Below are 144,179 nucleotides of genomic sequence, written 5' to 3'. Positions count from 1 at the left end.
GGTGTGTATCACTGTTCTGCATTAGTGTAAATAAAGTGTCTGTCTGAGAGTGAGTTCATATAATTAAATATTAGATAATTAAGTTTAAAATGTGGACATTCTTCCTGAACTCTCAGAATGTGCCACTTAGTATGCCTTAAGTTAAAAATGAATAAAGAAAGAAAGAAATCATACATTTAACAAACAGCAAAGTAGAGAGAATAACGGAGAGATTCAACTCTAGATTCAAGAATTTTATTATCATGTGCAAGCTCCTTGAATAATGAAATTTATAGTTTGCGCACTCTCTTGGATGCTGCAGTAGAAAATAAAGGAGAAATAATAACAAATGAAAAAATAAAGACCAGCGTTTAAAAATTGTGCACAATATTGTGCGGTTATACCTTAAGTGTACGCTGGTCATATTTTGACATTGAGATTTTAATGCAGTTTAAGCTCATGTGTAAATTAGCAGTTCATGTACATCCTGGAGAGTGCACACTGCAGCAGTTTATACATAGCTGATAATCAGCTTTATGCTCCAAGCACCCTCTCTGTTCCTGTAGTAGTTTATCGTCACAGAGAGTCAAGACTAGAATCTTGTCCTACTACCAATGCAATTAAACTAACGCACGCATGCACACACAGTAGGAACAGGTGGTGTTGTGGTTGGAGGCCTGTAGGTGGCCTACAGGGAAGCTTGTGGCTGTAATCTGTGGGTGCTCATTAACATTGTCTCAGCATGGATTTCAAAAATCCCAGATTAGTAGAGGCCCAAGTTACCTCACACACTGAGAACTGAATAACACTCCACACATTCTTAACAGCTAGCCTGACCTGGGCTTAGCTAATAAGGAGGGTAAACACTGAGTTTTTTCCACTTACCAAAACGAACAAGGAATCAGATTTAGCTCATTTGCACAGTAGTAATTAAAACCAAATCACGCTTCCATTAAAAAGGGTAAAGAAATGTGAGATATCAGACTTGAATTATATGTGCAAGCAGAGAAGCACTGTCAAATTGTATAGGTGACCTTATAAAAGATTAGACGACAAAGAGAGGCAGTAAAGCACTGTTTTTGGGCCAAATGGCTCCAGATCTTATGATTGGTGAGGCAATTGATGGGGAGAAAAGAGGGGAGGCATTAGAGATAGAGGGTAAAAGGCCATCTAGCAGCCATGCACTAGCCGTCAACTGGGTTATGGAGCATGCCGAATGGGCTTCTCGATGCAGTATAACGGCTCATGGAGCTGAAAATGGTCTTTCCGCTCCGCTCAGTCCTGGGGCTGAGTTCCAAGCTGCTCTGCAGTGATGGAACTGAAGCCATTAGCAATCGATTAGGGAACCAGCAGGCGGGCCGCGCTGCTGCTCGGCATCCTGGGAGGCTGGCCGTGCTCAAAGGGGGGTGGGGGGGGGGGGTTGTTGAGGTGAGGGTGGTGTGAGAGGCTGAGGTGAAAAGGTTTCCAAGATTTGTTTGATTATGTAGAAATACGGGTGACCACTTGAACTCAGAGACTAGAACCCTTGTCAAGGAGATTAAAGGTGAGAAGGCAAGCGGCAGCAAGAGATTCCTGTAGGGCAGTGACAGCTTAAACAGAAAGTATGCTTCCCTTTTTAGGCGTACGCTAGGAACAGTGTACAGTACGAGTGTCGCAAATTTTGTCATCAGCAGAGTGCGCGAGTATTGTACACTCGCCACCCGATTTTTCTAACCGGTCGCACATGTGCATTTAATTCTTTTGCACTATTTAGTTGTTCCACAAGGTTGCAACAGTGACCCAGGGCTGTTGATTCTCAAGGTAGTTGAAGAAAAACTGAAAAAACGGAAGAGATGGAAACGAGTGCAGGTTAGAAAGTACCCACATTTGTATAATTCTAGCCTTAAAGTGTATAAGGATTTGTATATGTGTGCTAATCGTGGCGAGAGATTGCCCAAGCATTGTTCTTCGTTGTCGTCCTTCACACAAAAAGACCTGCTTTACTGCTCTCTACTGACTCTTGTAGGCCAAGAGGGGTAGTGCAAGTTGTCGTGCGCATGCGTCACCGGCTGTGTATGCGTACATGTCAAATGGAGTATACTTTGAAAGGCTATGCGTACAACTGTGCTCATAATCTAGCGTACGTGTAAAAAAAAATGAAGAATATCAGAGGCTTCACTTGGTCCCACTGACCCAGGAAAGTCTCTTATTTAATTCTATAGCAATAAAAATATTTTAACCAAATTAATACACAGCTCAACAGATGTTGAAGGGCAAGGGCAAGGGCAATTTAGGCTATTGAAATGTTTTTAGGATGTAGGAGGAAACCTGAGAACCCAGAGAAAGCCCACAAAGGCATGGAAAGAACATGTGAAACATGAACATGAGAGCTGTAATGTTGCAGGAGTGTATGTGTGTCTACAGTTGTGTGTACTCAAATAAGAGATGGATGTAATGCGACAGGGACTTTTGTTTCATATTTACAAATAAGCATCTTTTCACCATGTTTAATTTAGAGAAGTCGTTTTCATTATTGTAGCACTTTTGTATAATACTTTATAAAGGGTTATTTTCATTTATTGAGATTAGTCTGCAAAGGTATTAGCCATCGATAAGTAATCATTTGAAGGTGTAACGCAACCTGCGTGAGCGTTATGTTTTAATGCTAACGTGGAATAAAAATTCCAGAATGTTCCACACTGTACGCTGGAGCCACGTGTGAACTGAATGCCAAACAACCTTTGACCTTTAGGAAACTGATTCTGAATTCAAATCGCATGACTGGCTGTCAATCCATCAAGCCCACCAGCATGAGCGAAAGGTTAGGAAATGAAGGAGGGTAAAAAGTATCCCCAAGAGTTTCCATGAATATTTTTCCATATAGGCTAGACATCTATTATTATTGAAACCAAAGCAATGGACCAAAGACCGACATCTCCATTTGCAGACTTACAACTGAGTCTATGAAATTCATTATTTATCCGACTGCCTTCTCCACCTCTAATACACCCCTACACACACATATCGAGCAGGCTGTAGTAGTAGACCTACAGTCAGCCTGCCGATCTTTATCTGTGCTGGTCTCATAACTGACATTTTCAATTACACTGCAAACAACTAATCGATATTCATGGATTTCAGGCCCGGCACACAAAGCAAACAGAGAGCAGTGTGTGTGTGTGTGTGTGTGTGTGTGTGTGTGTGTGTTAGTTAGCTGGCGTGGGGGCAGCTGCTGGCAGCAGTGGAGAAATAGGGCTAGATATGTCAAGGTCGGCCTTCTGTTAATGAGGGACGGCCGGCTGCATAATTGAATGGGCCGAGCACTATCGACTACTCAAGCGGAAGCGTTTAAAGCGGTTCCGGGGCAATCGTTAAGCAAAATCCTCCGCTTTATGTTCCGTGGCAGTAATTTATGCAGGGGCACTCGGGCACACGCTGCACGGTTCGCAGCGCGATGAGTGGATTAGCCGAGCGAACTTTCCAGACGCCAGCCATGCGTGCAAGTCATTTCTACAGATGAAGAGCCTCTGCACTCCTTTATGGGTGCAATTTAGAACTAAAATCACGCACGCGCACACTTTTTTTTTTTTTGGTCTGCGCATTTTAAAATACAAGGCCGTTCAATATTCAAGGGCGCATGCGCGCACACGTTCTCTCATACACGCAAGCGGAAGAGAGACAGGAGACTGAAATGTGCAGTATCTACTGTGCTGATCCGCGAGCAAGCAGGGCCCTTGGGGAAGGTTAACTCTGTTAGGCCTGGCTGTAATGACAGTTGGTTATTATGCAGAAGACACTTTGATGATGCCGTGTGTGATGTGGCAGAAGGTAAGCAGAGAGGAAGGGCAGGCCTGTGCGTTTTCTCTGCCTGCATAATTTCTCTGAGGCGGTCCCAGGAGGATACTTATCTGATGATCAAGCTAAAACAGGAGCCTTTCCGTGCAAACTGCATGCACCTGTTTCAGTCTGTGATTTCCTGTTTGACATGCCTCAGCTGAGCTCCATCCACACATAACAAAAGCACATAACCTGTAGCCATGCAGAAAACTTTATATGATCACTATTTAGAAAAGGTAAGCTCTGATTTAAATAATAGTTTAAAAAAAGTACACTGCTGGATATCATGTTCCTTCCTTATAGGATTATGTCCTGCAGCTCTTAATGTAATTACGACAAGCGAAGCTAAGCTAACCACAAGGGATTCAAAACGGATCAACAAGTCTGAATTTGGAAGGCCTTGAAGATGGTGTACATCTCAAAAATAGGCTGTGTAGCAACTTCAGTAGTGCCTAATTCCTCCTCTGTAGGTTAATTAATGACTAATTAGATGTTAGTTTGCAATTGATTGAAGTCATTCCTTTGGTCTGCTAAAACAAGCAACAAGTGCTATATGTTTAGGATGATCCTTGTTAATATATGGAGCAAATCTGGCTGTTCTTAGAAAGGATTTACCTATTTATATAATAAGGTCTTGTTATACATAGACATCACTATACTACATGGTGACGCTGCATTTAATGCATGCTGAGCTTCCCCTCACTACAAGACATCCACAGTCCTCCATCCCCACAAGACAGGATTGATTTTTGAAGAGGGGAGTAAAGGGCGGGGGCCTCCCTCCCACTATGTAATTACTGCTCCCTACTGAGGCTCAACCAATTCTGAGAATCAGATTAGATGACCTAAATCACTCTCGTTCCTCTCCACCTCATCCAACATTTCCTTATCTCACTGAGAGCTAAACATCATACAAACACCACCACTCTTACACAGCCCCACCCCCCAAAACACCACCAAGCCAACAAGAGCAGTTTATTTTTATCAGTGCACACAGGAGAGACTTGGGGAGCGCTGGAAGGACAGTCACAGTCATCATGTGCTGAACATTGGGCCAGCCGTGTGCTTGGACAGAAAATCCATAGAGGGAAGAAAACTTACGTGTGTATTCTGACCCTCCCCAGTTCACCCCTGCTGCAATTATGGCCATACCTCATGCACCAGACTGCTTATTAATATATTTCGTTCAGGCCAGTAAAACAGTCGAGAGCCTTACAAAGCAGCCTAAATCCCAGAGGCTTTCACGAACGGTGGAGGAAGGGGGAGGGGTGGTGATGGTGGTTAGGAAATAGCAGCTCCTCAGTGAATATAGAGACAGGCCAAAGTAAAGAGGGAGAACAAATGAGGTCTGTGATCCCAAAAGCCACCACCACCTCCTTCCTCCCCACTTCCCCTCCACCCATTCCCCCTCTCCCCCCCTCCATCCCCAATCAGCCCGAGCCGGTGCTCTCAGCCCGACAGCCAGCCCTTTGTTGCCATCTGAATGGAGGTTAAATATCCCTTGAAATCAGAGCTCTTTGGCTTTCTGGACGCATAGTCAGAGTCCCTGAAACCTTTCACATGCAAATGTAAGTGCTTTTTATTCCCTTTGTAGCCATAGTTGGGCAGTGGTGTCATACTGAAGGGTGATGAATAAAGCTGGTGAATTTGAAGCTTTTCTAGGCTTTTCTTTTTTTTTTTCTGCTCCCACTCTCTCTCCCTCTCTCTTTTTTAGCACCATTTCTTCCAGCCAGGTCGCAGCCCAGCCCCCCTCCTGCAGAGGCTTAAATAAGCACAGATGGTCTCTCCTGACCCGCTATTCATCATTGTGTCAAAAGCTCTGTCAGAGTAGTGCTCCCTCAACAGTGGCGCTGAAGGATTTTGTTTGTTTCCATTGATGAGGCCTGTTAATTTCACAGCCGTCTCATTAGGGCTTAGACCGCCAATTAATTTCTTTTGTTCTTGTCAAATGGCTAATTCTAAACATGAACCGAACTAACAAAAAGGGCCACTTGGAGCCAGGCGACGCTGCTGCTGCTGGTAAGGAGGCAATGAAGCATGAAGCAGGTAAAAGGGAGGTGGAGATAAAGAGAAAAATACTAAAATACAGCAGAACAGAAGCAGAGCAAAAAAAAAAAAAAAAGTAATGCAGAGAAAATAATCACAAAATCCCCTGTTGATACAGAGCCACTCACAACACTAGGCCTGGTGGCAACTCATCTCATTAGATTTTTTTCTCCAAGTGGTCCTCAGGAGGAAACGTTTCAATCATCTTCCTACTCCTCGGCTTCAGTGCTAATAATGAAAATAAAGAGTTTTAAAATGATGCAGGTATTAATCAAAAATCAAATGGGAACATTAAAACAATGGAAAGGACTGAAAACCAAAGACAGCAATTGTTCCTTCTGAAGTGCATTCATGAAAGAAGAAAAAAAAAGAAGAAAGGAAAAAAGGAAAGCCATTTTGTGCCTCCACTCTATTACAGCAGTGCAAGCTGTCATTACGACCAGGATTGTATAGCCGTCTCATAATATCCAGAGATTGGTAGTTTGTTAGACAGGACTATACAATTTGCTGCAGCCTTGAAGGATCCTTGAGCCCCTCTTGACAACTTACCGGAGGGGAATTGTCTGAGCATTGGCTTTTGTCTGCTGGAGACACAGGGGCAATTATCCAGCCTCCCGTAACATTTCCCCGGCTTTAATCTCCCGACTCAGAGCGGAAAAACAGAACGGCTAAGGTTTCAGAGTGCCTCTGGGTTCTATTAGCAGACAGCCACATTTTCGCCCACCCCCCTCCATTTCTCTCTCCCTTTTTCTGTTGTTTGGGGGAAGGTGAGTGAACAGAGCGCGCAGGCTCTCTAGGCCTCCAGCTGAAAACATGATTATGTCATAATATATTTTCGAAAAGATATCTGTTTAAAAAGATCCGCCTTTTCAGTCTAGCATGGCTCTGCTTTTGTGTGGCTGGCAGGGAAAGGCAAAGACAGATGCACTGATGAAGCAGCCATGACACAGAGAGCACTTTTAGCCTCGCCGCACAAATACATAACTGCAACAGAGCACACCTTTTCCACCTAAGAATACACTTCACCCAAAATTGTCAAACTGGCCATAATCATAAGGCGAAAAGTAATCATGTAAATAAAGACAAGTCTTAAATGTAGTACTGTGGTTTCTATAATAACCAGACTCTCTGCCAGGATGGATCATCCCATGGGCAAGCATTTAACTGATGACTAACCTTTTGTAATGTTTGATTTAAAAAAAAAAAATTGTACACTGTGTGGAATGCATCGTGCCATACCATCACTCGTGTTTGTTTTGATCATATAGAGAACATGTACAACGCTGGGGCCTTTCAGTCACAGTCACTGGTTTAAAATTAAAGTGCACGAAGACCACTAACTGTATAGAAAAGGACACAGACTTGCACAACATAACATTTGATATAGCAAGCAAGATGGGACTGTATCAGCATCTCACTGGGAGTCCTTTTGCCATTTTAGAGGGCCAGCAAGGCTTGGGCAGTGGTGGCTCAACAATTAAGGCGCTTGATGATCAAAAGGTCAGGGGTTCAAGCCCCAGCACCGCCAAGCTGCCACTGTTGGGCCCTTGAGCAACTGTATCAAGGTTGACCCTTGCTTCTTCTATAGAACAAGGGTTGTTAAAGATTTTAAGGCTGGGACCCCCTTAACTGTTTTAAAAAAAATCCACAGACCTCCACACTACAAATTTAACTCATAAACAACATAAGTATGAGTAATCAATAATAATAATAATAAACTATAGAAGATGATCAAATTGTTATCTATGCCAATGAAAGGCAACATCTCAATAAGCAGAGACAAGTCTCAAGCTTCAGCATTAAGTAAGCTTAAGTACACTCCCTGGCACATGAAGACAAGTACACCAGGAGGCCTAGCTGAGTGTCTGATCAACCATTCAAATCCTACAACGCAACATGTCCACTTATATAATCTTAAGATATGATTAGCATTAGTGGAGAGATCTTGTCACGTTAATAAATGTTGCACTGTTCATAAAAAGGTATGTTCGAGTGTGCCTAAAAATAAATGACCTTTGATCTCATCAAGAGGCCACCAATTTAATAGTAAGAATATAGGTCTGATTTTCTCAACCCCCAGAACACACACACTCGCAGACACTGAAGTAAACAAAGACGAAACGAAGACTTGGAGTTTAGAAAGCTTGTCATACACAGCACTGAATTTAGTTAAGTACAATAACCATGAGCTCCCTCCCTTAAGTTTTGCATATCTGCTTAAAATATACATATTCGCCTGAGTGCATTTGCCCTTAAGTGTGTGTATCTGTGTGTGTGTGTGAGTGTGTGCGCGCTCCACACGTGTGTTTGCATGGCTACCCTGGGGAAGGCAAATCAGGCTAAGCCATAAAACTTGCATGGCTAATCATTCATACCCCTGCCAGGTACACAATGTGAATGATCCAAACGATCAGATTAAGATACTGTGCTACAAACCAGGAACAATGAAAAAGGAATATTTCTATATATATGAAATATATGAAAGTCAAATATGAAAGTCATCAATTAAATATCACATCATCGTGAGCCTCATCCAAAGCCGCATTCAGACCCCTGGTCTGAATCCAGTGTCCCAGACAGAAAGAGACCTCACCCTGCACTGGATTTGCCTATGTGTTGGAGATGCACGAATGATGTGGCCAGAATTTCCCTGTTAAAGCAGTGGGAAGTTGCTACTTTCACTGTGACCTTCAAATGTATTATTTCTATCCACGAAAACCACCCTGCACACTCCATGTTCAGATAACAATCGACAAAGAAAACACACAGCACATGAACATAAATTTGAAAGAAATATTTGGTTAAGCCTGACCTAGTAAGGTCAACGTACATCACCCCAGCAAAATGGTGACCTACTTCGTGAAAAATGCCCAGTTGTGTTCTCTTTTGGCAAGGTTTGTATGATTTGTTAATATGTAGTCAGATAAAAGTAGAGGATTAAGGATGCTGATGACAACCTCAAGCAAAGCCAAACATTCAGAAAAAAGGTTGATTAGCATGAGGAATAAAACATGGTAATTATTTCAAATTAGCCACTGTTGAGCTTGAAAGTGATCCTGCTTAGTATCCCATTAGAGGCAATTATTACCTAAACGGAACTCATTATATGGCTGATCCTGTCCACCTAAAGCAGTTCCACATGCAGCATCTGGGAACTAGCTTCAACCCAGCCTTAGAAAATAAACTTGAACCTACCGACATTTGTTTGCGTGACAACTTAATATAAGCCATGTTTATGGTTTTTCTTGAATCACACAATAGCCTTAATGTGTGCTCAAAGAGAGAAGCATAATATCCACTACCCATATTAAAAAATAATAATAATAAAATAAATTAATCACATATACTCACACCAAACATCTTTTATTGCAAATTCCCTGATTATTGTCAGTAGATTAGAAAACAGAACAAAGCAATTCTTTGCTGTTTCAAAATTTAGCAGTATGCTGCACTCCAAAAACACACACCATAACGCTGAAACACGCACACTAGACATTCCACAAATTGAATTAATAGACATAAGGGATGGGACTGATGAGCAAAGGCTATTAAAAGAAATCCTGAACATTTGGAAGTAATATTTGTCTTGGTAATTATTTCTGCTTTTTTCCTATCCCAAGCTGTGCCTATAATCCTAGTGTTTGTGTGAAATTATCATGTTAACTTAATGCATACCATAAAATGGCCCTTGTGCTTATCTTGCTCAAAACATCAAAGTGAGCGAGTGCTAGTACCTTCTCAGAGCAAACCTATCACACAAATCTCATTACAGGAGATATCTAATTACTGCCTGGAATTTGATGCTTGTTTGGAAGGAATACAAAGACAAGCCTTGATGAATCAGCCTTAAAAATACCGCTCTTCCCATGCCGTTGTGTGACTCTGATCAAGGCAAATTAGACACGTCGATGGGATGGGATGGAAATGCCGGTCATGTGACCCCAGGAACGGGATAGCATTGGAGTACAGGTCCAACACAAACAGCGAGGAATGCAGCGTGCTCAATACAGTATCAGTGTAAGAACCTTCGGAATGCAGACATGCTGGCTACAAGCCAGTGATCACCGAATGCTTTGTTGTAGATTATAATAGGTGATTACAGAGTCTAGTTAGGTATGGTCATTAAAACGAGGCATCAGGAGAGCCAAAGAACAGCAAGAAGTTCCCAGACTGACAACGCTGTACTTTTGGACATCAGCATTCTGAGCACAAAAGGGGGTAATCCAATTCAATCCACACTAATCCAAATGAACAGTGTGTTGTTGTAGACAGAGTGAGAGGGAGCAAGAGAGAGAGCGAGAAGGAGAGATTATCAGCTGTCAGTGGCCTGCTCCTGTAGTAGGTAAGTGTTATCAGGGTCAGCACTGCTCAGGGATTGGAGAGCCCTACAGTGCCAAGTAAACAGAACCCTGTCCTCATGCTCGTGAGGGGAAAAAAATAGGGAAGGAGAACCAGAGAGTAAGGGGAGAGAGACAAAATAGCTGTTGAGTAGCAGGAAGGGGGGTGGAGTGGGGAGGCAGAGAGAGGGAACGAGGTAGAAGGGCCCCGTCTCCATGACAACCTTCATTTCTCCTCCCCTTCCTGTGGTCTGCAGAAAAACTCTGGTGGTCTTTGTGTAACGCGATTCCACTAGAATGCACTGTGCAGATTAGAGCTCAGGCTGGGCCGCAGTAAAGACGTTATTACCCAGATCAAACGCAGTAATCACACATCACCGAGGGGGCTTTTGCATCCTCTGCAGATAAAACCCCAGCCTGGCAATGCTCAGGTGATTAAGGGATTATTACTCTGTCATTCAGTGCTCTGCCAGCCTCTCAGCAGCCCCAACATCCTCATCCACTGGCTCAAAAGAAGAAAGGAGACTAGTCATGTAAAAAGCCTGCATTGTCATGCCATGTTCTCCATTGAATCTATGCAGGTCATGCCTTCACTTACACACATACCACAGTATGTGTTGTAAGCAATAAGGGATTAAAAAATATATATATATTATAACAAAAGCAGTTGCAGTGATCTTATGCGCTCACAAGAGTGCTTAATTACCAAGCATGGGTTAGTAACCTTTAAAGTTTCTTAGTATTGTTCAAAAAATAAATACATAATGGTTTACCTCCATAAACATCAAATCAGATTTTCAAAAGAAATGATGGAGCTTTTGAGGACCATAGAACAAGACACTAGAAGTAAAAAATATTGCATTGGAGCCAGAAAGATTGATGGAGGGCAGAACACTAGGTGGCCTATGGCCTTCTCCAGAGCCCACCGTCAAGTACTCAGAAGGGAGCAAGAGCCTTTCATGGCCCCTACATGGCCCCTCAGTTGATTGATTGAGTAAGAAAGCTGAACTAGAAAAGGGAAGCCACCATACGAAATGCACTCAGGAAATGCACACTTCATTGGCTTGGGAATGGAGGGGGTTACTGGGAAAGACAGGGAAAGAAAGGGTGAAAAAGAGAGTCATAGAGCCGAAAGCATCCGCCTCAGCTTTTATTAGGCAACAACAACAACATTACTGAAGAGGCAGCCAGAAGAGGGACTCGATGCGAAAGCCCCTGTGTCTGCTCAGTAACAGAAAGGGAGAAATGGGCTGGAGAGGGCAATTGTTTCTGCCAGCACCCTAAAAGTACTCCAATGGCAATAGACCCATTCAGGGAGGCTGAAAAGCCAAGTTCGTGTCATGCCTCCTTTAAGTGGGTAAGTTCAGTTCTCCATTGATCACACTAGAACACTGTCAGGCTCAAAGTATTCGAGTAACATAAAGCAAAGCAATAAATAGGATCTAGTAAATAATAATTATTTTTTTTTTTTACAAAAACAGTTTATTGAAATATCAACAACTGTACATATCTTCAGTGACAACACAGTTTGCTACATACTTTGGTGTGTGTGTGTGTTTTAAGACATGACTGTATCCACTGACTCTTTGTAAGGCAGGAAGTCGGCCAATTGTCTGATTAAAGTTTGTATGTCTAACTTGGACATTATGTTTCGTTTGGTGCTACAGACAAATAAACTAACTCTGTGCTTTTTGCATATGGGACACTATGCACACAAATTCCAAGGAGGCTCCAAAGAAAGGGAAACGGGGGAAATATTAACCAATATTAATCCAAATCATGTTCATCCATTACAAGACAAAATGCTGAGTCCTGTCAATGCACCAATGTAATGAAGTCACAGATCAGGTGAAGGGTCCTCCTCTCAGTCAGTACACACATGCCTTTTATACAGCTACCTTGTTTGGCCCCTCCACTCTTGAGGCAACTCTGTCTCATAGGAGGCCACACTTCTAGGAGGTTAGAAGAGTCACTTTTTAGAGCGTCCATCCTCCTGCGCTGCCCTTTCTGCTAGACATCAGCCTCTGGTGCTCACAGAAGTTTATAAGGCAGGGGGCTCTCCACCACTCAGAGGGGACAAATTCACAGGGTATTTATAAAAAAATAAAATAATAATAATAATAATAATAATAATAATAATAATAATAATCCACACACATCCCCGAAATATGATCTAGCTCAATTTTTTTTTCAGAGTAAGGGAGGGGGGTAAATTAGATTTCCATAAAAGGTCAGCCTAGAAAATTAACTTCTCAGGAACAAAAAGAGATAGAATATCCTTAGAAAAAAAATAATGTCCTAATCTAATTTCCAAACCCCAGCGGAAAAAAACAAAGCATCAAGGAGAGGGTGAGAGAGAGAAAGAACCATTGTGAGTGTAACTGAACACCAAAATATAAATCTATAAAAGGCCTTTTAATACTCCATTATGTACACTTTTCACAAAACCTCCACATGAATAAAGTTTCAGAACGAAGCACCGCTTCATGCTGCAACATTCTTACCTTATTTAAAAAAAAAATAAAAATAAAATAAAGACATAAAATCCAACAAGAAAAGAAAAGAAAAAGAAAAAAAAAAAGATTCTCTTCTCTAGTGCCAAATGCCCTTCGTTAGGTGTAGTGGGCAAGGAATGAGCAAGTAAGAAGCATTAGTGACTGGGTGAAAGGCTGCCCAGTCTCCACCAGACCAGTTCAAGTGCTGGTTTAAATCAGTCCATATCTGACTATTCCAGGCTGCTGCTAGTCACACAGTCCACGAAAAAGGGGATGACGAGGGATGAGAGTCAGGTAGACAGAGTGTTTATCTGGCGAGGAGAAAAGGAGCATGGTTTCCCTCAACACACCATTCCCCGTTTCTCCTTTTCAACATGGGCTGAACTTCTCCACTCAGTTACCGCTTCCTAGTAGATCACCTCATACACCGTGGCCTTCTTGTCACCAGAGCCGGTGACAATGTACTTGTCATCTGCTGAGATGTCACAGCTCAGGACTGAAGATGATTCCTTTGACTAGAAGAGGAGAGAGAAATAAATAAGAGGAAGTTAATAAGAGGGATAAAAAGAGCAATCCTACTGAGAAGTAACTGTCAAAACATTTATGTTCTACTATGTACAGACACCGCCTCTTCCCTGACCCAATTGATCACTCAAAGCACAAAAAAAAGGGAGCTGTATACATAAGCACTTCTTCCCACACCGTCACACCGCATTAGCTCTTACGCTAACTTCAGCCTTGAGCACTTTAAAGGTTTAGTGTTATTTACTGGATGGTGGCTGCGTGTGCATGCCCACATCCTGCCTAAGTGGTCAGGGCCCTGGCGCTAATGACACACTCTGGTCCATTTCCGCTGATGTAGGCATTGCCCATCAGCTAGCGGTCACTCTGCCCTCTAGGGCGAGCTTCCTGCAGACAGACTTTATTGATCTCTGTACCTGGAATATGCTGGCGCCGTAGGGAGTCCTCCACGCGTTCAACAGATTGTCCTTCCCAGTGCTCACGAACCATTTACCTTGTCAAGGGAAATCAAATGTAATTAGAGCTTTGCTTGTGCTGCCAAGGCAAGATAGAGCTAAATAGAGATATGTGCAAAGAGACTGAACACAGGCTTAAAGGGAGAGGACAGCCAAGGTTGTGCTCAATTGGAAGATGCAGTTCATGTGTAAACACCAAATAGCTTCAAACAGAAAACAGTGGAAAGTGAGAAGCATGCAATTAAAGTGATCTCTGAGATACAATATGCAATCACAAGTCATAAAGCAGTAATTTTTTCTCTCCTATTTAGCAATCAGTGTGCTCTTAGTTCACATAAGCAAGGTAAACCCAATATGGCTTGGTGTCTTACCACAGTAGGCGAATTTGAGGGACAGCACACAGCTCTCATGCAGGTGGAGCTGATACTTGTCCGGCTTGGTGTGGTGGAGCACCTCCACATTGCTGCTCTCCATGCCCACAGCCAGCCACTCACCCGTTGGGCAGTAGCCCAGTGAGAAGATCTGTACATGAAACAGAAAGCAAGACGGTTTCAATACACCGACAAGTTTTTCGACTGGTGCTGATAGGAAAGGAACAGGTGAGAAACTGACCTGAGAGGTGAAATCATGTTGCTGCAGTTGCCGCCCTTCTCTCAGGTCCCACGAGCGCACGGTGTTGTCCAGGCCACCCGTCCACAGTTTAGTGCCATCGTGAGAGATGTCGATGCAGCTGGCACCATCTGTGTGGCCCTGGAACTGCCTACAATACCCACAAGGCAGTAGGTGGTCAGAGGCACAGCCAATTACACTTCTCAAATACAAGTCACGCTTATCAGCTCCTCACAGACGTACCTGACAAGCGTCTGATTATGGAGGTCCCAGACGGCAATGTTGCCATCACTACAACAGGAGAAGCAGACCTTAGCATCAGGGCTGATGGCCAGAGCGTAGCAGGCCGGGGCTGATGAGGTCAGCTCAGCCTTGATGCGTGGCGTCTGTGAAGCCAAATCCCAGATGGTCAGGGTACTTGCTTCGCCACCCACAATCAGCGTACGACCGTCAGGCAACAGCTTGCAGGAACGGATGTAGTTGTCCCGGTTCTGCTCCAAAGAAAAACAGAGCAGTGAGCCAAAATGAAAGAAAGCTACCTCTGTTGTTTGACAATGCACAATCCATCAAGATGTGGCAATATGGACCACTGTTCCACACAAAATTCACACACCATCACATGATTCTGTAACTTTTTTAGAGAAGTATAGGAATGCCATAAAGTTGTTTTTTTTTTTAAAAAAATGCACTTGACTATTAACTGAGGAAAAGCAATTTGTCAAAGAATATTTATATATATATATATATATATATATTTATTTATTTATTTACACACACACACACACACACACACACACACACACACACACACACACATTCACACACACACACATACATATATCACAGTACTTGATAGATTAAAAATACACAATGGTGCTATTTGGCTTTGCTAATAAAAAAGCTAGAATAAACTGTGGTTTCAAATTTTTCATTTACAAAAATTAACATTAATCCATGCAATACCCCTTAAAAGTCCAATAAGCAAGGCATTTAAGTAATATGTGTGCTACTGCAATTACACTGATAACAGTAAATACTGGGTTTAGCTCTCACCAGACAGTCGAGCTGGGACACAGGACTCTTGCTACCAGGCTGGCTGATGTCCCAGATCTTCACACAGCCCTTGCCTCCAGTGTAGACATGACGTGTAGGGTTGCTGATGGTGACCGCACATACCACCTCGCCGTGGCTTAGGGTGTTGATTTGGCGGGCGTGGCGGGGGATCCCAGGGCCCATCAGAGCATCAGGAGGGAATGGCACAGGCTGCATCTGTCCATCAGCACTCACATGGAATGAATAGGCTCTGACGAAGAGAGAATAAACCAAAAAGTCTTAAGCATTCCGTGGTCCACAGCATGGAATGTCTACTGACTGAAGTGGGCTAATTAAATCAACGACCAAATGGTCTGAAATTAGTTATTAAGAGCTGCAAAAAGTAGCAGAGCCACTACATAAACAGTACTGTGAAAGAAAGGCTCAGAATGAGGCCACTTTTGGTGAGATACTTACGGCTTTCCTCCAGAGATTGATGTGAGGCTAGCAGGGAGGCCTGGGGCTCTCATATGAGGATGATCAAAACCAGCCTTAAAAAATGCAAATGAACAAATCAATTAGATCCTCACACATAGTAGCACAGAGCAATCATTAACCAATACAAGATAACATTAAAAAAAAAGAAAAAAAAAACTCTGGATAAATGTACTAAAATAGCACAACTTGCATTACATTCTTTCTCACTTTATCAAAACACGAAAGGCTTGATATTCTCATGCTCACTACCATCAGCATGCATTCTCAGTCCAGAGCAAGAGAAAGGGAAAACAAATGTCTATTAAAAATATAGGGGTCAGCCTTAGAAAGGACACACATGCACACAAACACTCACAATGGACGGACGGCCATATGCAGCAGCAGCAGCCGCACTCATCTGGGGAGAGATGTGTAGGCCGGCGTAGACCCCAGGGCTTGTGAGCGAGCCATTCATCTCATGGTGGCCCATCATGGCAAAAGGAGCTGGGTAAGAGCCAGCAATGGAAAGGGGAGTTCGCAGCGCAGGAGCAGCTACAGAGATGGACGCACAGAGCCAATCAGAAATCAGCATTAGTTACAGGCAGAAAGAGGAAAAAGATGCAGGTGTATGGAGTGCCATCTCAATCAACACCGCCTGCACTGAACCACACGAAGTAACACAAAGATTCTCAGAGACCACTACTCATAGCTCGCTGTTCAAAAAGAATCCTGAAGAAAATGCTCAAGCTAAAAATTCATATTAAGGTCATATAATATAAAGTGATTCATCTTCTTGTGATGTATAGCAAAGTGTGAATGTGAACACTTTGTTTTTTGTTTTTCGGAGTATTGGTTCAGAGTGGGTGTATAGGCTAAACTTACGCAGAGCCTCCATGGGCGGTTTGCCCAGAATGGGCCGCAACCCTGGCGTGGTGCTGGTGCCGGGGGTCGGGGCATCATTCCGTGGAGTGGGAGTGTTAGACTTGAGACCAGGTGTGGATGATTTATCATTCTGTATTCAAGAAAGACGGGAGTGAGAGAGTGAAAAAAACCAAACAGAGATTAGAAATCTTCTGAAAGAAGTGAGGCAACATACAAGCAGAGATTTGAGTGCCCATTGAATGTAATCCTGTCCTATTCTGACAAACAACCAATTCCTATGAAGCTATAAACCCCACTTTTTATCCTAAAAGCCATTAATGGTACAATGGAGATGAGGCTCATTATCATCCTTCCCCCTGCTTTCATCCTTTAATCTTTCTGACAAGGCAGAAGGGCCTAGATTGGTTAAGCACATTGAGTTATTAGTACAAAAGACATGACAGATCTTGCTACAGAAATGCTATATGTCTGACATTTCCTAAGTAATACTAATGCATTTAAAGCTAATGCCAGGAAGCATTCCTTCCTAAGCCGTATATAAAAGCAAGAGACACGACAAGAAGATCAGTGCGTTGTGCTATATCTTTCAGTTAAAATTTACTTGTTGGTACCCTAAAAGACGAAAAAAAGTGTTTAATATTATAAGTAGCTGGTATAATTGTGTGCAAACGTGCCCTTACATGGCCATGCTCCTTGGTTTTAGAAGAAGGTGTGCTGCCAGATGAGGCCACTGAGGCAGGACTATTAGGTGTATCCTTTTTTGGGGGGCGTGGCTTGTCAATGCCATTTTCTGGTGGGGAGTGTGCTGGGCTGCCTCGGGGTGTAGCAGGGTCCTACGCAAACAAAAACCCAAACAAAAGAGCCAAAACAATACCTCAGGTAAGAATCTCAGCTTGATCGTACACATGGCAAACAGTTTTAGCAGAACTACTCTGTGCTCCTTCAAATGTTAATATTCTACAAATTCAAACTCACAACTGATTATATATACACAATAAAATCTCACCTCATTAGAAACGTCAACCACAAGATCATCACTTTTGTCTCCATCACTATCCTGTATTTAAAAAAAAAAAAATAAATAAATAAAAAAAAAAAAATAAAAATAAAAAAAAAAAAAATAATAATGCACCTCAATCTCCCATTACAAAGAAACATTGTTCTTGAAACAAAGTTTTTTTAGAATGAGTTCACACTGCATTTTTCAGACTCACATATCTGCTCATGTTGTCCTTCTCTTCCATTTTGCGCTTCTTGGAGTCCAGGCTGTAGTCAGAGGAACCGCGATGCTTCTCACTGGCAGTACGCAGGCTGTCAGATGGGGAAATTGAGTTGTTCTATAGAAGGAAGGGGAAAGGAAGGGGGAAAAAAAGAAGAAAAAAAAAGACTTCATCACTCTCAGGGATAGAAGATAAAGCTAATTTTATTTGGTATTTATCACTGGGTAATATGCTTTGAGACCATAGTATTAATTTAAGCCAGATTTCAACACAATTGCAGACAGCAATGACAGGTACTTTGCAGCTGTGGATTCTGAAAGAAATCCAAGATGGAAAAGAGGAAGGGGAAAATACAAAAGAGGGGGTGGGGGAAACTAGTAGTACATATCACTCCAAAACCACACACTTTTAAAAAGCCAGGATAGGCCTATGCATTCCCATTGGCCGCCTACAAAACCCAAAACAGGCTTAACACAATGCACTGAAACTAGCCAAGCCGTATCTAACAACCTACGCTAGACTAAACACCCAAGAATTTGCTGGCTACACAACAGAGCAGCCACAGTTAAGCAGACCAAAGAGAGGAGCTTGTTTTCACAGCCCCCCTCCCCCCTTCTTAAAAGAGACCAACAAACAGCTTCAAGAAAGACATGACCAGTAATAGTGCTGAACAACGGCTCTTTATCTGAGAGCAGCCAGGCCTGGACTGGATGCGAGTGCGTGTGTGTGTGAGACCATGTAAAGGCCATTGATTGGTGTAGCCTGCTGAGCTCTGACTCCAAGCTTGTGTAGTTGGCGGACTACAAACAAATGGCCAAAGGCAGGCAGGTCACATGCAGGCAGCTGCACTCCAGCAGTGAGGCTCTGTCCACTGGGTCTCACACTTCCTCATTTTATTTACAGGTCGATTCACACACAGAAAATAAAAGAGAGATCATACACATACAATCACAAAACAAGACTATTTGGACTCGATAATATGAAAAAAAAGTACTTCCTTTGGCCAAAGGGGGAAAAAAAATTTCCTTCTAAAAGACCAGGACTAATACTGTTGTACATACTCCGATGTACGCATCAAGCTAAGGAAGGTGTCGTCAGTGAAGCAAATGGGCCTTTCTTAAGTGTTCTCTAGGCATTTTCTAAACATAATCCAACCTGAGAGCTTCTCTTAGGTTTCCCCTCATCCCAGAGAGAATGCACAGCACAAGAGGGCAAGAATGCCTCCAAGTTCATGGCAAGTGTAAAAAGAAACTGAGCTGAGAAGTGAGATGAAGTAGCAGACTGGGCAGAGAGCCCACAGTCCTGTGTGTGTCTGTGTGTGTGTGTGTGTGAGATGCCTGACCTTTTAAAGAGATGCTTGGCGTGTCTCATTAAATAGAGTCACAACTATGCTATCAGATGACCCAAGACACAGGCACAACACGCACGCACACACACAAGCCAGGGGTCGTAAATGCTAGAGGAGCTCCTCTTCCTTTAGACATGACTGCACCCATTGAGCTCTGGCTGGGACTGTTAGAAACCCAATCTCACTGCCACAATCGGCCATCAGAGAGATTTGAACCCTCCCATCAAATAAACGCCTTTTATGAGGAGATGAGAGGCAGGAAAACAATGCTACCGCTTATGTTCATGCATATTTATCAGCTAGGGAAGAAGGGGAAAAAAAAAAGCAAAAGGGGCAGTATAGGGACAGGATATCCCAGAAAAGGAGGGAGAGACTGAGGGGATCAAATAAATCTGCTAAGAAGGGAGGAGTGTTAAAGTCGTCTTTAATTGTGATGCAATTACGCAGTAGTGCTAATCTGTACACTGTGATACGAGTCATTTCCCATCTGCATAGAGATGAGAGAGCTTATTTCATAGAAAACCTTGTTTCCCCATTAGTCACTTTAATGAAAGCAGATTACTGTACGCAGTGCAACTTGTGAGGGTTTCAGGCAAAAGAAGTCTTGCTTGACATTTACATTAATGGAAAATTTCTTAGGCGTGAAACAGGTTAAAAAGCTCTTTCATGCAGGAAGGAAGAGAGACAAAGAGAGACAGAATGAGAGCAAGTAGGAGTGAGCAACTGAACAGAGGATATGTGAGAGGAAAAAAAGAGAAATGTAAAAGCCAACACATAAGCCAATGGGAAACTGGGCACTCACCGTGCTCTCTGCAGTCAGTGGATCCAGTTGGAGGAGAGAAATAGACGAGAAGATTGGCCAGCCACAGAGAAGATATAAACAACAAAAGTCAGTGAGTCTCTCCAAATAAGAGAGGGTTTCATCACCTAGAAAATATTTCATCCTACATTTTAAGTGCCAAGACATGTGTGCTTTTTTTCCCTCTGACCCAGAAAGCATGCTCTAATTATGAGTAATATGTTGCCTATAAACGGTGTTCAACTTCTGTAAGTGCATGTACAAAGACAAATCTGCCCTAGATTTTAATTTAACGGTTATTACAGCATCACAGGTAAAATAATCAGGATAATTCCATACGATCAGAATAAAAACGGAATTCAACTAGTTTCTGAAGCACTAGTTCTCTAGTCTTCCTTCAGCGGTAGTGTTTAGACCTTCTCACCTCTGTGCTCCAGGTCATGGTGGTTCTTCTCGTCCTTCACTGGCAGGTGAGGCTGGCTGCCCAGTGCACCTAGTGCCAGCAGGCCTGAGCCGGTACCTGTAACTGGGGGGATGCCCGGGGGCTGGAGGCCCGAGGGGTGTGGAGGCAGAGCCACAGGGCCATGGGCAGCATGAGAGAGGTGCTGTGCCTGGAGCTGCTGCTGCTGCGGAAAGACACACTGCGAGTGGGCCAGAGGGAAAACACACCAACAAAAAGTCAAATGCACAAAGTCTGAGCCAGTACGAGCCCAGTCCAAAAGCTCACGCTAGAGGAGACACATTAAAACCCTCATGGATTAATCATACATTTTACAGACATAACAGTCCACACATTTCTATATTTGTCACAAGGCACAGCTATGTGGGAAAAGGAAGAAAAGAAAAGAAAAAGACTTCAAAACTGTAGACTGAGACTTAAGAGACAGAAAAGAAAAGTTAATCATGGCTGGGCAAGAAAACCTGGAAAACAAAGGAAACTGGAAGTCAGTGATGCAAGACAGGTTTTGACATGTCTGCCTAAATGAGTGTCCATGTTGGAAAACAGCCCGAAACTAAATGGTCAAGTCAACCTGAATGAAGTTGTAAACACAAGCACTCTTCAAGATACAGTTCCAAGATAAACAGGCATTCAAAGTCTGTCAGCTCAGGGGCTTTACCACCTGCTCCTTAACCTCATCAAAATGCTACACACACACACACACGGGTTTGGTTAATTCACAAACTGAGTCACTCATGACAACTTTTAAAGCAAGTCTAATAGCAGTAGGAGTTGAAAGTGTGTGCGTGCGCGTATGTGCGCATGTGTGTGTGTCTGGTTACAGTGGACAACAACCAGACTCATGCTGGCAAGAGTTCAAACCTTCAATATTCCCATTAATATTTGAAGGGCTCGGGGCAAGCTAACAGGAGTTAAAAGCCTCTCAGCATGGGAAGTGTGCCGTTTAAAGCAAGCTTAAATAATACTTAGTACAGGCACCAGTAAAAAGAAAAACACACACACACACTTCACAATTTATTACTATGCTCTGGAGGGCTGAATAATTTAGCTGCTGTTATGGCATGTACCACTCCCTCCCCTCTATACAGACCACAACTCAATCAGGTGCCATTTATGGCCATTCTCACTGAAATCTTGAGTGTGCACATTTTCTTCTGAAGTGAAAAGGTTAGATATTATTGGCCATGTATGGCAATCATGGAAGTACAACCTTTTGGAATTATTAGAAGGTCATTAATGCCATGCCAAGAGTAAATATCAATACTAAAGGCTGATTTAGAAGCCTGGAATGCTCCGAAAGCTTGCCCTTTCCAGAGGACAAATCATTATTAAGATGTCCATCACGAGCTCTTATTCAGGGGTGACTATAATTGCTAACAGCTTTGCCGATTATTTGCACAGCTGGCTGTATATTGCTGTGAAGGCCTTGGAGAATGGCAAGGAAGAGAATGGTATATAGAGAAGTGCCACCCGGGATTTGAGCCGCAACCTTTCCCCCTCCCTCCCCAATTCAGTTATGCGCCAGGTCTCACGTGAACCCGTGAATAGGCGGACATAAGAAACTAAAAGGATGGGAGCGGCAGTCATTTGTTTATTATACGGCTGCATGGTTTTAAGGTGCATGCGTGCAAGAAAGTACGTATGAATATAGAAGAGAAAACGCGCACGTGTGTGTGTGTGTGTGTGTGTGTGGTGTGTAAGCTAGAGGAGATGATTGACCACGAGGGAAATTAAAAAGGCAGTTGATTCACGGGGGAGGCTCTTCCCTGCTCATTCTGGCTAATGAGCCACTGATGTGTAATATGCATGGACAATCATTGAGAACCCTCATTAGAGCCCCAGCTATGAAGACAAGAAAAAGAAATAAAATGCCTCCTCTAATTTAATATTCATAGATAAAGACCTCTTCTGCTGGCATTAATCTCCTCCCCAACTGTGAAGTACTGCTGCCAAACACTGGCTGGCCACCAGATGGAAAAAAAATATATATTATATATATATATATATATATATAATAACAACATGGCTGGGCAGTAGAAAACCCTACTGGCTAAATTAGACACCCACGTACTCTTATCCTCAGGTGGGATAAACTAAACAATTTAGCACTGTAACCATGCAACTTGCAACCTTGGACTATCTACAACAGATCCCTCTCTCTTACGCACAAACACACACTCTTAATTGGACCTTTACCACAAGTGGAGGCCATCTTAACGGTTCTCCTGTGAGAGGTCTGGGAAGACATGTTAAAAGTAGTTGCTGTGGTGGCAGTAACAGAGCTGAAAGCGTGTGCATGTCTATCAGTACTGCTCCGAACCACATTTACATCTACTCAAGCCCCGTACACGGTCACAGCATGCTTCAGCTTATTCTACGCACAGCAATAACTAAATACAACCACTCATAACCACAGGCGGGAAATAGGGTGTGAAAACGCTTTCTAAATATACAGCACCAAATGCACTCGTGCGCTAAGTGACGAGGACAGAAATGCTGAGCTGCCAGGAGAAGCCATCTTGAGATTTTTGATGAACGTGCTGCAAGGGAGGGGAAAAAAAAAAAAAAAAAAAAAAAAAAAAGCAAGGCTGTCCTAGATGCATCCTATTACTTGCACTGTGGTCCATCAATAAGACATGTTAGCAGCTGTTGTGCTGCCAGTGCATGTGTGTGAAGGAGCACGCCACTCTCATCTCACCTTGGCCTTCAAGTATTCATGAGGACACTGGCAACCATGCGCACACATGCACAAATAATAACTGCTGTGTAAATTACAAATGCTTGCCTCCTGCAAAATTTTGATATTTTATATATATATATATATATATTATATATATATATATATATATATATATATATATATGCACCTTTTCCATCACACAAGCAGCCCAAGACAAGCTAGCGCTTTATTGCCCAAGGATATAAAGAAAGCACAAAAGAGAAAATATGTGGAATGAATACGAAAGCCAGAGCCATCAAATGTCAGAAACGTAAATGTCGACTCCATTTTTAATCCATTCTCAGAGGGAGAAAAGGTGACCCACTTATAAAAAAAAAAAAAAAACCCCAACAAACAAAAATAACCAAATCTTAGTCGCGACTCAAAAAAGTCAGACCTCCCCAGTAGAATTCCAACGAATACTTTCAGATTCTCCCGTTATAACAGAGTCGTTAAGCAATAAAGCAGGTCTGGTGCAGCGCGGCATTAAACCTATCAAATGGGCCCTTCCCAGTAGATAGCCTGGCATTTAAGAGTGGCCACATGCCTGCCTCATTCTGCCCTAGATTCCAGGAAGTCATTATCTAAGAATGGGGAGGGGGATAGTTGTGTGTCAGTGTTTAGTTCCTAATTGAATTTCGATATCAAGCTATACAGCTGTCCCTTCTGGTCCTCCACCTCGCTGCTGCATTGGAATAACGCTATTAAATAGAAACCAGTCAATGTGAGTTCAACTGCTGTAATCACAGTACAGCCAGGCCAGCTTCTGGGGCCATGGGGCTGGACCTGTTCACTCAAACACTGATCCAAATCCTCCTATTGGAGGTGTTCAATTAGCAGCAGATGGGAAAGAAAACAGAGATAAACTACAGTAGACATGCATGAATGGACTTGTAAAGTTAAAGGGGTATATTACAGGTACCAAGGTGATGACCGCTGAGTATGTGCGCGTGTCTGATCAGTATCAGTATTGAAATCAGTATCTATTGTCTGTCAGAGCTGTCCAGGTCAGCACTAAAGGGATGAACCTTGCCGGTAAAATTTGATCCAATTAAAGCATTTAGTTTTGAGATGAAGCTTCCAATAAGCTTTTCATTAACATTCAGGAACAAGGCACACAGACTAGCCCAATCAGCCCACACACACACACGGTAAGTCCAGCCAACACACACTCCAAATCACTACAAGTAACAAGTAGGAAAAACACAAGGACATTTGGGCACACCTCAATCACAACTATACAACTGTATTAAATACGATCATGTTAATACAAGAATTTAATTCAAATACATTTCAAAATAGAATTCAGGGGCAAAACTGTGTATAATCAAATTCAGGAATTAAAATTATTCTGTTAAAATTATTTATAATTAGGATTAATTACATAGTCAATTTGAGGATGACATTGCAGCTGTGCCCCATTATTACAGTCAAATAAAAGAATTAAAGAGGTATACACACGGTGAGAGGCAGATTGGGAAGTCCACGTACCCCGATGATGGCATTCAGCTCAGTCATTGTCACTTGCTTGGCACGTTCAACAGCCTGTGCAACCTGCTGTTGGTGCTGCAACACACACACACACACACACACACACAGTCAAATGTACCCAAGAAGCTCCACGCAAAGCACGTCAAAACATTTTCATAATGCATGCTATATTCAAATGCTCTTCAATGCAAAACAGGTGGACATGTGCCTTGTATAATAAGGCACTGTATAATTATACGCAAAGTTAAAAAAGCAGATAAAGCCGCAGTTAAGAATGAATGCAAACTAGTGGTGCAATATGGCTAGAATCATAGATCTTTGTTTAAAATCTCCATATTAGTTTTGGTAAACTTATGTGTTCATGGTATCCTGTGTTTAAATTTGATCCACCATCCGTAATTATTTTATATATAAATACAGATGCTTTTTTATGCATAAACACTGGCAGATTCAACTTGACTGCTTTCAAATCGCTGCATAACTAAACACATTAAGGCATCAAGAACATGAATGTGTGTTGAGCACTAATACATCTGATATGACAAGTCATTATAAACAGCATAAAAACTCACCTCTTGTGACAGAAAGGGCATGATCTGAACTAGAATTGCGTTAAGCCTTTTAGCAATCTCAGTCTGAAAGAGAGAGAAACAAAAACTGTGATGAGGCAATGGACCAGCACTGGAAAGTACAACACTGTCATATAAAAAAAAAAAAAAAAAAAAAAAAAAAAAAAAAAGTTCAACCCCTTTTAGTGTTTACAGCGATTAAGTCAATTACCATGGCAATCAGCAGCGCTTGACTCGGCACACTCCAAACAGCGTGATATTGACATGTGAAATATTTAAAGCATTAGGAGGGCCTAGGGGAGAGGGAGCACAGCTGCGATGAGTGTACACTCCAAACCGCACGGAAGCCAAAGCCATGTTAAGAGCACCATTACACTTCACCCGCTGTCGGGTTGGTAATACAGTCTGCTGCTGATGAGGACTTCCCTGCTACTCACTATGCTATATCAGATGCATGTACTGCAACCCGGAAGTCATTCACAGACGAGTGCTTGAGATGCGGCTGTATTCGAGAGTGCAGTAAGAAATGCTTCAAGTTAAGCCCAGTCTCGGCTTCGCTACATACTGAAAAGCCACTTGTTGATGTTGGGAATTAAGACGAGGCTTTTGGCTGAGGATGGAAACGTCTGCAGCAGTCGGTAATGAGAGACGCTGGATTAGAGCCAATTCTGTCAGTATTCTGGGCCCAATCCACCCCCACTGCCCTCCTTCTTCATTTTCCCCAGCACGACCACAACCACCATCCTCAGCCATACACACCCGACCTCCATTCTCTCTCCACCAGCCTGGCCATGGTTGCCATGGCAACTGCGGCTGAGCGCCCCCGTCTCCTATTGCGCCCCAATCATTATGCAAATGCTACCTCGGCTTGACCGTAACAGCCTGTAAAATCATATTACAGGCACGCGGGCAGGTCATTAAATTGAATTTTCGGCCTGTCGATCAGATGAGCACGGTGCACGGAAGGTAGATAAAGAGAGAGGAAATGGTGACAGTGGGGGGAGGCTGCGGGAAGGGATAACAGAAGCAAGAAGGCTTGCCTTATCTCTCCATATATCCTCCTAAAGCATCAATTCCAGCCCAGCACTCAAATTCTGTAAAGAGAAATCCAGCTATTTTCTGCATAACCTATATCTGCACTGTCTCACAACTCGCATAACAGGTCTTGCTCATACTGTGACGGCGGGGGGGGGGGGTCATGTAATGAAGGAGGGAAAAGAGACCGTGCTTGGCTACAGATGTATCATCTACAGAATTTATGAGCCTCAGTTCAACCCAGGCCAGAGTCGTGCACAAACATCACATCGCTCTTCAGCCAAATTTTTCATTTTTCCCCTCATTCAATTGTAAACATGCAGTGCTGTGCTGACCAGGAAATTATTTATAACATATTGCTGAAAAATGCCAAGTGACCATGGTGGCCAAACACAATATATGAGATGATGGATAAAAGTTTCCCTGCCCTCTCCCCCAGTATGATGTGGCGATATTCATTTCAAGCCAAGCAGTGTACAGTCTAGAACAAGCAAGCAGGCAGCTGGAAACGGAGGACATATTGACAGTACTCTTAGGCGGATAGTATTCCACATCAAAGTCATTGCAGAGCATGGACATGAAAGTGAATAAGAGGACATAGCCAACATTTGTTGCTTTCAAACTCAACATGTTTTGACAGACTGTTATGCATTCAATAAAAAATAAAATCAGAATGATCATTTTGTCTGCTTTATGTTTATGTTACAGCCTTTATAATAAAGTAATAGGGTAATAAAGTAAGTAATAGAGTCTGATCATTTACTAGAAAAAAAGAAAAATATATTTACATGAACAAAAACAAAAATTGAGAAGCCAGCAGAATGTGTAATCCTTACTTGCCAAGATAAACCTGTCAGGGGCAAAAATATTTGACAGGATTTGGAGAGGTCTAAACACCGTCATGTACATTCCTTAAGAGCTTACCACAATGCTGACAGCTGTCTGAGTGGGGTCAAGGGTTGACTTATCTGTCAGTCAAACTAAACCTTCGCACTCTGTATGGCAAAAAAATAAATAAATCCCTCGCCACGTTGGGTGCCAAAACGATGTATAATATCCAAACGCTAACACGTGCTTGTAACTCTAACACACTAAAATGTTGCCTGCACACAGAAAAGGCAGTAGGAAAGTGTGTTCGCTCTGGCTGGAGATAAAAATAGGATGTTGTCACTTTAAGCAGATGAAAGCCCAGCTCTTGAACAGCGAGCTTCATGCTCTGCTACACAATTACAGGTACTCGGACCTGTCTAGCACCCCTTCAAGAGCACTCTAGGGCCAGCCTGTCAATGGCGTGCTGAAAGCTATTTGTCTGTTGCTATCAGTGGCGGGCGGAACAGAGTGAGACACTGATGAGCATTGAATATAGAGGGAAAACAACTGGTGCTCGCAGCCATTCTGCTCCCCATCACAAATAATACTTGACCCCGCTAGGCTGATAGGGCTCCAGTTTTCAATAGAGAGTAGGATGGTCCTCTGACACAGTAATGAAGAACTACCGCTGGCTTCATGCAACACAGAGCTAGTCATCTCACACACACACACACACACACACACACACACACAACAGTGCTGATAGTGTGAAACTGAGCAAAGAATTGTCATTTGTGTTTAAAAGTCTTGAGATGTGTAATCTAGAAGAATAAAACTGAGAACACATGTCTTCTAAAACAAACCATGAAGTATAGCTCGGATTCGGTGCATCGGGTACACACGGTCACCCTGTGTACCTGACCCCAGACTTCTTAGTGAGAACATGAGGGGTGGAGTTTGCTCTGGGCTCCCACCCCTCACTTACAGCCACCTTGTGTTTTTCTTTTAACAGGGACTGTGTGTGCTCACCTCATACAGCGAGTCTGTTTGCTCTGGTTCGCGCTAAGAAGAGCCATCCAGCAGTTAGCAAACACTTACTAGAGTCCCCCCTGTATAAATCATTGATCAGAGTCCCAGTGTCAAACCAGGGCAGATCAGCTCAATCCAAGGCTCTACATGCAAGAAGCAACCACCTGGCCACAGAGGGAGGGGGGATTTCCACTACGCCAGTCACACCAGATGAGAAACCTGGATCAACTCATAATAATAAACCATCATGGCAGCTCACTGACAGGGCAAAGCAGCCATCAGAGTGGTGTTTCCGCTTGCCGTTACAGCTGTCTGCAGATATCAGACGGCGAGCAAATGCCTTGCTAAAAATTCAGCATTCCATCTTGTCTATTTAAAACACAAAACACTGGAGGGGCGGAGGGCAGGGGGTTGAGGGGACTGTCTCGGATGCAGAGAGACGGATTTTCCTGTTGATGGAAATAAATCCTTGAGTCTGGAGGATATGGTGGTGTGGCTCGAGTAATCCGAGCCGCCTATGGTGGTTAACCACTCCTCGTCTGCTCCTGCTCGTTGTGCTCCTGGGCTGGGGTTAATGTGGAGGAGTGGGAGGAGGTGTGCGCGTTTGCTCGCCAACACCCACCTCTCTCGCCTCGGACTGGATGAATTATTCAAGTGCCTACATGGGCTCTGTGGCGGCGGCTGATAAAAGTCAAAGCACTAAAATGGATCAGTCGATTAACCTGTTTACACAGGACTGGCCCTCCCACTCACTCGCCTCACTGCCTCCACAACCCCCCCCCCTTCCACCCTCTCTCTCCCCCCCCTTTCTGGTTGAGAGATAAGTGGCTGACAGGAGCCATCAGAAGAGTGTGAGACCTGACGAACGGCCCAGCACACCGACACACACATGGAGGACACTGATGGATCGCCTGCTCTGCTGCTCCTCCCTGATGCTATTAACCTTCAGGATGTGGAGGGGAGGGAGGGTGAGGGCGAGCAGACTAAACTAGCGCTATTCCTCTGTGATGAACCAACTCCATGAACACATTCCTGCTGTTGCATTATTATCTAGAATATGGAACCATGCAATAAATCAAAACGACGCACACGCATGCACATGCAAACACACATTTCCTGAGATTATCCTTTGGAAAATGCCACGAGAACAAAGCAAACAAAAGGAAAGATTCCAAAAGAGTATGAGTCAGGTATAGCGTGAAATTTGTGCATGCTAAAAGGAATTGACTAAAAAAGCTGATTTTACGACAAGGGGATATATATATATATTTTTTTGCAACGTTCTATTTTATACAGTTTTCTTAAATCTGCTGACAAAATGGGATCTGGACAGCCTCCTCTCTCTTTAGCCATTAAGATACAGGAGCCCTTTGTGCCAAGTGCTTAGCTTTAATCTCAATGAATCTGACCATGCAGAGAGATGCAGTTAACTCTGCATAGGTAGGAAAAAGTGAAGAGACATTGAAGAAAAGATACACTGATCTCACACACCACAAACCGTCTATCTAGGATATACGTGATCCAGAGACGGCGTGTGTAAAGACGGAGGGGAGATATCAAAGGCTCACATACCTGTTTGTGCATTTCAATGTTCAGCCCATAGGACATCTCATAGTACTGAGGAGAAAAAAACACAACAGAAAAAATATATATATTTTTCTTTTCCACTCAGCATATGCGAACATCAAATGTTCTCACAGTGCATCAGAAGGGTGAGGGTGTCTGGGTTTTTTTTTCTGTGAAAGATGAAGGGGTAAGAGAAAGAGGGAGCGTTTGATGAACACTTCAAAACCTTTCACATTGGCATTTCAAATCTGGCCCTTTCACTTCTGTAAGACAAGTTGGAACAAGACCTATCCAAATGAATCCAATTAACTGAAATCCAGCATAATTGATAATGATTTCACTACAGGAGTATCTTTGACATGGGATCATTCCTTTGTAAAGTATTTTCCGCTTGCAGCCTCTTCTATCAGCACAGTCAGCATGGAGGATTCTTCCTGGTGTTTACCTAACCTTTCCTCGCCATATCAGTCAGACAAGCTTCTTAATGTGAACGGAATGTTTAACTAGCGTCCCCAGGTATTGGTTAAAGTCATCCTTCACGTGTTTACCCAAGATAAGAGAATACACTTCCACGGTTTAACCTTGTCGAATCACGTCAAGCCTTTTGTTTGTTCCTCTGCTAATCAGAAAACCTGGGGCGGGGCAAATTTTCTGATCTCCAAACACTTACAGTTGAATCTGGTGCTTTTAAGACGGTGTAAATGATTAAGCTCGCACTTAAGATTAACAGAGATTTTCAGTCGAGCTCCTTGTTTGCGTGTTAAATCTCATTATCAGCAGACTGTACGTTTTCCGCCGCAATCGAGTATTTTCCCACAGACGCCCCTGGCCCTCCTCCATCACCCCTCACCTAATTTACAGCCATGCATTTGTCAGAGAGCAGCGTCTCCTTGGAGAATAATCAGATCCCCGAACAGAGGGAGGCAGATAGAGGGGGAGAGAGGGTCCAATGGGGGGGGGGGAGTCAGGGAGGGTGGAATATAAAAAGGAGGAGAGAGCCAGAGGAAGAAAAAAAGGGGGACAATGCTATGGTCATTGACCCCTGTGGCTAAGGAGCAGCGTATAAAGAAGCCTAGGGCTCAAAACAGTCACTCAGGGCCCTTTAATAAAGCTAAAGGCACTGGGAGAGGTTTCTCAGTCACATACATACACCACAACAATGCAGGTATATACCAAGCACACCACCCGCATACTCTCCATAAATAAGAGCATAATTGCAGTTAAAGTTTTTATATATCACCTTACCATGACATAATGGCGCTGCATCTCCGTCTTCTCATTGGCCAATTTGTCATACTCCACCTTAAGACTGAAATAACACAGGCTTTTAGACACTACAACTGCACTGCTATTTTATCCTCTTCGACTTGCAATTACATTCATGTCTCTCTTCAGGAGCGTTGGTAACAAATTTTCACTGTTTTGTTAAATAACCAATGCATGCATTATTGATGGAATATAGACCTATGGTCTCTTTTCATGCACGCTGCACTAACAGCGCACATAATAATAATTATATATTAAATTAAATATTATTATTATGAGACCGTCTCAGAGCCTTTAGAATATTACCTGTGATACTGAGCTTGCAGGAACTGAAATTCGTCCTTGATTCGGTCACACGATTCTGCCACAGTGAATTTAAAGCCTGGCTGACCAGGCTGGTGGGGCGCCTGAAAGACAGCCATCACATCAATCAAACTCAATTACATCCCGCGAGAACCAAAATTTGTTTTCCAGCAAACACAGAGCGAGGCTCGAAAGTGTTCCGCACCCGCCAGGAGCACCTCTAACATTTCAGACCCCCCTCCCGTGTGACATCTTTCCTACAGTGACATCTAGGTGATGGAAGCAATTTTAAAGGCTCACATAAAACACCAGCGGATGAAAGGGGAGGGGGGGGGGGGGTCATGTCACTTAGATGCACAAAAACAAAACAAACAAACAAATAATTAAAAAAAAACCTCACATACTGTTAGTTCTGCAATCCTTTTGCTGGGCTTTAACCAGGTGTTCTGTTTAAAAAAAAAAAAACTCGAACTAGTAAACAAATACTTCTCAGGAGATTGTTGTTGTTCTAAAGGAATTCTTAATTCGCTTCAAACTTGACTGCATTTTTAAAATCCAGGTTTAAGTCTGGGGTTGTTTTTTTTTAAAGCCAACTTTATTTGATTTCCACTGAATCTGCTGCTTCCTTTCGAGCACACTTAAGCTTCAGCAAACAGAGTGAAGGAGCGGTGTACATCAGAATAGCTAAATCGATGCAGATGGAGCAAATTACGGCTCATATCAGTTCAAGATGTGCGACTTACCGGATGCCGGCCCTGCGGATACATCTTGAAATGTATCCTTTATTTCTCGGAGGCTCGCCGGTTTTCTGGATGGAGATGACCCAGTGTAATTCAGCACATCGGCCAGAGCTGCTGGGGGTAAACACACCCCGACCAACACACTCCCCTGCTCTCAGATCCGCTCGAACCCCTGCACCTTATCGGGCAGACAATGAAAACACAAGCGTGGAAAACACAGCGTTAGCTTCTTTCTCTCGCGCTCTCTCTCACACGCGCACACACACACACTGACTCGTATACAGTCACATTTCAGAGCTAAAGTCGGGTTTAGAGAAGTCTGAGCGGCACGCGCACGCAGTTAAAGTGAGAATGTAGTTTTTATTCCTCATCAGACTAACACGGGCTACTTGTAGTGCAACAATGCGGTTTTACACCGTCGCTCGACTATTTCGACAAGCTCTTAAGTATTCACAGGAAGCCGACTGACTAAATAAACTGAAGCGGACATGTGAAGCTGACCTTATCGACACAAAAACAAAGCTATTAAGCAATTACTGACAAGGCGCGCGGACTGTTCTCTTCTCTTCTTTCTTTGTTTGGCCATTAACTATCCACACCTCTCACCTTTCCGAAATACACGTTAGAAAACAGGTTCCTCTAAGTTGCTAAGTAATAATAATGTAAACACAGATGTAGCGGTGAGCTAGTTAAGTTCGTTGTTTTGTTTTTTTGGCGATCCCGAGTCATGACTTGTGGAAGAACAATATATTGTGGCTATGCTAACCTGCTAGCCACCTACCTGCCTTCGCGTCTCCGAGCGTCCAAACAGCACCGAAAGCCACTTTAAAAACGCGGAACCGCTGTCCTGGGAACTCAGAGTGAGACTCTAACGCAGTTCCGTCGACCAAACGTCGAAAATGTTCATGTTTCAGTACCAACGACTGAGATAAACCTGAAACCTCCCGTCGTTCTCTCTCTCTCTCTACAAGGCGACTAGAGACGACTGCTTCTCCTGCTGCAGGTCCCGAGCCCAGGCGCTCAAAGATTCACTCACTTCACCGCACAAAACTCCGCCGCTCAGTCGACCGGTCGCGTAATCCAAAACAAAACAAAAAAAATCGCTCCAAAATGTACTTCCGAGATTCTGAAGAGCTTTAGGAAGGGTTGGATGTGTAACGCTGTAGTCCGCTCTCACGTTTCCTCTCCATCCAGCGCCGTTGCCCTGTGCCACACACAGACAGACAGACTACTGACACGAGGGCTGCACTGCCGCGAAAGCGCCTCTCGTGAACCAATCAGACACCCGGACATGGAGTCAAGGCGGTCCGTCCAATCGCAGCGTGCTGTCCCCACGTGGGAACCTCGGGTCGTTGGGTGACGTCATCCTCGCCATTTTAGATCAGAACAGGTAGCTTGCAATCACTAAACATTTCGAGGTTAGCTGGTGTTACTGTTTTATTTATTTATTTATTTATTTTTATTTTATCTGGTCTTGAATACATATATTTATGAAATTGACTATCCTTAAGGAAGTATTTTTTTCTGCTACTATCCACTTACACACTTGTCAGTTTATTATAAGATTGTATTGGGATACTATAAGGGTGTATTATGCTGTTATTCTTCAATTAAAATATTTTGTTAACGAGAAACACAAAATGATTTGGGGGGAAAAAGTAGCAACAACAGCCTTTAAAACCTTAAGGCACATGAAAAACAAAACATTACCTTTACTTGTAAAGCTATTGTACTCCTTAATATTAAATATAAAACACACTGCGCAGCTTGATGTTGCCCTGGGTTAGATAGTGACTATAAATTATAGAAATCCTCTCAATACACCCTGAGGCTCAATCTGAGTGCCTCATTGGCTGATTTTTGGAATCGTGCAGTCCTTCGTATAACGTACTTTTGTTCCCAGAGCCTTTAAAGTGCATATCACGGTGAGAATATGAGCCATTATGTCGATAGACGGATAGCTGAAGTTGGAAATAAGATTGTTTGGGTCTGATCCCCGTGAACGTCGGCCATGTCTGAGCTGTGCAGTAACAGCCTATCCTGGGTTGGCTGCTTCGCCGTCACCCACGTGGGCTCGGTCTGCGGCTTTACACCTTCTCAGCCAATCATGGCAAGGCTCGCTGGTGCTCTTGATTCCGATTGGACGGCGCAGGTTACGCCTGTCATTCAAGAAGGTTTGTTGTCAATCAATACCACGCGGGGTCAAGCGCTGACAAATGCCTGTGCTTCTCGGTCTTCTGCTCGTGAATAGTGCCTGGAATGGCTGCTTAATTAGCTTCGAATGGCTTTTCTTTCCAGTTCAAACAATCTGTTACTACCACGTGGTAATGAGAGCCTTACATAAAACAAAGGAACAAAGCACCATGCAAACACTTAACAGTATTTTTAAAGGAGGGATTTCTCTGAATAATATTAATATTATTGTTTTTTTTAGCCATTAATCAATAATATCACTTATTTCTCACGTTTCTGTAAATTGCTATTATATCTAAAACTATATACTATACAATGTAATATATGTATGTGTTTGTGTAATATATGTAATATGTTCACCATTACACAGTAACTACTACTTTGAGCTAAAGCAGGGGATTCTTCTTATTCTTGATGATGATAATAATAATGATAATAATAATAATAATACAAATGTAACGGCCCATTTTTACTGTCTTTCTAGCATGCACACATGATATGCAACACTAGTATGCAGAGTAGGGTGGTCTTGTACATTTGGAGAATATGCAATGCACCATGAAGACGCTTAACGCTTATCCCAGTTGTGGGAGTTCTTATGGCTCGTTGATGTGATGGCTGTAGAACTGAAGGTTTCCATGGTGTTGGTAGCAAACCGACGGTGTCAGACACTCATTCACACAACAGGTTTTTGCACCCGGCTTGGGACCGAAACTCTTGATTCTGTCCATTCTTGTTATTTAAAAAAAACGAGGAGGTGTTTTTCTGGGCCATTCCTTTGGCTGAGAAAGAAGCTGTGTGTGTGTGTATGTGTGTGTGTGTGTGTGTGTGTGTGTGTGTGTGTGTGTGTGTGTGTGTGCTCACTAGAACTGGCAGCCTAATCTCTCCCAGGCAACCCCCCCCCCCTCGAGTCGGCTGAATAGAAAGTGCTTGGATTTAGAGCAACAAAAGGCTGGCCCTAACCTCAGAGTTGGGGAGAGGGCAAGGGCCCATCCGCCCATGCAGACCTCACTCACTGTTTATTTATACGGAAACCCCAGCCGCTGTGAACCTCCCACCCCCAGGATTTACACATGCCGCTATTTGCAGAGGTGCTTTTAATTCTTCTCAGAACAAGGGATCGCCCTCTCCACTTTCAACCCAAGTCACTGCCCCATTCCCACACACCCACCTGGTTCCCTTCACACACACACACACACACACACACACACACACACACGCACACACCACAAATGACTAAAAACAAGCAGTGTTCAAACGTACCAGTAACAATGAGCAGGGGGAGTCCAGTTTTTCAGGTATTAACATGTGCTCTGATGTTGTTAGCACTCGTGTAATCTTGTGTGGGAAAGCTCTCACAATAAATGGCTTTTTCCCCCTCTCTCTGTAAAGTCTTAGCCACTGCCAAAAGCTATGAGGTTAGCTGATAAGGAGGCCATGTATCTTTTGAGCTCCATTTACTGTTTGCACATTGAAAAATAAGACACAGATAAATGATTAAACAGAGCTGTATTCATCACCAGCTGATTGGTGCCATATGCAGATTGCTCTCTATGTGGTCATTAATGTGACACAGACAAAAAATAAAATAAAATACTCAGACACCCAGAAATGTTCTCTTATCACATAAATGAGTAATGCTCCTCGCTCCTGAGCGTACTCAGTCTGAGGTTCCTGCTCATGGAGCAGAAAATGGGGGTCTTATTTCCATGATGAGTGGGTTGCAGCCGTGTCACTGTCTCCTCGATACTCTCATGCTTTTCAATCCAATCCTATAGCCACACATACACGCACACGTACACACACACACACACACACACACACACACACACACACACATTCCAGCCTCTACAATGGGCCCAGTGTGTGACAGAGGGGGTATGAATGGCCGACAGTGTATCAGGATGACTCGACAGGCTGTAATCAATGCAAACAGGATGAAAGGCCTTATCAAAAGGGACAAATGCAGACATGAACAGTGTCACCAAACAAAAAGGAACGGAGCCATTGGCAGAGGCCCCAGGCCGCCTCAATACAACCGGCCAGAGGGAAACACAACCAATTACTACTCTGAAATTCGAATTCTCAGATATCCACAGCCACTCGTTGATATCTTAAAACCTCAAGTACACACATCAGCACAGCGCTCTGAAAGCTAACAGGCTGGTGACATGTGCTGTGTCCAAAACTCTGCCCTATTCATAGTGCATTATTTTCAGGGCTGCCATTGCATAGTGACGTATGAAAACATAGTGCTGCATTCGACTCAGAGGTGTTGAGTCTACAATGTGGAATGAAAACGTGAAGATCTCCATGAAAGTGTGTGTTTCGTTTTATTAGTAATCACGAGGTTATGATGTATTTACTTTCAAAACAGTGAACTCTGTGGTCAGTGCTATAGATTGTGTGTCTATGTTGATTGGCCTAAAGTAACTATAAAACTTGTTTAATGTAGTGAACTGATATTTGGGTGGCCATGTTGACATGACATCATATGCTGAACTCACTCTTGAGGGAAAAGTGTTTTCTTAGTTGTTGTTTTTTTCTCATGCAAAGGTCGAGTTACAAGCTTTAATCAAACGCAGCAATAGCTTGTGCACTCTTTTAATCCCACAAACAACGCACCCTAATGGCCAAGAAATATGAAATGTGAAATGTGTTGTTTTGTTCGGTGTGATCTGCATGCACCTTCAGTACAATGAATTAATACGGCAATGTCCCTTCGTCATAGTTCTTAATATATACAATAGGAATAGAAAAATAAGAATTAAAGTAGTAAAAACATAAAAATAATGCTAAAATGTACACTATGGACACCTCATAGTGTACATATTACCATTATTATTATTTTTTTTATAATCAGGAGCAGATATACTTATCAGGAGCAGATAAGTATTTTTGTAAATTAATTTCTTTAGAAATTAATTTCTATAGCCAAACACGTTCAGTTTTTTTTTTACCAAGTTATCTTGGTAACGTTATTGTGTATTGTGTGTAGATAACAAACAGTGTGCATGACTGTGGGATGTAATCATTACTGTTACAGAATAATGACTAATGATGAGTAACTTCATTCACCAAGTCTGTTAACTATAATAGTGTTAATGATTTTTCACTGTGTGGAATAATGAATGGGTTACCATGTCAAACAGTGATGGACTCCATCTATACATTTAATATAAATTCATATGCAAATAATATGCGCAGTATTCAAACAAAAATAATACCCAAGATCAGATTATTACTACATCATTTAGCACTATGTTGGGTGAACCTTATGTACCACAGATCATTTTGCTTGTTCTGTTGGGATAAAGAGGTGACTGATTGAACAGTAAAATCTCTCAGCTACAATGACTTCCTCACCGTGTTGTCAGGAAAAAAAAAATCAATAGCTCTGATAATGGTCACACATTATGCCCCGCACACACTTCCTCCATCCACTGTTCCCCGACTAATATTTCACTGCCGGTCAGATGGCCATTTTTTTCTCATTTGCAGAATCTGTTAAGATTATATTCATGTCCTTGATGCAGGGGTTAACGCTATTCAGCGCCTGACAATATAGAAAGATCTACAGTGAGAGCTTGGTGAACAGAGCGCTTTTAATGACTATTGTGTGCTGCGCCTGACTCATCTGTCAAGAGCTTGTACGCTCCCATTTACAACGCCTCTCCTCCTCCATGATGGTAACGCCATCATTGATTCTGCTCAGGCGGCCAGGCTGTATGATATGAAGCCCTTGAAGAGTGACCTCCTGTCAGCCATTCATAGCAATTGAAAGACCCAGTGCTGCTACCGCTGATTAGTAGTCCATTCATTTATTTGATACACAATCGCCTAGGCTAATATGTTGAGCAGAGAAAATGACAGCATTTGAGATGGATGCTTTTTTGCTCTTCAACAGAAGGGATTTTTCTTTTTTAACATCATCGAAGCAGACTTGTGCTAGGTGCTTTCTGCTAGTTTTGCTCCTTTCATAGAGTGGAGGTGAGAAAAGGTGTATGTCCACACTGTCACACTTTCTGAGTGCTGGCATGTTCACTCAAGCTAAGCAGGAGCTGTTTTCACGCTGCTGTTAGGTAATTGCCAGAGCCACTTTTCCTCGGCATTTAGCCTACATCAATTTTCGCAATGAGCTGCTAAAGTTCCCAGAGCCGTCCTTTTGAACTCCCTGAGCATAAAACCACGGTCTGTCTCTCCTCGCCTTTCCTCTCCCTCTCATTAAAGGAGGGAAAGATTACTCACTGGAAGGCAGAGCCTAATAGGGCATTGTGCTGTCATTATTCCTCACTGATCAACAGGCGGCTCTCGCACTTGTCTGACACTCCTCTCCTCTCCTTTTGCAAACATACACACACACACACACACACACATATACACACTTATACACATATATCTAAATAGTCTGTCCCCACAAGGATACTTCCTATTTGGTCTTTAAGGTCATAAAGCTTAAGGAGCTCCAGGTTGAATTGAACAAAGGATAGACAACACAATGGACCATAATCAAGAGCATGAGTTGCCACACCTTAAAAAAGCTTTTGAAGGGATTGGGGGTTTTGTGAAACACCATTGTTACACACACGGTAGTGGGAAAAAAATGCTCAAAGCACTAAATTTTACATTTTTGTTTGTCACTTGCTGCAGGCCAAATAACGATCCACACATAATCTTTTGTCAGATTAAACAGAGTTTTTGTCTTGTCTAGCACACCTTATATCCAGCTAATATCATTATGATACATTTTGAATTCTAACATGAACATCATCAGACGTATTCCACCCCTCAGATTTAATGATTTATAAATGCTTAACATGTTCTCATAGATTAAACAGATTCTAGTTAGTTCCTCTCCCCCATTCCTCACTCATTTATTTATTTTTTTTTTACACAAATTGGGACTCGCTGTCATATGTTTCCAGTGCCTTAAGCTCCAACAGCAGCAGTTGGAGAAAATCACTGGAGTGTGATTGATTTAAGCATCATGACTGACAGTGCTGCAGATTAATCTAAGCAAAATAAATTGTCTGACAGATTTCTTCTTCGTACTGTGTCTTCTTACCAGCTGCTGAGAGAGAGGGTTAGAGAGTGAGGGCACATTACAGGAAACACTGATGTGTTGAATGCAATGATTTGCAAATCTAATAAACCCATATGTTGTTCATAACAGAACATAGAAAACATATCAAATGTTTAAACTGAGTAAATGTACTATTTTAAAGAAAAAAAATAAGGTCATTTTGAATTTCATGGCTGCAACATGTCTCAAAAAAGTTGGGACGGGGCAACGGAAGGCTGGAAAAGTAAGTGTTACTAAAAAGAAACAGCTGGAGGAACATTTTATAACTAATTAGGTTAATTGGCCACAGGTCAGTAATATGACTGGGTATAGAAAGAGTACCTTAGAGAGGCAGAGTCTCTCAGAAGTAAAGACGGGATGGAATCTGGATGGAAGCATATGTTGCTCTAAAACCTGTATATACCGTTCAGCACTGATGGCCTTTCCAGATGTGCAAGCTGCCCATTCCATAGGCACTAATGCACCCCATACCATCAGAGATGCAGGCTTTTGGACTGAGCGCTGATAAAAAGCCAGATGGTCCCTCTCCTCTTTAGTCCTCTTTAGTTTAGAGGACCTGGCGTCCATGGTTTCTAAAAAAAAAATATTAAAATTTCGATTCGATTCAAAGTTTTCCACTTTGCTTCAGTCCATTTTAAATGAGCTTTTGCCCAGAGAAGACGACGCCGTCTCTGGATCATGTTCACATATGACTTCTTCTTTGCATGATAGAGCTTTAATCAGCATTTGTGGATGGCATGACGAACTGTGTTTACAGACAATGAGTTCTGGAGGTGTTTCTGAGTCCATGCAATGATTTCCATTACAGAATCATGCCTGTTTTTAATGCAGTGCCATCTGAGGGCCCAAAGATCACATGCATGCAATATTGATTTTCACCCTTGCCTCTTGCACACAGAGATTTCTCCAGATTCTCTGAATCTTTTGACGATATTATGTACTGTAGATGATGAGATATTCATGGCTTCACAATTTTACGTTGAGGAACATTATTATGAAATAATGCATCCACAAATTTGTTCCACAAATTGTAGATGCAGTTTTTCACAGATTGGTGAACCTCTGCCCATCTTTACTTCTGAAAGACTCTGCCTCTCTAAGATCCTCTTTTTATACCCAATCATGTTACTGACCTGTTGCCAATTAACCTCTAGCTGTTTCTTTTTAGTAACACTTACTTTTCCAGCCTTTTGTTGCCCCTGTTCCACCTTTTTGTAGACGTGTTGCTGCCATCAAATTCAAAATGACCTTTTTTGCCTTAAAATGGTACATGTACTCCGTTTAAACATTTGATATGTTTTCTATGTTCTATAGTGAATAATATATGTGTTTATGAAATTTGCAAATCATTACAATCTGTTTTTATTTACAATTTCCACAGCATTCCAACTTTATTTGCAATTGTTGGTGTAGAAGATTTCATGACTGCATGGAGATCTGTTACCATGGGAACTGAAAGCCCAGTGGATTGTCGGTCAATCACAGGGAGAGTTGCCTGTGTAGACGTCTGTCTGCAGCTGAGAATGCCGACCTCGGGGCAAAGCTGCAGGTGGGCCACTGGGGTCATCATGTCATCTCTGGGCCAGATACTCCAGCCGAGCCCTTCAGCGCAAAACATGTAAGCACAAAAGAGTAGGATTTCTCTTCACACATGCCAGCCACAGAGACAACCATGCTAATGTTTTCAGGAGACAAATAGTGATAATGTTGGCAACTGACTGTAGTCAATGAGTGCTTCAGCATTTACATTCAGCCTGTAAAATACCCCACACTGACCTCCAGGGCAAAAGATGAGGTGTCAGCACAGTTTGCAGCCTCACACCTTCTCCTCGCAACATAATAAACACCTCCTTCAACTGAACATGTTTATTGTTTTCATGACTCCTCTCTTGTTATCTGAAACGTTTTTTTTTTCTCCATGAAAAGCTACTTATCAAAGCCAGGCAGGCCTGCACATTTTCCTTTTTTTGTTTATTACCCTCGCTGCTGGTACTCACTAAACACCATATCAGCAGGCAATACCTTCATCACTCACTCTGCACAATGCCAGAACTAATCAATACTGTAATTTCTTCAACAGGGTGAACAACTGCCTGAGAATATGAATGTGTTTTCATGTGAGTCTGTTTCAGAAAAGGCAGTATTAGGTGCTTCTTAACTTAGATCTGCTGAGAGTGATTAAATATGACCACTCTTGTGCTTTTAAATATATATTCATAATCTAATTTGACTCATTGTAAATACCAGAGGAGCAAACACCACAACATGAATCCTCTGTAAAATCAGGGCATAGTTGGCACGGAAACGCAAGTGTATAAAAAGTGTGATCAATGCGTTTAAAGGATGCCGATAAATACTGAAGATTGCTCAAATGTACATGTACCACATGGCCAAATGCAGCCCAAGTTGTTTGTCTTGCCAGTGAAATATAAACATTCCATCTTATATGCAATATTACATTCATTTTAATGGAACATACATAGCAAATAGCAAATCAGCTTTGGATGCACAAGGATGTCTTCATGGAGCAACAGTTGCAAAATAGAGGATGCACTTTGGTGATAATATGTGTTTTATCGAACTACAAATAGGCATGAGTTAGATAGTGCGATTTTAAAAAAAAGTTTACTGTTGTTGTTTGTTGTTTTTTTCAATGCTAGCATTAACTTTAGGACAGTGGGCAAATATAGCTAGCTATTTAGCTAACCAATAACCAACTATAGAAACTTCCATTATATAAACCTTTGTTTCTAGGTAGGACTTGATTTAATACCCCTGAAATGATTTAGGGTTGTTTTAATGGTAGTTATGTAATTTGACATAATCTGCTCCACTGTTTCCATACTTCTACATGACTATGATTATCTTGTTATACATTTAAAAAGTATTGTGAACAGAAACGCACACCAATATGAAGGAAGTGGCGTAGGATGATCTTCTAGCCCTATTTATTTTGCACGGAAATTCCTTGTGTATATCATGTCCATCCAGATCTCCAACCAAGGTTCTACCTACTGGACACATTTTGAACTACAATAGCAGTCACAAAATGCGATCCATTGGCTACCCAATATTGTTCCAATAAAGGTGTGAATGAGTGTGAGAATAATTATGTGCAGGGTGCCTGGTGATGGACTGGTGTCCCATACAGGGTATGTCCCCACCTTACACCCAGTGTTCACAGGATAGGCTCTGGATCCACAATGACGCTGACCAGGATAAACCTTTCCTGAAGATGAATGAATGAAATATTTAGAATCATTCTGTTAAACTCAAAGAAATTGAAAGTAAGATGAATAGATCCATGGCTCCAATGCTGGCAACCACTATATGCTGAAAGCCATACAGCCATAAATATGGTGTTGAGAAATAAAAGTTTAAATGGTTGAGATTTTTGTCATTGATGTGGAAATAACTGTGGCTCTTCATCGCAAACGAGTGCTTTGTGGGGAATTAGGAGGGGGATTAAGTCATCACTTGTCTAGCTAGCAGTGCTGTGTGATTATAAAGATATATCACACAGAGCACCTTTACAGATGACAACTCCAGATTTATAGCATATATTTTAGGAACCAGAGGAACTCAGCTAATAAAGTGACTGCACCAATAAGCACAAAAGAGCAGATCAGACAGCCTGTTTGACAAAGGACTAGTAAATCATAATCACAGACAGTATCTTATTGGTTTGTTGTCTTATTGGAAATACTGACCTTTTAATATATATTTTAAATTTAATTTAATTTCTACCAAAAAGTCTCAGAGAAGCGCTGGAATTATGAGTTAGAGGGGTAAACATTCAGGTATTATGGCCATGGCATTTGAACAGACATATTTCACCTCTCTCTCTCTCTCTCTCTCTCTCTCTATATATATATATATATATATATGTGTGTGTGTATATATATATATATATATATGTATATATGTATATATAATCGGTGTTGTAGACAAAAATATAATTGTGCCAACATATAAATTTCTTTCTTTAACAAAAAAAACATTTTCATTTGCAAAAAAATTTTTTTTTTAATGGATGACTTGAAGAGAAATAATCCAGAAAGCAGCCGATAAGTGTCCAGCATAGTTGGGAACTCCTTTAATACTGTTTAAAAAGCATCTCAGGGAAATTCCTCAAGAAATTGGTTGAGAAAATGCCAAGAATACATTTCTGGAAATTCTAGGCAAAAAGGGTGTCTACTCTGAAGATGTTAAAATACTAAATTATTTTTATGTATTTTGGATTTTATCACAACATAATTCCCATAGTTTCATTTGTGTTATTCCAGAGTTTTGATGACGGAGATGTGGAGAGAAAAAAAAGAATGAGTGTGTCTAAACTTTTGACTGGTAGTATATATATATATATATATATATATATATATATATATATATATATATATATATATATATATATATATATATATATCTCATGATCTCCATGAGCAAATCCCTTACTCTGGAGTAACAGAGAGAGAGGATTGTGGTGCTTGGACACACTGAGGACACCAGTATGTGCTCCTTTCACAGAACAAAGCCGGCCGCAATTACTTCACGAAGGGCCCCTATTCATTTTCTTCCAGGATACTGTAATTTCATGACTTCCACACCATAGAGGGTCTCTTTTCTTATTTCCTGCCACAAAAGCAATAAACCGCTTCTCCTCCAGGCAAAATTGCCTGTGCACAAGCACTACTAGAGCTCCTGACTGACACATGCTCCCCTAAAAAAATTACTCTTCCATCCGCCGAGCCCACCGCCTCCAAGGGGGACTCCATTCCGCTATTAAGTCAAAAATGAGAGAGCGAGAGAACACGATAGGGAGGGAATGTAATAGAGTGATAAAGTGAAAGAAAGAGAGGGAGAGGGAGTAGGGGAAAATGAGAGGGGTAGTTGAGTAAAAGAATAATAGAGAAAGGTGAGTGTGTGAGAGGAAGAGAGAACGAGTTCTTAAGCATGGAGCAGTGGTGTTAAGAGAGGGCCTCAGGCTGTAGCTTTGGCCTCCTTTGAACAGAGATCACACTGTGAGATCCACGGCACGGCACAGTACACACACTGGTATCAAGCACCATTAAGGCTGGTGACACTTTTTGTGCAGGTCTGCTGAAAAGGATAAAGAGAAAGCTATTGAACCAAAGCATAGCTCTTCATACTAAATCTATCCCCTACAGACACAGTTATTATGCATACGATGCCAATGACTCATTTCACACATAATAAATGATATTATATTTCATATAGTGACATTTCCTTGCCCCATTAGATATCTGGAAGGGAGCCATGTTTGTTATTTTGAGATTTTTAATATCATCAACCACAAATAATCCAGCGAGAGAGAAAGAGAGACCAAGCAAATTAATATGATGCCACAGTGTGAAGCTAAGCCTCTTATTTTCACTTCAAATGAGGATCCAAATTGACTTACTTTTAATATCTAATTATTAGCATGTGCCCTCTAAAAGTCTCCCCAAAAGCGCCTGCAGCATTCCACTTATTATCATACAACTCAACTGACGACGCGAGCTTAAAACAAATTGTATATTTAGTGTGTGATAATGGGATTAAACTCCTTCGAATTCACAGGGTGCGTCTCTCCTGCAAACAGCCCCCAACATTCACAACTTCATTACGGCGGCTCTCCCACTTCTTTCTGCTTCCAGGCTCTCTGTTTACACTCAATTTCACTCCTCCGCCTCCCCCTCTCAATCGCTCCTCTCAGCTATTCAACAGCTTGTGCTCAAATCCTGATCCAGGAATCTTAGACAATCATAAATAATAAAAGATTACACCAATCTAGGCGCACACTGGTAGTTTGCCAGAAGCAATGAGCACACAGCGAAATAATTGTTAGCCATCTGTGCGCCAGATTGGTAAGAGAAGAGGGTAAACAAAGAGCTCAGTGTACCTGCTACAGTGATCGTGCTTGTGCCAGCCAAGCACTGAAGGCTTTGATGACGTGGGCGGGTGTGATTGGCTACAACCTCTCTGAAAGGATTTCTTTTCACTCAGCCATGAAACGATAGAGTGTCAAACCAAGTGTGTTTTATGAACTTTCACTTTATAACCATGCTGCCATCCGAAACGGAGAGGCTGAGCTGTAACGCCGGCCAGTGAGACCTGTAGAGGTATCGGTTGTGGGGGTAATTAGAATGGCAAATGAGAGCATTTACATGTGACACATTTCACATTCCAGAGAAGGAAATGATGTCATGAGAGCTTCTGCTCTCTGTAGTCACATGAATTTGTAAGGCCAGCTTTTACTGGGCAGCCGCTGTCACGCACAGCCACATATCCCTCCAGGCCTAGCACTCGGTTTTGCTTTAACTAGCCCCACAGCAACACGCCTGTAAAACTCAGCACGCTGAGCAGTCCAACTGCGGTATTCTTCTCTCAGAATCATTCAAACATAATATTCTGTCACTAGAGAGAAATAGATGCTGGCAGCAATAAAAACTGTATAGATGTGTGTGGGAGGACTGGTGGGTGCAATGAATAAACTAACTAGATAAACTAGAACAGGTTGCTGCCACTGATGCTCTCTCTCTCTGTCTCTCTCTCTCTCGCTCTTTCTCGGACATAGATCCTAATGTATTTTCAACTCCACTGAGCAGTTCTGATTGGAGAAACTGAGGAGGGTGTGAGGTAAAGGTCGAGCTATCTCACCTAGCCCTTCTGCACTATCTGAAGTGTGAAGAGGCAGATTATACCATATTATCTGACATGTTGTGGAGCATTGCCGGCTGTTATCCACTTGCACCGATATTAACCCACACCATGTTGACATTTATTGTCAAGATAACTCGCTGACATCCGTGTGTAAATTTCAACGACGAACCCAGCCTCTCTCAGTATCCAGTGGCGATCTGACCGCACTGCAGCCCCTAAAAGCACAAATATTGACTTTCCCTCAGAGTAAAAAATAGTCAGTGTACAAACATCCCCCCCCCCCGAGCTGTTGCTTACATAGTTCCGTATCTTAATCTCAGTGGGCACAGAAAAATGACCTGCCTGTTCAGTCCATTGGGAGGCAAAGCAAGAGAGAGAGAGAGAGAGAGAGAGAGAGAGAGAGAGCAATGAGCAGAGAAGGAGAGGCAGCACTAATGAGCTGTGTTTATGTGCAGCACTCTCCTCTTGATGGCGGTTAATGATGCTGAGTACAGTTAGCGGAGGGATAGGGCCATGCTATCAGTAATTAAAATCCCCTCATTAGCAGAGCTTAGAGAGGCGTGAGGAGATGCAGGAGAGTCTAGAACCAGCAAACACAGGCAGGTGCAGCAGCTGTGCCATTTTCCAAGTGTGTGTGTGTGTGTGTGTGCAAGGGTGAGAGGGAGTCTGGGCATTTGGGCCAGCGTTTCCATTCACCAAGAAAGTCCTGAGCTTGCACTTTTTTCCACCCTAAACTAACTCCAACCTTTGATAATGTATCATAACATCCGCAGCATTACAGCGGTGCTGGCAAATCTGCCGGCTTTGAGTGTGGGGCTCGTTTATCATCAGAGAGCGATGTGTCTGCGTTCCATTAAGATATGGAGGAAGTTTATCTCCATCGGAGGAATTCGACTGTATATGGGACTAATATTCCACTTAATCCTGCAGATTTAAAAGAGAAGTTCAAAGGTTCAGCGTGTATGAAGCACTCGAAGGCTACGATATGCCAGATAATAAATCACAGCCTTGGAGCAGGATCTCCTCGGCAGTAAAGCATGTCATGTGCTGAGCTACTGGGCATGAGCTCCGTTGCCTTCGCCCACTTTGATGCTTGTGCTCAAATCCTCTGTGTATATTGCAGAGGATGGAACACGCAACAATATTTAAACATGTGTGTTTATGTCAGGCCACAGATAGGTGCCTTCTGACATTTGCATTTCTGAAGCAGTGGAAAAGCTTCACTAGATGATGGTGGGTGTACTGGGAGGCGTGTGAAATAGCTCACGCCTGCTTGACTGTGAGCGTTCTAATCAGCTGGAAGACAGTTGCTTGTTAGAGGCAATTAGCTACTCTTGCTCATGAGCATAGCAATAGAGAGCACAAGGGAATGAAAGAGAGTCTGCGATTGAGGGAAACTAGGCAGCTTAGCCACCTCACCCGCGGCCCTGGCTCTGTCCTAGCATCGGCTCCTCACTGCCGAAACCGCTCCAGCTACAGGCAGTGTAGTCTGCTAGTTCTGCTGTGCCCAGAGCCAGCCATTAACAACGGGAGGCCTGTCAGGGAATAAAAAGAGGCACTTTTCATGTCTGAGGGCTGTAATTGTGGCTCTCATGTGATGTTTTTCTCCCTCCCTAGCTACTGACCTCAAGATAGTGCAGACTCTAGTGTGGAGCTGGCGGACTTACACTTTGGGCGGCTGCGGTGTGGTTTGCGTGCGACGTCTACGGCTGGGCAATTGATTCAACTTGAACACATGCACCATCTTAACAGCTCCTCAGGCTTGTACACAGCCAGGACCTTTTCAAAAAGGCTGCACAATTCCAGTAATTCCCTGCTTAATTCCCTCACCCTTAATCATGCCTAATTCGTCTTGGTTTTTAAAATGGCACCAATCTGTTCAAACAGGGCTGAGAAAAAAACTATGCTAATACTGACAGGAGGGAACATAAGGTGCCAATTACTCAGTTCTCAAAATGTCGAATGCTGCTAGCACTTTTTCCAAAACATGTGGCAGATGTTCCTCGTAGCCCTTTATGGTACAGTCCAGAGTGGAAATGGGAAGAGATGAAGGATGAAGTGTAGCTGTCTGTGCTGTCTGTCTCTCAGTGAAATAGCTTTCCTGTGAAGGAGGATTTGCTGCATGATGATCTCACTCTCTCTCTCTCTCTCTGTCTTTTCTTTGGATCTCTCTTTCTGTCTGACATTGTTATGCATTTACATTCAGCCAAAACAGAAGGCCTGCAGGACAGATGAGGAGTGTGGTGTATGGGGAAGGTGGGGATGGTGGTGGTAGCTCAAATCCTACTTTTTTCCCTACTTTGATAGCTGCAGATAAGCCTGAGCCTTAGGGCCTCTTATCACTGCCTCAGATCCAGGGTAAATGTACAGTTTAGTCTGAGTGATTATACCAACAGAACATGACAGCAACAAAGGGCAGATCCCAAGGGCCTGAGCGGGAAGAGAGAGAGATGGCTTGGGCTTGGGTGACACATAGATCCTGTCCCCCAGCGCCTGGAGGACTCCTGATGAGGGAGTGAAGCATAGTGCAACTAAGAGAAAAGCAAGCGCACTTCCATTCTCTCTTCCCCCGGCCACCGGAATTAAGCACGGAGCATTGACTCCAATAAAGTGCAGTGCATCGTGCCACTACTGTGTTTCAGAGCACATCACATCCTGCGTGGTGACATGGAGTACAGTTGTCCGAAAGCACAGCATCTATTGGAGCACCATCCATTTGATGCACATCCATGGACTGAACCACTATTGTAGTGTTACCAGGTGCTGGTTAGATAATTAGGTGATGTGTGTGTGTGTGTGTGTGTGTGTGTGTGTGTGTGTGTGTGTGTATTTATAGGTGGGCCCCTGTGGTATGTAGCATTGGTAGAAACAGGTCAGCAGCGGGGGGAACCACATCCCATCATTCTGTGGGCATACAGTGATGCTGGGTGTGAGCATACACACACGCACACCCACACATAGACACACTCACACAGACTTTGGCTGTGGTGTGTGCTGGTCTCCAGCCTGTCTTGGCACTGCTGTGGCTTGGCTGAGCCTCCTATCCCACCCAGCTTGGGAAGAGCTGAGGTCGAGGCTGCTGGCCAACATTGGAACCATGTGACCACAGGCGAATGTATGTGTGTGTGTGTGTGTGTGTGTGTCGTATTACAGATTGTTTACCATGTTCAAATTTAAAGTCTTCTTGAAAACATATCCCATTATGCTTCTAGGTATCTCCAATGTCTTTTTAGTCTCTACGAAAGCAATTCTGAACTTACAGTTCAACACAGATGTTTGCATCAAAACAGAATTCAGTGTTCATTTATTAACATTTTTCTATTGTATCCTGTTACAACATCATCTAAATATTACAGCTGTTGAGTCTGTCAGTAGTTATGTTATTTTTTTAGCATTCTAATCTTATAAGTTGCAGATCCTGTTGACATGCTGTAGTTCATTTATTTGAAGGTGTCTCATTACAGTTAACAGTGTATAAGATTTAATAAAGTAAATAGGTATTAAGATAACGAATGCTCAAGCATTCTCCAAGTGTCAAGCAGGGTTTTTTTCTGAGCAGTAAAGTTAATGGGAGTGAATGGGATCAGGAAAATCGAGAAAAGAGAAAATATTGATCTTTCACTGGGTTGAAGGAGATAAAAAAGATATAAAAGTGTTCAGTGATACTGTAGCATTAACAGTGGGGGAAAAACTCATAGCAAAGAATAAACAACAACAACAACAGAAAAACCTGTGATTCACAAAAATCCAAAACAAACAGCAGGAGACATGAAAATGTAAAATAAATCACAAGAAATATCGATTTAATTGTTTTCCTTTTAATGCTAATAATCTCACCATTTTCTTACTTGACAATTTAAAACAAACTTTTTAAAAATGTTTCATCGTTTCAGAGTATGCAAACATTCACACTAACATTTCTTTACCCCTAACCACACATTAACTAGAGCAGCTAAAATCCCCTTGAGTACAATTTACTGTGATGGTGCCACTGCAGCGATGCCATGGAACAAACAACTTGTCAGGTCACATCATCTGAGTCAGAGTGTTTTAGGAGCGCACAATCAGCCATGCTGCGGGGTGGCCACCTTGTCTTCGGGTGATGATGTCACAGAGTCCCGTGCTGTCCCCCAGGCAGTGATATATGAGTTAATCTGGACCTGTCTCCTTGTCCTCCAGGTCTGTCTGTCCCTGGGGACTTGCTAATGGGACAGCAGGCTGCAGCAACACAGCAACCCTGTCCACTCCATCAGCCTGCTATCCATCTACTGTACTAACACGGGCTAAAATAAGCCTCAGCCCTGCAAGAAGCCTCGCTTACCGTGGGTACACATAAAAGCATATCCGCATGCACACCCGCTATCCCCACTCTCACACACATCCTTATTTAGACAAACACGATGTACTGTATACACAACTAATAAATTATGATCCTAATGCAGTACATACTGTATGAGTCATCTGATTTAGTCAGCACTGTGCTACAGAGAGTTAAATAGCAATAGATAAATACAAGAAGATTTTGAATTCATCATATGGAATATGCATTAAGCTGTTCTCTCTATTTATTAGCACCATAATGATCCTCACTAATCTTAAAGCATGTGGGTTCGAGACACATTGTTAGCACTTCCTAATGGGAGAGGGAGCTTGGAGAATACTTATTGACCCATTTTCCCTTGGATGTGCTCAGGAAAGCAATTTGTCCTAGCGAAGTCAAACTGATAGGTGGCGGGATGAATGGATTAAGGCAGGCGGGAGTAGGTGCACCGCGCCACAAGGCACTAAATCACCAGATTATTAGTTTCGTGGGTGAAGCCCCCGAGAAAATAATTGCTAATGTTCCCAGAGTAACCAAGGGAAATGAAGGTAATGGAGCAATTTATAAACTCTGATTGGTATACATGGAAAACTTCCAGCCCATCTCCTTTGTTATTTTACTGCTCTCGATAAAAGGTGCCCTGGGGCGGCTAGGAGACCATGGCCAGCCGTTAAAATCAATACCAGCGCTGTGTCACTGTTGTTATTTTCCCTCTCTGTTATTTTTAGTGGCAGGGACAATGAGGCAGCCTTGCTGCTGTAAATCGATGACATATAAAAAGGATAAAAAAAAAAAAGGCAGAACAAACATAAAGCGGTCATAATTCATCCTTTGGCCTCATTCATTCTGCTGATGTAAAAATAAATAAATAAATAAATAAATAAATGTATTCATTCGGGGTCACAAGAAACTCTCAGATTTTTTTCTTAAATTCATATTACCAGGTTGTACTAACCTTTACTAATGCAACACTAATGAAATATGTGATATAGAAAAATTTATACAGTATATAAGTATATACGAATCCAGGAAATAACTGCAGTGTACTTCAGTGAAGGTAGTGGATAAACTTATATACGTATATAGGAACACCTGTACACTTGGTCATTCATGAAATTATCCAAGCAGCCAATCATGTGGCAGCTGAGTAATGATTAAGAGCTTTATTGAGAATAACTTTGACCATGGCATGTTTGTTGTTGAAATATGCGCTGGTTTGTATATTTTAGAAACTGTTCCTGGGATTCTCATGCATAACCATCTCTAGAATTTACACAGAATGGTGCAAAAAAAACACACACACACACACATCCAGGAAGTAGCAGTTAGGCTGGCAGAAACATCAGAAAAACCAGACTGGGTCGAATCTACAGTAAGTCTACAGTAACTGTAGAGTGGAAGTCTGCAATAACTGCAGTTTGGTGTCAACAGCATGAATGACCTTATGTCAACAGTTCGGGTTGCTGCTGGTGGTGTAATGGTGTGATGAATGATTTCTTGGCACACAATGGGCCCCTTAATACCAATCGATTGTTTGAATTGTTTGAATGCCATAACTTATCTGAGTATCTTTGCTGACCATGTGCATCCCTTTATAACCACAACCACTCATCTTATAATGGCTACTCCTAGCATGATATTGTTAGAAAGCACAAGTCGTCACAAACTGGTTCTATGAACATGACAATGAGTTCAATGGCTTTCAGAGTCCTCCCAGTCACCAGCTCTGAATCCAACAGAGCACCTCTGAGATGTTGTAGAACGGCAGAATGAATGTGAAACTGATAAGTCTGCTGCAATTAACATGAGACGTGATCATGTCAACAATGACCAGAAACTCAAAGGAATGTTTCCAACATCTTGTGGAATCTATGTTGAGGCTGTGAGGCTGGTCTGAGTATTATGGCAAATGGTCTGCACTTGTATAGTGCTTTTTTTTTAACCTTGGCGGTCCTACAAAGCGCTTTTACACTGGTTCTCATTCACCCATTCGCACACCCTCTCACACACCAATGGTAGCAGAGCTGCCATGCAAGGCACTAGCTTACCATCAGGAACAACTTGGGGTTCAGTGTCTTGCCCAAGGACACTTCGGCATGTGGAGTCACGTGGGCCAGGGAATCGAACCGCATGTGATTAGTGCACAACCCGCTCTACCACCTGAGCCACAGCCGCCCATGTATATACACGCATATCAGTGACAGAGTAATAGGATGTGTCTGGACAGTTATTATTTAATTTATTTTGTAACAGCACATCCACAAGTGCTTTATATCCCATACCAATTTTTTTTTATTAAAGAGCGACTATATTTTGTATTCGTTTTTAGTTTTGTTTCACGTGGAATGTCCGAGAAACATTCTGCCGTTATTCTCTTTTATGCTCTTTTGAAGATGAAAATGCAGCCAAGTAATTGCAGTTCCTTGGTAACAACAACCCTCTGTCCTGAAGACTTTCCCAACTGAAACTTAAAGGAACAGCTTTAACTCTTTACAAAATGCTAACACTGGAGATTTTTTCCAAAAATGCTAAATAAACATCATACAGATATCGTTATCATATCAACAATTATAAACGATTTTAAAAATCCATCCAATTTATGTGGAACACCCACAATACAAATCCCAGTGAATGTTGTTATTATAGAAACAATAATGAATTCAATCTAGTGCATTGATATAAGCCTGCGATTTGCCTTGCAACCGGAACTACTATCAGAGCTGTGCAGTTATTAAAAAATATATTTAAAAAAATGAACACCTTCTGACCAATCAGAACTGACAATTCAACAGTACTGTTGTATAAATATATAATGGAACAGTTTCTGTTAAACCACTACAGATGTGGAAAAAGGTAGTTACATTTTCCATCAACATCCTGACTTGTACATGTACACAGTGTCACTATTGAATACCGCTGTTACATAAACTACATGGGCATGTGTTTTTCCCCACCATCATTTTCAATGAAATCATTGATTTCCAGCTCTGTGAAGTTGAAATGGCATTGCGTCTGTGCGAAGCGGAAATGTTCTGCAGCTGTAGGCTCCTCTCATGTGGTTCATGAAAGAACAGACTTATCTGGATAGAGGCTTCACTGCACCCAGACCACATTCTACCCAATTTATACTTCCGTGACATTGTGGGTGGTCTAAGCTGTGCTTCAGCTGCCTTTTTTTTTTTCAACACCAGAAAAGCAAGTAAATAGAGGAAGGCTTGGTTCTATAGAAATGCTCTGATCTGTAATTGATGTGCAAGTACTGGAGTTGAACTATGCTGGGAAGATGAATGAAGATGCCTCTTGTAGTATTAGGCCTGTGTTGCATTTAGTACAAGGCACACAAGCCATTTAAGGCGGGAAGAAAAACATTTAATAATAGAAATGTCACCTCCACTTAATTCTATCATTACAATCATGTAAATGTAGAGAAAGGGTGTGATTGTTGCTTATAATTGTTAAATGTTTCACTACATCCTTTTTAGGAAAGAACAGAGCTTCAGAGGTATTTGACTTGAGCACTGAAGCTTGAGTAAGCGCTGACCTTGTTTTCTAATGCAAGCAACAACCCACATCTCTACCCGAAAGTCTTTCTATACCACTTCCTTTCGGGGTGGTGTGGTTAAGCTACTGTGCTCTCACTTACATTTTTTTATTGTGCTCTAACATCTAAGACACACTCTCTTTGTGTGCCTGGTGTCACAGGCCTGTCAGCTGGTGTGTGTGTGTGTGTGTGTGTGTGTGTGTGTGTGTGTGTGTGTCATACACACCTCACAGCAAAGCCACAGACTCTCCTCAGACATGTGTGACTAGTTATCACATTAGGGCCTACTGTCTTTTTGAGCACACAAAATGTATTTGTGTGCTTGTGTGTGTGTTTGTTGTGGGCTGTACTATAGTTGTGCATGTGAGATGAAATAAATGAATGCGAGCTTGTGTGTTTTAATGGTATGATTTCTTTATCAAGGCATGTGTGTGCATGTATTTGTGTGTATATTTGTGCGTGTCCTCCGTGTCACAACACACCCACAAACAGAGATGTTAAAAGGTGATCCCACTGGCTCAGCACCTCCAACTTCCTGTTATCAAACAACCAGACACTCTGCTCAGCGCATTAAGCATGAAATAAACCATGTGAGTGGACGCTCCAAGCACACAAGCAGAGAGAGAGAGAGAGAGAGAGAGAGAGAGAGAGAGAGAGAGAGAGAGAGAGAGAGAGAGAGGATAGTAACGAGTGTGTTGAAGAAAGAGATCGTTCTTGATACTCAGTGATGAGGAGAAATGGAAGGCTGTGGAGCATGGTAAACTTCATCCCAGAACACTGGGAGGTCAACATGGAGATTTTTGCTGTTTCCATGTCAACAGAAAGCCCTGACAGTTAAAGTAAGTGTCATTTAATGTTGCGGGGGGACGTCACTTCACCCCGTGAAGTCACCACACACACACACTTAGCCCACATCTGAACACTACATACCCCAAGATGAATCTGATTCATTTTCCCTCTTCCTCTCTCTCTCTCTCTCTCTCTCTCTCTCCTCCCTCTTTCTGTCCCCAATCAGGCTGCCAGCAGCTGGAAGGCCTCCAGCAGACACCCCAAGCAAAATGTTATTCCAGCTTGTTAGTGTTTGAAGTCTGCAGAGGCTGCCGGCATGCGGTTTCTGGTCTGTGGGCTTTTTGCTTTCCCTCAAAGATATGCAGTCTTACTTTCCCCGTCAGGATATATCACTGCCATTCAAGCCACAACTGTCACTCTGAGATAACGTTGCCAAGACGCAAGACAAGGAAGAAGGGGGTCCTTTAAAATAGTCATGTTGCTGTGACTCATATGAATGTGTATGTGTGTGTGCATGTTAGTAGATGAAGGAGGAGAGAGAGAGAGAGAGAGAGAGAGAGAGAGAAAGAGAGAGAGAGAGAGAAGATTGTATGTGATTACATGCTACCCAAAGTTTTTTTTCCATATCCTCCTTGGAGGCACAATGCTGGGTTGCAGGCATGCTCTGAAGTCACAACTTCCCCCACATTTCGCCCTCAAGAAAAGGAACTTGCTCTTTTAACCTCATTATGCCCTACTCAACTCGTGACTTCCACACAAGCCGCAACACAGCTTGCTACAAGCAAAGGCTTCTTTGACTCACAGTTTCCTATCCGGCTCATATAAAAACAACTGCTGAATGTGCTGAATGTAGCTGCAGCACACATGATATCCTATTTGAAGCTTTTGTGCATGCACAAAAAGCACTATCATCTCTATGAAGCAAACAGGTTCATCCTGACTGACCACAGGTACAAACAGCACACATTCATAATTCTTATACAAAACACCACTGAGAATTCGTTCTGTGTTACCCACGCATTATTAATAGATTTTTATATTGGAATTTGCTGGCTATAAGCAGCCTACAGCAATACTGTCAGTTTAATAGGTTGACGCAATGTTCCAACCTAATCTCTATCTGGTGCATCTGTAGCATATGGCCGATTACCATTTTTAAAAAAAATCGTCAACAGAAAAAGGAAAGGAAAACCTGTTTATGTAAACTCACTTATGATATGTAATTCACATTTAATAAATCATTTAGTCAAAGTTCTTTGTAAAGCATCATCTCTGTAAAGTTTGTCCGTTAAAAGAGCACGAATTTCACAAAAGCATGAATATGCATTAGTTAATGACTAACCATGCATAGATACATTTAGCTGTAAAAGTTATCTAAATCACAACAGCTTTGGAAAGCTTTCTCTCATATCTGTCTCATCCTAAAGCCTTTATTAACCTTACACTTCCATAAATAATAAATGAATTTTTTAAATGAATTTTAAGTGAACAGGTTTTCTGTTCTTTTCTCAGTATAGGAAGACATACTGAAGAAGAATAAAGAAGAATTATCCTAATTCTTGTCCATGGTAATTGCTCATATGCTACCGATGCCAAAGGCGTTGGGGAAAACGTTTGAAATGCATTCTTTTAATACATAATGCATTTCAAGTACTTTGTGTACTAGACTGCGGTTAATACAGTACACAATATCCTCTCATGCTTCAAAACAATCTTGAAACCATTCCCAAGATGGACTGTGAAAAAAAGAAGAAGTTTTTAATATCTTGTTAAATAATGACATAAAAAACATGGTTAAAATTGTAATAATGCAGTAGTCGATAGTAGTACAGTGGCGTAGCAGGCAGAATGGAGGCATGGGGCAATCCAGAAAAAGGTCAGCTCTGCAAATAAACAAAATGGATGGCATGACGGAGGAGCTGAAGACAACCATCAATAACACAGTCCGCAGAATCGCAGTGGCAAAATGAAAACCATTAAATCTACTAAAAAACCCACTGAGGCTCCTCTCCTCTCCACTCGCCGCTTCATCACATGATCGATAAACTGGGGGGAGAAACGAGGACGGTGAAGTAAAAACCAAGAGTGACGATTAAAATGAGGCTGGAGGGATGGCAGTGCAGATGTAAATAAATCAATCGGTCTCCTGAAGAAAAGATGAGGGCTGTGTGTGTATTGCAGATTTCAGAGAAATCTGGTTCACTCCAACAAAGGTGTATAATATGCAGATTCCATGCATCTCCTAACTAAACTTTAATAAACAGACTTTGAGCTGAAGTAATGCCTTCATGGACCTCCCCTTTCCCTTTATATGTTCAGGACCTCTGACCTTTGCCCTGGGGTGAGAGGCCAACCCTGCCCCTCTCCATAGCATTTCCCCAGGGGGTGGACAGCAGAGGACGAGCTATTGATCAGACAGACTATTATCAGAAGCTGGGCTGTTTGTCAGGCTGATGGCTGGTGCACTGGGACACTCCCCCTGTCTCTAATGGAGCATGGCTTTACTACAGCTCCCCCACACCTGTCCCTGTCACCCAGTCAAATCGATCCCCACGTCACTGTTCTTACCCCCTCTTCTGAGATAAGGAGGAGGACGTCTCCTCCTGTCAGGGGGTAAAATATGTCCCCTGCGTGAAGTCACTTGCTTGATGAGTCGCTCCCCTCTGCTTCTCTGAGGAATTCTGTCTAGGCCCCAGGCACCAACACCAGCTCATCTGGATCCTGCAGCAAGTGGAGCGTAGGAGACACAAATCTCCATTTACAGTCAGAGACATGTCCATACAAGGGCTGTTAGCATCACAGGAAGAGTTCAGCACGTCTCGTGAATTACATATTGTTGATCCTTTTGGTGCTCCAAACACATTATTTAAAAGGAAGAGACCTATGGAACAGCGCTTCAAATCATTCATAGTTTAGTTAGCCCTTCAACCATTCAATACTCCAGCTAGATGTAATAGCCTTAATTGAAAAATTGCTGAAATTAAGGCACTAGCATGACCGAAATCGCCGTCATATGTTATTTGCCTAGTGACAAATTAAAGTCCTCTATTCGCTGTCTTGGCTATGAGTTAAATGCTTCCCAGCCTTGCCAAAGCATGCATGTTTAGAACTTGTGAGTTAATCTCATTAGTTACACATTATTTTGGTAATGAGCCTTGTGATTCTGATTTATGTTCATGGATGAGGTTGTGTGATATGAACTGAGCCTGCTCACCATATTATAACAGGCATAACAGCCATAATGATGGTGGCAATGAAACGGCCCACTCGGTGCCAGACGGGGGAGGACAGCACGGCTCAGTGCTTTGATTTGGAGGTCATGAGAGGCAGTTGCCGATGTTTGCTGGATGAAAGCACGGCGGTGAGGATTTAATGATATCCAGCTACCATGGCTATTGATAGCCAAGAGTCAATGGGCTGCGTTGTCAGTGTGTCTCCTAGATACATGGCAAAGCTTAGCAGGGTCTTTGCAAGATGAAAACATGAGAGATCAATAGGACACAGGGGAGAATCAATAATCTGCACAGTGCCATGTGGCTTTCCTGGGGAGGTGTAGGTCTGTGTGTCTTTCCTTCATTTGTCTGCTGTTTTTTTTTTATTATTGGTTTTTTTTTGTATTGTGTTCATGGTGTTGTCAGTGTAGCATTAACTGAGCTCATAAAATATGCATCTGTGCTCTGTCACAGGCATCATATGTTAATGCACTGTTGTTAATGAATATGGATGCTCTCCTCATAACTGGAGCCTCTGTTTCATTACATCCTCTTTACACCACAGTGGGCCTCTGAAGGCTGCCAAGGCGGCAATGTAAATCAACTCTTTGGTTGAGTAAAGTGCACCAGCGTTTATGCTCCAAACATTCTGTATTGTGCACATAAACAACTCTCCCCACAGTGCTTTAAAGCTAGCTGTGCATAATGAGGACTCAAGTTGCACATTTTCAACGATTACCATTAAAATAATATGATCGTGTTACTGTAACTTATGGAGGTAATTTCATTTAGAAGAGGTTGTGCACCTGTTTAGTTGTCTTTTTAAACACCTACCCACAAAGCAATGGTGTTACGTTATCAGTGTTGTTCTAAAATCTCTTATACCTTCTGCAAATAGGAGAGATTAATTATTGTTACTGCAGGAGAGAAGAAGAGCGTATCAGTGTGCTATCATCTAGAACAAATGTATGTTCGTCTTACCTCTTCTAACCTTATATTCCTATGCAGAATGCATATTTCAGTAACAAGATGAGTCTTATACAGCAACCCACTAAACAAAAACTACAACAAACGAATTCACAATTGAAAGGTTCCAACATGCTGCTTGTTAATGTCACAATGCATGTAACATAACAAATACAACCAGGGTTTGCCCAATGGCTAAACCGTGACACCAGTGATGAAGTAGCATTCAATTCAGTCAGTCAGTTTGGTCTGCCTTCAAGCCCTGGAGCTGCTTGCCCAAGAGAAACATTAAAGATTCAACAGAAATTAAATGCACAAATACCAATGTGCACCAGGCAGCCATTTCTCAGATGACCCCTGAGGCCCCTCCACAGTTATTAAAAAAGTTAACATTATACATTCACATCACAGACGAGCTGGATTGCTGTCTCTCTTATTAGGGCAGTTAGGGCTGATTGGTGAACTCGCCGCTGTCTGACAAACCCTTTCTTTTGTCGCGGTGCTGAAATATTCATAGACTTTTTCATTATTTCAGTATTTGAATGCAAGGACACCACTGCCTTGTTAGGAAGGAATCAGATGCAAAATGAGAAAGGTTTCTCTTCGCTGGAAGTGCCTTATGAGTCGACGGGGCTGCCTGCGAGCGCTGGAGACAAGTGCAGCGGAATGAGAGAGGAGCAATTATATGACTCAGTGGTGGAGGCAAGCAGACCTACAGACAAGCGCCATTCCACTATGTCAGGGTGGCAGCAGGGACCAGGGTCTGCCTCCGCTTTGTCTGGTTCAGGGCTTTGCTTTCCATCTGCATTTCTTTGCCAAAGTGCTAATGACTAATAACAGCTAATTAAGGTAAGTTAGTTTTCAAAGTGCATCTGAAAATCTGACAGTTAAATTGCTGGAGCTTGGGCTGTTTTTTTTTTCACCAAAAAGCTGCTACTAATTTTGCACAAATAGTTATACGTTATGATTGATGTTTAGTATTGTTTTGTAGTAGAATGAGATAGCTGGTATTAGATACTGAGTATTGTTTTGGGTTATCTGCTATTACAGGAACACCTTATTATCAATCATCAATTATCAATTATCTATCAAACAGGCCAGTCTGCCCATATACACTCGCACACACTCACAGACCCACAGTCCACTGTCTGTTCTGTACCATAAGCAAGGACAGCAAAGCTGGCCAGATGCCTATACCCCAATCAAAGCAACCATTTTATGCTAACACATCCTGTGTGCATTAGTACAACACCCCGCTGAGCTCATTATGTGGGCCAGAACCTACCCAAATCACTAAAGCCTGCTACTGTCCACAAAGTCTCTAATCTGTCTGTTCTATCATAGTCAGAGGCTGGCTCTTAAAGCCCAGCTAGCGGTACTGTCCATCACCTAGAGATGACTAGCAGCTCAGGGATGTATAGTTCCTGTAGTGTAAACATGTAATACAGGGGCTATCTGTATCCAAACCCGAGCTTCTACCTGGAAGTAAGTCTGGCATGAAAGCTGCTTAGTTATGCTGTCCAGACCCACACATGGCTGACCGCCACACACGTTTCTTTACTGGTTAATATTTTATGCTGTGTGGATTTAAACACCTTAAACTAACAGGGAAGAAAGGGCAAAGAGGATGACTACGAATTATTATTGCGGTGGAGAGGCAAGTTCAAAGGGAGTTCTACTTTGTCACAGCAGAGTGTGTTTGCAAGTAACATTAAAAGAAAAGGACATGTCCCACAAGCCCTTAAAAGCAGAGTTGGGGGGAATGGGTATGTGTATTCACTCAAATACAACTGTTCCAAATCAAAACTGACAAGCTGAGAAATCGCTCAGATCTTACATGGCTGGACCCTCGCCAATGGCAGAGCATGTTTGAGCGCTAACAAAAACAGCATTTCAACTGTCAGACCTTGCCGTAAAGACATAAATTAAGCCTAGTACTACACTAAAACGGATTTTCAGCGGAGAATCCCTGCTGATAGGGTAATTTAGGAAAACTGGCCACATCCGTGACCGCAATGCGGCCTCAAATTCAGTCAAGTGTGCTTAACACAAAACTGTCACAGAGTCAAACACAGTCATACTAGAGGAAACGGTGTGAGTGTGCACAAATCTCGACAGGGGAGATACAGATATGCATCTGGAGCAATGCTAATTCACTTGTCCCAAACCCCTCTTATCAGCTTGCCCTCAACAGGAGGTCAGTAGCACATGCCAGACTACAAGAGCCCATCCAGAGTTTATAATGCTCGTTTGCGCACACTGCCTCTTCTAGCTGTCACTCAAGCACCCTCCATGGCTGATTTGATTGCTGTGCCTTTGACCTCCTCTAGAAGAGATGCAGGCTTCAGTCAGTGTGTTCACCGCACCACTACAATAAGTTTTAAAGAGCCTCACGCATTACACTCAGGCAGATTCAAATTGCTTGTTATGTAACCTTTTACATTATAGCAATGTTCCTTTGCTACGTCAGACAAGAGGCCATGCAAATGAGACAGGGTGATGAGTGAAGGTAGGACTTGTGTGCCCAGCCAGCTGTTGGGTGATATGGGTTGTAATTGCAGCACTTTAAAGCCTTCCTTAATGTAGAAGACCTAGACATGGGCAGAAATGGCCTCCAAAATCCAGAGAAATCCACTGACTACTCTTCCACAATCCACACACCACCATTCAATTTTTTTCATAGGAAGAAATGCTCCAAAAAATGATCAGCTCTCTTTTTCTCTCTCAGGTGTCTCACCACTGGATGCTCCTATAACTGGACTATGGAAAATGTAGGCCCGCTATAATTAAGATAAAAAAAAATTTTAAAAATCGCTCATTGTTAAAAGTTCACAAAATGGAAGTTGGCACGAAGTCAATAATCGACCCAGAATGTAATAGTTCTCAAAGAGGACCCTTTTCACCGCTTAAGCAGAGCTTGGCAGCCGATGGTTTCAACTCATCAGACATGTTCAGCAGTAATGTATCACTCACATTAAGGCCCAGTGTGCAGCTAGGTTCCAAGGATAAATATTAAAAGTTGTCAAAAACAATATATCGAGTAGTATTGTGATTACGAGGCAGGGTTCATGGATTAACAAGCAAAACAGACATACAATAGAGCTGCATTCACTTATGCACAAGCAAAGCTTAATTAAATCTGGCCTTGTGTTGAACAATCCTATGAACATATCTATTCAGGAACATATTAAAATGTACCGAACTGCGTTTGCTTATTATTCGTGATTTTCCATGCAGTTCAGTTTGAACTAGCATGAAAACTCTTTATGAAATACAGATGTAAATATGGTAAAAAACAAAAACAAAAAAAACAACAACAACAACACAGCTTTATAAAATGACATTCAAATGCCTTCCTAATGGCCGTTAATTTAGACCATTAAAGAGGGGGAGATTCAGACTTCTCACTGTGAAGGGTGCAGCGTACAGAGGAAGTAGGGCATAGTTATGATCACTGCAGAATTTACTGCAGCTGGTGTGCCTCTTCTTCGACTGGAATGAAAACCTGCAGGCACACCAGCCCTTTGCGGATAGGATTGGACACCTAGCCAAATCAGGAAACTAATGAGTTGAAACACAAGTCTAAGATCCGCAGTGCTTACAGAAGCCAGTGAGGGGCCTATTAGTGCCAGTCTACAGTAGCTACAGCACTCCGTGCATTGTGGCTCTGCCAGTGCGTGAGCGTGGAATGTCAACAAACCTTTAATCAGAGAATTGTTTGGGGAGAGCCCCTTTTAAATCCGTGATTATAACACCAGATCAACACAATTCTTGCTTCAAGCTGAGTCTGAGATAAAAAGGAGGATTTGTATTAAATATTCATAAGCAAGTGCTTTCTAATGGCCCCCCATGTCAAACCGATTTGGAAGCTTTATTATAGCATCCTCTTCTCATAGGCAAAACAAAACCATCCTGCGAAAAGCCAACAGACTTGCTGGACTTGTTTAATTACACAGTGGCACAGATTTATGCTCAGCACTGATTTCATCGGTTTCTTCCTTTGTTTATTTAAAAAAAACAAAAAAACAGCCTACAAATATGGTGCTGGTATAAAACATCATAATACAAGAAAATGTTGCGATTTTTGTATTCCATGTCATAGAAAACAAGCAACAACAACATTAGTTTTGTCAATCCGTTACACAAATCAGCAGTGCAATCCACTTCTGTCACAGACAGAAAATGGACATTTTGGCATTTTGAACAGAAAATATAGTTGTCACTCATCTTACATACTTATTTCTGTTTCCATGCCCATTTCTGGTATTAAGTAATTTAACACAGTAATATTTCCTCATAAGGATATGGCGTACGTCAATGGAGTACTGTTGCGCACACAAATACAGCATTACCATTTCTCAAGTGCTGTGTGGGTGTACGGATTATAAAAATAACTTAAAACGGCTTAAAAAGCCATTTTAGTCTTAAAACGGCTTGTCAGATTTATTTACAGAATTGGTTTGTTTATTTAAATGAATAAAGAAAGAGGTAATAATCAGCTCAAAATGGAGAGAAAATCAATATAATGCCAAATGAACTTAAAACGTATTAGTCTGTTTGTTGAGTGTTTCTAAGGTCTTCTCTCTCCCTTGCTGACAGTTCCAGATGCAAACATATCTGCTCTTGAGTTATCTCATAATTTCATGAGTTTTAGAGAGTATAGTCCCTGCCTCCTCCTCAAAATGACCTCTTTTTTTGACCTTGGAAATAAATGACTACCCAATCAAAGATTATGCTAATCCTAGGACCATTTTATTTCGCACTAGAAGCTGACAATTTTATGTTACCCATCTGACACAATGACCCAAGATATCCCATCCCAGTGCCTGATTATACAGTATATTAATCATAGGTACTGGTTGCTTAACAACACTAATAATATAATACAGTAGAAAATATGAGTGAAAAGTAAGAAATTCAGGATCAAACTTCAGTGCAACTCAAGACGTTAAAAAAAAGGTCTACATTAATGATACATGTGGTATAAAGATCATTTCTATTAAAAATAACATCCCACGGAAATGTCATTCATATGAGAAAAGAGAGATGTCTGTAATGACTCAATTATATCTCCTGTAATTAGTTTGGCGCAACAGATGTTCCGATTAAATTGCACATTTTAAAATAGACTGCCTAATCAGATTTCAGTCTTCAATCTAACTGAATTATGAGGAAAGACTCTGTAGTTTGTAAATCATTCATCTTAACTACTGAACACTTCTTAGTGAAGTTACTCTGATAAATATGCCACCCATGTTAATAAACCTAATTTATCAAAGACTGTGTTCTAGCCAAAGTAAAGCAAGAACAAAATAAAGAAAGCACATGCTAGGCCCTGTTTAACAACAGAAGGAACACTTGCAATCTCTAACACAATCCACATTAATAATCTCAGCAACGTTTGATTGTGTCTGCTTGAGAGCCAACGCAACAAGTACATAATTATCAGACTAATTAGGCTGCCAAATCACAAGACACACTGCAAGAGCACCTTCGAAACAGTGAGTGCACGATTCATTAGCATCTGCTGTAAGCTTATTAATCATCTAGCAGCCAATTAGTGCACTGCTGCCGTTTGCAGTGGATATGTAAATAAATTCCTGGGTTAATTTCTTCCTCTTATAATAAAAGGAACATTATGAAAATTAGCCATGCCGCTGTGTAAATGATCTATGTCACTAATGGCGTAGCCACAGATAAATGTTTGTGTTAGGCCACAGACCACAGCAAAACATTTTAACATATTGTTATAAGAAATGAAATAGACAGCTCACTTGACACTACGAACAGAATGATGGCAGATTGTGGTATTAGAAAAGCAGCATATATTAACTCAGCACCCTAAATACTACATAGATTCTAAACTGTATTTATCATTATTTACTAAAGTAAAAGGACAGAGGCAACAATTATAAAAAATTATTTGCCTTTACACTGTAATGAACGAAACTACAAGGACATGAGGTAATGTGTCATACTTCCTGTGTTGGCTGACAAAATAAACTGATCTGTACACAAGATCACTTTCCATAACAAATTATCTCTCGATACAAACCTGAAAACCAGAAATCATCCTTCTCTAAATGACTTTGCATTTTTAAATGAATAGTCCACATTTCTGTGTCAGTCTTGTCAGCCATTTGATTTTCTCATCTCTACTTTCCTTTCCAGGCCTGTTAGTCGTCCACGCCATAGGATTGGGGCAAATAATAATAATAAATTTTCATGGGCATTTCCTAGACACCATGCAATGCTGTGAAATACTTATGAACTAGATTTAAACCTTTATGACTTAAGCAGTGGTTTGATCAAATAAAGTGTTGCCATGCTCACAAAAGGCACCATCCTACTCAACTCCCTCTCAAAATCTCAACAACATTTGTGTTAAAAAAATCACATTTTTCAGAAAAACACAATGCATCAATATGATAGATAGATACATTCACTAAGCACTTTATTAGAAACACCTGTACACCTACTCATTCATGCAATTATCCAATCAACCAATCGTGTGGTAGTAAAATTTTTTGCATAAAATCATGCAGATACAGACAGCACATTGTCACGTCATCACTGTCAATCTCAGTGATCTCAGTGATTTTGACTGTGGCATGATTGTTGGTGCCAGACGGGATGGTTTGAGTATTTATATAACTGATGATCACCTGGAATTTTCATGCACAACACTTTCTAGAGCTTACTCGGAATGCAATAAAGAAAAACATTCAGTGAATATCAGTTCTGCAGATGGAAACGCCTTCTTGAAGAGAGAGGTCAACGGAGAATGGCCAGACTGGTTGGAGCTGACAGAAAGGTAACAGTAACTCAGATAACCACGCTGTTCAATTGTGGTGAGCAGAAAAGCATCTCAGAATGCACAACACGTTGAACCCTTGAGGTGAATGTGCTACAATAGCGGAAGACCACGTCAGGTTCCAGTTCTGTCAGCCAAAGCAGTGGGCACAGACGCAACAAAACTGGACAGTTGAAGACTGCAAAAATGTAGCCTGGTCTGATGAATCTTGATTTCTGCACACAGATGGTAGGGGCAGAATTTGGTGTCATCAGCATGAATCCCTGGACCCACCCTGCCTGGTGTGGGGAGGAATGTTCTTGGCACTCTTTGTTAATACCCATCAATCACCGCTCGAATGCTACAGGTTATTTAAACTGACATCACCATTTGCTTTCCTTGAAATGGCACAGATTGTTGCTGACCATGTGCATCCCTTCATGGCCACGATTTACCCATCTCCTAATGGTTAATTCCAGCATGATAATGCACCATGTCTCAAAGTCATCTCAAACTGGTTTCATGAACATATCACTCAGTTCAATATTCTTCAGTTACTTTCCCAGTCACTGGATCTGAATTCAGAAGAACACCTTTGGGATGTGATAGAATGGGAGATTCACAGCATGAAAGTTCACCTGCGTGATGCATTCATGTCAACATGATGGACCAGAATCTCAAAGGAATGTTTCCTACATCTTATGGAATCCATGCCATGAAGAATTGAGGCTGTTCTGAGAGTAAAAGGAGGCTCTACCCAGTGTTAGTATAGTAAAATAAAATAAAATCATAACTACACATCCTTCTAGACACATTGTTACTTGGTAGATACTATACATGGATAAATCAAAAGTTTCAGGGGTGGGGGGAATTATTATAAACAAAAAAGTTCTATAAGGTGATAGCTATATTCGAAGAAAAAAAATGTCACCCCAAAATGTCAAGCATTAATAACAACTTTTATTAAGCCCCATAGAAACCCCTAGGATTACATGATAAACAAAAGCCGCAAAGACTTTTTTTTTTGTTGACAAATTTAGTCCCTATTTGTCACTGTTAAACCCCTCTCTCTGATCATGGCCAATTTACTCTGTTTAGTTAAGTGCAAAGACATAACACTCACATCCATATAACCTGACTAACATCACACAGATAAGCCCAAATCCGCACAGAAAGCAAAGAAAGTCCAGAAGGTAATTGGTATGCAATAAACATAAACACATTTCGACCTATCAGGACACCACATGTGGTCACAGTAAAAAGCAGTCCATCTGGTAGCAAAAATATAAACAGGATTTTATATCTGCTGCCAAAATGCTACAAAAAATTAGCACTTTAATGGAGTTTGTGCCAAATTCAGTGAAAATGACCTGTATTTCCACTTGAAAATGGGTTTCGAAGCTGACTGATTTTGATGTAAAGTGTAGTATTCATAGAAAACAGATATACTAACACAGAAGAGTGTGACCATGGATAGAAGTCATTAAACTGAGTGAAGGTGTAATGAACATTACGTTAACCTATTTATCAGTGAAATCAGAAGTTCTGGCATCATACTACTAGAACGAAAGTAAAAGAGAAAAAAAAACAGGAAACAGGAACATGCATTCAAAGAAAAAAATGATAAGCATGATTTCTGAGAGGAAAAAACAGAAATGGCTCAATTAAAAATGACCAAACAGCTGGACTACCAAGTACATTAAGCATCATCATATTTCTACAGAGTTTTCACATAAAACATGTTGGCAGTTCAAAGAAAAATAAATATTTGAACACTATAGTAGCGACAAAATAAAATAGATGTAATAGATGTAGAGACTCAACCCATTTTTCCAGATTATATATATATATATATATATATATATATATATATATATATATATATATATATATATATATAGTACTGTGCAAAAGTTTTAGGCATATGTAAAGAAATGCAGTAGAGCAAAGATGCCTTCAAAATAATGAAATTAAATGTTTCTTCATTAAAAAAAAACTACAGTGAAGAGCAGTAAACAGTAGTAAATGAAACAAAGTCAATATTTGGTATGACAAAAAAATAAAAATAGTAGTCTCCGGTACAATTAGTGCAGTTTTATAAGGAAATGAGCTGTAAGTTTTATTGAGCATCTTGGAGAACCAGACACGGTTCTTCTGGAGACTTTGACTGTCGCACTTGCTTCTTAATTTGCAGCAGAACCCAGCAACCTTCATTGTGTTTTTTGCCTAAAAAGTGGTCTCTTCTGTAATATTTTGCTTTCTTTACTGACATACAAGCATTTTTCTGTAATTTTGTGCTAGAAAACTAATGTTTGGGAATCTAAAATGTTTTTGTACTGATGTAGAAGTACTTAAAAAAAATAGGCTGCCTTAAACTTTTGCAGAGTACTGTAGAAATGTATAATATTTCAAATAAATCAGAAATAAAAATGATTTAGCAAACATTCTCCAAAACTGAGAATCTATCAGGGAATACAGTGAGTGCTGCACTCAGTAAGTAGGAGATTCGGTGACTTTGTTGTTCAGGTAAAAATAACTGCATATACATCTAGCCATTTCATTAATATCTTTTAGACAAATTTTTTTTTTCTTTTTGTCGTCCAGCTAAAATGTTGCAGTTCTTAATGTGCAAAGTCAGCGATTTTCATTTTTACACTTGGGAGTACAGATTTCACAAGATTCAATTGGCTATTTTATTATTCTTTAACACTAAAAAAATGTACAACCAAATTCTTTTGAAATTCGGGTGTATCATTACTTGCAATGCCAATAAACATCCTGAAATTTAATCGATTAAAACTAAGGGAGGGAGAAGGTGAATCAAGTGAAATTCTGCTGCATTGGCTCTAACATCAGTACTGACTTTGGCTCTGGCACTGTTTTCAGACAGAGTAGAGAGTAATATCGAGTTTAAGCAGCCACTCTCATCCACAGATACATTATAGAACCCGGTAAGGTTTATATTTAAGATGATTTTTTTCAGAATTTAACTATCCTAAAGTGGCAAACACTTCCTGATCATTGTGATGACACTGATGATCTGGCAACCTTCTGTGATTACAAGAGTTTTTAGCTAGTGTAATTCACTAAGAAAGTTGAATATTTAGCAATGTCTAACCTTAATAGCATCTAACCAGAAGTGCAAAACAGCAAAACAATTAGTGTAAAGTGCAAAAAGACAATGAGGTAGGGTGGTAGGGTAAAGTGTAAGTGACATGTGCAAATGGAATGAAAATAAAAACGGCAAATGGCATGATGTGGGTAAATGAGTCTGGAGACGTGGATTACAGTATATATGTAGTTTGTAATTCTGACTTGGCTATGTAGATATGTATTCATTTCTTTCTGAGCACATCATTAACCTTAGTTAATTTTGGAGTTTGCTGTCTGTTACTTAATATTCTCAGCAGAGCTGTTTCCACCTTCCCACCAGTCCCCTTCATTTCTGTCACCCAATCAATTAACATATGAGTAATACCAGCGCAGTGAGAGGCAGGCAGTGATCTAAGGAGAGCTGTCATCCGTTGCTGGAACGATGGCTTAATATAGCAGCCAGGCTCAAAGGAACACTTACTCAGGGCACAATCCAGTGGAATCAATAAGAACAGCTCTGGCTATATTGTTTCAAACAAGGAAATAGTGGGGAAACAATAAAAGTGCTCAATAGGAGGAACGGGGCCTGCTAGAGAGAGAGAGTGAGAGAGAGCGAGAGAGAGAGAGAGAGAGAGAGAGAGAGAGAGAGAGAGATGCTGGCTCAGCTGTAAATAATAGAAGCTGTAACAGCTACCCAGGCTGTCTCTAATGGGGTAATAAACAGTATGACCTGCACAAAGGGCAGTAAAAGGGATGCAATGCACAGCAGCATTATGGGAAAAGGCCAGAGGACACATCAGTGGGCATGTCGGCACACTAACATGGCCCTCAGCATGGGGGGAGCGTGGTAGAGAAAGCTCTAGCAAGGATCCATAAGGATGGGCCCAGTGAGAGAAGGCCACAGGGTCAGCACTGAGACCATTATAGTGGGATTAAACACAGACAGAGAGGGCAAAACTGCAAACCCTAGAAATGCCAGTGATTAGAAAAACAAATGTTTAGCATTTAGCTATATTATATAATGGTAAAGCACACCACAGGAAATATAGTGCATTGACAAAGTTATAGCAATGAAGATTTATTTCCTCAGCAGTTGCTCTGGCACCTGTATGCCTTCAAACAAAACAAGATTAATTTCCACAATTAGAATCAAAGAGGGCAATTATGAGGGCATTTGTGTCATTTAATGCCTCCTCCTCCTTCTCCTCTCTGGCTTTTATCACTACCACAACAGAGGAGGCCAACAGAGTTAATAGGATGGCCATTTCTAGCTGAGCAATACTCAGGCACCCCCTCCAGGGCCCAGTCAATGTCACAGCTCCAAGTATTGCATCATTCCCTGTGCCAAGAGTGGGAAAGGGGCCAGGTATCGATCAGTCTGTAATCAGACAAGCGCTCTGAAGCAGCGGGCAAAAGTCCTCGATGAAGTGCCTCTTGGCATGGCCGGAGCTGGAGAGTGCTTTTTTGTTATCTTGTCACAGAGGTAAGTAATTGAGCAAGAGAGAGAAAGAGAGAGAGGAACATCAGTGATCGATCTGCCACCTTCTATTAGCATTTCATTGGCAGGCCACAGTGCTATTAGCTGATCTGAAGCCTCCATGCCATCACATCATCCAAAGTGACGTGTGAGTCTCGTCGGAAGTGAAATGGCATTTAATCCCAGAACTCATTTCTACAAAAGCTGGCAATAAGATAATCCCAGCCATGCAGTAGAATGAGGAAATTGGATAAAATGCATTAAGGATAAAATGTCTATAATTGGTAAACAGTGGGAAAGTGTGTGTTTGTACTTCCTCCAGCGTATGTAAGCGACAAAGAGTCATCTATGGTACAGCCTGCTTGCTGTGAAAGGCTACAACCCTGACTTGCAGACAACAGTGGAGGTCAGGGGACAGCGACATTGAGGTGCCATTCAGCTGTAAGGAGGCGGACTGGAGCTGTCAGAGTCAGTGATCTCACATTCCCAGCATTCTGGGAAACATGCCTTTAGCATAGATATCAGCAGTACCGAAGAAAGAAGATCAACTGCTGAGATATTCTGTGCAACCCAGAGCCTGATCAATACCACAAGTGTCTATGTACAGAAATGCATTTTAATATGCTATCCTCTATGAATGCATCAGTATCTGCTTCTTTTTTTTAAACAAATATAAAAATCCATATAAAAATACGCTGAAAGAGATTACTACGCTCAATTTCAAGTAGCAAAATAGAGTGCAGTGGGTGTGCAGCATTCCTATTTCAACACATCTGCTTTCTAGAGCATTGCTTTGCCATCTGGAACTTGCTCTCTGCTAGAGTGCGCCTGGCAAGCCTCCTACTAGTTCCTTATTTTCAGCTAATGATGTGTTGAGAAGCTGTCAAAAACAAAGCTGTCTTTACGTCCTCTGCCAAAATGCTGCCAACAAATTGGAGCTATAAAAGAGTCTCTGCCAAATTAAATCAAAATGACCCATATTTCCACTTGAAAATGAGTTTTGTGGATGATTGATTTTGATAAGCTGTGTATTATTCGTAGAAAACAGGAAGCAGAAAGGAGTGAGTGTGACAGTGAGGAAAAGATGATAAACAGGGTGGATGTTAGTAACAGGTGTAATGAACGTTATATTAAAACATTTATGAATTAACTCATATGATGTGTGTAATATTACCGGAAAGAAACTGAAACGGAGGAAACCGAAGAGAAGAAAGAGCTGAATGGATGCCAATAGGGACATACAGTATGACTTCTTTGTAGTGTAATTAAACTGCTTGCTCCTTATTGCATCTAATCTGCTTTAAAGCATTTAATCATTCAAATATTATTTATTTGTGCTTGTTTATTTAAAAACGAAACACAATTCTACACCTGTGGTCTACATAAAGGACATAGATACATGTCACTGAAAGGTGTAATCACAAAATGTCTCTGTGTTGGGGAAAAAAATCATAATCACTTACATTCATTGGAATTCATTTCATTTTTTGAGGTGCTAAAACAATTAAGTCAGCAAATGAGCAGGGAGATAGTAGGTGTCACAAATCGGCTGGAGGAATGACAGGGCAGACGTGGCAAACGGGCCTGGAGCATTACACCCACTGAGGGGTAGTGCTGTGTGGGAACATGCAAATGAACTTGAGACAAAAAGACACACGAACATACATGAGAACATAAATAGCGCTCCATAAACACACCACCTCAGGTCAACCAGCTCCAAGGAATGAGAGTGTAAGGGGGTAGACTGAGTGAGAGATAAAAAGATCCTCTGTGTGTGTGTGTGTGTGTGTGTGTGTGTGTGTGTGTGTGTGTGTGTGTGAGTGTGTGTGAGAGAGAGAGAGAGAGAGAGAGAGAGAGAGAGAGAGAGAGAGAGAAAAGGAATGGTGGGTGGGGGTTGTCCATCTCCATCACACAGCTCACCATGACTCCCTGCTAAAATGAAGTACCTGCACGCATGGTTGCTATGGTGATGCAGCGTGGCGTAAGAACAGAGGGACCAACCGCAGAACTCATTGTGACTCTGAACCCGTACAGAGAGAAAAATACACACCAACAAAGGGAATGATATATTAAGGACACTGTATTCTAAGCTCTATTATCCAAGCCATTTCTAAAACCTGCTAGCATTTCAACCGATCTGATTCATGTCAAAAGCAATCATCCAGGACACTTTCCTTCTCCAAGATGGCTGCTTATTATCCTCTGCCCTGCTTGGCTGGGCTCGACAGAAGAAAAAAAAAAGGCAAGCCAAAAAATTAGCACAAGCAAAGCAGTTGGATAACACAGCAACGCAGACACCGAGTTGTATTTTGGTACAGAATTTTCTTTTCTTTTTGAGTCAAGGGGGAGGGAAAAAATACTGAACATCATTTGCTTATAAATAATTGACTTCTCCCATGTTAAAACCTCCAGAGAGACTTTGGGGCTTTATAAGTGAGAGACCACTGCAGCATGCACTGCAAATTAGCCTTTCACTGACGTTTCGTTTGCCTGCTGCCGAACAATGCACAGAGAGGCTTTTTCCTCCTTCCTTTATTCCTGTCCCCAAGTAATAACCTTCAACTAACCTTTAAACCTTGGTGAATAATTCAAAGCCTATTTTCATATCAATGGGGAGAGTCAAGCCAGGCAATTATCTTTTATCCGTATACTTTGCTGTCAGAGGGAGGCATAATAAAGTTTTCCCATGTGATGGGGGGGGAGAGGGAGAGAGAGAGTGCAGGAAGTAAAGGATGGGGAGAAAGGCAGAGTAAGGGAGCTGAAGATGCTATCTGAAGACATTAATGCAAGCATGAATTATTCAGTAATGACTACAAGATCTGTCATAAAAAATGCTGCTAACATCTGCAGCACGTTCAAGAGGGGGGCTGTGAGGAGCGGGCCAGCCACCGAGGAGAGGCGCTGAAGATAAACATGACAAATTGGCAGATCATCTGTTCAATTAGGACAACGGAGCAGGTGCACCCGGTGAGCCAAGCTGTGCCACACGGTGACACACTTACCATCCAAAAACCAAGGGCATGATGGGAAATACCTTGTTTGCATGACAGTGATTTAGAGCAGTGTACCATAAGGATATCCAGACAGAAAAGAGAGAAAGAGTGCGGGGGGAATGTGATATTCCCCTTGGTGTTCATTAAAATTCGACTGCAGCCTCCACCCTCTGTTTTTCTCTCTCTTTTTCTACTCTCCCTCTCCCTCTTTTTTCCCCCCTATGTTCTCTGTCCATCTTCGCTCTCTCAGCTGCTTCCCCTTCCAGGATCATCTCTTATTAATTCATAAAACATAGTGCTCCAGTGATTGGACCGAGGGAGCAATGGAGCAGCAAAACATGAGATAAGGGGAAATATCGCACATATCTGCAGCCAGGCTCTACAGACAGAGAGAGAGAGAGAGAGAGAGAGAGAGAGAGACACGCAAAGTGGTGAACAGGGAACGGGGAGTGTGTATGTGAGACATTGAGAGGAGGGGGAAGAGAAAGTGAGGCAGGAAGAGGGGGTGAGAAACATGTTTTGAAATATTAATCCATGGCTCTGGCTGTAGGCTGGTACATACAGATGGAAAAAAAAAAGTGAGAGAACCTTTGAAGCAGAGAATATTCTGTCTCAAGGCAGAGTACGTGGTCAGCCATGTTGGCACTGCAAAGACGAAAGGAGACGAGGGGATAGGAGTAAATCGGTCAGGTGATAACGCTGTGAAAACGTATAGCTGCAGTAGCTTCAGTATCGGTCTTATTAGTATCTGCCCACATGCGGCTTCAACTTCCCCTCTCTGCCCATCAGAAATGTTCTTTCATGCAGCCTACGATGTGTATGCCCTGAATCAGGCATCAGCTGTAAGGAGGCTGAGATTTTAAGACTGGTGCTCATGCTTCATGGATGTTCATGTTCTCGGTGGAGAAAACAATAGCACTATTTTGCAACACGGAAACATTTGAAGTGCTCTAATTGATTCAGAGGGGTCTGGTCTTATTAAAAAGACTTTGGCGGCATGCCCGAATATGTGCGAATTGCTTTAATCCAAATATTGCCTCGTAAATTTCCATTGCAAATGGGCGCGATTCAAAAACAAATGTACTTAATCACTTTGAAACGATCGTATTGAGAAAAGTAATTATCATTAAGACACACTTTGGCGAAGCATCCTGATGAATACGCTGTTCTGTATAGGAGAGAGGAGAAAAGAAGCAGGAATAACACTGAAAGGGCATCCTTTCTTTCTTTTTTTTTTTCTGCCAGCACCCTGCTGGGGAAACTCTAAATTACCCTCAGTCTGGTTATTCTCTACTCATAATAATGATGAAGTTTCTCTTTTCTAATTATGCAAAGAACACTCAATTAGCATAACTCGTCCTCTGTGTCACTACAAACAGCAGAATGCCCACGGGGGGTGCCATGCTTTCGTTATGGCATTGCTGCTGTTGTTATTTCCCCTCCCTCGCTCCCTTGCTTTTTGTGCGTGTTAATGAAGATATGTGTTAATGAAAATATCACGCTTGCCTTTCCCCGGCTTTCCTCGTCTGCAGGTAGAACATGTACTGGTGTGGAGCTGCAGTCTGAGTATCAGCTCCCACCACTACATAAAATATGCAGTGGGGCACAAGAAGAGGTAATGACACATTCCCACTGCTGACAGGAAAGATTAAAAGTGCTCATCTAGGGGCAGATCAAGAAACAGGCAACTGTAAAATACATAAAGCTCACACTGGGGCAGAGGGGAAGATGATACAGGGGGAAATCGTTTAAAAAACACACACACACAACAGGACACAACATGACTTGAGATCCTGCTGGCACCTCTGTTCTGGAGGTGATAACGTCCATCACACAGTGGTACACTTTCAGAAGATAAATACATTCACTCCCTCTCCCATTTCTCATTTTCTCTCTCTCATACACACGTATATGTATACACACACACACACACACACACACACACACACACACAAATAGAATGGGATGATTTCTTCCCGCAATGACTATGTGCAAGAGAAAACGTCTCTACGGACTGTGCAGCCGATAAAGCAGAGAGAGTGATGAAAAGAGTGCGAAAGGCAGAAGGAGAGAGTTTGATTGAGGGGGAGTGAGAGGAAAACAACTCAGCAGAGCTTATGCGATTTTGCTGTGGCAGTGCTAATGAGTACACACTGAACTCTGGAGATGTTTTGGAAAACTATCTGGTACCTGTGTCACTAGGGGCATACACATATACACACATACAAACTTGCATACACACACACACACACACACACACACACACACACACACACACACACTCACTCACTCACTATTCACAAAGTGAAAGAGGGCCATGAAATCAGCCCAGCGTACTGTATTTACAGTATATGGTAACAGGAACATGAGAGGAGCAACAAGAAGAACAAAGCACTGTGTGTAACTATTTATTGCATGTGGTATTGAAATGAGTGGAAAGCCTCAGGGGTCATGAAGCTCAGATGCAAACTCGGTAAACAGACACGCCCCCAACGAACACTCTCTCTCTCTCTCTCTCTCTCTCTCCCACATCCTCTCCTCTGAGACACCTGTATTCCGCTCCTCACAGGATGCATCTGCTCTTGCTCTCTCGCTTTCTCAATCTCTGTCTCTCAATGCTCTCAGTAGGCTGGTGATCTCAAGAGAGCCATGGAAGAGCAAGCAGAACCAAAAGCTACTACCCACCAGGTGCCATGCAACCCACGTACGGCCCATTTTCCACTACAGGGGTGGCCAGTCATCATGTTGAGTGTTTGCCCATTGGATCTAATTTAGTGCGAAGCTCCTAATTAGTATCATTACGATCCTGACAAGTTTAATCAGGTGGTTAAGAGCCTCGGCAGAGACTTTAGAGCCAGTCTCTAGGGCTAGAACAGATCTTACAGTGTGCCACACTATAACACAGCTTTCAGATCTTTTACATCTCTCAAAGATGCATTAGAGGACATGCTTTTCTTTGTTTCTCTCTCTCTCTCTCTCTCTCTTTCTCTCTCTCTCTCACACACACACACTGATGGCTTCATTTGAGGTGAACCTTGTGAACATCATGAAATCCATTTTTCTCTACTTACCATTGCCTAGAGCAGTGAAAGAAGGGAGGGTGAGAGAAACACTGAGAGTGTAAGTGTTTGTGCATGTGCGAGGAAAAAGAGTGAGAAAGAATTTCACAAACGCCTCCATCGTTTAAATGGTTGTACTATCGCTGAAGCATTCCATGAATTATTCAGTGAGATGTCTCCTTCTTCAAACAGACAAATAGAACAGAATTATGCCTTCACCGAGCAAATGGTAAACATGACAATCAAAACAACAGAATTAATTAGGTAATTAGGGAGACAAAATAAATGTGAAATAATGATGAACTCTTCCGAGAGTACATCTGCAGCGCTGCTACTGTATGCATATATGCAGATGATGAGGCTGTGCGTGCATAAATAAATCTCACTGTCAAGTCAAGTGGATGGCATCCGGTTTGTTCTTTAAGCATGGGGATTTAAAAGCTCTTCAGCACTCACAGTTCTTCATGCTAAGTGGAACTTCAAGAGGTATTTATCTTAGATTTTAGATCGTATGATGGGTTAATAAACAACATGCATGTCCTTCCACTTTCAGCTCGATTTGTAAGTAAAGTAAACCTGATATACTTCCTGACACCCTGTCTCATAGAGAGCTGTTAAAACACAATGGCTCACATAAAGATGATCAATGCCTCTTTTCAGACACTCGCAGTATCACTAGCAGCACATTATCAGTCACAGCTTTTGAGAAATGAAAATGAGATAATCCACTTCACTCAGATGGGACACCACTCCAACACTTAGCACTCTGCCTACTGAACGGATTAAATGAGTTGCTGCTTCAAATCCAGTTTCATCGAAAGCATTGGGAGTTTCAGAGCTGTGAGCTCTGCATCTGTTCGCGCCACAACCCAAAAGTACACACGGAAGTTAAAAAAAATAAATAAAATAATAACAAGGAACAAGGGGTATTAACCTTGGAGGAAATTTGTTTGCTCCATGACTTTGAAAAGGTCAAGAAAATCCTTTCAGCTCAGGCAATTAAAAGGATTCTGCTCATTTCTGCATAAGTACATCTGGTAGTGGAAAGCTCTCTCTCTTTCTCTCTCTCTCGCTCTCTCTCTCTGCACTTGACAGCACAGTCTCAGGGCTTACGTGAATATAAAGTATCCATTTCAAGCTGTATTTAAGTCCCATTTCCAATTTACAGCCCTTGAAGAGTGGTTCAGTGCACGCCAGTGAAGCCAGGGCCTAATGATGGCTTCTCCAGGGGCTTATAGAGAATGATGAACAGGTGGGAGGGGGGAATGTCTGGTCACTTCGTACCAATCTATGAATTAGAAACAGATTATTTAAACTGGGATCAAATTAAATTCATACTTCTCCACTCAGTGTGGGTGCCATAGTTCAAGGGCAAAAATGCAAATCAAAAGTCTATAGGAATATATATATAGGAGGAAAATGTATGTATTATATATATATATATATATATATATATATATATATATATATATATATATATATATATATATATATATACACCTTGTTTTTTGTTTTTTATTTAAACTCATTTAAATTGATTCAGGAAATTCTATATGGTGAAATGAATTAATATTAAAAATTACATTTAAGCTAAAATCCATTACAAATGCTGCAATGGTGTGCACAATGGAACTCAATCACACAAGTAGGGCTTATTGGTTTTTAACAATTTAGTTTGGGGAATAAAATTTTGAAACCTAATATTACTATATTTTGAATATAATATTCCTTCTGCTCTCCGGACGTGCCTGATGCAACCTGATGCCCTACTTCTGGTTGGAGTTCTCATCATTTGGAAATCACTCGCTGCTGCTGAGGATGGCCCCACACAGAAAGTCCAAAGATATACTTAGAAAGCATGAAGATGGCTTTGGTCAGCAGTTGATATGAACAGTTTTGCTACGATGACTTAGAACTACAATTGCCATGGTAGCTTTAGGACTGCAATTGCCACGAACAGTTTTGCACTCAAGTCTCCATCACTGAACAGTTGATAACTTCAACAAAATAGACTTAAGTAGACTTATGTTAAAATTATAGTGCATTTCCTGGTTACACAATTGCACATTTTGACCATTTAGTACACAATTATACAGTGCTGTGAAAAAGTATTTTCCTGATTTCTTCTGTTTTTGTGTATATCTCATACTAAATAGTTTTAGATCTTCAAACAAAATCCAACATAAAACAAAGACAACCTGAGTAAACACAATACAGTATTTATTTATTTCATTGAAGCAAAAAAAAAAGTTTACCAACACCTATCACCCATGTGAAAAACTAAATGCCCCCTGAAACTTAAAATCTGGTTGTGCCACCTTTAGCAGCAATAACTGCAACCAAACACTTCCGATAACTGGAGATCAGTCTTTCATTTACTTCTAGGACTAGGACTTATCTCCTATGCTTTGGATTTGTCTTGCTGCATAATCCAGTTGCGGTTGAGTTTCAATTTACGGACTGAAGACCAGACATTCTCCTTTAGGATTTTCTGGTAGAGAGCAGAATTCATGTTTCTCTCAACTATTGCAAGTTGCCCAGGCCCTGAAGCAGAAAAGCATCCTCACACCATCACACTTCCTCCACCATGCTTGACCATATGTATGGTCTAAAAGTGTTTTGTGGAATTCTGTGTTTGGTTTACACCAGATGTAACAGGACCCTTGTCTTCATAACAGTTCCACTTTCGACTCATCAGTCCACAGAACATTCTCCCAAAAGGTTTGAGGCTCATTAAGATGTGTTTTGGCAAAATTGAGATGAGCCTTAATGTTCTTCTGGATTAGATGGCTTTCACCTCACCACTCTTCCATGGATGCCATTTTTGCCCAGTGTCTTTCTGATAGTGGAGTCATGAACAGTGACCTTTATTGATGCAAGAGAGGCCTGTAGGTCCCTTGATGTTGTCCTTGGCTCTTTTGTGACTTCCTGGATGGATTGAGAGGCTACAGAAAACATGACATCATGGGTCACCAATAGGAATCTCACCTAGGATGCCAAAATGGTCAGAAACAGCCCTGTTCACAAGCATGGTGTCTTACTTGTCTCTGAACAACTTTAAAGTTTACAATGCATAGGGCAGGCTTCTCGTATGAACTCAATCACCTGGAAATCGGGTCATTTGTTAAAAACAGTGATTTATAGGAAACTGCGCTGCAAAACGGCATCACATGATAAAAGGAAAAACAGCAAATGAGACAAAAGATTAACCCACATCCCAAACTATGAGCTTTGAAGGGCCCTAACATCAAGACTGCATTTTGAGCCAATCATCAAAGAATCTTAATTTGAATTCCCTGAGAAAGACACAATAATGTGCAGGGAAAATTACACAGCACTAATAAATGAAGAAAATGATACAAAAAGGAAAAGATATCAGGGGCATTAAAAGAACTATTCCCAGTGATTGAGTGAAATGGCTTCTTCAAATGGAATAGCCAATGAGGCGCAGCAGTCCTGCAGGAATGCTGCTGCTGAGCACAGCCCTCCATTAGACTGTGTGCCAGTGTTGATTTGGAAATCTCATTAATGCTCTTACAGACAGAATGAGAAAGAGAGAGAGAGCGAGAGAGAGAGAGAGAGAGAGAGAGAGAAAGTAAGGATTAAACACAGCCCACTCCTCTTTCCTCTCCGTCCGCTCCCTGTGTGGGACCTGCTGAGCTCCTGTGTTCTCATTTCTACCTCGTTCTCTCTCGCACATGCGGCTCAGTAATTGGGCACAGCTCATTGTTATTCAAAACCCTGTAGGAGCAATTAGCAGCGGACCTGATGACCCTGCCACTGCTCTGGAATGGACCAACTAAAAGACTCTAAAGTGAAGAAGCCAGGGGCAAAAGGTCCAGAAATTTCCTTTAGTTTCCTGATTAATAATCCTGTCAGAGCTATCAGAGACATTAAAGAGGAACACTGCTTCCCACACCCTTTTTCCCCCGGTACTGCTTCCGCTCGTTTTTACCCACTCTCTGTTAAAGCTTAATGATGGTCCAGGTGCTTCAGTCCTACTCTCTTGTCTGATAAATGTACAGTTAACGGAATAATGAGGACTCTTGATCTTCTATGCTATCTACAGCAACAAGGACCTCTCACCTCCTTACAGAAGAACAGTAGGATGGATGGATGGATGACTGGAGATGAGAAGTAGCTAGAATGGCATCTGGGGCCCAGCAAGATGAGGAAAGAGAGAGAGAGAGATACTGCGTGGGACATAAGTTACTACACCAGATACTGGAGAGAACTGTGTGAACAGAAACAGACATACACACTGGCAGTGAGTGGTGAAAGAATCTGATCCTGAACAATGGAAAAAATGCTAATCTAAAGTTGGTGATGAAATAGAGAGACTCAGAGATAAGGCCATTTTTGGGTACGGCTGATGCAATGGGACTATAAGGGCACAGCATACCTGGTTAACTCTGATTAGCAATGCTAAGTTGCTCCATAACATTACAATTTAGGTTAATATCTCTCCAGTGTCATGTTCTATTCATTTTCATTGAGCACTAAGCATGTCATTGTCATTTTCCAAACCAACAGTCTGGAATCATGCATCTACATCATAGGATGTATGTATACTTTACGTCTCCAGAGGTGGTCCTGAAGTACGCTGTCCTACTATCCTACTACACTAAATATGCTGAAAATAGGAGAGAAACAGATAGGGGGAAAAAAGGCAAGAGGAGTGACTGACAACACAATTAACTAGTACGAGAAAAAGGTAAGGAGAATGTAAATGCATGTTGTGCTGATGGAATATGACTACATCGACCTCATGCTCCCTCACCAATAAGTGCCCTCCCTGGAGCCTCGGCTAACACAAGCTTCTGTTTACAACACAGACATGCACATATTAAAATGATAAATCTCTTTCATTATGTGATGTCTGCCTGAGATAGGATCTGATGTAATCTAAAGCCTCATCTTCAGACAGCTCAATAATTCATATTTCCTGATATCAAAGACTAGCCTTAGTCCCTCTTTTATTATGCTACTGTCTGACAAACTGACAGAGAAAGCAGAGTGGGGTTTCAGCTACATGGCCGGATATTGCAGTGGCAATTGTCTGAAGGGTTTGGTTTATTTAGTTTTAACATGGTTACAATACTCCAAATGTACAGAGTAACAGAATAACCGAGTTGGGGTCCAAATTGATTTCCTTAATGGACAAGTTCATGTGATTTGTTGTGATATTTGCAGAGAATGTTTGTGTGAATTTCAGGAAACAGGTGACCCAGACTTTTATGAAGTGTCTTGTACTGGCATATCTCAGACTTGAGACACTTCTAGGATAAAACTCGACTCTGTCCTTGTGAACTAAATTAAAGCTTTAAAAAGTTTTTTTTAAAGATCATTTCGACTCCGATATGAAAATTAAAATAAAGATATTAAATACAGTAAACATTTAAATGATGTATCCTAGGCATAATGGGACTTAATGATAAGAAAGAGTCAAACCAAAAGCACTGTAGTTCATGCATATGCAGTAAGATATCACCATTTGCAATTAACCTCTTCACATGTAAACCTGATGAAATATGTGCTATTATTAGTTGCAAGATCCATCCATCCATCTTCAGTACAGTTTATCCTACACAGGGTTGCGGGGAGCCTGGAGCCTATCCCAGGGCACAAGGCAGGGGACACCCTGGATGGGGTACCAACCCATCACATGGCACAATCACACACTATTTGAAAATGTCAATCAGTCTACAACACATGTCTTTGGACTGAGGGAGGAAACGTGAGTACCCGGAGGAAACCCCGAAGCACGGGGAGAAAACGCAAACTCCACACAAACAGGGAGGAGGCCAGATTTGAACCCCCAACCCCAGAGATGCGACACCCCCCTAGTTGCAAATCAATTTCTGATTTAGTTCAGATATGAGGAAAGCCCTCCAAAGACCTTTCTTTCCCAAATAAGCACAGGAGCTTCCTAGTAGTGTCCACTGGCTGCAGGCCATCATGCACACTGCAACAAACTACTTGCGATGCACATAGAAGGCAGATGATTGCTGTGTTGTCCTAATAAGGCCTCAAAATCTGTTGATGTGTTCTGCATACCAGAATGGAATTCCTCCGACAGCAGGTAAAGCGCCTTTTATTAGCTCACACCTGTTTTGTGAAAGGCTGGTGATGGCCAGATGTTCTGGTTTTTGTTCTTGGTGTTTAAGTGCTTGTTTGGATCAGTCCCCTCCAGGCCACTCTGATTTTACACCATCAAGAGATGTGTTCCTTCCAAAAAAAAAAAGCCCCCCTGCTTCCCTCGCAAGTCTGGCTGAATTTGCAGCCTGCCATAAATCCTTTTACAACAAACTCCATAAACCTCTTTCGGTGCCTAAATATTTATGGATGCCTGCGCTTCTCTCGAGGGCCTGGTTTGTGTCAGAGGCTCGGTCCGGAGTTAATTCAAATGGAGCTGCTCCAGGTCTCTTATCTGACTCTCAGAGTGAAGAGCTAGTCCAAGAGCTTTGGTGGTCTACCCCGTGCAAACTTCACCACCAAGGCCAGCGACTCCTTAGGAAAGAATGAGGGAACACACACGAGGAGGACAAGTGATAAATGCTGCAATGATAGAGAGGGCTAAGCCAGGCCCTGCAGCTGTGCTCATCTTTTCGCTCCTTGACCCTTCCAGTCTCCCTGCTTCACTCGATTGACCTGGCAAACACACATCTAGCTGAGTGAACTCTGCTGGCCAAACAAACAAACAGGCTTCTCCTCATAAAAAGGGCCCAGGTCCACTGCCAAGGTAAGCAAGGTAGTCTAGAGATCTGTGTTTTCAGATTCATGGCTTGTGCAGCATTGGAGTGAAATGTAGGATGATTTCATGCTTGGATTTTGCTGGGCCCCGCCGGAATGCGAGAAATCGTGCCACCCAAGAAGACACAACAAGATATTCCGTTACATATTTTCAATATAAATACGATATATTGTGATATAAATGTAACACCGATTGTATTGTAGAATTAACTGTAAATTAACTTGGAATGAAGTAATTAAATGATTTAATGCATTCGTTATTATTAAACCTATTGACTGGCAATAATCTAAAATATACTGTTGAATAAATATTTATGTGGCATGCTTTTAGGGTGGTATGGTGATTATTTTCCAGCAAAAACATGTCTCAAAATATTTATTCCTCTTATACCTCAATAATTATTCAAAAATGAAGTATTTTTTTAAAATTAGGTCAATCTAGAACCTATTACATGGCATTCATTTACTGTCCTGTCCTCGATTGAAATTGTTTATAGCATGAGCATGGAGCAGCATGACACTTTCCCCAATGTGCCTCTATCAGTGCTTGCTGTAGTTTTGAACTTGATGCAATAATTAATAATTCTGTGGAGCTAGATCAGGCAGTCAGCTCACTGTTCCACGTTTGCACAACATCTAGAAAGACAAGTAAATCAATGGAACATAATCTATCAAAGAGCAAAATTTTTTATTGTTCACTCAAAAGGGGGTAATTAGTATTTTAAATGAAATTTAAAAAGCATGGTGCTGTGAATGAGGACTTTATGAATTTCTTTGAACATCATGAACATCTGCTATATACACGGTTGGTTCTCTGCCCCACCTGCTCCTATGGATTAGCTGCCACTGCCACATAGTCATTACATTATACTTAATATATTTCAAATATACTTTTGGGTTGCTTGAAGAGCTACCTCTCCGTGGACTAGCAATCCACATATATAAGTGGCTATATAAGTGGAGATACATTGTTTTAGCAGTAGAGTGATGTATGTTGAAATGAATAGAGATGTGTGTATATTTTACACACAGCCATACACACAATTTCAGTAGGTTGAAAACTCCTCCAGCCTCCTCCCCAAGCTGTGATTACAGCCGTTTACTCTCTTTAATATGTGTAATTCTCCTTTTCTCTGACTGGTGAGTAAGAGGCCTCAGGGGAAAGGCAATCTGTGGCAGTCTGCCAAAAGCCCTCCTCAAGAAACAGCTTTAGTCTTTTTACTCCCTACTAAAATCACAACCTGCATGTTTGCATGTGACTGTCTGGATATGTTAATTGTGATAATTGTGCTTTTTATGTTTACTGGTCACCGCGCATGAGTTGACTACACCATGATCATTGTCATGGCGTTCACACGTTCCATCAGTGTGACATTTGCTAAAGGTTAAGGTCCTGACAGTGACAAAATGGCTGTAGATCTACACAGGAACACAGAGCAAAGGTCACTATGGGCATAACATACTGAATAGTTATGCAGTTTACATTGCATAACAAAAGCCCAGAAGGATGAGATGTCACAATAAAATGAAAAACTACTTCATCTGACCTCTAGCCAGAATAAACCAAATGGACATTTGAGTTTAATATGGAGGGATAGACTACTTCTCACTGTCTCATCAAGAAAGCAGTACAATAAACTGATGGCTGTTTCCTTCATATGACACACATTTTCCACATTTCACCCATAATTAGAAGCATGTGGTTCATAAATGTGGAATGCTCCGAAACACAACCGTCAGACCGATCATGCGTTTTATGGTAGACGTTTAACACCAGTAAAATGTGGTGAATTTCAATAGCATGAATATGAATGCTGATATTTCTTTTAGACCACGAGGCCACAACTGCAGAACAGAATTTCTAGGAAAGTCAGCTGCATGTATGATTCTGTTTGTAAGAGATGATACTTTAATTCCTCTTTACAGTCTTTGTGTGTTCGAGGTTTAAATCATAGCCAATACAGAGCCTAGAACGTCTACCAGCAAAGCAGTGTGATGACAGAGCCGCCAAGAATGTTGACCTGGCTGCCGTCGGTAATGTTTCACTGGAGTTCCCTTAATAAGGGAGTGAAATAATTTCCACCAAAGCGGTTAGAAGTGATGACAGCTCAGATGAATGCTTGCTGTAAAACAGCCAGAATAACAACTGCTCCTGCATGCATCATGAAGAAAAGAAAGAAAGAAAAATACAAAGGTAGCCTTGCAGGAGTAAGGAACTGCCAGGTCTACAGACCTGTGCATATTTGGGTCTGTGAACATCTGCCAGCACAAATAATTTACCACATACTCCTCCCCTCTGCTGTCACTCTCTTCTCTCTTCTTCTTTCTTGCTAATGGGCTGTTGGATCCTCTGAAAGAGTCTGTTCCAACCTCTGTGGTAAAAGAGTGTCACTTGCGCTCAACAACCTAACAAAGACATACAAATCATGCATAGATATATAAGCACATGTAAATAAACATAGCTACTAAGAATACTGTACATAAGCACTAGGTAAATGACTATGAATATATTACCCAGATTGAACAAATAGTGTGTTCTAAATAGATACATATACAGATAAGAATGGCACAAGCGGGAGGTTTTTACTGTCATTCGGGTGAAAGTGAGCAGACATGAAGTTTGAAAGACAAAGAAAAAGCAGGTTCATTAACACAAATATACACTTACAGCATTCACTTATTTATCTTTAGTAACTGCCTGGTTAGTGTCATGGCGGTTTAAATTGGGCTATTGGTTTGTTTATATTTTTGGAAAGCTGAACCAAAAAACAAGTTGGTTAGAAAATATCACAAGCAGATACAAGCAAAAAGTAATAAAAGTATGAGCGAGATTACACCAATAATGGTCACAAAATGATTATAGGGTGTCCCAAAAGTCTCCATACATAAGGGACTATGTTTGCCCGCACCATATCGGTTGTGCCTTCGTCAATGGATGTTCGTGGATGTCCACTTCTCGGTGGGTCCGCATCACTTCCTTTTTGAATTTGTTAATAAGTTTGGCAACAGTGTTGTGTGTGATGTGCTCACCATCGCAACCTTGCGACAGCTTCCTGATCCATCCATGAGAATAATTTCAATACGTTATTCTTTAGTCAAAGGCTAGATTGATCGATAGATATTTAGATAGATCGATAGATAGATAGATAGATCGATCGATAGATAGATAGATAGACATTTTTCTTAAAAAGTGTTCATTTCCCCTATGCATGGAGATTTTTGGGACGCCCTGTAGTATGCAAAAATGACACTTACTACAATAGTCTTCAGTATGCTCACTGTAGAGAGGTGCTCTGAGTTTAAGCTATATCTTGCCTGGGGAGCTCCTAGCTGTCTCCCCGAACCTCCACAGACCTGCTGTTTCATGCTGTCTGGCAGTGCAGAGGTTAGCATATCTGCAGTGGGTCATATACACAGTGCAGAACTAATGAATCTGGAACCACAGAATGTACTCTGCAGGTTAGGTAACCCCACAGAGGGGCCCATCTGTCCCCTAACACCACACGCTTCACCAGGAGAAATTAAACACACCCTCACAAACCGCAGGCGTCCCAGTTTCTGGGCAGGCTCGCTGTTCCGATCCAAAGGCATCTGATGATTAAACATCTCATGGGGATAACAGCTAACAGGCAGTGTATAAATCATTAATAATACCTTCTGCCTCAACACCTACTGACGCAGTCAGATCATGCAGGAATTTCATGGCGCATGGGAACTCACTAACATGCAGGAACATACCAGAACAGGCACACCTTAAGCCCAACCACTACAAACACTTTTTAATATTAAGGGCCTTCCAGTGCCCACATCTGCCATGATCCAGCTAGACTAGGTAGTGCTGTGAGATAAAGAGCAGAACAGGCCTCTACCTGCCCAAGGGCACCTCCGCTATCCCATCGTGGTTAAACAAGCTGCAGTTATTGGGAACATCTGGACAATCCCTAGCTTGGTGGTGGTGGGGAATTTGAAAACAATACATCTAACAGATGTTGTGGGGCAAAAGTAAATATTTGTAAAGACATCGGTGATTTCCCGACTAGCTTCCCTGGCAAGCCGCAGGGGAGGGCACGTAGCATATTACTGCTCTCCTGCTAACAACCTGTTATCCTGGACTAAGCTGTTCAATAAATCTGAGCCACAGCCACAAATCATCTAACAAAAGCTTGCATATCCATACAGCAGAGATTCAACTGGTGAGTTGCAAAAGGAAAATAATGCAAAAAAAGCATTGTGTAAAAGTGTTTCATTTAATAGCTGTTTTATTGGAAGCATACTTGTATGTCCCACAGATGTTTACCCTGCCTCCCTAACCACATGTTTATTAATTTCTGATGCTCTCAACACATTCATTAGATCCCAGCTGTAGTCTTTAACAAGTTCACAGGAAATCAGTGAGAGAGAAATCTCACAGAGCCTAAATGTTGCACTGAGGCTAAGTGACAAATTGTAATCTGCTCCAAAGCTATCCGGGTGTGCTAATCAGGCCACAGGTCAACTCTGGGCCAAACTCATAGGGGAACAGAGTCTGTGAGAGTGTAGAGGAACAGTGCTGATGTCTGTGGTTTCCACTGGGGTCATACTGCTGACTCATACAGCCTTGCTGCTAACGATCAGCTCTTTCACTCATTTGCACATGGGGCAGAATGAGTTCAAAGCTCATTCATCCAGTAGAATTGCTGTATAATCATCAATAATAATCAGGTGGTTTTAATGCTCACATAATTTTCTTTCCAGAATATTATGTTAGCAGCAGTGTGGAGCTTTATGTGTGTTCATTCCAGACAACTTAAAGGTTTTGCTGTAAATATAGAATGGCGAGGTTTACAAGTGGCATGCTGTTTGAATTTAACCATCACTCAGAGCAACAACATAATTAAATGCAGTATTTGTTCAGAGCGAGCCAAAAAAAAAAAATCTCCAGAGCTTTCCAAAGCGCCATCTGTTGGGATAACAGTTGAAGGCATTAAAACATTTAAATATCTAACTGAAGTACAAGCCTGCTCTCTGTTGGACACAGATGGGGAATAGCAGGCAAATCTCTAAGCAATCAGCAATAAACAAATGTTTTAATGGAATACAATAATTTCAAAAATGTTTACTAACAGAATACGCAATACTGAACAAAAATCAGCGACTCTTTCAGGTAAGAAATGTTATTTTAGGCTTTGTTAAAAGCTTTTTGAAAAGTTTTTGAGTAATACTTTTTAATACTGTACATTAACTTATAGGTAATTTCACAGGGACTAAACAGGAACAAATGAGTTCTATATTAGCCTATACTAACACCAGTCACCAAACACCATCAATGCTGAAAGGTATATACAGATTTTAGAGCAACATATATTTCCATCCAGATTCCATCCCAGCTTCGGGAGACTCTGCCTCCCTAAGATACTCTTTTTATACCCAATCACATTACTGACCTGTGGCCAATTAACCTAATGAGTTACAAAATATTCCTCCAGCTGTTTCTTTTTAATAACACTTACTTTTCCAGCATTTTGTTGCATCCATCCCAACTTTGAGATGTGTTGCAGCCATCAAATTCAAAATTACCTTCTTTTTTTTTCTTAAAATGGTACATTCCCTCAGTTTAAACATTCGATATGTTTTCTACGTATGTTCTACTGTGAATAACATATGGGTTTATGAGGTTTGCAAATCATCGCATTCTGTTTGTATTGACATTTCACACAGCATCCCAGCTTTTTTGGAATTGGGGTTGTAAATGCATCACTCTGTGTATGCGTCTTTGTGAGATATGCACCAAATATTACTGAATAATTTGCATGTTCTATAATGATAGAACCTAGAACTCCTTACTTAGGAGTTAAAGATGATCTGAAACAGTGTGTATAGTGAAACATTTGATAATTCATTACTAATGACTAGCTACGTACCTAGCTACGTTCTCCAGGAGATGTATATAAGACTTGGTAATTATTACTTAGCTTATAAAGAACTACCAAACAATGCATACTGAGCACTTACGTAGTATTCATTAGTAGTTAACAACAGTGACTTAGGTATTAATATAGTACTACTCATTCATTCCTGCTTAATCCCTACATAGTTACTTATGAGTTATTAAACAATTTTAAGCCACCAGCTTTTTGTCTACTGTCACAATCAGAGGCTATCCAGATCCATGTTTCTTCATTAGGCAAAATAGAGTGTCTATAGGACTCAAAGTTTTCTGGGAAGACAAGTATACAATTACTTTATCACCTGCTACACATACAGATGGATTACTCTGATACTGACCATAATTAATTGTATCTAATTGATGCAACATGTACCTATTTTTTTTTTAGGAGAGAATGAAGCAGGGAGGCATACAAAACACACAGACCTTCAAGATACAAGAGCTACACATGTAAAATAATTCTTCACTATTCACAGGTAGATAACTGAATCCTCGACTGATTTTTTTTTTTTAAAGGTGGGTTTTAGGAAGTTACTAACTAGGAGATTTGCATTTCAATGCACTGACAATTCTGACGCACAAAGGTGCAATCAAAGGCACAAGCTCACAATGGTGATCAAAGTGCTCAAAATCTCTGAAGGAGCTGAGATAAAAGGGCAGAGGACAGGTGGTTCAAAGGGCGACATTAGACGCTGGTTTACCTCTATATTCAGCTTCGTGCAAAGAGAGACAGAGGAAGACAGAGAGACAGAGAGAGAGATAGTAAATGGTAGAGCAGGTTTCTCTCTTCACATATTCACAACCACCTTTCACCAAGACTTTTTCACCTCACGTGCACATCAAAAGACCCAGCTCCAGATGCTGATAAGGATGTTGGCCTGCTTATTTGTAGCCTCAGTGGGTTCAATTAAAAACACCTTAACGCTTGGCCGATGCAACCCTGCTGAACGGAGAGAAACAGTGATGTGCATGTCAATGCATTGATTCTGTGTAACCTGTGCACCCCCCGAGCACACCTTTTAAAACGCATTTTAAACTGTCAAAGCTCAAATACTGTTACACAGTGAGGAGAGCACACTCACAAATATGCCCTGATCGTGATCTACAACTTGAATGATGGGCAAATCCTTATTCCACATGAAGGTCAGAATACGGTTTCAACGTGCTTCCCTCATTCAACGCTTCATATAGAGCCGGCATTAACAGTAGGGAACAAGATGGGGCTATGGGGACAGAAAACATTCCACAGAACATGGATTTCATTAAACCCACATGTTTTTGAAAAAGGCTGCATAAACATTCATCAGAGAAGCATGTGATGCAAGACCCATGAGAGCTAAACATCTATGAAGTGTGATGAGGCCTCAAGCATTCACATCTGATCACTCTCTTGCCATTGACGCATATCCCTCATGGCTCCAAAGCGCCACTGGAAACAGATGAGCAAAGCTACCACCCCCCCTCCCCCCCTCCTTCTGTAAATGTCCTGACCCAAGCGATTGGAAGGAATTTTCAGTAAGGATTGCCAAATGTGGCCATCTCACATGAGACAAATGAACGCAGATGTCATTTTCCATTTTACAGGCTGTTTATGTCTGGTGGGTTCCTCTCTCCAGAGACAAGAGGTTTGTTCTTTCATGTTTTTAATAGATGGGAGAGACCGCAGCCCCTTTTTGCGGCCAAGGCATTTTCCAATACTAATGATCAACAGTCACAAACATACACACAAGCAGAGCTAGATGCTCCCCCATTGCAGAACACGGGCTCTGTGCCGACTGTGTAATTACGCTACCGCTAATTCCTGCTCTGGGGAAACATTTACAGCCACATTAAAAGCCTCCAACACTTCTGGAAGCCCCGTGTGGCCCAGCAGCTGGCGTGGCTCTTCAGAAAGTGTTTAAAGGAAGTGTATGAACCAGGGTGATCAGAGAGAGAGGCAGTCTCAAACAGTCAAAGCTCTACACTTAATCTTTCCTGTGGGCTTGTGTGTAACTGTGTGTGTGTGTGTGTGTGTGTGTGTGTGTGTGTGTGTGTGTGTGTGTGTGTGTGGTGCTAGAATAATTTCTGACAGGATGCTGACTGAGGTTTGGTTTGTGGTCTGCCGTTTCAGCTTGTTGGTTAGAACTGTCACATTGACTGTCTGAAAGTCTCTTCACATTATATAATCTGCAGAAACATATGCTCATGACTCTTTTCAGTACACAACTTAAAGGTTCTTAAAAACGGTTGCACCTAGCTGTGTGCCATCTGTTACTGAGCCTATAGGATGGGTATTTCTGGTTTGAGTTTCCAGTTAAATGTAATTGCTGGTCCTATTTTTCATCACCATCCAAAGCTAGCCAAAGGAAATGTGTTCAACTCCATTCAATATCAAGCACAAAACAAACAAATGTTTTTATTCTTAGTTTGGGTTATTGTCTGCCATGTTCTTCCTGTGTCCGTGTGGGTTTCCTCTGCATTCTACATTTTCCTCCCACTTCCCAAAGACATGGCAGTAGGTGGATTGGCTACTATAAGTTGCCCTTAAGTGTGAATGAGTTTGTGAATGGTGCACTGAAATGGACCTGCATCCCGCCCAGGGTTCTTTCCCCTCGTTGCACCCAGCATTCCTGAGATAGGATCCGGATCCACCACAACCCTAACCAGGAAAAAGCAGATACTGAAGATTATATAATTAAACAAACTATATGAATAATGATGAATAAATAAACAAACTACTTTTCTGATGCATAAACAAGACACAATTCCAGTCAAAGACGGACATTTCAGTGTTAGCTTTTTATATTAAAGCAGCCCTCAGGGACACTCTTTCTGTACGGCTTAACAATAAGAAAGATCAAAACAGACTAAAGACAGAAATCCTGCTGTTAATGTGTTAAAGCAGGATATAAGAGTTGCTTCCAACCCAGTGACAGACTAATAGGACTAACACTGCCGTCAACATCCAGCTGGAGCGGAACAATACAATGTTTAAACCTTGTAAGCATTTTGAAGACATCTTGTTTAATAAAACAGTCAAACTAACTGACATACCAATAATCAGTACACTGCATGGGTACTGCAGGGACTCTGGTGCACAGAGTAACAAGCTGTGAATGTGGTTTCTGGCAGCCTTCCACTCAGCTCTCTAACCATCTGTTTAAGATTCTTTGATATCTGCTTTTACACAGCGTGGCTCAGCACTTTGTGAAAAATGAGGAGAGTTAACCACCAGGGCACGTTAATTTGAGCTGGAGATAGACAGCCATAGGAACGGAGACAAGATGCACTGATAAAGAGAGAAAAAGTCTAAAAGACTACGGTGGCATGAGAGTACTGAAAATTACACTGCAGACAGGATCAGAGACTCAGTGGACACTGCATTTACGTACTGTTGTATGTGTGTGTGAAGTGAAATAAGGAGAAATAACAGTGGTGCTCACACGGAGATGTTTTAATAAGTGTTGTGGTTAATACATGATTATTCTGACTGAGCTCTGAATGTGGCATGACCTCTCCCCACGATGCTGTGCACAGGTGAGGACAGGACAAACACTCATTCAGACATCAAGGATGTCTAGAGAAACCTGACAACTAGGATTAAAATATAATTAATCATAACCATATCTACAGAGTCTGGCCATATCATGACCTGTAGGAAAAAAATTAACCAGTTTCAGCCGAAGGCTGTATATATAGTATGGTGGACAAGACAGCCATTGAAGAGCCAAAATGTCTTGCACGCCCTCTAGTGGATGGCTGCAATACATTTTTCAAGCCCACCCACCCGGGCTATATTAATCAGTTGAGCACATAACACTAACATTTCCAAATTCACCTCCAAATTCAGTTGTGTTCTGTCAAACCTGGGTTTCTTTCATGTTAAAATGGCTCTTAATACCTTTTTTTATTATTCTTTTATAGCCAATACTGTATGATATTAATTTGGGCGTGACTGAGCTGACTGACAGGTATGGGTCGGATTGACTGACAGCTATAATTGGCACTGACCTTACATCAGGGATGCACAGACATTTCCCACTATATGTCTACACCACAGTTCCTTCACCATTTGCTAGTAAATTGAATAGATCATATGTATACCTTTATATCCAAGAAAAACAAAGCGTGTCCTCAAGTGTCACAAGATATAGCATGAAACGTCTGGAATGGTACTAGTGTGCTGGCTTATGTGGCTTAAATCAGAGGGAAAATTTACCTCCTTTAAAGTGATCTGATTACAGCACAAGTTACGGCTGTGAAGGAACAAGCTTTGAGTCACGGGTGGAGCCACATGCAGCCAACACTTGTTAGGAGGCTGTTAAATGCCATGTTATGATCTTTAAGAGCACTAAAGAATATGAGCAAAACCAAACCAAAAGCAGCCATCTGGTTCTGGTTAGAGCACTGGAAATCTGATTAAAGGCAAATCTCCAGGCACACTGAAAGGCGTTCACCATAATTACTGAGAACGGCTTTGACAGATCAGACCGCAAAGAACTAAACTAGAAACCAATGTTGTGGTTTGTGCTCCTTTTAAATATAAACCAGAAACTCACAATAATGGCCAGAGCATGGAAGTGGATTTCAACTGAACAAATTGAGGAGAAGGGGTGGAGGAGGGGAATGTGGCTGGCTTGGCTTCAAAGTTAAATGGCGTATTAAGTTTCTCTCTCCTGCAGAATATCTCCAGCCTTAAAAACCATAGTCCTCATGCCAAAAGGTTCTTTTCTTTCACAAAATAATACTGCTTTCACCAGCTGCATTTGCAGTACAGCCACCCAGGCCGAGAAAGTGAATAAAACCACACTGGCCACAATAACTCTGTTCAGCCACGGAATGGAAAACACACAAATGGAGGTGCGAGTGTGAGCGCAGGGATTAGAGCTGTCCTTAAAACATAAATCTTATTAATAGAAATAAGAAAGCCGATGGATGACTGCGCCGAGGTGAACGTGGGCTACAAGAATAATTTCTCAGGTTACTGCTTAAATGAAAGCCATATGAGGAGAGGTTCTGGAGAATGTATAAAAGGGTTGCACAGGATTTTGATAGAGAAAAAAATAACAGCATGACCGAGAGGGGGTATAGTAAATGTCTGGATATATTTTAAGAGGCTAGGATTTATTAACTGTGCAATTATTGTCTTTCTTGGAGAAAGTGGGAATTCTAATCAATATTAGTAGAAATTTGTTGTGTGAGGATAGACTGCACTTTACATTCAGGCCCTGGACAGGGTCCACTCACCAGACTCTATTAGTCCGTGAAGGTGAGTTTGACTACAAAGCATTTGTACAAAATCAGTACATCAGTACAATCTGTATTGTACAACCTCCATATCTCCTCACTACAAATCAGTTTGCAGCAGAATCCACAAGAGGGCAGTCCTGTTCCTCCAACATGTACAGAAGCAGTAACAGCCACTTAATTAAGATACCTGAATCATTAACCATACCCAGATCAGAAGGTCTCAAGAAATGTAAAGTTTATATCTTCAAAAAAAAGAAGAAAAAAAGGACAAGAGCTTTGATGGTGAATATTTTCTTTAGAAGAAGCCATAAAAAAAGAACAGTTAGTAATTTGTACATATTATACATTTGATAAAATAATAATTATTTAATATATTTACATAATATTGAATAAAAGGCGCATGAACTTGTGTACAGTAGTTGTCACCGATATTTCACAAGTGGTTTCAATCCTAAACATAAGCAATAATACAATTATACATTTCTCTCTCTCTCTCTCTCTCTCTCTCTCTCTCGCTCTCTCATGCACACACATACACACTCAGATAGAGAGAGTTAGAGAGAATAATGCAGAGACTCTGACCTAGAGAGACAGAGATAAGCAATGATCAACATACACACTCCTGTCTCATTTTGGCAATCTGAATCAGTGCCAATCTGGCCTCCTCATCCATGTAACCCTGCAAATACAAAAAAAAAAATCAACAATGATTAGTCCTTAACTATATCTAAAACTGCTTTGGTCATAGTGTTAGGGTCAAACATATCGACCATTTAACCCCTCCAGCTCCAAGCACATTATTTAATGATCCATCTTCAAGCATACTATCCGTAGTTTAATATTACACTGCGTATAATATTAACTATGATTATTCTATAAAATATTCGGTAACTACTGTGAAATTAATAGGCAGGCATATGTGGTGTAAAGAGTGAGGAGTGTGAGACCAATGAAAGGGTCCTGGAACTTAAAGTGGTTATTAAGGACAATATACTGTACATATGTTATGGTATAGTATTGTAAGCTTTAAATCATACCTGTGCTGCACTGAGAAGACGTGCACGATATATACCAAGAACTTGTCTATAATGTCTTTCAGAGTTCTAGAGAGAGAGAAAGAGAGAGAGAGAGAGAGAGAGAGAGAGATAACCTGCAATTAATTGTCCCATTCAAACCACTCAGACTCTTATACTAGCTCTTACATTATGAATGGGCAAAAAAAAGTAAAAAATCCATACACTGCAATTAAATACAACACACATACTATAGCTTGTGGTGTGTCCTGGTTATGTAAATGATTTGAATGGAGAATGTTTTTTGACCGATCATGAATCTGATAAAACAGAAATGTATTAAGGATGCACAGAACAATAAGCATTTTTTTAAGCTCACTTCTGCATAATCCATGGCAACCGAATCTGTTAACTCTGTGTCCATAGCAGAAGTTTACAGATAAGGCAAGAAAGCTTGACCTTGGCCACGGCCACACAGACACAAATACACATACACATATTAGCAGGAGAGTAACAGCAGGAGAAAAAGGAAGTGTTTGTGAAGATAGAGAGCCTGTGAGATTCTGCTGGACACAGTTACAGGACTGAAACCAGGAAGAAACACCACTGATCTCTGTTAGACAAATACGATCGTGACAAACAAATACAAATGTGACTTCAGTACATGTGATCTCAACCTGGACATCATAATTGTGACATTTAGAAAAAATGTAAGCTTCTTAACGTGGCCCTTTGTATACCAGAACAAACATTCGAAAATGACATCAACAAGTCAAGTTTTCTTCCCTACATCATAATAAGAAACATTAAGATCCAGTGTAAGGAAGTAAGCACAAGAAGTCATTTAACACTTTTATTATGTTATAGGTCAATTTGACTCATTTCTACATTTGAGATGTCTGGTTAATCTCTCTTTTTCTCTTTGAATTTTTTTACTTTCCTCATTTAGGGTCATGAACTTAGAGTATATGCAAATATTTATTCTTATGGCTTGTCTCGGACTTTTTCTTGCCGTTTTTATGTGTATTTAAAATTGTGGAAGTCACTCTGACCCAAAACATAATGGAGGTAACTTTATTTTTCCCAATATAACAGGAGGGTTAAGTGGCTGAGTTTTTGTCAAAGTAATTTCATCTCAATAAGTACTTGAAAATGTGATTTAGTTCAAGCCATCTCAATTCTCCTGATAATATGAGACAATTTCATGGCAAACTCCAGCATGTGGGTAAAATGGCAAAATGCTTGTTGGTAGCAATTTGTGCACAATCAACTAAAGTGAGGGTCTCTCTGGATACCAGGCTCATGTGTACAGGTGGGTGTGAGGTAGCCTCCATTTTCTGCTGCTCGAAAAAAAGTGCTTGAAACGCACTGCTGGCCCATTTCCAGCACCGTAATGCAATAACAATATGCATATACCTATTGAAAGCATAAGATTGGTATCACAAATATTTCTTTGGCTTCCATTCAGCCACTAGCTGAATTCATTTCTGCTGAGAGCATGATGCTTTTGAGTGAAAGACTATGTGAAAATTTGCAGCAAATATACGCATGAATAGAAATAATGATCCGGTTTATAGTGGTTTGTGTTCGAAGGGTCAAACGCTTTTCAATCCAAAGAGTCTTGATCAGACAATTCATTAGAAAACACTACAGAGAGTGCAGGTGCAAAATACTGTGGATGAAATTGCAAACATAATCAGAGCAAAATTAGTGCCTGTCTGTGCTAAGAGTGGAGCAGAAGAGAGGTCTTTTAAACTACTCGGTTTGTAGGGGGGACTGACCTCTAGCTGCTGTTGCAGGCTCTTAATGTGGGCCTGCAGGATGGTGCTGCTGTCTGAGTGCACAAGGCTATGGACACTACTGTGTGTTGAGCTGTTCTGAGCCGCCCTCTGACCTTCTGCCTCCACTATTATCTCTGAATCCTGGAATGGAAAACAGTTTGGGTGAGCCACAAACAAACAAACAAAAAATCGGTAGTGCTCAGAAATACTGCTAGAACTATCACACATTTACACTGCTAACAGAAATAATATAGTTTGAATAGAAATGTGGTTTGAATGATGAGAATTTGTTCTTCAAACCTTATTTTGTCCATCAGCAGTAGTTAGTAGCATTTCAGTTGCCTCCTTACAGTTGACAGTGGTGGGTGTACGCTTTTCTAGAGTTTCCTCAGTCTGTGTGCCTCTATCGCACCGAGATGTTTGCTCAGGCTGAGGCGGCTTCTGCAGTTCAGCACTTGCATTCTTGCCTTCCTCATCCCTCTCCATGCTCTTCTCCATCTGTTTAAGAGTCAGCCTAAGCTGAGCTACCTCATTCTCCTTCGTCTCCAGCATAGCCACAGGCACAAACCGGGCCTGTAGGGCCTCCTGCAGAGTGTCCAGCTCTGTCCTCTGCTCCTGCAGTTCTCTTGTGAGACTCTGGTTTTCCTCACTGGTTTTCTGCTGCCTCAGCAGTGCTTCCTGAGCCTGCCTTTGTGCCTGGTGAAGTGCAGTACTGAGTGAGCTTCTTATAGACTCATGCTCCTCTACGCTGATGTAGCTCTTCTTATCCAGCTCTCGCTGAAGAGTCTCGCTCGTTAGATCCGTCATGGTGGCTTTTGGAGAACCAGGCTTCCATTCCGAGGGGGTTTGTATTTCCTTACAAGCCACTTGGGTTCTCGGAGCTTCCCGACTTGCCTGCAGTGCATTTATGTCCTCTTTCTTCAGCAGCTCCTCAGTGAGCTTGTGTACCTCCTGTAGGAGCATGTCATTCCTCTCTTTTTGCTCCTCAGCTTCCCTCTTGCTTTGGCCAAGCTCCTCGTGTGCTCGATGAAGCTCTGCTCTGGCTTCGAACAGTTGTACTCTCAGATCCTCCACTAGGTTCTCACGCATGGCTACCAAATGTGCCTGCATTTGCCTCACCCTAGCCTCCGAGCCGGCCATTCTACGCTGCACCTCCCCCAGTGCCTCCTCCAGCTCCCAAGCATGGCTATGGGCCTGCTGCAGTGCTCGCTCACTACTTCTCCTCAACTCCTCATAGTCCCGAGTGCGTAGGACTAGAGCCGCATCCAACCTGAACAGCTCTTCCTGGGCAGCATCATGCCTCCGCCTCGTCTCCCATAGTTCCCTCTTAAGGAGATCAGCCTCACCAGCCAGCACCTCCTTTGCTTTGAATGAGGCCGGAGCTGCTGAATGAGGGGCATGATGACTAACCTGGAAAGAATTTTTCAAGAACTGATAAAGAAGTAGACCTTCTGCTGAAATATTCTGTTAGCAGATCTCTTTGAGCAGTCAAGAGCTTAACTTCAGATTACATACTCATAGTTGAGACTGCGCAACATAGTGAAGAGAAAACGTTATCATTGCCTACATTACAGAAATGTGCTTTCTAATCCTAATCAAATTGACAGATAAAAGTAGTGAGGGTATAAAAATGGAATGGCTGAATGTCACCTTCAGCATGTCATAATGAATATAAAAATGAAAGGACCAGTGTAAGGAACAATAAGAGAGATGATTATTAGAATAAGGAATGTACCTGTGCACAATCTGGATGATAACTCTGTAGGTTATCTTTTCCTTGAAGGCACAAAAACTGAACGTCAAAACAGCAGAGCCACCATTATATGTGCTACTGTTTACAATTCTAAAGTCCAACTCTTACCATTTTCTGAATGGCTGCCATACTCCTTCTGTAATTTAGAGAGCACTCGTTAATGAAAGATTATTCACAACTAAACGCCACAAAAATAAATCCTGCTGGTTCAGTGGAGAGAAAACAGCTGCTGTATGGCTCAGTCTCCATCACCACCACCATTCACCTATAGCGTGTTACTCACTGCATGCTGCTGTGGTGGAACGGTGTTAAGGCAGCTGATGCCTGAAGATGGGCCTTTAGCGGGAGCCTGTAAAAAGAGATAATGACTGTTAAGAAACATGAAGCTTCTGAAAAGGTTTTTATAAGATGTAGGCCTACTTGGGTGAATAGCATAATGATAATGAGTCTTTATTGGTCACATATACATTACAGCACAGTGAAATTTTTTTCTTCGCATACCCCAGCATGTTAGGAAGATGGGGTCAGAGCGCAGGGTCAGCCATGATACAGCACCCCTGGAGCAGAGAGGGTTAAGGGCCTTGCTCAAGCGCTGCCAGGACTGCCCCAGCCCTAGCACTGCCAGGCTACCACTTTTGGGCCCTTGAGCAAGGCCCTTAACCCTCTCTGCTCCAGGTGCGCCGTATCATGACTGACTCTACGCTCTGACCCCAGCTTCCTGACAGGCTGGGGTATGCAAAGAAAACAATTTCACTGTGCTCTACTGTATATGTGACCAATAAAGACTCATTATCATTATTATCATATTAGTGACACTATGCTCTATTATACTACAATTTTAAATAATCTATTAGACCCCTGTCTAGTTCAGGCATAACTAGCATAAAGTCGAATAATAGTAGAAGAACTTACAGGTTAATTTCCGAATCACCAGTAATATTATGCTTACCTGTATACTCATCGTCCTCACAAGAGCATGTGTTTCATTATTCACTGACCTCTGCAGAAAAGGAAAGAAAAACAGCACGCTTTTATTATTTTTCATTATTGATTTTAACATGGCAGAGATTGAACATCACCCATTCACCCACCGCTGAACAGAATTGGGCTGCTTCTTTATTATTAGCAGTTTGGCATCTAGGTTGCAGTAAGATTAATAGACACAAGCAGGAGAACCAGGAGAAGAGCTTTTGTTTAGATACTGGTGGTGAGCCAAAGTAAAACCAAGAAGCAGAAAGGGAGGTAGGACATGTTTGTCTTAGTAGCATCATTAAATCATTTAAAACATAACTCATAAATAACAATTCAAACCCTTCCCTTTGAGACCAAGTTTTCCATTCCATCCTTACCTGCTGCTGTAACTGTGGACCAGTCCTGGAAGCCTCTATAGCAGTATAAAAAAAACAAAACAAAAAACACAAGAGTAATTTATTTATCATTGAGATCTTGTTCAATGTTTCAGTACCAAATCTATAATATTTTCATGGTTGTGTTTTCTTTATTTTATTTACAGCACGAACAACAGTGCTCAGGGCTAGCTCTACAGCCAGGGTCATAACACAATTCTTGTCACTTGGGGCTGTGGCTTTGTTTTATGTTGTAGTAAATTTCACAGCAGTCAGCACTTGAAAAATACATCAGAATACTTCTTCAGAAGAGAAACTACTTTAATGTATTCAGTAGGGGCCTACATCCCAATGCCAGACAGCTGAAACATTGATTCAGCTCACATGTTTTTCTTTAATAAGCTTATTCATAGACAAGTGCCAACAACATCTAACAGAATACAACATGTGCCATGCACACACCCATAAAGGCTTAAGGGAAGCAGACAGAGTAGAAAAAACCGGGATCAGTGATCTGTAATAAATGGCACTTCTTGCCAAATTCATTTATTTCTAGCTTAAAGCACTGATGTACCGGCATTCAATGAGAAAACTAACCCCATAGGCCATTACGCTGCACTATAAAAATGCTGGCCTTCAGTAAAAACTGAGTACAGTTTTCTGATAACGTATCCATATACATCACATAACTCTAATATCTCCCTGCAATATCTGTAATCAACAAAAGAATGTATTGTACGTGCTACATGTACAGCCATGTTTGAGAGGAAGCAGAATAGGCTGGATTAAAACAATAATACTACTTGCCAAATCTTGCCAGGTACAACTTTTCCTCCCTAGAGTTAAGCTGCTGCTTGCTTTAGATGACTTGCCTTTGCTGGCTGCATCCCAGGCTTGTTTGATCATCATGATCAAGGCTTGGTCTCCACTAAGTCGGGCGTAGTGGCACAAGTCATGGCCATGCAGGTCCACGGTAGTGACATCTGCCTTATGCTTCAGCAAGACCTCCACTACTTCACGGCAAACGTGCTCACAAGCCAAGATGAGTGCAGTCCTACACACACACACACACACATACACACACACACACACAAACCCAGAGAGAATAGCACTTTATATACAAAGACGATGTCATTGAGACCTTATAACAGATCCTCAGAGCACATTTTGGTACCATGACCCATGGCTCATCTCTATTAGATAAATGTGTACAAAAGTTCATTGATTGTATGCATTCTCTTATTAAGGAGCACACCAGACAACATCACCCTGACCTTTTCCTTATTTACTACAGTTCCTGTGTGTAAAGATTTTATATAAACACATACTTCCATCAATAATGTACTGTAATGTTGTTTTATATACAATTCATCTCCTTTTATTTTCTTTGAAACACACTTCAACATTCCAGTATTGATTTCTCTCAATACTACAGTACTGATGGATGACCTCATTCAGCAAACAAGTATTCTTAAATAAATATTCTTAATTGGCCAAACAGGAAGTGCAGCTACTATGGGAGAACCATAAATATTGATTTTTCTCTTCAGTTCAGCCAATTCCAACCACCCACTAACCAGTTTTCTGCTATCATAAGACAGAGTGTGACAGAGAGAGAGAGAGAGAGATGGGGTATGCCACCCCTCCCACCCAGAGAACACAGGAAGTTTTCCTCCATTGGCTCCTGGCCACAGATTGTTTGTGGCATTGTCGTGGTATTAACTCGTGATCTCCCAACCATAGGGCAAATACTAATCTGTTGCGCCACTTGGGAGCCACAGATAATGCATGCATTTATCATTGCTGTAGGTCTAGACTTAAGATGACAATGAAACAATTCCTAACTGGATCTTTAAATACTTGTTCTTTTTTCCTTTATTTTTATTAACACACACAAGTTGTCCATATTCTAGAACTGTGCAGGGAATTGGCTTTTAATCCTACTCCCTCCTGCCCACAAAGGAATTCCAACCAATCCTGTCTGCTATTTTTTATTGTACTTGAATGTGATATTTTCGAATAGACTTGGGGGTTTTTCCCCCCAAAATATAAATAAATGTCTAAATTTTGAATTAGGCACAGAGACCTAATTTAGCATTTTCAAAGCGACGCTCAGGTTTATACAGCAAAGAGTCATCTGATGACCAAGGATAACTGATTAAACATGTGAAATCATATGTGGTTCCTGCTTGGGTGGAATGAAAACCCGTAGCCACACTGGCCTTTTTGGATAGCCATCATTTAGAATGTAAATAAGAACAGAAAGAAAACAGCATACTTATTTTGCTTGTCTCGAAGATTGACTGAAGCCCCACAATTTAAAAGTTGTTGACAAGCTCGGGTATGGCCCATCTGTGCTGCTATCATCAAAGGAGAACGACCATCCTGAGGAAAAAACAACATTTTTTATTACATAAACCACAACATCTGACATTTGAATAAATTTCTGGCTTAAAACTTGTATTTAAAAAAAACTGTAACAAAGCTTTCTTCACTAGCAAAGGTTCTATATACATATCGCTATCTTTATTTTCTTTAGATGTCTCCTTCCTTGCATTAATTGATAATAATTTTACAGTGTATCTTTGTTTTAAGGATGTGGTCAAATGTAAACAGATTAAAGCATGTTTGATAATTAGGTGTGGCAATTAGGGTATATATACACAGAGCTTCTAGAACAGGAAAGACTTTGCAAGTAAACTGTTTTTTTTCAGTGTCTGGTGTAATTATTGCTGCACTGAGTGAAGTTAGGTAGTGAAGTTGGTGAAGTGCAAAACCACACAGATCCAAGTTTTGTTCTTACCTTGTCGACAGCACTGACACTTGCACCGCTGCTACACAGCATTTTGATTATTGTAGTGTGACCTGCATAAGCTGAACAAACAAGCTAATATAAACATCATGTGGGTTCCACTCATACAATGCTGAGTGTATATACAGTCAGGTCCATACGTATTTGGTCAGTGACACATTTTTTGTATTTTTGCCTCTGTGCATCACCACAATGGATTTGAAATGAAGCAATCAAGATGTGATTGAAGTGTAAACTTTCAGCTTTAATTCAGTGGCCTTAGCAAAAATATTGCATTAACCATTTAGGAATTACAGCCATTTAATACAGAGTCCCTCCATTTTCACAGGCTCAAATTTAATTGGAATAATTGCAGCCTGTTTCCTCATTATTTCATGAGAAAATTAAGTTGATAAAAGGTCTGGAGTTGATTCCAAGTGTTGAATTTGCATTTGGTAGCTGTTCATGGGAACTCTCAATACACGGTCCAAAGAAGTGTCGATATAAGTGAAGAAGTAATCATTAGGCTGAAAAAGAAAAACAGATCTATTTGATACTTTCTTAAAAAGAAGGAATGCACAGGCGAGCTCAGCAACACCAAAACGCCTGGAAGACCTTGGCAGACAGCTAAAATGGATGATCACAGAATTCTTTCTTTGTTGAAGAAAAACCCCTTCACAACATTTAACCAAGTCAAGAACATTCTGGAGGAGGTAGGCGTATCATTGTCAAAGTCTACAATCAAGAGACGCCTTCATGAATGTAAATACAGACGGTTTACCTCAAGATGCAAACCACTGGTAACACTCAAGAACAGAAAGGCCATATAAGACTTTGCTAAATAAATAAATAAATAAATACCATTTTTACTCTAACTCTAAAAAGCCTGATCGGTTCTGATGCAAGATTAACTTGTACCAGAATGATGGGAAGAGAAGAATGGAAAAGGAAAGGAAGGGCCATGATCCAAAACATATCACATCATCTGTCAAACATGGTGGAGGAGGTTTTATGGCATAGGCATATATGGCTGCCAATGAAACTGGGTCTCTGGTGTTTATTGATGATGTGACTGCTGATAAAAGTAGCAGGATAAATATAAAAAGTGTATAGCGCTATACTTTCTGCTCAGATTCGGTCAAATGCTGAAAAACTGATAGGACGGTGCTTCACAGTACAGATGGATAATCACCCAAAACATACTGCGAAAGTAACCCAAGAGCTTCTTAATGCAAAGAAATTACATGTTCTTAAATGTCCAGTGACCTCAACCCAATTGAAAATGCTTTTCACTTACTGAAGACAAAACTGAAGTCAGAAAGATCTACAAACAAGCAGCAACTGAAGGTGGCTGCAATACAGTTGTGGCAAAGCATCTCAAGGCAGGAAACTCAGCATTTGGTGATGTATAATAAGTATGAATAATAATCATAATATTTATGATTATGTTAGTTTGTCCAATTATTTTTGAGCTTGTGAAAATGGAGGGATTCTATAAAAAAAAAAAAATAGCCATAATTTCTAAGTGGTTAATGCAATATTTATATTAAGCCCATTGAATTAAAGCTGAATGTGTACAATTCAATCACATCTTGACTGCTTGATTTCAAATCCATTGTGGTGGTGTACAGAGGAAAAAGCACAAATATTGTTCACTGTCCAAATACTTATGAACTGAACTGTGAATATTTATCTTGACCGGTAATCATAAACAATCTGGTTACATATCAGGGAAACAGCCCAAAATCACGCAGGTTTTGAAATTGAAAATACAATTATTACAATATACACAGCAAAGGAAATATGAAAGCAGTGTTATTTAAAACTGGCAAAGAAGTCTGTGAATATGACACAAACACAAGACACTGATTATTCAGCAGGAAATATCCCAGACTAGGCAAACTGAAATCCTATTGCATGTTGACCTCCCTCATTTTTAAAATAATTTGTTTCATTAAATATATGTAAGCTTATAACATACATATCGACCTATAAAACACACCCAAACAGTGACCCAAAGCATCAAGGAGATGTATTAAATGTTTTGGCCCCTGGAGAGAGAATATATGTGGCACCATCCATGAGACCACTGAACACCTGGTTTTGCTGATAATGTACTGCGCTAGATTAAATCTATAAATCATACGGGGGACAAATCAGTGTGCTGCTCACCTTCACGTCACTATTTCCCAGTTCCTTTAACAATCATTGTGACACTGTGTAAAATGTGCTATGTGAAAAATGATCTGCAGCTCTCAATATAGCACATTCCTTCCTCAATATAGCACATTCCAGGGGTGTCCTCACTTTTGTGACTCCCTGAAAGCACTGGCTGTAATAAACAAATTGCTTCATTTGCCAATTGATATGCAGATAACCGAGTATACAGGGAGCACTGAAATAATGTTTCTGATATACACTCACCGGCCAGTGTACCACTGATTATTGCATTGCTTTCATGCAATTATCCAATCAACCAGTCATATGACAGCAGCACAAATAAATTGCACAAAATTATGCAGATACTGGTGACGAGCTTCAGTTACTGTTCACATCAAACATCAGAAAGGTGGAACATCTGATCTGGGTGACTTTGACTGTGGCATGGATGTCGGTGCCAGACGGACTGGTTTGTAAAACCATTTGTTGATGAGAGAGTCAGAGGTGAATGGCCAAACTGGTCCAAGGTGAGGCAATTAAATAGCGACTCTTTAGAACTGTGATGAGCAGAAAAGCATTTCAGAATGCACAACACTTGGAAGATGGATGAGCTGCAACAGCAGGCATTGAGACAAGAACAGTTATCTTGGGATAGAGTTGGTACAGGCTCACTGAAACTGGACAGTTGGAAAAATACTGCCTGGCCTGACTAATCTCAAATTATGACGTGATCTGCAGTTCTCAATATAGTACATTCCTCTTCATGGGTGTGCTCACTTTTGTGACTCCCTGAAAGGAAGGCAGGGTCAGAATTTGGCATTGCATGAATCCATCGACCCAACCTGCCTTGTGTAAACAGTTCAGGTTGGTGGTATATTGGTGTGGGGAATGTTTTCTTCGCACACACTGGCCCTCTTAATACCAAACAAGCCTCATTTGAACTCTCAGCCTGAGTATCGTTGGTGACTGCGTGCATCCTTTTGTGCATCCCAATGTCCCCATCTTGTAATGGCTACTTCCAGCATTATAATGGAGATGTGAGAAAGCACGTCATCTCATTCTGGTTCCATGAACATTACAATGAATTCAGTAAACTTCCTTTTTAGGCACTAGATCTGAATCCAATAGAGCACTTTCGGGATGTGGTACAATGGCAGATTCACAGCATGAATGTGCCGCTGACAAATCTGCAGCAATTATGTAATGCAATCATATCAACATGGACCAGAACCTTCTGGAAGTCGTGCCATGAAGAATTGAGGCTGTTCTGAGAGAAAACGTGTGCTACATAATATTGTTAGTTAGTTACAGTTACATTTATATAGCGCTTTTCTAGACACTCAAAGCACTTTCATAGTATGGGGGAGGGAGGGGGGGTTAGTCTGCTTAACCACCACTAGTGTGTAGCATCCACCTGGATGATGCGACGGCAGCCATAGTGCACCAGAACACCCATCACATCACCAGCAATTGTTCCTATCCAGTTTTTCCTTATAAAGTGGCTGTGGAGTATATAAAGCTTTATAGTGGACGTTGTCATAATCATAAGGGAATATGCCATCATTAGTTACTCATTGGACAATGACACAAAACGTGGAATGTAGCATTTCCGGACTTTAGTATTCTGTCCAGGTCTATGTGAGAAATAATGTTGGGGAACATAATGAACAAAGGTGGTGTAGTGTCACAAAGACATGTAAGAGGTATTAGATGTTCTGCTCACCTGCTTCATGTAAAGCTGTCCTCCCTTGCAGATCTGTGCTGTCAACAGGACTTTTACACTGCAAAACAATCTTTGATTATTACCTGAATGGATTAACCATTACAGATCAAACACTCATTCCTTTTCTTTCTTTTACACCACAGATTGACATAAAAAAAAACTATTATTATTATTATGATTATGATTATTATTATTATTTAAGGACAACAACGATTAAAAATTCCTTCTGTTTTTGCAATACAATACAATTTCTGTCATTGCCACTACTTTTTCTTTAGTCAAGGCTATCATTTTTCACTCAGGAAGGAGTGCCGACGCTATCTTCCTTAACCCTGAAGTAGCTATTTTATGATTTCTCACTGTTTACTGTACACTGAGGAGGTTGTGTTGCTATGGTACAAAAACCTGCTCCGACCTTGCCTCAGCTTAAGTGTTTTATGTGAGGGAACAAAAGGAGAAAAGCACAAAGACTACAGGCAGCAAAGAAGAACAGAAAACAAAACAGCTGTCACTAGATCTTGTTCAACAGGCTTTTGAAAGATCTTTTTTTTGGCAGGGTTGTTTTACAGCAAACATGGTACAACCTTAACTTGTTATTCCAAGGCAGCTAGTTCACCGACCATTCTTCCTGCAATTGTTAGTGAGTGAAAGCAAAACTTGCTGTACCTGCAACAAACGCTGCACACAGGCAGAATGGCCGCCTCTTGAAGAAAGATGCAGTGCAGTTTTACCTGCAGAATAAGAAGCTATTAATGTATGAGACATGCTTTACATGTGCTCAGTCGCACATCGCAGTCCCACAATCAGTGCAAAATCAAGTACAATGGTTCATTTAAGAGTGGAGAATGACTCTTACCAGCAGCATCTGCTGTGCGTAGGTTGACACCGTGGGCAAGGAAAACATTGAGGCTATTTATAAGCCCGTTGCTTGCTGCTAGGTGAAGCCTGCATTGAAAGAATGAGAAGTCTTATATTTTATAGTTTATATTAATAATTTCACTGCAATTGATTGAAATGCATTTATTTCAGAAAGTTACAAAGATTGGCCTTTGTGTCTGTGAAGTACGAGGTTAGAAAAAGACAAGGGCCATTAAGAAGAGGAAGCAAGAAGACAGAAAATGCACTATGGGATACAGATAGGATCAATCCTTAATTTAATGTACGGTAAAGACAATGTAATACATAAATCATGACATATTTTCCTTGTCTGATATATTTCAGCATGAACAGGATATCTTGCTAGAAAACGGTTTTATTCATCGGTATTCATCCAACAAGCTTGCGCTAGCTCAGTATTTTCATTTGATGAGAGTAGGGAGGTGGAGGGAGAGATAGATGACACGTTATCATTCATTCATTCAGTTTCAACTTTGTGTTCAGCTTTATCTTCAGCTTTATGTCTGACTTTATCCTGGTCAGGGTCACGGTGGATGCGTATACTATTCTGACCATGATGCAGAAATACACCAGTCCATAACAGGGCACCATGCACACATACCTAGGAGCAATTTTAGAGCAGTCAATCCACCTACCAGCATACTTTTGGGAGGTTGGACAAAACGAACAAGCCTGGAGCTGTGAGGCGGCCACCCTATCCGTTTTGCCACTATGTAATGGCCTTTTAAAAAAACAGACTGACTTCTTATTTATGATTCAACATTGAAGAGTCAATGCTAAGCTTAAACTTAAAGTAGGAAAACAACACAATCTTCAGTTCTCTATTTCTTTCTGTAACTAATCTTATTTCTTAACAGTTTGCAAAAAGAATATAAGACTGCATATTATATTATATTATATTATAACATATTGTATTATATTCTAACGTTACATTGTTTAAAAGAGTTCAAATTTTAAAAGCTGCCACCACAAGCCACCAGAACAGTTTCAATGCACCTTAGGATTGATTCTACACACCTCAGGAATTGTACCGGAGCGAAGAACACCTTTCTTACTAAAGACATCCTCTCACTTGGTGTTTTGATAATGGTGGTGCAAAATCTCCTATAAGATCTGGTTTAAGTGTAGGCTATAGCATATTATTGACATCATTTCCTTCTCATCTTCATCAAACCTGTCAGTAAGCCCTCATGCCCTGAGGATGGAGACATTGTCATCCTAGAAAAGCTCACTCCCATCATGATAAAAATACTGATTTGTAGTGACCTTCCATCTAAGGGCACAAATGAACCTAAATTAGGCCAAATGAACTCAAAATGTCCCCTAAAGCAAAACAGTATATTAACCAGCTAAATCTTTAGAAGTCATGTTGAAAGCCCTGACACATTTACAATGATTACTTTGCTGTATTGCTGTGTTCCATAGCAGCTAGAAGACACACACTGGACCCCCCCCTCGCCCCCCTTCCCTCCCTTCCCTATTTAAAACTCACAAAAGACATTCATTACAATAATGTGGGGTAGTGTCAAGTCCAAAGAATAACATTCTCCTCAAAACCTCAATTAATATGAATCTAACAGCACCCAAACCTGTGTTTCAAACGATTTCTAATTGTGTGTTTTAGGATGGTCACACCCTCATTAATATTCTAGCCCCGGTCAATTTATTACAGAGACTTACATGCAGAGTTTATGTAGAAAAGGAGCATTTCCTAGTTTTATAGTGCTTTAATCTATAAAGAAGCACTATAAAGCCCTGTGCAGCAATATAAAGAAGAGGTTCGAAATCATCCCAGATTTCAAATTCAGTGAAAGCACGCTGCAGAGGAAGACATGTCTACAAACCTCAAAGGTAACAAGCACTAAGCACTGCAGAGGAAAAATCAAAAGCAAAACCCATCACTATGTGCTCATTCAGCTTCTATCTGTGAATCTGTCTGTGCAGTTGCAATATAAAGCAGATGTTGGTGCCAAAAGATGAGTAAGACAAGAGAAAAAGAGAAAATAGGAATACAAATGTAAACAGTAAATGCACATGCATCTTTTTTTCCCCAAAAAGAAATTGTACTCTGCACAATCAAGTCAGTAGTACACATATTTCATTATACCAGATGAAATATGTGTACACGGTGAAATTCATGGCAGGAATGGTAGCGAAACCAACAGTCTTCTCTTTGATTAGAGGCGGTGATATAAAATGGTGACACTCACGAAGATCGGCCATCAGCGTCCAGTTTGGTGGCGACTGCTCCTTTCCTGAGTGTGTTGGAGACTTTGTCCACATCACCATTCTCCACTGCTTTCAGGAGACGCTCGTCATACTTATTCCAGTCCATAGCCTGTAAAGTCAGGTAAACATGACAGCTAGATACAAAAAGCGACAACAGTAAACAATCTGTGCGTACACGCACTGTATTAAATTCTGTCCACATGACTTCACGTCCAGAGACAGGACACCCTTAGGACAGCATTTCATGAGAATGCTGGGATTTATATCTGAGTTAATATAGCTCTAACCCGCTCAACTGAAAAGGCATGCGGCGTTCTTAAGGGAATGAATCTCTAAATACCTAGAATAACATCAGCGTAGCTGAATAATTTACTGTAAAACAAGCACATGTGGAATGTGTAAAGGGAAATAATCTTCATACACTTCAGGCAATGCAGATTTGAAACACTGCTGCTCCATCTAAAACACTCAAATACATATGGATTCACTTTTTGGATTTTTTGTATACTGTATTTTTCAAGTATAACTGTAAAGACTAATCGTGAGATGTGAGATTTATCTAGAATTTTCTGCAGGTTACTATGGTTTAACAGTCAGGTGCAAATCTGACAGGATTTTGACAGCCTCGTGGATCACAAACCACTGCACCTACAGTGGTTAACAATAATAATAATAATAATAATAATAATAATAATAATAATAATAGTCCATATTTCTTTGGAATTTAATTTTCTAAAGAAAAGGAAAAAACGTACAAATATATCAATTCGTTGTTTTTGAGGAGCCCACACCCTTCATTTTTCTACTAAAGCCCCACCTCAGGAGGCTAGCAAGTAGCCAAAGCTATTTCCTAAACTCCCCTCAGTGACCAAAAAAAAAAAAAGTAGCCGATAAGACTGGATCTGTTCAAATCAATCTTACTCACGCTGCTCGACGCTTCGTGTTTCTTCAGTCTCTGTTTCAGACTTTTCATGGCTGGAGAGCAGAAGCTATCAAAAAGCACGCAGCCAAGTCACTACACTTGTACAGAAGTTGAAAGCAACGTATTTTTCCTGTGTAGTCACTGAGACTCCGCCGCTCACACACACTGACGTGTTTCCAACACGCACACACACACACACACACACACACTCCCGTGTGTAGGTTAAAGTGCGAAGGTCGCAGTCTATTCACATTTATATGATCTCCTTTTTCAGATCTCTCTCTCTCTCTCACACACACACACACACACACACACACACAGAGAATGAACCGTGTGCGTGAGTATCTCGAGTTATTGTCGTATGATCATGTGCTTTTGCATGGAATCATTCCTGTATTGCAGATATCAGATCTACTGGAAAACTACAGTATGTAGATCACATTAACTATAAGAAAGAAAGAAAAACAATCACAGACCCCCTCAGTATAGATATATATCTAGTATATAGAGTTATATAACAGCATAGAACTATTCAGAAAAAATAGGCACAGATTAAATGTGTACAATGAGTTTTGTTTTAGTTATTATTATCCTTTTGTCTCCCACCCATAAATCCCGTTTGATTAAAGTTGATATTTAGATTGCATTTGACATTATTTATAAGCACATTAACTTTGATAGTCTAATGGTTGGCCATCCACTTTATTAGGAACACCTGTACATTCATATGGTTATCTAAGCAATCTACCATGTGGAAGCAACAGAATGCATAAAAACATGCAGATACAGGTCAAGAGTGGGCCAGTTTAAACCAATCTGGCCATTTTCCTCTGACCTCTTTTACATCCTCACCCACAGAAGTCGCCTACTCTGTTTTTTGTGGTTTTATGTGCACCATTGTGTGTAACCTCTAGAGACTCTTGTGTGTGAAAATCCCAGATCAGCAGTTTCTGAAATATTCAAACCAGCCCATCTGGTACCAACAACCAGGTCACGAGCAAAGTCAAAGCAATCAGATTTTTTCCTTTATTCTGATATTTGATGTGAACATTGTTTTCATGATTTTATGAATTGTGCTACTGCCACATAATTTACTGATTAGATAACTGCATAAATGTGCAAGGGTTCCTAATAAAGTGGACAGTGAAAATATATAATATATATAATTTTTAAAAAAAATTTAAAAAAACAGCACATCTATATAATCAATTTATCTCCTTGGATAAATTGTGAGCAAACACATATTTGAACAATTTAATAATCCACACATGAAAAATTATATTGAGTCATATTTGAGAAGGAAAATTTATTAACAAACATACTATATATATATTTTTTTAAAAACAAACAAACAAAAAAAACTTCTGCAGTATTTACCTTGATTCTGCTTTACCCACACAGTATCAGTGTTTTCCGAACCAAAATATATTTCAACATGGGGACAGCAGCATTCCAATAAGCCTTAGTACCAGTCCTGTACAGTAGGCTGTTATATCAGTCTTGATTCACCTTCCAGTCAACCAAACTGTTCTAGGGCTTTCATTGGATTTTGGATTTTCCCTTTGAAAGGGGTTTTAAAAGAAACAAATAAAAAATATTCAGTAATGAAATTTCAGCACCACAGATAATCATCGGCTTGGTGTTCACACAGCCTTGCGGTGGTACTCTGGCGGTGCAACCTCATAATCACTGGCGTTGAAGAGAGACGATGAATTCTTCACCAAATACCTGCATCAAAAAAATTTCACAATTAAACATGCACAACAAACAGTTTTATACCACAGTGCTGTTGAATTATTTATTCTGAATGATTAATTTTCTACAACCACAGCTCTCTCAGTAGTTCTGCATCAAAGCAAATCACAGGGTTATATTACTGCACTCGTTTAAATATGTTACCATTTCTAAAAAAAAAATAAATTGCATAGGAACGTGTATGGCGGACGCACTACAAATAGGTTAAATACCCTTTAAATTGCTGATAGGAAGTTTTCTGTGAGATGTTTATATAGCACTTATGGAAAGAATCTCCAGTGTCTGCGTTTTCAAACAGAGGTAAAACTGTAATTTTCCATTTTCATACACAAGAAAGTCTTAAGAACAGATGGCTTTGTGGTTCTTCAGTAACATGAAAGCCATAATATTTTTGCCTCAATTTCAAGAGAGACAACTAGTAGAACTCAATGTCAACCACATCGACAGGGATGCCACCAGGTCTAGTCCTTCTGGTTACTAATTTGTTTAACACTGTTAAAACAGGAAGGGAGCTATTAAAGTAAAACTAGTTCAGACATTTGACCTTGATGTGTCCTTGACCCTGTTTGGATCAAAAATTCCACAATCAAATAAGTGATGATGATAATTCCATATAAATCCTTCAAACATTCCACCACTTGTTCTTGAGATATTGTGCTAACGAGAATCTCAGACAGAGAGGCAGCCAACCCAAAGTCATAATCTCATGCCACCTTGTGGCAGAGGACACCAGGCAGGCTGGTGAGGGAACGCGGTTTATAGCTGGTATAACATGTGACAACAGGACATGTGAACATGTTTTGTTAAGATGTTCCACAGCATTAAATATAAAGGGGGGTTATTTATTATTCTTCAATAAATAAAAATGATTAGCATATCAACATTTCAGAATGTGTTGTTAATGGAAAACCACCGTTTCACTGATTATGTTTCTATAACAGCATGCCCTGTTGAGATTTTTCATTTTAGTGGATGTTCACTGACCTGAAAGCATGTGTGTCAGTGTTCACAAAACTTATGACCTATGTGTAAATATGTTTGATTTTTTTTACAGAAACAAAATTATTTAAAAACCGATTTGAACGAAACCCAGATGTGCCAACATCATAAGATGCAATACTTGGTTAAATGTCTTAAACTCTGGTTTCAGTTGAATTTCCATACAAAACATGCAAGCTACATATACAGTATCTCACAAAAGTGAGTACTCCCCTCAAATTTTTGTAAATATTTGATGATACCATCTGCCTTGCTAAAGAAGCTGAGGGTGAAGGTGATGGACTGGCCAAGCATGTCCCCAGACCTAAACCCTATTGAGCGTCTGTGGGGCATCCTCAAACGGAAGGTGGAGGAGCACAAGGTCTCTAACATCCACCAGCTCCGTGATGTCGTCATGGAGGAGTGGAAGAGGACTCCAGTGGCAACCTGTGAAGCTCTGGTGAACTCCATGCCCAAGAGGGTTAAGGCAGTGCTGGAAAATAACGGTGGCCGCATAAAACATTGACACTTTGGGCCCAATTTGGACATTTTCACTTAGGGGTGTACTCACTTTTGTTGCCAGCGGTTTAGACATTAATGGCTGTGTGTTGAGTTATTTTGAGGGGACAGCAAATTTACACTGTTACACAAGCTGTACACTCACTACTTTACATTGTAGCAAAGTGTCATTTCTTCAGTGTTGTCACATGAAAAGATATAATCAAATATTTACAAAAATGTGAGGGGTGTACTCACTTTTGTGAGATACTGTATATCAGTATCTTGTTTGCTCTGTGCAACACTCTGGCCACATCCACACTGTGACTCTGGAGGCCAGCACATATCCAACAGTTATAAATGATGCTCCTTAAAGCGCTAGTGGGGATCGTTTTCAATAGTCAACCCAGAATCCGTGATCCGATTAAAGCAACGGTGCACTCACAGTGATGTATTCTCCAACGGCTCTCTAACTCAATATTCAATTACACTGTCCTAGGGACCCATTCTTCTCTGTACTGCTAGTTTATGTCATTTTTAACCAAGACAACACACTGCAAACTCCACGTGTATATAGGACATCTTAAACGCTTCAGTATTACTAATGCATACTTACTTTAAGAAATCTTGCAGGTAGCTGAGCAGCAGAGCAAGGCTTTTCTCATCCAGAGGTGTGTACGCCAACATGGCCCCAATCCTCACTGTCATACATTTAAGATGAAAAGTTGTAAAAGGCATGCAAACACTATTTTTCCTACTACCTTACTTCTTGCTTGAGGTTTTTTAATGTCTTCGACTAGTTTTGGTTAAAAATCTGGCAACCGAGTTGCTTTGCCAATACACAAACCATGTAACGTTGGAATATGAAGAAGTGCATGTTGTTTGCACATACCTACAGCGTTGTGCCAATATCAAAAACTCAAGACGTTTCTCAAGTTTGAATGAAACCCGGCTGAGCGAACAATAAACTAAATGGCACATTATTTATACATTTTACAGATTCAGCACGTAAAGCAATATTTGTTAACCTATAGGCATATACATGTTAATGATCATCGTAATCCTGCTCCCAAGATGCCTTTTCCTCTCATTTTAAATCTTGATTTATGGTCATTGCTTAATTTGTGGCTTCTGTCGTGCTTATGAGGGCTGAATCTCAGTAAAGCGAATGCTTTTATACTGGTTATGGAACAGCATCGTGCTCTCATTTTACGCACACACGGCTCCAGACAACAAAACAGATGACAAATTATCAACATCAACTGAACACCACATACATCCACAGATGCCTTAGCAGTTTTATTTTTCATGGGTTAAGGCAGATGGGACTCAATCGTGTTCTCATGATTATCACAGTAACCATAAATCAAGGATATGGGTGGTGGAAATGTTCTATAAAGTATGATCACAATGAAGAATTTGAATAAGAGTGCATACCAAAAAGCCTCAGCAGGTGTGGTGCCCCATAAATCTGAGACATTGACGTGTCCGGATGGTTAGCTAGGATCTCTGCATACTGCGGCCTCTCAAACTTGTAGAGGAGCTGCGTGCCCAACATAACGTTGAAATACTCGCGGATGCCAGCAACCACTTCATTCACAGCATATTCCCTAAATAAAGACATCATTGCACACTTCATCACAAGGAAAAAAACAAAAAACAATCTGGAATTTATATTCAAAAGCTAATATTTTCATAGGATTAATTTATTAGATTAGATTTTAAGGTAGCCACTTATAATATATATATATATATATACACACACACACACACACACACACACACACACACACACACACACACGCTAACTCATTCATTTCCTGTGTCAAGATTTTGAAAGAGAAATTTGCTGCTTGTTGCAAACTGTTCAAAATAGTGCTGCTACTCTCAAAGAATAGTCCAGTTTACCACTGGAAACATGAATTACATGAAGAATTAAAGCTTCCCTAAAAACAAAAGGCCAGTTGAGCTCCTTATTATTGAAAACCATATAGATGTGGCTTCCATTAGCTATCTGCTCCATGCATTTCCCCTTATTAATTGTGCATACTTGTTATCAGAGGTTCCTCTTGATTTCTTGTAACTTGCGTAGTCCTCCAATATCGTGTCTACATTCTTCTTTCCGGGCAGGTGGAATAGCTACAGAAAAGAAAAATGCCAGTCTCAATCACAAAATAAACATTTATGACAAAGCTACATTTTGCAGTTACATTTCACAGTCACTAATATGATTTACCTCTGGATCTGGAATGTCACTGCACTAAAATGCAAAACATTTATAAGCAGCAGCATTAGGTAAATCATAAGGTAGGCTTTTAAACGTCACCTGCTTTTGTCTAGTGATCAGGTCCCAGTCATCGACCAGCCATGGCTTTAACTCCTCAGGTATCTTCACCTTTACTTCCACACGATTGATAAAAGTCTCCTCCTACACCAAAACAGTTCCCAAAATATATCTGGTTTTACCTTGTGGGTTGCCAAAACTGCTGAACTGTTACAGACAAAAACCCACAGTTTCATTTTCTCCTAATATTATTGCATTAATGGAATGCTTTTGAATACAACACTTGCTAAATTCAAATAAAATAATTTAAAAAAAAAAAATTCTGCTAATTCTGCTAACAAGTAGAAGAAGCATTTAGCATTATTCAAATTACATGTTAGAATCATTACATTTAAAAAGCCAAATGTCTGATTTAAAAATATACATGTATACTTTCAATTTAATTTGATATTTATAATTGATATTCAATTCTATAATGTATAATGAAATATTTAAACTCTAAATCTAAAAGCCACAGCACATACCTGACTGATGTTTGGAGAGATAGTAAACTACAAACTGAAGTGGAAATGGATTCCAGCTTCAAGATGACTGCTGCTATTGGTTTTTTTTTTTCGTATTTCGTAAAAAAGAAACCAAAACTTTGTAACATACTTATTTTAACAGATTGCAGAAAGCAAACCTGTTTAATATTGCTGAACAACTTGGTTTGAGGTAGGGGTGAGAATTTATGCCAGCAGTTTGGTGCTAAACTTGGTGGCTATAAGCTATATAGTCTCTGTGCAAAATCAAGGAATCCCAACATGGGGGGGTAATGCTCTGACAACTAAAAATTGTGTGGTCCTCACCAATTTCTTTAAACAAACAACCTCAGGTGTCAACAAAAACAAAAACCTCAATAGATTTCAATATGTAATAATTTTTTTCTAGGGATGCACCGAAATGAAAATTCATGGCCGAAGCCGAATATAATGAAAAACTTGGCCGACGGCCGAATACCGAACATGTTTTTTCGTGGTTTTTTCCATTTATTTTGCCACCATTGCATAAATCAAATACTCGAAATGTGCTTTTTACTATTTTGTCTTGCTTTTCAAAGAAAAAAATCAATTACAAAAAATACAATTTCAAAATATTTATTTAGCACTGAACATTTTTTTTTCATTCCAGCAGGCATAGGCTACCAACAAGGCACAATATAACTTTAAATAAATAAATGAGTAAAATAAAAATATTTTGATGTGGTCATCTTTGAGCCCCCTTTGAATAGCCTATGTTAGGCCTATAACTGACTGCTGAAAGAATGGAACACTCTGTAGCCTACAACAAAAATGTGCATTAAAAAGTGCATTGACAAGAGTGCAGAAAATGGTTCTATACGGCTGATTATATTGGGGATATATACTGCTCGCGTCCCTGTAACACTTCGGAGTATTATAGTAGATATAGTATAGTTAGATACGGTGTTAATGTTATGTTCCTTGATAGTTTTAGTCAGTTTAAACTATAGATTAGTTCATTTAGTTCCTGCTGGTTTTTCTGCTCCCAGTCCATAGTACTAGTTCATGTTTCTTGTTTTGTGTTTTGACCCTGTTTTCTGTGACCGCGGCTTTGATTCCTGCTTTGCCCCGTTCATGCCTGTTTGCCGATCGCCCGACCCTTTGCCTGTCTTTACGTTTTTTGGATTAGGATTTGGATTTGTCTGCCTGCCCTTAAATAAATACGTCTTTAACTGCTTCCGTACTGTACTCCCTTACGTCAGAATACTCCGGAACAGAAACAAAACAAACGCACGTGTCCACAGTAAACAATGTCACGGTTGTCAACATCCGAAGAGCATGCGCCCGCTGATCGCTCGTGCATACGTGCGCCCCCTCATCTCTCCGAGCGATCTGCCAGAAGTGGAGGTCGTGACATTCGCGCGTCTCTCTCTGGTTGCTAGGCTATTTGGTCGCATCATCAAATACGTCATGGTTCAGTCAAATTTATTCGGCCGAACACCGAAAGTGCTTTTTTTGCTATTTTTGGCCGAATAATTTCGGTTGCCGAACATTCGGTGCATCCCTAATTTTTTCCCAAAAAGATAAACCAACATTCAGAAACCAGGTGGAAAAAAACCCCATGTAGAGCCACCTTTTGCAACAATAACTTGAAGTAAACATTTTCTGTAGGAGTTTGTCTCTCACTGATCATTTTATCATTTTGAAGTAATTTTTGGCCCACTCTTTACATTACTCTCAGTTCATGGATGTTTGAGGCCATTCGCTTATACACAGCTCTCTTAAGATCCTGCCAGAGAATCTCTATGGGCTTGAGGTCTGGACTTTCCAACACCTTGATTTTTTTCTTCTTTAGTCATTTAGATATCGATTTGCTGGTGTGCTTGGGGTCATTGTCCTGTTGCATGACCAAATTTCAGCCCATCTTAAGTTGCTGGACAGATGGCCTCACATTTGTCTCAAGAAAATTCTGGTATAAAAGTAGCTTTCATCGTGGTCTCGATGACTGCAAGGTCATGTAGCTGCAAAACAAGCCCAAATCACCCCTCCACCACCATGCTTGATAGTTGTTATGATGTGTTTGGTTTTTGCCAAACATGGCACTGTGTATAATGACCAAACATCTCCACCTGGTTGCATCACTCCAAAGGAGATTGTTCCAGAACTTTTGTGGTTTGTTCAGACGCAATTTTGCAAAGCTAAATCATGCACATATACCTTTTGGAGAGAAGGGGCTTTTTTTCACCATCCTTCCATGAAAGCCACACTTTTTCAGTCTTTTTCTGATTGTGCTGTCATGAACAGAAGCACTTAATGTACTGACAGAGGCCTGTAGGTCACATGCCATAGCTCATGCTATGGGTTTTTCTTTATATCTGACCTCTGTCTGAATTGGCTGGGACGACCACCCATGGGAAGATTGGCAACTGTTTGCATTATAAAGAATTTATAATACGGAAATGTCGACCTTCTGAAAAGTATGTTAATTTATGCACTCAATACTTGGTCGGGGATCCTTTTGCACAAGTTACTGCATCAGTGAGGCGTGGCATGGAGGTAATCAGCCTGTGGCACTGCTGAGGTGTTATGGAAGCCCAGGTTGCTTTCATAGCGATTTTCAGTTCATCTGTATTGTTGGGTCTGGTGTCTCTCAGGTCGAAATTTCTGCATTATTCTTTATTCAAATATTTTGAGATACTGGATTTTTGATTTCCATGAGCTGTAAGTCATAATCATCCAGATTAAATATTTCACTCTATGTGTAATGAATCTAGAATATATGAAAGTTTCACTTTATGAATTAAATTACGGGTAAAAATGAACTTTCATGATATTCTAATTTTTTTAAGATGCACCTGTAGAATGGTGAATTTCAAATTGTTTGGAGATGGCCTTATAACCCTTATCAGATTGATGAGCAACAACAATTGATCCTCTGAGGTCTTGGCTGATGTCGTTTCTTCTTGGCATGCTACAGAAAACAAAACTGTCCAACGTTCTGCTTTTATAGAGGTAGTCACACTTCTTGAGGATTAGTTAAATCATGTGCCTTTCATTAGTTACACTTGGCTGCTAATTACACTCTTAATGATTGTGGAAGTAGGAAGGGTGGACTTAATTTTCTCCCACCAGGTTTCTGAATGTTGACTTTTGTTTTGGGAAAAAATTACTACATACTGAAGTTTGAATTGTTTTTTTTGCCACCTGAGGTTATTTGCTTGTTTGTAGAATTTGGTGAGGACCACACAATTGTTATTTAGGCCCTGATAAATAAAAACAGAATTACAATAGAATTGTAGGAGGGTGTACTTTCTTTCCCCGCCCATGACTGTACATATATGTGTGACCCAGTAGACAAAATAGAAATTAACATACACTCTCCACAGTTGGGTCAACACGTGCCCTCTTCTTGCGTGGAGGGTGAGGAAGTTCTCCAGTGCTGGTCCCTTCTCCAGCTCCTGGTGCTGGAGGAGAACCAACAAAATTCAGCAAACTTTGTTAAAATAAATTAAATTACCTACATTAATTACATCACTGTCTTAGAGTTTGATTGCAAATTATGAACCTGGTCATTTTTTAAATCAAAATAAGTACACCGAACTAATATGGTGATCAAAATTTGAAACTTACTTTTTTGTTTGTTCTTTTTTGTTTTCCTGAAAATTCAAGTAGAAAAGATATTTTAGAAAACTTCCTAGAAAAATTACATCAGAGGAGTTGATTATTAGAAAGATGGCACTTGGGAAAAGATACCAAAAATCAAGGAAAAAAAATCTAACTTACACATCAACATTTTTTTGCTGCACAGCAGCTATCTTCTTGTTTGGTGCAACCCCCCTCATCCTTCCCTCAACATAATGGTCTCTAAAAAAGAGACAGACTCATTTTGTTTCAACAGATGAGCATAAACTTAGTTTAAAAATAAACTATGTTACAGTGAAATACAAATAAATAATTATATGATTTCATTCACACTGTAAACTGAGTACATTGAGTGCATAAGAACTCCAAAAAAAATGAAAAAAAAATCTGTATATTAGAAAAAGCAGAATATCATAAAACATGAGACAGAAACAAAAAGTAAGCATGAAAAACTAAAATGGTACACATGACGGTCCCCCCCACCCCCCACTGATTTAGCGGTGACTAAGATAACTCACTGATTTGCCTTTTGAAGCTCTTTCTGTTTCTGCAAATTGCTGTCCACATATTTGAGTACACGGCTTTCAGGAACCCATTCGTCCCAGCTAACAAGAACAAAGGACACATTTGTAGAACATTTATTGACTGATTAAACAAACCAAAAAATATAGCAACATCACTGGTGATGTCATTCGGTCAATTTTATATTGATGATAAAATTACACTAGAAGTAGAATAGGTGCACTACACATGACTGGTTTTTAATCAATGACTTTTCACTGAGACAACAGCGATGGAGAAGCAACAGAAACGTGTTTGTGATAAACTTACTTCTTATTCCATCCACTATAATGAATGAAGTATTTTACTTGCTTGTCCTTGATACTGATTTTTACACACTGCAAAGAAAAACATGGCAAATAGTTGAGCGCCAAATGAACTGTGTGAACGAGTACAAAAATTTGCTACATTTTCATTACTTTATAAGTGTACATGTAAAGAAATAATAACACTCAGTACGTTTACATGGACAACGATATTCCAATATTAACCCCATTAAGACAATACTCTTAAGAAACTAGCATGTGAACAGCGGTTATTGATGACCTTAATCCAACTAAAGTCATACTCGAAGTAAACAAATCGAATTAAGACATGTGGAGCATTCCTATTTTAGTCGAGTTATCAAAGTGCATTATAGACATGTACACACCTTAATCACACTATTAACGTCGTGTGGGAGTTTTCACTGGATTTTACGACAGGACATGTACACACACGGCAGTGCTCAACCTTTTGACAGAGCATGGCTACGTCCAAAACCGTGTACTTACCAACTATATAGTAGGCGAGATACATGTATTACAGCTACTATACAGTAGGTAAGTACGCGGTTTTGGACGCAGCCCACGGCTTCAAGCAGTCGTCTATTTGCACATATAGCACGACAAATGATTAACCGCACTTGAATCTTTCGTAAAATTAAAGATGAAACACCCAAAACTGTATACGGTACCATAATGAAGACGAACTGTATGTCAATACGGGAAATTCTGGAGGGAACGTCGGACGGCATGGCTTGGGGACGTAATGACGTGTGCCGTTAATGTTATATATAACGTAAAACGGGAACATGAAAGAAATATTCTAAAAATGACTCATGTAAACAACTTAATCACAATATTCTCTTATTTATAATAAGGTCAATAAATAGATTACTGCTGTCCATGTAAACGTAGTCACTGATGTAATACTTTCATACACATGATAGTAGTTTTATAGATATTAGACTTTTCATGATCAGCTTCAACAAATATAATGATAAACTGAGATTCGGTACCTTAGCTTCGTATAGCAGCGGCCCATGAAAACACAGCACTCGTTCACCTGAAACACAGGACACAACAACAGCACAAAAAAAAAAAAAAAAGTGTAACGTTACTGTTACCAGTTCACAAGCATGATGGACTTTTATAGAAAAACTAACTCTTGTTAAAATCTACCTTCACTTGCTTGTCCATGGGACTAACCAACAGTCTTTAATTTATCTGAAACCTGTTTCTATATGAAGGAAAATCACACAGAGAAGAGTAAAGTAAAAACTTTGTGTTCTGTCGTCAGTCATTTAAGCTTGTGTTTGTCTATTTAAAAAAAAAAACAAACGAAAAAATAGTGCAGACAGTGTGGAAATACGCAGCTCATTCAAATTCACTCGCAGAATCCTGATCAACCTCATGGAAGGTGTAATGTGTTCAGAGTGTAAGTAAACAGGTAAGAAAGCTTCTCTATCCTCATGCTGGCTAAAAGGAACCGTCATGAGGACTAAATGCTGATATGCATTGAGGCTGAAACACAAAAAGCTGCGAGATGATGAAAGTGAAGGAAAACGCCATGAATTAACACAGGCGAAAACATTACTCTCTTGATCAGAAAAATGCCTCCAGCATTAAGTGAAGCTTGAATTTAAGGCCGTGTCAAGTTAACTGCGCATGCGCACACACCCTTGGCGGTAGGACCTCTCGGTAAAAGAATCTGTCAGGACACCAGAATAAACATGCTGTGGCACATACATAACCGAGAATCAACAATAACAACCAGCAAAGTAACATTCCACTACTTATGAAGTTATGAAACTAGATACTGGTTACAGATACACCATGTTAATACAGCTAGCTCCAAGTTATGCACACAGCTAACTAGCCATCGGTTTACACGGTCTTCACGAGCTAGCTAGCTAGCTAAATTTATCCTGCATATAGATGCCAGCAATCAGACACAGTAACTTTCTGCACTTTTCAGCTATATAATTTTTTGCCATGATTCACAACAACGTTACTGCCATAACATAAACGCTTCGTGTTTCGCTAACTCAGACATTCCCTCTCTGGCTTTGTGTACAGCAGACTCGTTTGTGCGCGCGCCATTGTGCGAGCTGCAACAGCGAGCTCACCAGCTAGTTCCCAGCCCACATGCTGCATTTCAAACCGTCTTACCTTCTTGAAATTTAGGTTTAGGGTCCTGTTTAGGCGCCATTCACAGCTTAAGTACGAAAAATAGCTGGAAAATCAAATCCAGGCATCGCCAGCTCCGATTCCGTTCAGGTACGGTGAAGGCGTCGCACTACGTCTCTTCTCCTGACGCATTAATTTGGCGCCCGTGTCACGTGACTTCGCCTAAACAGCGTGGTGTAAGTGGAGTGTTTTCCCACCCGTGTGTCTTCTGTACTAGGAGCTAGAAGCAATCGATCGGGTTGTTCAATTCGCCGATTGTTTCTGAGCATGACCCCATTCTGCTCGATCAGTAGATGGGATTTTAGGGAATACTGCTGTGGAAAAATAACGCAGTCATTGAGGAAAGAGGTGTACGGCTTTGATGGGAGACCAAAGCGAGGCTGGATTACCTCTGCTCACCTTTGTAGACACTGCATATAAATATATATAGGTCCCAGTACTTGAATTTATATTATGTAAAGATATAAAATATATACACATATGTAGACATATACTGTATATTACATGAAAATGTGTGCTGTATACTCTAAGTAATGCATATGTAATATAAAACCATTAGTCAGTAGGTGGCGGTAATGCGCATAATGTGGATGCTTTCATTAAACCAAAGAAGAACTGGGATTTCAAATGATTTCTACCCTGTACTGGTGTTTGTGATTCCAAACTGGTAGAACGTGCAAATTGTAGTGAAGAGGATGTGGTTCCGGACATATTTTTAGATTGAATGTAATATGCATTCATGCACATATTTGCTATTTGAGAACATTTATGGAAATTACATAAATCTAACATGGAGTTTGCATGTTCTCCCCGTGTTGCGGGGGTTTCCTCCAGGTACTCTGGTTTCCTCCCCAGTCCAGTGACATGCATGGTAGGCTGATTGGCATGTCGAAAGTGTCCGTAGTGTATGAAGGGGTGTGTGAATGTGTATGTGATTGTGTATGTGATTGTGCCCTGAGATGGATTGGCACCCTGTCCAGGATGTACCCCGCCTTGTGCCCCATGCTCCCTGGGATAGGCTCCAGGTTCCCCGTGACCCTGAAGGATAAGCAGTATAGAAGATGGGTGGATAAAATCTAGCATATCTATCTAATTTGCAGATTTTGTAGGCAAGCACAAGCAATACTGAGCTGACCAATGTGTAGCAGGTTACTTCAAGTTAAGACAGCCTGGGTTATTGTTGTTGTTGATGATGATGATGTATATAATACTACTACTACTAATACTACCAATACTACTACTACCACTACTACTACTACTACTACTAATAATAATAATAATTAATGTTTTTTTTTTTAACTTGTCTCTTTTTTGCAATTTGTATTATGTTTGTGGTGCCTCTAATACTGCTGTGTTGTTGTTTCCTGCACTGTCTTTGTCTTAGTCCCTGTCATATCTGGAAATATAAGCACAAAGCTGATTTCTCGCGTAATTTGTTTAAATATATATATATTTATATAATCTCCTCCTGAGACCCCGCCCATTGACTTGTGTTCTCTGTAGTGGACATTTTGTTTTCATGCATGTCTTTTGACTTTTTGGAGCTACTCTAGCAATTCTTGCTGTACTATACAGAGGACATCCTGAGCTTTCTAGTGATGTCATGTTATGGGCTGGGATGCTAGGAACAACTTCTTATACTGCATCCAAAATGGCCAGCATAGGAACAAGCACATTTTAAGGAAAGAAGAAAGATAACTAAACTATTGTATTTTTTATAGTTTTTTTTTTTTTTACTATAATTATCGCATATATTCTTGTTTATTAAAGTGTCAGAAATAATAAATTTAGTTCAGAAAGCAGTTAAATTGTTTGTGTTTAAAAATATTAGCCTTTTAATGAATGTCAATTATAGTGGACACCAGGACCATCTTAATGTACTTAATGAAGCCATGTTCTATGCACACACTATTCACTACAACCAATGATAAATCATCAGTGACAAATATAATTTATCAGTGTGGCTTGAAGATAATCCAAATGGTATCATGAAATATGCAAACTGGCTAAACAATGCAAAGTTTGTACTCTTGATTTTGACAAATTGTATGGACATACAGTGCCCTCCACTAATATTGGCACCCTTGGTAAATATGAGCAAAGAAGGCTGTGAAAAATTGTCTTTATTGTTTAACCTTTTGATGTTTTGTTAAAAAAATATTAACAAAAACACCCTTCTCACATGGATATCAAACAATTGCAAACACAACACAGGTTTATAAAAAAAAAAATTCTTAAATATAGGTGTGCGACAATTATTGGCACCCCTATGAATATGAGAAAAATATTTTTGAAGTATATTCCCATAGTTTTCATTTTTTAAATACACCTGGGTGACATGGAACAGGAAATTGTTCAACCATGATTTCCTGTTTCACTGGAGTATGAATATTAGGTAACACATAGGTCAAATTCCCTTAGTCATTCATAACAATGGATTAGACCAAGTAACATAGCTGTGAAGTGCAGCAGAAGGTTGTTGGGCTTCACAAATGGGAAGTGGAAGAGGCTATAAGAAAATAGCACAAGCACTGAAATGCCCATTTCCACCATCAGGGCAATAATTAAGAAGTTCCAGTCAACTGGAAATGTTCTGAATCAGGTTTCACTAAGCAGGCATTATAGGAGTAGACTCAAAGCTGTTATCTTGGCAAAGGGTGCCAATAATAGTTGCACACATATTTCACAAAGATATATTTTTTATAAACCTGTTTTGTTTCCAAATTTTTTCATATCCATGAGAGCAGAGTATTTTTGTGAATCTTTTTAACAAAAGATCAAAAGGTTAAACAATAAAGACAAATCATGATTAGCCTAATGATTAGCTAGCTAGCACGCTAACGAACTCTGTTATAGCTGTATGTTATTTCCCTGGAGAACTTAGTTAATTATTTCATTTACACAGTATCATAGTGAATATAAAGGTAGTTAGCATTCTGAACTCGGTTAAAGATTTTAATAATTCCACAATATAAAATTTCTATAGATTTGGGTGATGGACAGGAGGCTTTAGAGAGTTTAATCATGTCACCTGTACTCTCTCTCTCTCTCTCTATCTCTCTATCTCTCTCTCTCTCTTGTTCAGAAGTGTTTTCATTTAATATTAGTAAATTAAATGTGTTTTTAATTAGAAAAGTCTCTACTTGCCACCACCAGAGTATCATCTGTGTGTTTGGGGGAAACTCTGGTCTAACATTAGCTGCACTGCTAACAAACCTGGCTACTTAGCTTGGCAGCTAAGATTAAGATAAATATTATATTGAGCAGAATTAAACATTAAAATGAGTAGCTGGTAAAATCTTCTCCTTTCCTATTAATGCTTGGATGTGAATTATACAATTTAATAGTTAGCTGAATGCTGGTGCACTTGAAACCATGGCTACCCATTTTAAGAGTTCAGTACAATACAATTTTGATTGTAATGTTACTAACTAATAGACTTGGTCATATTAGTTGTAAATATACAAATGAATGTCACATAAAACTAATTCTTTGAAGAGTCTGAGGATAGGAGAGACTGTAGATACTCCTCTGTCCTCCAGGTACGTGTCAGTTAAAAAGTTATATTTTATCTCTATTTGAAACCAGTAGACTGCTTCTGTCTAAGTGTGTGTGTGTTAAGGTCGTTGAGCGAAACCTCCAGCTGCTGCCCACCGAACCCCACGATGAACCTTCAGCTGTCGTTCTGGTAACCAAACATTTAGTTTATTTACTAAAGTAGATCACTGAAATGTCCAAGCGACAGAACATTAGATGTGTTAGTATGAAACTGCTGTGATAAGAAACACTTATGATCTTCATGCTCTACTTTTCACAGCCTCTCAGTGCTGGTGAGCTGAGCAGCGCCTGGTACAATATTCAGTTCCTCTCTTCAGACTCCTTCATCTCACAGTCTGGGGTATACTACAGTCCTGCAGCTGAGATACTCACACATCCTCTTCTTTATAAGCTCTAATGTTTGGTTTTGGTTTTTCTATCTCTAGTCAGTGGACATTAGGAGATACTTCCTCAACATTATAAGGGGTCCAGAGCATCGGTTCTGCTGGTTTAAAACCACCCAAACCTGCTACTCTGATCAGGGGGTAATCACAGTCTTTATTACTCTGATGGAGATAATTGACATTACTGATTATTAGATGAACACTTTTGTGAAATAGATCTTGAGTGTTATTTGTTAATTATTATTTGCCGGGATTCTCTTATCATGTCAACACAGAGCATTGTTTCACTGGCATACAGGTAAGGGATTAATCATTATAGTGTCACAAAATTTTTGTTAATTGCAGTGACTAATTGTGTTCACTTTAAATTGTTCTCTTCAGTGTGTATCTGGGAGGGTTACAGAATTCATTTCCTGTAACCGCATGGAGACTGTGTCGAGGAAAACAATCTTTCCAGCCTAAGTCAAAAAAAACTTCAGAGACAGAGATGTCAAAAAAGTAAATAAACTTTATTGAAATAATAAAGTGAGACAGTCTGCAGAGGGTCCGAATTGTACATGCACAAGCATGTCTTTATATACCTCTCTGAAGCAGTAAAAGTATCCCTAGGCAGGGCATTCACCTTTTCATTCTAGAAACAAACCAATCTCCATTGCCTTAACTAATTATTCATGTCCATATGATACCTTATATTTGTGACGCATGCGTAGTCAGTTCTATTTTCTTTAAAAGTTTTACCAGACCAGGGTTTTTTTTTTTACTTTGTCACATAATTCACCCTATAGTCTCATTTTGGTACTTTTCCTCCTGGAATTCTTATCTTTTCTTTTGACCCTGATTTGCAAGCTTAGAGGGTTTTGTTTAGAAAGCCAGTTCTGGTATGTGCCTAATTGCTTTTTTATTGCCACAAAGTGAAGCTGCTTTAGACAACCACAAGGTTCTTAATTTACTGCCATAGAGTGAAGTTGCTTTAGACAAACACAAAGCACTTAATGTACACACTTAGAATACCCCTTGTTAGAAAGTGTTTTATAGTTTTAAATTAGGCCTGCTGTGCAGAGAGGTACGGAACTGACACAGAATTCTTCTAGCTCAATGCACACTTAGATTATAACTTGATCAACAAGTGTACTTTGAGTTTAGATAATGCTTCCCACAAGTAATTCTTAACCGTTGGGTATACATACCAGATTATACCTGATTAACATATCCAGACATTAGTAAACATTGTAGTTACACACATTGAAACATTAGTCAACTTTGTAGTTACACACATTCATTACACTTTATATCCTACAGCTGTCACCGTGCCACTTGAGGACCATGTGGTAAATTTATTACACTGTCTTGATGTGTATATGGAGAAAGTAACTTATGGAATTTTGTCCGTTGTACATTTATTTGTCTGCAGTGTCTATTTGTTTTTGTTTTTGTCTGTTTTAATTAACAGCAACCCTTGAAAAAGGTGACCTGCACGTACCTGTTTGTGGGAGCAGATGATCAGGTGGACACCTCCACTTGGGTTCAGGATCATGAAGATAACTCTCCCTACAGTGATTCAGAGAGTGAACCAGACTCTGAGGCAAGTCCGTGTTTTAGACCTGATGTGTATCTATATATGCCGCTATTCCCCTGAATGTGAGGCTGTAAAATTTACTGTGGGAGTTTTAATGACTCAATGCTAATGTGGCTTGCAGGAGAAAGAGAAGACCCTTAAGTTTTTGGAGTTTAGAGGTGCCCTTTATTAGGTATGATCCTCTTCACTGTTTAATGGTGTAATGTATGTTTAAGGCACACGAAGTATTTACACCTCTTGTTTTTAGCTACCATCTATCAGAGAGAGGGGTTACTGATATCGGCCTGAAGCTGCATGCTCTCCGTAAGACTTTCTCTGTGAGTAAAACCGTTGTTTAGCTACTGTTATTGTGCAGGTAAATCACGCTCTGCTTTAACTTATATTGTGTGCTGTCTTATATTCAGACTCCGCTTGCCAGCATCCACAACCAGAACTTCCTGTTTGTGGTGGGAAAGAAAATCGTGATGCGTCTGGCAGCAGTTAATAAACAGGTGACTTCAGAATGATGATAGACTGTTTTATTTTTGTGCAAAATACTTTCAGCTGATGTTTTAGTGGTTAAATATAAAACTAACAACAGGCAATTAGGCAGTGAAGAAACCTGCATTAGCATACATTTTTAAACACAAGTGAAATGTACATACATTAACTATTGGAATAACTAGTGTTAATAGCTAATTTTCTGTTTTATAATAATCACAGCCTGCTAAGAATTAAGGACAAATATTAAAATGAAATGTATGTGATGAACATGGCACTGGGATATACAATACTTGGAAATTTTGTCCCATGTAGTACAACAACTGTGTATCTTTAGTGGACTACTTGACATACTTAGGCTTATACTGCTTCTTGTTAGGGTTAAAATGAGTAGCCACGTTGAACACCTTACCCAAAGTGAGTTACAGAGATTTTTTGTTTGTTTTAACAGGGTGTATTTGGTGTGCAGCTGGCCTATGAGTCACTGATTCGATTCCTGAGAAGTTCTTCTAATCAGGAATCAATTGTGACAGAGCTCTTCGGGGCCCAGGTAAGCTTGGAGATGCCTGTGTAAAATGACAGATGTTTTAATTATAAAAGATTTTGATTATATAGAAAACAAGACTACAATATGTCTAGCAAATTTCTTTTTGTAACTTTTCTCCTCTGTGCAGCTCCACCACTACAACTTCTTGGACGTGTTATACGAGCTGCTTCTCTTCAGATACTTGACGAATGACTCCTTTCCTGAGGCAGTAAGTGTCTTATCAGGAAATTTTAAAGTGATACTTGAATGAAGTTGCAGAACATCTATTTTATCTCCTTTTGTTTTCCTATATTTTTAACCCTGATATTCCTAAAGTTTAAGGGAGGATTCTTGGAGAGCCTGTTTGCCGCTATCAGCATGTGGGACGTGGACGTGTGGGAGTCTGCAGCAGAGCTGTACTTCACAGCGCTTATTGTAAGTGTTCAATATCTTCAGATACCATGATACACAAATTCTCAGTATTGTATTTCTAACTCAGTGACACTATGCTGGATTTGTGTGTGTGTGTGTGTGTGTGCAATTTGTCAAAAGGATCAGCTGACTTTGTGAAGTACTGTTTTCTCAGCCCCTGGAGCTCTACAGCGACCCAGCAGCCTCAGCCAGTGCAGTTTTGTGGCTCCTCTGGCAGCATGTCACGCTGATGATGGACATGTTGGAGAAGCTCTGAGCAGTGTCATTCTCTCCAACCCCCCCATACACTCACCATCCACTTTATTAGGAACACCTGCTAATTTTTGCAATTATCCAAACATCCAATCATGTGGCAGCAGCACAATCCATAACATCATGCTGATACAGGTGATTGTTTTCATTTTTTTGATGATTGTTTTCTAACTAGATTTCCAGGTTTAGTGTAGATTTACTTTTTGTCTTAGCTAGTACTGGCTAACTATCTAGCTTCAGTTAATGTTCACTTCAAACAGAATGGGGGAAAATGTGATCTCTGTAACTTTAACCACAGCATAGTTGTTGGTACTAGATGTACTCAAATTTTTATGCCTTTTTTAATTTAATTTAAATTCTGATCTTAGTTAAAATGATTGTTTTCTAACTAGATTTAAAGGTTTAGTGTAGATTTACTTTTTGTCTTAGCTAGTATCGGCTAACTATCTAACCTAGCCTGCAATCTAGATTAGAGTTATCATGATCAGTTATGCAGCTATATCACCAACAGTTTGTGGATGCCTGACCATTACACCCATATGTGTTTGTTGAACATCTCATTCCAAAGTTGGTCTGCCTTTGCTGTTATAATAACCTCCAATCTTCTGGGAAGGCTTTCCACTGGATTTTGAAGTGTGGGTTTGGAGATTTGTGTTCATTCAGCTACAAGAGCATTACTGAGGTCAGGCACTGATGTTGTGCCTGGGGTCTGGGATGCAGTCAGCGTTCCAGTTCATCCCAAAGGTGTTCAGTGGGGTTGAGGTCAGGGCTCTGTGCAGGACATACGAGTTCTTCCACTCCAGCCTTAACACACCATATCTTCATGGAGCTCGCTTTGTGCACAGGGACATTGTCATTCTGGAACAAGTTTGCTGGAATTGTCCATTATGCCAAAGTTTTCTAATGTATCTATCCTGACATGTATGATTTGTTGAGATCAAATCATATTAGAAGTAGAGATACACAGCCCTAGCGTTTATATCATACCACTGAATATATTGGTGATAACTGGGAATTAATGGCCTTGTGTTGGCTTTGGAGAAGAGTCTCACTACATTAGAGTTACAGCACCATCTACTGCCAGATAGACGTGTGTGAAATGTTTTAAGAGTGAGTTTATGGACACATTTATGATATGCACACACACACACACAAAACAACAATCACATGATCATGCACACAAATACATAAAATCTTAAAAACCCAAGGGGTGCTTTGAAACAACACTGAATAAAATTAGAATCGATGCCTAAAACACATTATCAATAACAACAGACAAAATTTGATCTGTGGAAGGACTGGGATGCAAAATCTTAACGCATAACAGCATATTACTCTACTGGGAAGTAATTTCCGAAGGATGTGTGGATCATGAATCCATAGGGTGCGAAGTTAAGTTCATGTAACGGTTTCTCAGGAAGTGTAAGTCCAATTATACAGCATTTTCGTACTAATCTCTGCGTGGATTTCTAATGATTACTTGCTTCCGTAAAAAATATGACCATCTGAACCATCAGAACCGTGTTCTGAAAGCTAATTAGCTTTCAGAACACCTTTCACAGGGTTAACAGTATCTTCATTGTTCTAAGTAACTTGACAACTGGGAAGGGTGCTTGGACCCTGAGATCGTTACGTGTGGTTATATTTAATCTTATAACCATCCACTATGTACATAAAGGCTGATAAATTCATTAAGGTTGATACTTAGGTAAGCCCTCTTCTCTTACAGTAAATGACTGTAAAAAAAACACAGACAAAAAAAACATCATGACTACTGATTATACTGACGATATGATGAGCTGACCTTTCTAAAATACTCCTTGCTATCTAGAAGATCCTCTGGTGTTGTCTGTCCACTTTTCAGATCAGCAATCTCTTTCTCCAGCTCCTTCACGAGTCGGTCCACTCATTTCTCAGCCTCTTGCTGTTTCTCCTTCACCTCCACTAACGCTGCTTTGTGGGCCGCCTCCACTGAGCTGAGGAGGGCAGAGAACACCCTATGACTCTTTTGCACCTCCCGCAGACACAAGCTCTGATCAGAGGAACACATTGAGAGACATAATAATGTCTTTCATGTCTTATAATGGCAGCCTCTCATCACTCCACCCAACTCCCTACGATATCTCTTCAATTAGAATTAGTCACACTGAGTCTGTTTAAAGTTGACATCTGGGTGCTACCTTCAGCAATTGATTTTTTCTATGAGCTCATGTATGCGGAAGAGGGCCAATATCGCTTTCCCCCCAAGTCTGTTATGGTCTTTCTTTTTTCCTCAAGCTTCATATCTGATTACTCATTTGCACCTGCATGAAATTAAAAATCTGTGTCCAGCGGGATCCCAGTCGGATTCACACCAAGTCTCAACCAAAGTTCTAGCAAGCTTTCTAAAAAATAGCGGGCTTCCTATTCACATTAGTGATGGGAAGTTCAGATCATTTTACTGACTCGGATCTTTGAATCTCGTTCAGCAAAATGAACGAATCTTTTTTCAAGTCATTTAGTTCATTTCAGCAGAATATAATTAAAATGTTACATGTTATATTCCACAACACATCTAGTACTTAATAAACTATAAAATAAACTATAGGCTAATGCAACCAAGGCTGAATTATGAGAAACAGAAATAATTAATTAATAGCTTAGCATTAGGTCTTCAGGCGATGCAGTCTGTTAGTTCACCTCACCTCCCGATCTGAATCCTTCTTTCTTTTGCCACGTCACATTTGTCACGTCTGTTCCCCGGAAACAGAAATGATTAGTTCAGCTCCCGAGTCTTCGGGTTCAAATCGTTCGTTTTTCCGGTGAACGCCACATAGGCTGAACGCAGTGGGGCTGTGATGTAATGAATGAACAACCCGAACCCGAAGACTCAAGACTCAAGGTGAACTAATAATTTCTGTTTCCTGTACAGAACTGATGGGGATGTTGCAGCGCATGCACGGTCAACACAAAATGAACGAATCACTCTCTGAGACCTTTCTGCACAGCAATAAATTGGCATTAGACATTCTCTGAAACTGCTTTTGTAAGTAAACAATCTTGAGTCCGGATACCAATTAACGAGTTAGAATAGGGCCTCAGGAAGGGAGGTAGATATCAGCTAGGACGGCAGATAGAAGTAGACAGAAGCTCATTGAGACATAAGAAGGGAGTTTTGGTCAGAGAAAAACAAAAAAATAAAGACTCTGTCTGAGTGAAACCTTTTTTTTTTAAAAAAAAGAAACTTTGTCCTCATAAAACCTTTTCAAGAGAAACATCTAACTGCGCATGCTCCACAAATCTAAGATACCATATAGACATGAATAATTAATTATGCGGTAGAAGATTTGTCTGTTTTAAATGAGAAAATATAAATCCCTGCTTAAGATGAGTTCACAGTGGCAGAAATGTATAAAAATGGTTTGCATAATTTAGACTTTCTGCAGACTGTCTTACTTTGTTGTTCAACAAAGTTTGATTACCTTTTGACATCTACAAACCATCTGACTCTGAATTTTTATTTATTTATTTATGTTTACTTAGGCTGGAAAGATTGTTTTCCACGACAATAGCCATTGATTTAGACAGGGGGCGTTAAACTATTAGATTAGTCCACGAGCGCGTGCACGTAAAAGCGTGACGTCAGCACGGAACAACCAATAGTGTTCAACATGGAAAAAAAGCAGGTGCGCGTACTTCCGGTTGAAAAGCGGAAATATGAGGAATTTAAACCCACACTAACCGCAAAAAGCAAAACCGTTGCAGCTGGCCAAAACTCGGGAACAATACTGATTGTGTAAATGCCTAAGTTTACTTTTATAGGCTCACAATGAGAATAAACGGATTGAACACGTATAACCCCAACATCTTTCATTTAATAGACTATAGGCTGAATGTAAATTGTTTTATTTAAATATATATATATATATATATATATATATATATATATATATATATATATATATATATATATATAAATCAAATTGTGAAAATAGGACAGGAATAGTACCACTGCATGCAAATATGTAGCTACCACTCGCAATAAACCCGCAAAGCAGCACATATTTTGTGTCAGATTTTTAATGTGCAGTTTAAGAAGTTGCCAAAGATATGAGATTCAATCCACTGAAAATCTATATCTTTCATGCAAGTCAGTATCAGGGAAATACAGGGGGATTTTATATATCCCTAAAAACCCTTTCTCTGTGAAGTGCTCTTCTTACGGTTTGCGCTGGGGAGTTGAATCAGTTGCGTCACTTTGCTTACAGATGACTGGTGGAATTTGGGGTTGAGTTCTCTTACCCAGAACATCACCTGCCCCTGAGCAGGTTAGCCACGGAGTGTAAATTAATATGGCGATGAACACCGGTAAAAGCTGAACCACCTTCATGGTACCTAAAACCCAGGGTTGGCACAAACTAAACTGAAACTGACATGGCTAGCCACCTAAACCTGCTTCAAGGTACAAACCGCAGTTGTTGTTGCTGCTGTTTTTGTTGTTCATGCATTTTAGGATTAATTAAAGTCAAGGCTGAAGAATTACCTAAAAAAAAAAAAAGTCCATAAAATGTCAAATAAGCTGATGTTAAAAGATTCTTGTTCCTATAAAAGAGAACAGCAGGCAGGTCTGAGAGAGTTTGTACGCTGCTGACAGTGATTTAAATTTAGCTCCAGAATTACTGACAACTTTGGTAAAGATGGCTAAAATAAGTTTGTGAAAAATGTCTTTGTGGTTACTGTCGCAAATCTAAAATTTAGTTGATGTCCATTTATTTGAATATTATTCTTATATACAAGACCATGTGTCAGTTATTACCACCCCTGCATTTAATACCTACTTTGTGCCATTTCCCTTTGCCAAGATAACAGCTCTTCTATAATGAGTCTTCTATAATGAGTCTTGGATAATGCTTGATGAGAGCACAGAGCAAGAAACCAGAGACTGCTCCTCAATACTGAATCTGTCCAGACCCTCCAAGGTCGTCTGTCTTTCTCCCAGTGGTAATGAATGACTGAATACATAAATGGACTTTTTGGCCTCGGTCACCTCATATTTATATCCCACTAGAAACTCATCCATGACTTTTCAAACACTTAAAACATTTTTTATTACCTTTTCTTTACCAAGGGTGAAAATAATTCTGAAGCTGACTATATTGTAAGAATCACAGAGTGTATATACACAGTTGGTGGCCTAGTTACACCCACCGGCCTGCAGGAACTGAAACGACCTCCCCAATCCTGCTTGGTTCCCCTGCTGTGATGATTTCCGTTGTGTGGTTTGGATGTAAGCCATTACTTTAATCAGGTGTATTTATTTCTTCAGTGGTTTGTGCTTATATTTTCTGAGGGTAATAGTCTTGGAAATAACGTATCCCAAATGCAGATCCACATACAGAGCCAAGTAAACCATAAGAGCAGAATATGGATAATAAAGACAGAAATAATGAATAGTTGCATGTGTTTTATTACAGCTAAACCACTCTCTACATAAACAATTAACATTCATTAGGCAAACAATGTATCCCAAATCAAATAAATAATTTGATGTTTTGTACAAACTGATAGTGGCTTGATATACATAATGATTTCTTTCATGATAAAAATAATACAAGAATTTAAGGCAGAGAGCTCTCATGCACACCAGTCTTACCAGTACAGCTAAAATGGGTTAAGTTGTCTAGTGGTAGGATTCTGTCTGGAAACGGTTTAAGTGTCAGTCGAGTATGGCACTGTGTGCCAATTCTTTAGAAAAAAATAAACAACAGTGCTTCTACCTGAATCTAGATATGGACTACTTCATTTTCATGGCTTAAGTTCAGTGTAATCTAATGCCTCACCAAAATGAATTTTCCAGTGCCGACTTTCTTCATGAACAATTCTCAAGATCAAGTCATGGTCCCTCAGTGCACATATATTTTTTAATTTAATGAGTTTAATTAGCATGTACTACATGCATAAATGTTGGCCTATATGAAATAGTAGATAGCGTCTACAGTCAACGTCTATGTTTTGATGAAAGCTTACATTTATACAAGTAATAATGGCTGTGCATAATGAATCAGTGGCTAAATAAATTCTATGATGAGCCGATCATATCATTTCTTAAGGGGTCTTAACAATTGAGCCAGAGTTCGTCCACACTCAGCTGGCTTTCATCGTTTAAGTGTTTAATTGCAATGAAATAGTCAAATCTGACAACACCATAGATTCTGGAGATGGAATCAAAGTACAGAACAGACATAAATCAATATGACAGAACATGGAACACGAGGACGAAAAACAAGATGTGTTTTAAATAATTAATATTGAAATAAATGTACGATGACAGTAAAGCATAATTGTCAAACAAATACTAAAAAATATATAGATTAAAAATAAATAAATTCAGTTTAAAAAAAAAAAAAACAAATAAAAAATTTAAAAAAAAAAAAAATCAAAGCGTGAGGGGAGGGGGTGACGAAGATGATGTGGCTGTGATCTCACCAGGAAAAACATTTAAATAAAACTCAAAAGGTCACTTAAAAGGATAGTTAAGCATTCTGACAATTAAAACCTTCCTTTCTAATTAAGGTAATGCCAGTATGCAGAAACCTATTTTTAGGTTTCTGCATGCCAAAGGAAGATCTATAGGACCAGCGATATAACAAGGCAACACTTTTACAACAGTTTGAAAAGCAAACTCTGCTAAGCCAATAATAATAATAATAATAATAATAAAAGAGTGTGCACCAGATTTTTAAATAGTTGATTTGGTTGGAAAATAGGTCCAAAGATCAAGTTCTTATGCATGTACATGTAGATCATAGATCCAAATATTAATAAAGATCAGTGTTTATGTATTGGCTAAAAAAATCTGGAATTTTTTCCCTCTCAAGCTGTTATGACCCGATCGTCAGTGTGTGTTATATATATATAATATATATATATAATATATATATATATATATATATATACATACACACACACACACACACACACACACATACATATATATACACACACACACTATAAGTAACAAAATATATCAATCGTCAAAATGTTAATCTATCCCTTCAAAGAGATGATTATCACAGTCCTGAAAACGTGACGCTGTAGAAGAGCCGCACGTGACAGCTTTTGAACAGAACTTAATGCAGGAAACAGCAGGTACCAACACTGGATGTAATGGGTGCTAACTACCTCCTGGTACCCGTGTCATTGCTCTTAAACTCTGATCACTGTACTGTAATGCAGCTTTGTTCAGTCTAATCAACATACACAACAGAATCGTTAACAACATTTTTGTTTCCCAATGTCTGGCTCATGATAGTTTGAATTAAGATCTAATTTCATTGTTTCATAAAAACTGAAGGTGGCCAGACCACTAGACCTCAATTAGTCTTCTGTTACAACAGAAAATCCTTAGTTTAAACACAAACTTAGATGACGCATCATGGACAATGTCCTGCAGCTACATGACGTCTAAATATACTTCTTAGGTTAACTGATTCACTTCATAAATGCATCACACTATAGTACCAAACCTTCAATTACATATCTCCCCAGTTGATAAATTACTCATAGCAAACTACTTATCCTCAAATAATTAGCATAATAATATTTAGTTTCATAAGTTGGGAGACGTGTGCAACATGATCTCTGCATAAATATCTGGGAAAAAAAAAAATTATCTTTCGCATACTTTATTGAGAGCTAGATGGAGGTATATGCAAAGCTGGAATAAGAGTTGTCTGCCGTTCTGAGCGTGCCTCGTGGCTAGATCCTGTAATGGCATCAGGAAATGCTTTTATACAGCATACAAACTATATAACTTAAAAGCATCATAAATTACCTGCACAACAAAGTGTCATTAAATAACATACTGACCCCTCAAAAAAGATCAAAATGACTGGGATTGAAATAAGTGTTTGAGGTGAAATAAAATAGCAAAAAGAGTATAAAAGATATAGAATAAGTTTAAGTCAAGGGACAGCACATGGAGAAGTGAAAAAACACCTTCAGTATTCACACAAAAAATATGAACTGAAGTCACTCACTGGGCAGGCAGCGTCCTATTGTTTATATACAAAAGTAAAACTGAAAATAGATATTTCTTCTCTGTACAGCGTTATCTTTTTCATTTTTTTTTTTTTTTACAAAGGTATTTGTCCTCTTTTTTCCCCCCACCCCTCTTTTCCTTCTGTCTCGTTCGTCTCTAAATCCTCTGAAGCGCACCAAGCTTCTCTTGTCTCCCATGGAAGGTGCAGATAGCCCGTCTTGCCAGTCTTTGGGTTGCTGTGCCTGTGTGCTCAGTCGAGTGAGATGACGTCAGGGATGGAGCCGTATATGACTGAGGCAGCTGTGTCTGACCGTGAGCGGGACACACTGCTGTGCCCATGGCTGTCCCGCAGGCTGCTACTGCTGCCCGCGCTGCCATTGGGTGGTGCCAGTGAACTGCTCGGCGCCGTGCCTGCTTGCTCAAGGTACAGCTGTGAGGAGTTATAGGGCAAGAAGCGGAGGAGCTCATGATCGTCTGATGTTGACGCCGAGGCAGATGCTGCGGCTGCTGCTGCCATTACCATGTTGTAATGCTGGCGGTGGGAAAACAGAGGGAGAGGGGTTCAGCTACTGGGCAGCACTGGTTTTAAGATGTTTCACAGGATTTAATATTAGATTTCTATTTCTTTCTAACACGTTCACAAGGACTTGTATCGTGCACATGCCACAATAATCTAAGGCTAATAATACATTAAAAAAAAAAAAAGTTATTTAACAAATAAAACTTATAGCATTGAACATTTATGGAAGGAGCCTCCAGTGTCAGCTTATTGTTCCACACAGGAAAGTTTTCAGGACAGAGACTTTGCTCTTTCAAGGTTTCTCGGAAACATGACAATTATATTTTTGTCTGTCTTATTAGCTTTAAGAAAGGGGAAAAAACCAGACTAGTGAGGAAATGACTTTTTATAGCTGCTACAATGGAAGAGATAACAGGAATTAACTAGCTTCAAAAGATTAAACAACTATAAATGGATTTAAAAAGTATTACGTTTCTCCTTAAATACACTTTCAAAAATTGTTATCGTTGGCATACTGCTGTGTTTCAAGAGGAATAAAACACTTTGGGACTTGCTGCTGATTAGAAATCAACTTCATGGTGAGATCACACCACCCTGTCCTTGATTATTTTCATATAACAGCACGCTGCCTCGGGTTTCAATCCTTACATCTAAAACAACTAAACAAAAAACAAAGCCCCATGCAGAACACCTTCGATTCCTAGGTTCTCATTCATTTACATGCAAGGTTACTTGAAAGGTTCCCTTACAGCTAAGCTTTAGAGCACAAGTCAGATTCAGAGCTTACCGGATGATTTTCCCCTGGTAAAAATGAAAAGAAATTCAGATCTGTGGAACAAAAACAAAGAATATAAACAACAGGACATATTACAAATACTCAACTGCCTTGGAGTGAGTACAGATTCTATATAAGGTAGAGCAACTTGGGGAAAAAAAAAAATCACCAAACAGCGTTTACTGCAGTTTTATGAAACTGGGAACACAGACGGCCCATAAGCCCCATGCACCCATGCGTTTGGGCCTCATACCTGACAGGTCACTGGGCGTGTGGTAATAGTGGCGGTAGTCCTGAATGAGAGGAGGTGGAGGGGGAATGTAATTTGTCTCCACTGCTGGCATGCTCGGAGCTCGCGTCACTGGAGATGCCTGATGGTGAAGATTCAACACCCTGTTGGGATAAAATTAAATAATCGACTGTAAAATTGAATTGTACAAGTGAACGGGAAAATGCTCTCACAATTAATTAATACCCATCTACGGTAGTCATTGAGTAGTAGCATTTTTTGGGCTGAGGTGTGGGGGGTAGGTATTGAGGAAGGAAGGAAGACGAACCCTTTAGTGACTGGTGGTGAGGTGGGTGAAAGAGATGGACATGCTCGTTTAGGAGGAGGTTCTTCATCATCATCATCGTCATCATCATCATCATCTGAGGAGCTGTCCAGTGTAAGGTCAATCACTTCCACTTTTTTATTGTTGCTACTGCTGGTGTGTGATGAACTGTTTTTGTGCTCAGATAGCACTGGTCGACATGAACCTGTTCAAATGACAGATCAAAAGGAACAAACAAACTTAATTTAGATTCGAGTAATAAAAGCACGTGGGTGTCATTTGGTGCTGCGCACTCTGATCTCCATCTCAACATTTGGTTTTACACTCAGATTACATCTTGAGATTTTGACCCAGATTGCTACAGATGTTCATTTATTTAAAACCTACAGTGCTTCAGGAATAGCCAGAAGTGTACCGTTAACTTTATCAATGAGTAAAGCAATAAAGACAATATACGACTACAAGAGATGCTATATTGGCTCATGGATCAAGTAATTAACTAGGAGCAATAGAGTGTGTCCCCTCTAGAGGGCAACAAAGCGAGTGTTAGCGGTGCGTACCGTCTAAGCCGTTGGATGAAGCAGACACCTCCTGCACCACCTTTTTGGAGATCATAGGTGCCCAGCTACCATCCTCCTTAAACTGGATCTCATCACAGTCTACACAACTGTTTAAGATCTCCATGAACAACCTGAACAACAACAACACCACCACCACAATCAGCTTCTTTTATTAAGGAGCCATTCTCAACAGCTGCAGAAGTTAAGACAAATTATAACTGAGGCAAATGAATGGCATACAATACAAATCCAAATATTAAGACAGACAAAACATCTGGTGATATTTCTCAAAAAGAATATCTAGTAATTACTGAGATTTGGTTTAGGTGGACTAAGGAAGAAAAACCTTAAAAGTTACAGAAAGGGCACACAAATGAGTTTGGTGCTTTTACCGTTTCAAAGGCCACAGACTAACAATTAGTAATTAGACTAAAAATTAGCAATGGGACACTGACCCATCGATGATGAGGTGTTCATATGGGGCCTTCTTGTCACAGACTGGACACACCCAGGTGGGTTTTTTCTCATTCATTTGGATGTAGAGTGTAGCGTCAAAGCACTGCAGGTGTGAGCAGGTCAGCGCTCGGCACGGAACCATCAGCCGCATCTTCCCCAGCTGACATGTATTCACACACATACAATCAGAATTAAATCATATGAGATATGTGATATATGTATATATGTGTGTGTGTATATATATATATATATATATATATATATATATATATATATATATATATATATATATATATATATATATATACATACACACACACATATACATACACACACACACACACACACACACACATACATACATATACACACACACATACATACACATACATACATACACACATATATATTATATATATATACATATATATACATACATATACATACACACACACACACACACACACACACACAATATCTCACAAAAGTGAGTACACCCCTCATATTTTTGTAAGTATTTGATTATATCTTTTCATGTGACAACACTGAAGAAATGACACTTTTCCACAATGTAAAGTAGTGAGTGTACAGCTTGTGTAACAGTGTAAATTTGCTGTCCCCTCAAAATAACTCAGCACACAGCCATTAATGTCTAAACCGCTGGCAGCAAAAGTGGGTACACCCCAAAGTGAGATACTGTATATATGTATACACACAGTTATATACCATACAGTTAGTAGTTAAAGTTTTTATAGGTGTTTATCTGTACATCATTGTAACTACAACAAAAAGACAAAGCATACCGGACAGAGAAGGGAGACTCTCAGACTAGTGGTAGCAATCTCACTGTCAGGGTCAGCTGTCAACTTCTCTTTGACTGTTGAAATTTAAAGAGCAATTTATGACTAACAATTTAACACAGCAAATACAAACGTATTAATATAGCAGCTTTGGCCATGCATCATCCAAAATATCATTTCCACTACTGAACTCACTGAGTGCTCTTGAGTGGTCTGGGTTCCTGATGCCTTTCGACCTTAGTCTCTGCAGCAATACTGAAGAGGACTGCTGTCGGACGAGGTACACTGCCATGGAATAACTCTAAAAAACAAATGACAGAAGAGACCTCTCTTTATACAGATTCAGCATAATATAAAAAATAAAAAAAAATAAAAAAAACAATATTTCTCCGCATCATTCATAGAAATAATAAAGCAACGCCGGCTGGCAGCAGCAACTCCATCACGGTCTCATTACTTACCCTGCCGATTTCTGACGTCCAAGATACCACAATAGTGTTGGGGACTGTTGTGGATAAACGGACCAGAGAGGTAATGTTGATGGGCCTGCTTGGTCTTTTTGGCTCTACTCCATTTTTAGTTGGAGGAAGATAGCCCTAACGACAATCAGAAAAACAACAACTGCGTGATAAAACACAAATGGAAACTGTATGTACCTGTACCAAGGCAAAACCTTTTTTAATTCCGTTTAATAATCTCATCAAATGAGTAATTCACTGGTTGAAGAGCCCAGAAATATTTGGTGCAGCATCAAAACTATTATGAGCCTCAATTAAGAACATTTGACGTGAAACTTCAAGCTTGGCTTTCGTCACAACCAGATTAAGACTTTTTTTTTATAAGCGAATTTGACAAGCTCAGACTCACGGGGAGGTTACAGGGCTTTCCGTTCACTTTCACACAGAGGTTTGGTGGGAAATGGTCTTCCTGAGGACAACTTGTCTCTGATAAGCAAAACCTGCAAAAGATAAAGCAGATAAAGCACTAAGAAATGTGTGGGAATGATCCCACAGAAACCCAAACAGAAAACACACTGGAATGTAACAACAAACTAAGCAATTAGGAACAAATAAGGAACAAGCTGTGCTTTCATGTATATTGTATAACTAAAAGGAAAAGGGAGCATTTTGTGTTCATTTTTTTTTTCTTAAACCACATTCTTCTCATTCAAGTTTCACAATGAAACGATGCAATTCATAAATCAGTTTTTATAATAAAAAGACTACCTTGCATTAATTGTCTTTGTGTGTTTCACTTTGAATGAAAAAGTTCTATAATCATACCTTAACTGAACTTGTACTGAAAAGTCACATTTGGTCCCAGAGATGTCCCTATGAAACAGAGAAAGGCAAGGAGTGAGAGAGAAAAACAGCTAAAGCAGGTTTGAGACTGCTAAACTTTGTGTGATGGGTATGTGTGTATATAAAAATTATTACTTGACAACCCAAGTGTGCAAAACTCCCCATTCACATTATGCAACTATTAGTATCCCTACTGATTTGCAAACTTGATCTGCATCATGGTTACTAGTCGTGGTATGCAAACCAACGCTCCTCCCCCATACTTACATTGAGCTGCTGATCTGTTGGACTTGCTGTGGCGTCAACGCAAATGCAAAGCACGTTTCCTGAAACCTCTGATTGTTGTCTGAGGCTGGAAATACAATAGCGTGCAAGGGAATTAGGCAGATAAATCATGAGAATAAAACTGAAACAGTAGTTGATGTGTGAAGGGTATAGTATTTTATAATGGTTGGTAGCTTTTATAGTTATGTGGGGAAGTATTCTGAAAGCGTCTTAGAATTGAACATTAACATTTTTTTTTCCCCCACCAAGATTACAAACACAAGAACCAATTTACTGATTCTCTTCTGTGGTATACCACTCTAAATGCAATTCAAACTGTACA

At 40.5% G+C, this 144,179-nt stretch overlaps 4 protein-coding genes across 9 annotated transcripts in view; all 4 read right to left on the bottom strand.

Annotated features, from left to right (window-relative positions):
• Window positions 1–11,061: 11,061 nt before the first annotated feature.
• Window positions 11,062–33,536, bottom strand: tle3a (TLE family member 3, transcriptional corepressor a). The gene is made up of 21 exons (XM_053623068.1): window positions 32,787–33,536; window positions 32,009–32,183; window positions 31,269–31,369; window positions 30,942–31,005; window positions 29,703–29,747; window positions 25,260–25,322; window positions 24,658–24,762; window positions 20,442–20,640; window positions 20,021–20,028; window positions 17,865–17,987; window positions 17,657–17,707; window positions 17,331–17,483; window positions 16,651–16,780; window positions 16,145–16,320; window positions 15,769–15,842; window positions 15,313–15,562; window positions 14,503–14,750; window positions 14,263–14,410; window positions 14,022–14,172; window positions 13,612–13,688; window positions 11,062–13,188 (listed from the first exon to the last, which is right to left on the bottom strand). The coding sequence occupies exons 2-21, from the start codon at window positions 32,030–32,032 to the stop codon at window positions 13,081–13,083; spliced, it is 2,298 nt and encodes a 765-aa protein (XP_053479043.1). The 5' UTR covers window positions 32,033–32,183; window positions 32,787–33,536; the 3' UTR covers window positions 11,062–13,080.
• A 59,625-nt stretch (window positions 33,537–93,161) lies between these two features.
• Window positions 93,162–111,341, bottom strand: uacaa (uveal autoantigen with coiled-coil domains and ankyrin repeats a). Its single transcript, XM_053623066.1, has 17 exons — window positions 110,715–111,341; window positions 109,771–109,898; window positions 107,520–107,608; window positions 107,330–107,394; window positions 106,664–106,721; window positions 102,793–102,863; window positions 102,268–102,374; window positions 100,862–101,043; window positions 99,993–100,027; window positions 99,593–99,643; window positions 98,927–98,992; window positions 98,752–98,779; window positions 98,626–98,666; window positions 97,191–98,300; window positions 96,891–97,031; window positions 95,134–95,199; window positions 93,162–94,775 (listed from the first exon to the last, which is right to left on the bottom strand). The coding sequence occupies exons 1-17, from the start codon at window positions 110,760–110,762 to the stop codon at window positions 94,704–94,706; spliced, it is 2,358 nt and encodes a 785-aa protein (XP_053479041.1). The 5' UTR covers window positions 110,763–111,341; the 3' UTR covers window positions 93,162–94,703.
• A 108-nt stretch (window positions 111,342–111,449) lies between these two features.
• morf4l1 (mortality factor 4 like 1) lies at window positions 111,450–123,517 on the bottom strand. The gene is made up of 12 exons (XM_053623067.1): window positions 123,362–123,517; window positions 122,209–122,255; window positions 121,200–121,267; window positions 120,887–120,973; window positions 120,510–120,590; window positions 120,357–120,382; window positions 120,102–120,190; window positions 116,269–116,370; window positions 115,993–116,081; window positions 115,380–115,552; window positions 114,559–114,643; window positions 111,450–112,439 (listed from the first exon to the last, which is right to left on the bottom strand). Exons 1-12 carry the CDS (start codon window positions 123,399–123,401, stop codon window positions 112,355–112,357), a joined length of 972 nt encoding a protein of 323 aa, XP_053479042.1. The 5' UTR covers window positions 123,402–123,517; the 3' UTR covers window positions 111,450–112,354.
• A 12,499-nt stretch (window positions 123,518–136,016) lies between these two features.
• pias1b (protein inhibitor of activated STAT, 1b) overlaps window positions 136,017–144,179 on the bottom strand; it is a 38,951-nt gene continuing 30,788 nt past the window's right edge. For all 6 annotated transcript variants that reach the window (XM_053623059.1, XM_053623064.1, XM_053623061.1 and 3 more), the window contains 12 exons: window positions 143,840–143,924; window positions 143,555–143,602; window positions 143,139–143,229; window positions 142,733–142,867; window positions 142,467–142,572; window positions 142,275–142,348; window positions 141,471–141,631; window positions 141,016–141,146; window positions 140,459–140,660; window positions 140,155–140,294; window positions 139,914–139,954; window positions 136,017–139,138 (listed from right to left, as the gene is read on the bottom strand). In XM_053623059.1, coding sequence (XP_053479034.1) covers window positions 138,857–139,138; window positions 139,914–139,954; window positions 140,155–140,294; window positions 140,459–140,660; window positions 141,016–141,146; window positions 141,471–141,631; window positions 142,275–142,348; window positions 142,467–142,572; window positions 142,733–142,867; window positions 143,139–143,229; window positions 143,555–143,602; window positions 143,840–143,924 — 1,496 coding nt within the window. In that variant the 3' untranslated portion in view covers window positions 136,017–138,856. The remainder of the gene's footprint in view (window positions 139,139–139,913; window positions 139,955–140,154; window positions 140,295–140,458; window positions 140,661–141,015; window positions 141,147–141,470; window positions 141,632–142,274; window positions 142,349–142,466; window positions 142,573–142,732; window positions 142,868–143,138; window positions 143,230–143,554; window positions 143,603–143,839; window positions 143,925–144,179) is intronic.

This window comes from Ictalurus furcatus, chromosome 4 (genome assembly GCF_023375685.1).
Source record: "Ictalurus furcatus strain D&B chromosome 4, Billie_1.0, whole genome shotgun sequence".
In the NCBI taxonomy this organism is placed as follows: Eukaryota; Metazoa; Chordata; class Actinopteri; order Siluriformes; family Ictaluridae; genus Ictalurus; species Ictalurus furcatus.
This window is presented reverse-complemented; position numbering and strand designations above follow the sequence as displayed.

What these genes read in the sequence shown, in the direction of transcription:
- tle3a (XM_053623068.1), bottom strand. Translation starts at nt 32,032, where the DNA reads ATGTATCCGCAGGGCCGGCATCCG. An exon ending in CTGCAAGCTCAGTATCACAG is followed by an intron (nt 31,006 to 31,268) that starts GTAATATTCTAA and finishes GTGTTATTTCAG; the next exon opens with TCTTAAGGTGGAGTATGACA. An exon ending in AAACCAAGGAGCATGGCCAT is followed by an intron (nt 16,781 to 17,330) that starts GTAAGGGCACGT and finishes TCTTGAATACAG; the next exon opens with AATGATAAATCATCCACACC.
- uacaa (XM_053623066.1), bottom strand. Translation starts at nt 110,762, where the DNA reads ATGAAAAGTCTGAAACAGAGACTGAAGAAACACGAAGCGTCGAGCAGC. An exon ending in GACGCTGATGGCCGATCTTC is followed by an intron (nt 107,609 to 109,770) that starts GTGAGTGTCACC and finishes CTTTCAATGCAG; the next exon opens with GCTTCACCTAGCAGCAAGCA. An exon ending in TGGCAGCCATTCAGAAAATG is followed by an intron (nt 98,667 to 98,751) that starts GTAAGAGTTGGA and finishes TGTGCCTTCAAG; the next exon opens with GAAAAGATAACCTACAGAGT.
- morf4l1 (XM_053623067.1), bottom strand. Translation starts at nt 123,401, where the DNA reads ATGGCGCCTAAACAGGACCCTAAACCTAAATTTCAAGAAG. An exon ending in TTGACCCAACTGTGGAGAGT is followed by an intron (nt 116,371 to 120,101) that starts GTATGTTAATTT and finishes GTTTTGGTGTAG; the next exon opens with GAGGAGACTTTTATCAATCG. An exon ending in TGATCACTAGACAAAAGCAG is followed by an intron (nt 116,082 to 116,268) that starts GTGACGTTTAAA and finishes TCTTTTCTGTAG; the next exon opens with CTATTCCACCTGCCCGGAAA.